Source organism: Takifugu flavidus, chromosome 12 (assembly GCF_003711565.1).
Source record: "Takifugu flavidus isolate HTHZ2018 chromosome 12, ASM371156v2, whole genome shotgun sequence".
Taxonomy (NCBI): domain Eukaryota; kingdom Metazoa; phylum Chordata; class Actinopteri; order Tetraodontiformes; family Tetraodontidae; genus Takifugu; species Takifugu flavidus.
Window position 1 is genome coordinate 12696803 of NC_079531.1, and position 141035 is coordinate 12837837.

The 141035-nt window shown below is 47.7% G+C and overlaps 7 protein-coding genes and 1 long non-coding RNA gene across 37 annotated transcripts in view; 4 read left to right on the forward strand and 4 right to left on the reverse strand.

Annotated features, from left to right (window-relative positions):
• Positions 1-12972: 12972 nt before the first annotated feature.
• Positions 12973-19090, forward strand: ccnl1a (cyclin L1a). 3 transcript variants are annotated; one of them, XM_057050181.1, is made up of 11 exons: positions 13127-13341; positions 13512-13586; positions 14023-14132; positions 14482-14521; positions 15529-15649; positions 15735-15799; positions 17344-17443; positions 17521-17625; positions 17715-17965; positions 18033-18125; positions 18198-19090. In XM_057050181.1, the coding sequence occupies exons 3-11, from the start codon at positions 14087-14089 to the stop codon at positions 18634-18636; spliced, it is 1260 nt and encodes a 419-aa protein (XP_056906161.1). In that variant the 5' UTR covers positions 13127-13341; positions 13512-13586; positions 14023-14086; the 3' UTR covers positions 18637-19090. The 3 variants fall into 3 exon arrangements, with proteins under 3 accessions (XP_056906159.1, XP_056906161.1, XP_056906160.1); XM_057050179.1 differs by lacking the exon at positions 14482-14521 and having other exon boundaries at positions 12973-13341; XM_057050180.1 differs by lacking the exon at positions 13127-13341 and having other exon boundaries at positions 13506-13586; positions 14482-14657.
• Positions 19091-20412: 1322 nt separating this feature from the next.
• On the reverse strand, positions 20413-81712 carry veph1 (ventricular zone expressed PH domain-containing 1). 11 transcript variants are annotated; one of them, XM_057050165.1, is made up of 18 exons: positions 80590-81712; positions 79891-80064; positions 77890-78040; positions 77616-77797; positions 77323-77541; positions 75960-76134; positions 48101-48264; positions 47449-47484; positions 47176-47370; positions 41508-41728; positions 40789-40986; positions 39921-40225; positions 39665-39810; positions 31346-31480; positions 24091-24208; positions 22572-22705; positions 21435-21488; positions 20413-21356 (listed from the first exon to the last, which is right to left on the reverse strand). In XM_057050165.1, the coding sequence occupies exons 4-18, from the start codon at positions 77751-77753 to the stop codon at positions 21174-21176; spliced, it is 2421 nt and encodes an 806-aa protein (XP_056906145.1). In that variant the 5' UTR covers positions 77754-77797; positions 77890-78040; positions 79891-80064; positions 80590-81712; the 3' UTR covers positions 20413-21173. The 11 variants fall into 11 exon arrangements, with proteins under 11 accessions (XP_056906145.1, XP_056906143.1, XP_056906142.1 ...); XM_057050163.1 differs by lacking the exon at positions 79891-80064; XM_057050162.1 differs by lacking the exon at positions 79891-80064 and having other exon boundaries at positions 77616-77794; positions 77890-78043.
• On the forward strand, positions 59092-66752 carry ptx3a (pentraxin 3, long a). Its single transcript, XM_057050182.1, has 4 exons — positions 59092-59325; positions 62948-63107; positions 63480-63916; positions 65338-66752. Exons 1-4 carry the CDS (start codon positions 59184-59186, stop codon positions 66000-66002), a joined length of 1404 nt encoding a protein of 467 aa, XP_056906162.1. The 5' UTR covers positions 59092-59183; the 3' UTR covers positions 66003-66752.
• Positions 62191-63554, reverse strand: LOC130535244 (uncharacterized). The gene is made up of 2 exons (XR_008953069.1): positions 63419-63554; positions 62191-63087 (listed from the first exon to the last, which is right to left on the reverse strand). It is a non-coding gene; the product is annotated as an uncharacterized LOC130535244 (long non-coding RNA).
• Positions 81713-81734: 22 nt separating the features above from the next.
• On the forward strand, positions 81735-90271 carry golim4a (golgi integral membrane protein 4a). 5 transcript variants are annotated; one of them, XM_057050177.1, is made up of 16 exons: positions 81735-82332; positions 84923-84997; positions 85070-85119; positions 85228-85281; positions 85352-85502; positions 85707-85789; positions 85884-85967; positions 86554-86763; positions 86858-87058; positions 87352-87542; positions 87614-87711; positions 87829-87908; positions 87977-88177; positions 88275-88343; positions 88434-88512; positions 89503-90271. In XM_057050177.1, the coding sequence occupies exons 1-16, from the start codon at positions 82146-82148 to the stop codon at positions 89550-89552; spliced, it is 1863 nt and encodes a 620-aa protein (XP_056906157.1). In that variant the 5' UTR covers positions 81735-82145; the 3' UTR covers positions 89553-90271. The 5 variants fall into 5 exon arrangements, with proteins under 5 accessions (XP_056906157.1, XP_056906153.1, XP_056906154.1 ...); XM_057050173.1 differs by having other exon boundaries at positions 88434-88508; XM_057050174.1 differs by having other exon boundaries at positions 81736-82332; positions 87638-87711; positions 88434-88508.
• Positions 84602-103175, reverse strand: LOC130535243 (uncharacterized). 6 transcript variants are annotated; one of them, XR_008953067.1, is made up of 11 exons: positions 103006-103175; positions 102507-102630; positions 101541-101634; positions 100184-100305; positions 99976-100118; positions 99290-99487; positions 98413-98908; positions 87956-88213; positions 87304-87468; positions 86854-87026; positions 84602-86706 (listed from the first exon to the last, which is right to left on the reverse strand). XR_008953067.1 is itself a non-coding variant. In XM_057050184.1 (7 exons), exons 1-7 carry the CDS (start codon positions 103014-103016, stop codon positions 98791-98793), a joined length of 810 nt encoding a protein of 269 aa, XP_056906164.1. In that variant the 5' UTR covers positions 103017-103175; the 3' UTR covers positions 98312-98790. The 6 variants fall into 6 exon arrangements, 1 of the variants encoding a protein (XP_056906164.1); XR_008953066.1 differs by having other exon boundaries at positions 87956-88765; XR_008953068.1 differs by lacking the exons at positions 84602-86706; positions 86854-87026; positions 87304-87468; positions 87956-88213 and adding an exon at positions 89007-89268.
• Positions 103176-103561: 386 nt separating this feature from the next.
• On the reverse strand, positions 103562-109023 carry serpini1 (serpin peptidase inhibitor, clade I (neuroserpin), member 1). Its single transcript, XM_057049969.1, has 5 exons — positions 108803-109023; positions 105092-105189; positions 104607-104693; positions 104437-104526; positions 103562-104366 (listed from the first exon to the last, which is right to left on the reverse strand). Exons 1-5 carry the CDS (start codon positions 108970-108972, stop codon positions 104290-104292), a joined length of 522 nt encoding a protein of 173 aa, XP_056905949.1. The 5' UTR covers positions 108973-109023; the 3' UTR covers positions 103562-104289.
• Positions 109024-133676: 24653 nt separating this feature from the next.
• The window catches only part of LOC130535471 (uncharacterized WD repeat-containing protein alr3466-like), a 16326-nt gene continuing 8967 nt past the window's right edge, over positions 133677-141035 (forward strand). For 2 of the 9 annotated variants that reach the window (XM_057050540.1, XM_057050541.1), the window contains exons 1-8: positions 133677-134043; positions 134983-135156; positions 135392-135502; positions 135901-136200; positions 137816-137989; positions 138321-138404; positions 138533-138625; positions 138701-138872. In XM_057050540.1, coding sequence (XP_056906520.1) covers positions 135422-135502; positions 135901-136200; positions 137816-137989; positions 138321-138404; positions 138533-138625; positions 138701-138872 — 904 coding nt within the window. In that variant the 5' untranslated portion in view covers positions 133677-134043; positions 134983-135156; positions 135392-135421. Of the gene's footprint in view, positions 134044-134982; positions 135157-135391; positions 135503-135900; positions 136201-137815; positions 137990-138320; positions 138405-138532; positions 138626-138700; positions 138873-139937; positions 140463-141035 lie in introns of those variants that run through there. The other 7 variants (XR_008953120.1, XM_057050542.1, XM_057050543.1 and 4 more) reach the window with 6 other exon arrangements.

Consider the following 141035-nt stretch of genomic DNA (forward strand, 5'->3'; position numbering starts at 1 on the left):
CCATAGCAATAGTCTCAATGCGCAACATTTAATTCAACCAGAAGATTCCGCAGAAATCTGTGCGGTCCCTGCCCCCCCCCCCCCCCCCCCCCCGGCCGCCCCCCTTGTAAATAATTACAAGAAAAGTCATAGACACCGATTTCCATAATTTAGGCAGGTTCTGTGAAAGTTTGGTGTCTCTGCACCAAAGCGCATAGGAGGTGATACATGCCAAACATTTTGACGACAGGAGGTCCTGTCAATGCCACTACCTGGGCCAGTGTGACAACTCCTGCAGTCACCATCTTTCTGACCAATGTCTCCCCCGTCCAGATGGGAAGGTCCAACTTGGTCCCCCATAGGACTGGCTCTTGCAGGAGCCGACCTTTAACACTCTCAAGGGTGTCTTCCCACTTCTTTCCCATAAAGTCCTCCTCCCTCAGGAAGACCCCAAGGTAGAAAAGTCTTCTTGTCTTCCACTGAAGACCCCCAGGTAGTGTGAGACCTTACCCTAGCCCCCCTCCAACCATCAAAGCCTCATTTTTTAACCTTGGCTGATGAAATAAAACCAAATTCATTAATAATGTTGGTTAAAACATCAATATTCTGTTGTGAATTGGTTAAAATGATCAGATCAGCAGAATAAACCGACAATTTAAAAGTTACAGGGCACTGAGGCAAACATATGCCAGCTAATTTCTGTCACAATTTGTGCAACAGAGGCTCGATGGCTATTGCATATAACATCCCAGTGAGAGTAGCCCCGCCTCACCCCTCTCTGGATCTCAATTGGAGCGCTCAGCCCACCATTAATTTTTAGAACACTCTACCACTATAGAGTGCTCAGACCATAGCTGTAAAGCCAGAGTTTAACCCAAAGGCAGCTAAGGTCTGCCACAGGTACTGGTGTTCAACCCAGTCAAAAGCCTTTTCCTGGTCTATGGAAATAAGACCAGTCTAGGTGGCCAATGAACTGGAGAGTTTCAAAATTTCCCTAATTAAAGTGACATTATCACAGATAAACTTGTTGGGCACACAGTAAGTTTGGTCAGAATGAAAGATGGACAACATAAGAGCCAGAGCTTTGGACAGGATTCTGTCATCCATGCACAGCAGAGACACCGGCCTCCAATTCTTTAAGTCCTGTGGGTCTCCCTTCTTTGGCAGCAGGGTGATGACTGCTCTTCTGCAGCTCATGGGCAGTCTGCCCCCTTTCAGGCTGTCAGAGACCACCTGCAGTAGGTCACTACCAATAATGCCCCAGAAAGACTTGTAGAATTCAACCGTACGCCGTCCATCCCTGGTGCTCTACCATTTTGCAGATTTAAGGTGGCAGCGTGGCGCTCTTGCAGGGCTATCTCTGCTGCCAGCCCTGCATGGGTGTCTTTGCTGACTTGAGGGAAACCCCTGAAGAAGGTGTTTTGCACATCTAGATTACTCGACCACTCACTCCTGTAGAGGTTCTTATAGAACCTAGCACCGTACTTCCTTTATCTTATTTTTCTCTGCGTGCTCTGCTGTTGTTGCACTGTGAATTTCCCCGTGTGGGACAATAAAGGACCTGAATCTGAATCATACGAGTTTGAGATTTTGGAGCAGCCACCCGTACGCAAGGAGTGAATGATCTTTCTTTGTCTGTTCTTTTTGTTTAGTCCAACAAAAAAAGGGGATGGAACATCCATCTGGGAGGTGATCATGAACCGGTCTAGAGTGCCCTGTTGTGAGATGCCCAACAGGTTGGCCAAAGCTAACTTTTTGGACTTGAGGGTATTTATTAGGTCCATGTTTTCTGTAGATGCAGCTGAAATGCTCAGTTCTCCTACCTGCATCTCAAGATCTTTGATTTTCACTCGCCTAAATGGAAAGTTCATGGAAAATTGTCGGCACATTCGTCCGCCTGAAGCGCCAGCTGTGGATAACCATTGGCTCCTCCACGCCCCCTGCAGGAAGAAACAAGCGACCAGGAACCTTGGAACCCATTATTACCCCACCCCCTCAATGGGCGCCTCTGAGCACCCTACCAGGCTTGTCTGGGTGGGAGTAGAAGTCGCGGAGGAGGCTGTCATCAAGGATGAATCGGCGAGGAACCCATGATCGCTCCTCCGGGCCATACCCTTCCCAGTCGACCAGGAACTGGAACCCTCGTCCTCGTACGTCCCGGATTCTCTTGACTGTAGAGGCGGGCCCCCCATCCACAACTTGGAGGGGGGGGGGACCAGATCCGACACAGAGACCGGCTAAACCCTGGAGACGTGGAATGTGGGGTGCATCTTAAATGCTGGTTCAGGTTCAGGCGGATGGCTGTGGGGTTCACCATCCGCTCTATCTCGAAAGGGCGAAGCATGGAGCCAGCTTCAGAGACTCCACCTGGAGCGGGAGGTCCTTTGAGGACAGCCAGACATTCTGACCTGGCTGATAGGACAGGGCTGGAATCCAGCGTCTGCCGTTGAGAGCACTGGGAGGCCTGCAGGAGTGCAGCACGGACCTGCCTCCCCACCCTCCTGCATCGGCGTATGTCAGCCTGAATCGAGGGCACCTCCACCTCATCCTTAAGGACCAACAGCCGGTTTGGTGGAACCCCACCTGGAACCAGAACTGATTGCTGAGCCTCTCGGACTCTCTCCGCCAGGATGCAGCTCCCAGGATGCAGGAAGGGAGTAAGATGGGGTCTGGTCCCGCGTCAACCGGATCAGATCGGGACCCCGAATCTGCAACAGCTCTCCTCTCGCCCCCACGCCTGGAGGCGAGAGTAGAGCGAAGGCAGTTGGTCTGACAGGGCATGCTCCAACTCACCAGTCTCCCTGTCAAACAATCTATCCGGGGGTTGTGGCGCGCCAGCCAAGGAGCTCCGAGAACCCCCGGGGAAGAGGATGCCGGGATGAGGAACAGGCGGATTTGCTCCCGATGGTTCCCGGAGACAATGAGGGTGAGGGGTTGAGTTTGGTGCGTCACCATTGCCAGGACTTCCCCATTGAGACCAAGGATAAGTCTTGGCACGGGCAGAGTCTCGACAGGGATGCGGACTTACACGGCCAAGTCCTGGCTGATGAAGCTGTCGTCTGTGCCGGAGTCCACCAAGAATGGCGCAGAGACAGATTCCTGGCCCCAAAGGAGCGTGCCCGGCAGTGTTAAGCAGGCCGACGAGGAGCAGGAAGAGGGATCGCTCACCGGCACTCCAACGTGTGTTGACGAGCTTAGTCCATTGGGCCGGGACGGGCAATTGAAGAGGAAGTGGCCAACCTGGCCGCAATACAGGCAGGCCTTTGTCCCCAGCTGGTGCTTCCATTCCACGTGGGAGAGTCGGGCTCATCCCAGCTGCATAGGTTTGCCGGTGAAGTCCTCCTGAGGTGGAACAGGGACCGGAGTTGATGATTCAACTGGAGCTCCACTCCTCCAGGACGGACTCCTTGAACTCCTCCCTGGGCACTCGCTATCCCTCTGCATCTCTCCCACAGTCGGTTGTCCAGCCGGATTGCCAGGCTGATGAGCATCTCCAGGTCCCCAGACTCCTCCCGAGTGGCTAACTCACCCTTGAGTTCCTCCGCGAGTCCTTGGGCTAACACCCCCCGGAGGGCCACGTCATTCCAGGCGCTCCTGGCTGCGAGAATGCAGAACTGGATGGAGTAGTCCATGATGTTGAGGGTCTGTAGTGAGGCCCAGATATCTGAAAGCAGCTGGTCATGCTGTCCCAGCAGCTTTCCCTGGGCCTCTAACGTGCGGCGCACTGCGTCTTGGTCCGCCGGGTCCATACTGGTTGGAGAGTTCTCTTACGTTTAAGTTTTTTCCAAGACCTGAAAGCAGGCAAAAACGCAGTGGTAAAAGAGTCCAAACAAGAGTCTTTATTATAAAAATATACAAGGCCCTTCTGGGTCGCGGGGAAAATCTCTTATTCGGTCCTCCGGGACGCACCGGGAGCTCGAGCGCGGAGCAAAAGACCAGTTCAGCGACCGGTACGCATCCCGCAGATAGGCCTGGAGACCTCGGCCGAGCGAGAAACAAAGTTAGCCAGGGAACCTTTTCGAAAAACCAAGCAACTGGAGTCAGGGTTACCGAGATGTATACGAAAACCCTCCGACGCTGGCAGACGGGCATTCTGCCCTTAAATGGAAGATTGATGGAAAATTGTTGCCAGGTGCGTCCGCCTGCAGCGCCAGCTGTGGATAATCATTGGCTCCTCCAAGCCCCATGCAGGAAGAAACAAGCAACAAGCGACCCGGAATCTTGGAACCCAACACTATGACTTTTAACACCACTTTTAATAACAATAATAAACAGAATAAAACATTAACAATTAACAAACAAACAATCACTCCGGACATGAACTGGGGACCCCGATCAGAGACTACATCCGACGGAAGGCCGTGGAGCCGAAATATGTGCTGCAGAAAAAGTTCAGCAGTCTCCTTGGCCGATGGAAGCTTGGGTAGGGGCACAAAGTGGGCCATCTTGCTGAACCGGTCTACCACAGTCAGGATAGTGGTGAATCCGCCCGACAGTGGCAGACCGGTAACAAAGTCCAGAGAAATATGGGACAGGGGTGCATTTTCTGGTCATCAGCAGAGCGTTGAGAGAGAACGGCGCCGACCCTCACATCAGAAGCATCCACCTCTACTATGAACTGCCTTTCAGGATCAGGAACCAGGAGAATGGGAGCTGAGGTGAACCGGGCCTTGAGGTTCTGGAATGCCTCCTCGGCAGCCTGGGACCAACGGAAGGGTACCTTGGAGGAGGTGAGAGAAGTGAGGAGGAGTGGCCACAGTGCTGTATCCCCGGATGAACCTTCGGTAGAAGTTGGCGAACCCTAGGAACCGTTGCAGCTGTTTCCGGGACGGGCCAGGAGGTGAAGGCAGAGACCTTGGAGGGGTCCATCTCCACGCTGCCTTGACTGATAATGTACCCCAGGAAAGAGATGGAGGTAGCATGGAATTCGCACTTCTCAGCCTTAACAAACAGAGTTTTCCATCAGGCATTGGAGGACAGCTTGGACATGATGCACATGTTCCTCCTTGGACCAGGAGAAGATCAAGATATCATCCAGATAGACAAACACAAACTTGTTGAGCATGTCTCTTAAAATGTCATTAATGAGTGCCTGGAATATGGCCGGGGCATTAGTAAGGCCGAAAGGCATGACCAGGTACTCATAGTGTCCAGTGGGTGGGTTGAAGGCGGTCTTCCACTCGTCCCCCTCCCAGATCCGGACTAGATGGTAGGCATTGCGGAGATCCAACTTGGTGAAGACCATGGCCCCCTGAAGCAGCTCAAAGGCTGAAGCGATGAGTGGGAGAGGGTATCGATTCTTGACCGTGATCTCGTTGAGGCCCCTGTAGTTGATGCAGGGGCTCAGGGACCCGTCCTTCTCCACAAAGAAGAACCCTGCCCCAGCAGGAAATGAGGAGGGACGGATGATCCCAGCAGCCAGAGCGTCATTAATGTAGACCTCCATGGCCTCTCTTTCTGGTGCAGACAGTGAGTAGAGACGACCCTTGGGAGGCATGGTGCCGGGAAGAAGGTCTATGGTGCAGTCGTAGGGCCGATGATGGGGCAGGGAGGTAGCCTTAGCCTTGCTGAACACCTCCCGGAAGTCATGGTATTCGGAGGGTACCCCGGACAGGTCGGGGGCCGGAATGTATTTGACTGATAGTAGAGGTGCAGTAGCTTGATCAAGGCAGACCTGGTGACAGGAGGAACTCCACCCCAGAATGGAACCCGTCCCCCAGTCAATGTGGGGGTTGTGATGACGGACCCTCGCAGGCGGGCAGACGAACGGTGCTCCGCCCCTCCCTGGTGTAGCTCTCTTCTCCTTGCCTGGATGCACCTGTCCAGCCTAGAAGTCAGCTCGATGAGTCCATCGAGGGAGGGCGAAAGATCAAAGGAAACCAACGCATCCTTTATGTATGGCGCTAGCCCTTTGAGGAAGGCATCGCACTAGGCTGCTGGGTTCCAGTCACTAAGCCGGGCCTGGGTACAGAAGTCGATAGCGTAGCAATGGGCCGACCTTTCTGCTTCAAGCTCAGGAGTCCCCCGGTGGCATCCGGGCCCAGAGAAACAGGCCCAAAAACCTTACGAAGTTCAGCAAAGAAGGCCTGGAAAAAGGGACAGGCCGGCGTGCCCCTCTCCCACTCTGCCGTTCTCCACAGGCGTGCTCTGCCAGTCAGGTGATTGATGGTAAAGGCGACCCTCACCGCCTCCGAGGCGAAGGTGTAGGGCTGCAGAGCAAACAGGATAGAATAGTTCGTGAGAAATGGATTGCAGCCCTCTGAGTCCCCAGAATAACGCTCTGGGGTTCCCACCCGGGGCTCTGGAGCCTGGTGGGGGAGCAGGAACCGGAGGAGGAGGAGCTGGAGCAGGAACAGGAGCGTCCGGTTGTGACACTGAGCCCACCAGCTGTTGGACCTGGGTGGCTACTGACGTTAATGCCCGCTCCGGAGCCAACGCCGTCTGCCAAGCCTCTGCAGTGTTGGAGGCTAGCTGGGCCTCGAATTGTTGGAGCCTTCCCTCCACTTGGTCCAAGCGAGACTGGGGTGGTGACGAGTGTGCTGGATCCATGTTTGGCCAGAATGTACTGTGACGGGTGCGATTAGGACCCCAAAGCAGCACTCTGGAAAGCTGGGACCGTTGGTAATGACCTTTATTAGTACACAGGCAAGCAGGAATTCAGGCAGACAAGGAAGCACAGGAAACAGTCCGTTCTTCAGGCTCAGGGCCCACTCAAAGTCTGTGGGTTTCAGGCTCGGGGATTGGGTTGAGCAGAGCCGGAATGCGGAACCGAGGGGGAGGATGTGAACCCTCGGAACCGTACAGTCTGTTTACAGCGGGCAGGAGTGACAGAAAGGGGCTTACAGTAGATGAGGCCGACGATGTAGCAGAGCAGACTGGGGATGAACAGCAGCGAAGTCGGGGCCACGCAGAGAAGTCAGGACCAGGTGAGCAGACAGGAACCAGAAACGCTAAGGCAGACGTCGGGGTCAGGGACGGAAGGCTGGAGAGTTTACCGGGAGACAGGCGGCGCAGGCAGGTCAGGGGCAAACAGGTTTCCGCAACAGGAGGTCAGGCAGATAAGTGCTGGAGAGTCTTGCATGGAAACGCAGAAGAACAATCTGGCAAAGACTGAGAGTGCAGGGGAGGCTTATAAGCAGGGCTGATTGGGAATAAGCTGCAGCTGTGCTTGCAGGGGAGTGGAGTTGAGCTGACAGGGTGGGAGTGGCTGGCAGGTAGAGTGCAGCAGAGGCAGGGAGAGTGGAAAATTACTGGGGCAGAGGGACAGGAGGGAACTGGGGAAATGGGGCTGTGACATCCTCGGAAGAAGTCAGTTCCATCCCTTCAGCCTCCCCTCAACTTTTTATAAACCCCCCTCCGAATTCTTGGACATAAAAGCTTGATCACCAAGGTGGATACCCAAGTACTTTAACCCCCCTGTCCCCCAGGAGAGCTCCCTGGTAATGTAAGCTACTTGCACCGTTCTCCACCCACTGCCAAGGCTTCACTTTTGTTCCAATTAACTTTTTTGACAGTTTGTTAAAACTAGTGACAGTTTTACAGAGGTTAGTGATGTCGATCTGACTATTGATAAAAAACAATGATGTCATCGAAGAAAGCAGACACAACATAACGCCGCAGACAGCCTGAAATGGTGAAACCATAGCTGTGCTCTCAGTTTCCGTAGGAGTGGCTCAATAAAGTGTGAGTGTAGAGCATCCCTGACATTGAGCAGCCCTGCCTGATCCCCCTCTGGACAATGAAAGGAGCATACAGGCCACTGATCTTCAGCACACTCTCAATGCCACAGTACAAGACCTGGATCCTGGCTATGAAACCTGGGCTAAAACCAAAGGTCTGCAGCATCCGCCACAGGTACTGGTGTTCAACCCAGTCAAAAGCTTTTTCTTGATGCAGAGAAATCAGACCAATCTCACAACCCAATGAACCAGAGAGGTCCAAAATGTCTCAAATTAATGCAATGTTGTCAGAGATTAACCTGCTGTGCACACAGTACGTCTGGTCCTCATGGATCACCCTCTCCATCACCTTTCTCAGCCAAGTTGCCAACGCTGTAGACAGCAGCTTATAATCGGTGCATAGCAAGGACACCGGGCGCCAGTTCTTTGTCACGGACCAGATGAGAACCCAAATGCGACACCAGAGTTTGGCTGAACACCGCTTTATTGTCAGAAACAGACAACAGACAGGATTCACCAGGGAGCGAGCAGAATAGAGTAGTTGGGGACAGGCAAGGTCGAGATCGGGCAGGCAGGCAAACAGGAATACGCTGGAAAGTCATCTGAACACGAATAACGATCTGGCAGGGAGCAGGTGTGCCTCTGGGGACTAAAAGGGGGGCAAATTTGTGTCCTGATGCACAACAGGTGCGCAGGGCGAAGAGACTCATGGGCACGATTGCCCGCAGCTGTGACAGTTCTTTATGTCCTGCAGGTCCCCTTTCTTTGGGAGGAGGGTAAGGACAGTTCTCCTGCAGCTCAGTGGCAGCCAACCTTGGCTCAGACTGTCCCTGAGGACACACAGTAGGTCCTCACTGAGAACAGGCCAGAAGGCCTGTAAAGCTCTGATGGAAGCCCATCAACGCCTTTCCCACCAGCCACGCCATGCAATGCTGCCGTCAGTTCCTCAGCAGACAGAGGAGCATCCAGCTCCCTGTTGTATTCTTCACCCACCTGGGGTAGACCTTTCAGGAAGGACTGCTCCACCTCAGGCTGCTCCTGGCATTCCATCCTGTACAGATCCCAGTAGTACATCACCACCCGCTGGCGAATCTCAATAGGGTCATCAAGCACTTGTCCATTGTTGGCCCTCAGGGAGTGCATCATCCTCCTCTGGCCATTCTTACACTCCGGGCCAAAGAAAAAGGGAGAGGGGGCATCGATTTGGGCGATGTGTTGGAACCTTGAGCAGACCAGAGCGCCCTGAGCAGCCACACCCAGCAGGTCAGCTAAAGCTGATGATTTGGTCTTGAGAAACTAAAAATGCTCTCTTCTTCCTGTGGAGGTGGAGCTCCACCACTTCTCTCTCCAGGTCCCTCATGGACCTGGCCATGTCCCTGCTGGCAATGAGGGTGTACTGCAGACAAAACTGTTTAATGTGGATCTTCCCAACATCCCACCACTGCTGAGTGGAGCTGTAACTATGTTTTGTCAATTGAAAATTACTCCACAGGGTTTTGAAAGCATCCTTAAACACACTATCGTGCAACAGTTGGGTGTTAAAGTGCCAATATGTACTTTTACATTTTTTATACAAACAATACAACTCACAATAGCATGATCAGAGAACCAACCGGACTGATAGACACCCTCTTAACTATATTTATATGGTGCCTAAAAAAATAGAGCCGATCCAACCTGGCCAGAGAGAGCTGGTTCCCCCTGGAGTGGGTCCAGGTGAATTGTCTCTGACCCAGATGGAAATACCGCCACATGTCACACAGCTCACGAGCCTGCACCACCTTTGTGAGGGTACTTTTGGATGGCATGTGAGGTTCAGGGTGATTCCTGTCCAGCAGGGGGTTCTCTGTGCAATTAAAATTTCCTCCCAGGAACAGGAACTCATCATTGTTGCAACTGGTGACAACCTTCTCTACCTCATTCAGCAAAACCAGCCTGTACAACCCAGCAGTAGGAGAATACATATTCACAAAAACAAGTTTAACATTTTCAAATACAGTGCTTATTTTTAACAATCGGCCTGGGACAGATTCCTCCACACTGTTGCTGCATCTATGGCTAAGGAACAGCTGCCCCGCCCAATACCTTCTCCAGTCAGGCTCGGAGTGCTGTGGGTCCTCTGAAGAAAAGTTACACTCAGTTTTTTGCTGTTGACAAGTTCAACTTACTGCCAGCAATGCGGACCAAACTCTGACACCGATCGTACAGGGAGCGGATGGCTCGTATCAGGGGGCCCGGCACCCCATACTCTCTGTGAGTATGGGGTGCCGGGCCCCCTGATACGGGCTGTCCGCTCCCTGTACAATCGTGTCAGATGCCGGATGGTGGTCCAGAACCTTTTCGAGGCTGTCCGAAAGTCGTTCGCCATGGCCTCACCGAACTCTTCCCATGCCCGGGTCTTTGCCTCGGCAACAGCCATGAGCTAAGTGTGTCCTGTGGGATAATTGTGTGAGGTAAGCTGTGTGTGTGTCCTGTGAACTATGTGTGTGAGGTTCTGCTTTGGACAGTTTCTTCACTTTATCATTTTTGACTTTTGTATCCGTATTGTTTCTCTTGATGGACACATTGAGGCTGTTCTCCTCCACTCCAACATCCCCCATGTCCAGGACGGTCTCAGTCATTCTTGTGGTCGTCTGCTCCACCAGCTCTCTGGTGAGAGACTCACTCTGCAGGTCCAGGTGGTCCCCCAGGTGGTCCCCCTGCAGCTCTGCCGGCTCCTCCAGCTCCACAGTTGTGCCCGCATCGCTCTGCGCGTTTTGCGCGGACTTGCTGTCCCCGTCGTGCGCGTGCGGTGTGGCGTCGAGGGCGGGCAGGTCGGCTGGCCGATGAGCCTCCGCGCCATTCGGGCACGACCGGATCACATGGCCCTCCTCCCCACACCCAAAACATTTCAGGGAATCAGTGGTGACAAACACGGTGTAATCAAAGTCGTCCACCCTGAAGCGAAGAGCCATGTTGAGCCCTACTTTATCGTTATTAAGGACCATTGACACCTGTCGTCTGAAGGACACAACATGGCTCAGCAGCAGGGACTTATACCCGACAACATGTCGTTCTTGAGGAACGGAGAGACGTTCAATACCACCACCTTTTTTGCCTGGTTTGACAGGGGAAACACCGGTGTCAGTGCACCGTTAATGACCACCCCAGCCACCACCAGCTGATTGGCCTTATCAGTGCTGTCCAAGAACACTACCACCATGCTATTCATCCTGGAAGCGGATTTCACGCTCTCCACAATCTCTCCCACAGCCAGGGCGCACTCCTCCACGGACACACCGGTCTGTGGGTGAGTTTCTCCAACTCGGAGACTCCCGCCGCCGCCGCCATGACCGTGGCCACCAAACAATTCCACCAAAGACAGTGAATAAACAATCAAAATTACAGTAAAGTGCTCCCCAATGTGTCTGTGTAAATTCTCAGTCATCCAGGTCATTGTATCCAAGGTAGTTTTCTCTGTCAACTGGACTGGGTTTCTTCTCTTGAAGACGTTTTGCCTTCTATCCAGAAGGCTTCTTCAGTTCTGAAATCGCTGGGGAGAGAGCTTGAAAATATATAGCCCCTGTGGACCATTTGCATGCTAATGATCCGGGTGGTCACCTGAGAGTCGTTAGCAGGGTCGTTGGTCGGGTCGTTTCTGTTGAGGTGTCTCCCCTTTGTCTGCTGGGTCACATGGTGATGAGTCACTGGGTCTCCTGGAATGGTGTGAATGTTTGTTTTGCTGTTGGAAGGAGTGGAGGACTGCATTGTATGTGGGTGATAGGAAGTGCCTCAGGCCACCACCTCTGTTCAAGGATGGTTTCTCCAATTTAACATGGATAGCTTCCTTGACCCCCCTTTCAAACCAGCGGTCTTCTCTGGCCAGTATCCGTATTTGGCTGTCCTCGAAGGAGTGCCCACTCTCCTTTAGGTGTAAGTGGACTGCTGAATCCTGACCCGAAGAGGTGGCACGTCTGTGTTGTGCCATTCTTCTGCGGAGAGGTTGTTTGGTTTCCCCAATGTACAGTTCCTTGCATTCCTCCTGGCACTGTACAGCATAAACAACATTACTTTGTTTGGGTCTTGGTGCCTTGTCCTTTGGGTGTACTAACCTCTGTCTGAGAGTGTTGCTGGGTTTGAAATGAACCGGTATGTCGTGTTTCTGGAGGATCCTCCTAAACTTCTCCGAGACTCCAGACAGGTAGGGGATGGAAACGCTGCGGCGTTTGTTTCTCTCCTCCTCTCCTTTGCTGAGGTCTCGCTTTCTTGAGGTCCTGGTGAAGGCCCAGTCTGGGTAGCCACATGTTTTGAGAGCTGTCTTAATGTGGTCCTGTTCCTTCTTTCTGCCTTGGGATGTGGTGGGTATTTCTCTGGCCCGGTGTTGGAGAGTTCTGATCACTCCCAACTTGTGTTCCAGTGGGTGGTGAGAGTCAAACTGGAGGTACTGGTCAGTATGTGTAGGTTTTCTGTAGACTTCGATGGTGAGATTTCTGTCCTCACTCACACTAAGAGAGAGAGAGATGCCTTCAGAATTTCCTTAATACTTGGTGTCATATTTTCAACACGGTGTTTCTCAGAGAATTTAAAGGATGATCAGCTGCTACTGAGTGGCCCAAAGTGGGCCATGAAACTCCAACGTATCGAACCCCCTCGCCCCTGCCGCCCGTTTGAGTTATTAGAGTGTCTCTCAACCCAGGACCGGACCGAAATGAACACAACGTTCTCCTCGTGGTTTCCACATGGGGCTAGGTTTTTTTTGACTCCAGCTGTCACAAAGAGATCATTTACGCTTCTGACTGTCAGAATAAACAGGGTTTATCTTCTTATTTACTGACAAGGCGCCTGACATACAAGGTGTTACAATCTAAAGTCTGCACATTATACAAGATGGTAAAATCTAAAGTTTCCGAATTGCAGGCTTGTTATACATTGTGTTTGACGTTCATATTCATATTGCTCATAATCATTGCTATTAAGCTAAACTTAAGTGGCTTTTTGTAATTATGCGGATTAATATCCTAAAAAGTCTGGACTTTCCCGTAAATTACGTCACAATTACGGTTGCTCCGGTGGCGTTTACTCCTGTGCCTTTTACGTAATCTTAATAACATTTCAAACGAATGCGTCTGTGAACAACCGCTGCGATAGAAAGATGAGTTGTCATTCTACTTCTGTGTACAGTAACAACAGTTATTTCTATTAATATTTATAACAATATAACATATGACTGTGTCACACCAGCAGGAGGCAGTAATGACCCATAAAGGACAGCGGCCACATTAACCACAAATGAAGAACAGGGTGGAGGGCGCGCGGTGCGGATGTGCTCACGAGTCACGTTGCCGGAGCACGAACGTTCCTTGTACCGCGGTGACGTCACTGCCAGGCACTCGGAAAGCTGAAAAACGTTGCGTCGAGGCCGGCTGCGTGTTAGCTTTTTAACGACTGCTTTTCCCTCCAGAATATGGCCGCGGGTCCTCTTTCTGTATCTTCGAATGCTTCCACCAACAACGATGGCATCCTCATTGGAGATAAAGTTTACGCAGAAGTATTCCTCACCATCGACAATTCGCTTATACCCGACGAAAGGCTTTCTCCGACGCCATCGATGCTCGATGGCCTCGACTTGAATACAGAAACCGACCTTCGTATTCTGGGATGTGAACTGATTCAATCAGCGGGTATTCTCCTCCGGTTACCCCAGGTATCATGTTGTCAACCATTCTCCTCGAAAAGCCGTATTACCTTGTTGATAGCATTTCGCTAACGTTAGCATTGGCGCTAATGTGAATGGGTTAAAATGGCGCCTATCCATTGTGCTGGCCTGCCTTAGTTAGCCGGAGCAGCAAAGTCATCCTGTATTCTCGTCGACAGGTTGCGATGGCAACGGGACAGGTGTTGTTTCATCGTTTTTTCTACTCAAAGTCCTTCGTCAAGCACAGTTTTGAGGTAAGTCTGGGCGGAATTCGAACGATTGTGAGCCCGAGATTACGTGTCAGTGCTAGCTTAGCTTTGCGTTGTGGTTACGTTTGTGGCAGCCATGTTACCGATACGTTGTAGCTCCAGTTTGTGAACAAAGACAATACGCCTAGAGTCATTAATAGGCAACTAAAACAATTCCACATGTATTTGTGCTTTAGATGAAGTGAAAAATAGTGCGTTTACCCATGTGACGTAGGGTTGTTTTATAGGTGTAGTTGTGTGTGTGTGTGTGTATATATATATACATATATATATCTCAGTGTCTATAGCGGCAGCTGCTCTAGAAGGTGACTCAGGATATGTTGTTATGGAAACACTACGTGAAGGATGTCAGGATGTGGGTGATTGTCCTAACTGTCATTTAAGGTGGCCTCTAAATCTACTTGGTGTCATTCTTTTCCAGATTGTTGCCATGGCGTGTATAAACCTGGCCTCCAAGATCGAAGAAGCACCACGTCGAATACGAGATGTCATCAATGTTTTCCACCACCTACGACAGCTCAGAGGCAAAAAGTAAGTATCTACATCTACTCTTGGATTGATCAACAATTCAATGTTTTCATTTGTTCAGTGTCCATTTCTGAAATATACAATGTTAACCTGTTTTTACTGTGATGTACCTTTCTGTTGATCATGTACTCAACCATTTTAAAGTTTTTCAGTTTCTGAAGTGTAGTTGTCCACATGCAAGCTTGATTTCACTGATTTGCTATCTCACTGAACAGTGGAGTGCTCTTTTGCACACTACAGAGGCATTACAGCATTCACATGTGTGCCTTTGTCATTAAAGTACTCTGTACATGTCTGTACTATAGGCCCTGGCATTAACTTGGCTTTTTTTTCCCTTGCAACCAACTAACAGCGACCAGCTACATTTACCAAAGCCTGGGTGATGTGGAATGGTACGTAAGATGAAGCAGTCGGCATGACAACCATGGTGCAATGGGGGCTCTCTCCTCCCCCAGGGCCACCCCACCCCTCCTGCGGGAGACGCCCATGGTCTGAGCCACCGTGGGCCACTGGGATCGGGGATGACAGGTTGGCCGAAGGTCCTTGGCCCCTGGGGCACCTTGAGGACTTCTGTGGTTCAGTCTTAAACTTTTGGGTAGCTGTCCATCAATCTGTGGACTGTTGGGTAATGTAGTCTTTGACTGCTCCTCACCATGCATTTCCTGTGTGCTTTAAGAGCATAAATCCGTTCACCAACTGTTGCTCATGGCTTTTCTAGAAATCTCACCTCAAAGTCATCATTGAGGTTGCTGCTTTGGCTCAGACAGGAAGTGCAGTATGTTAAAGTACTGCTGAGTAAAGGTACATGTAGGAACAGTGAGTTTCAATACCTGGAGCAGTTTTCCATGTAAGTGTACCTGTAAATCTGAAAACAGGTGAGAGTTTTGGCTGACTGCCTCTAAATATACAGTTCCACATATTTGTTTTATAAAATAGTTATAAAATATTTAAGTTCCCCCGTGTGCAATAAAAGGTTGTGACCTTGAAAGGAGTATGACTTGGATGTCGTGTTCTGTGAGTGGTAATGGGATACATCCATTTGTACAGTAGGATGTATATGTTGAATTTTGGTGTTGGGAAAGTTGAAGGCGAATGCCACTGTCTCACTGGGAGCTGTAGACAATACTGTCAGATTCTCATGTGGCCTTAAAGACTTGAAATGGTGATTTGATATTTCTGTTAAAGCTGTGACACTGGGTGATGTGGTTGAGGACTATCTGATCCCAAAGTTTTTACTGGAACCACAGGAGTCTCAAACCCCCACAAACTGTCAGGCATTCAGAGAGAAACTAGCTGCTCCGAGTTGGTTGGAAAGGAAAAAAAAGTTGATTAAGTCCAAAGGGCACATTTACTTTTAAGGAGAGAAACATGATTTTATTTTGATTCCTTTACAAACCAGGACTCCAAGTCCATTGATACTTGATCAGAACTACATTAATACCAAAAACCAAGTCATCAAAGCTGAGCGGCGGGTCCTGAAGGAGCTGGGCTTCTGTGTGCACGTCAAGCACCCACACAAGGTGAGTTGCTCACACCTGTAGTCTTAAGGTGTGTTATACGCCTATGGTTGACCGCTGCGCCTGAACATGCCTGTCTTTGTTCCAGATCATCGTCATGTACCTTCAGGTGCTGGAGTGCGAGAAGAATCAGATCCTGGTCCAGACGGCCTGGTGAGTTCCCAACATCTCTACAGCAGGAGCAGTCTGTCATGGAAGTGCAAACAGACCTGGGCCAAATCAGTTTTAAATGGTTGAAATGCTTGCAGATGCTTTGGTGTCTGACCGTGTCAAACTGTGCCTGGACACCTATTAAAGTATTTAGCCCAGGTCTGACCGAGACCTCACCTTTCCACCCGCTCTGTCATGTGATGGGGCAGGCCATGGTGTGTCCCCCTGTCTTCCCCTTATCGCGTCTTCTGAATGATAATTCTTTTGAATGATGATGCTGTGAACACGGTTTAACTTTGTCCTTTCTCTCTACTCTTTGATTAAAGGGTAGTCCGTGCTGGTAAGTCACATAAAGAACCTCTGAACTCTGCCTACTCCAACCACATGAACTCGGCAAGCTGCCCCCATTGGCTGGCTGCTCCCGCCCTGACAGCCAATCCCAATGTCAAGATTCACTGAAGGGGGCGGGCCTTTCCGTACAGCTGCCATCATCTTGTTTTCTCTTGGGGTCAAAGGATTTGTATTTTTTTGGTCTTGCTACAAGGATGTGACTAATACTTGTGTCAAGTAGCTACACATACATTTTTCCTAGTTTACTTGCATTTAGCTGTAAAGTAAACTAACCTTTTTTGAGCTGCCTACTTCAGATTTATAGTGTATATACACCATTGTACACTGTGTCCTTCCACACTGACATGGTGTCCAGACGTGTGTCTGTCTTACAGGCTGATCCAGTTCTCAGCTTTGGCCCCCCAGGATGGCTCTCGGCAGTCTAAATCAGTGGCCCATGATTGTTAGCGTTGAGTTAGCAGGCTCATTCATAGCAGTCGCTTCAGGTTACGTCTGTTAAAGCAGCTTGGACAGGAAGGAATTCATGTGCAGCACCTATAAAAAACCTCAGAGCCACAGACGGACGAGGGTCCGCTGACGAGCAAAACATGGAGGTTTCACTCTGTCATGGCTGAATTTACCTCAACAGTCATGGTCCCTGAAAATGTGCATGAAGTTTTGGGGGTGAACATTGCTTCTGTAGGTCTTGTCCCCTTCCTGTTTTCCATCACATTATGGACATTTATTCTTGTTTTCTTCATGGTTTCATGTTCAGTCTCAGTTGCCGGTTGCCAGCATAGTCGGAGCACATTTGGACACTCGTCCTCCATTGGGCTCAACATCATCTTCACATGTCTCAGGATGTCCCACTGATGCCTTGGCTGCATCAGCCTGTCATTGATTCCAGCCTGTAGCTGCCATGCATGCAACACATGCACCCCCACCACCCTGCACCAACCTGATCACGTGTTCATGCTCTACCTATGACATGTCGCCTCTAGATCCCTGAGAGTTGGACAAAGTTAAATACGGTTCATTCCAAATTTTGGGTTAGGGTACTTTGGCACCAAATGGTTTTACTAAAACAGCCTTTCTTGAATTGATGTGTGTAAATCAGTTGCTTAGCTTAAAGTAAATGGAGGATAATGCCAAATAGATGCTAATCAGAGTTGTTTCATGAGTCGAGGTGTGAAGCCAAAGTGTTTTGTCCATTTTAGGAACTACATGAATGATAGCCTGAGGACTAATGTGTTTGTGAGGTTCCAGCCTGAGACTATCGCCTGTGCCTGCATATTCCTTGCTGCCCGAGCTCTGCAGGTATGAGCAAACATTAGACTGCAGCCATTTCTAAATCAGACCAGAGCACCTTGTATACTAGTGGTTTTCCTGTGTAGATACCCCTTCCATGCAGACCTCATTGGTACCTGCTTTTTGGAGCCACTGAGGAAGAAATCAAGGAGATCTGTGTCACCACCCTACGACTCTACAGCAGGAAGAAGGTCTGTTCAGGCTTCCACTCCCCAAAGAAACGAAGACCTTCAGCCTTGCTCGTGAAAGTTTCTAATATTTAGATTCTTGTTTAATGCAGCCCAACTATGACCAACTTGAAAAGGAAGTAGAGCGGAGGAAGGTGTTCCTGGCAGAGGCCAAGCTGAAGGCCAAAGGTTTCAATCCTGATGGGACCCCTGCGCTTGCCGTTGGAGGCTTCTCCCCCGCCTCTAAACCCTGCTCTCCAAATGTGGTTAAAGTAGAAGAGAAGTCTCCCAACCCCCCCACTGCCAAAGCGGCGAAGAAGGAGCCTGACACCCGCACGCAGATCAGCAAGAGTCCGCACAACGGGTAAGCCTTGCTCAGTAGCACCCCAGCTGGTGTGCCGCTATGTTGCTGATGCTCGTTTGTCTTCCAGTTTGAGGAAGGATGTGAAGATCGGGAGGAACAGCAGGAGCAGAAGTCGCTCTAGATCACGCTCCAGATCTCGATCCCGCTCCCCTCGCAGACAGTAAGACACCCCCCTCCTCCTGCATTTACTGCTTTTAGCTGAGTTCTGTTCTCATGGTCACTGTCATTTCAGTTACAACAGCAGGCGTAGTCACTCGGGAACCTACAGTTCACACTCGCGCTCTCACAGTCGTAGTCCATCACCTCGTCGACATCTGCCCTCACCCCTCCTCCCCCATCTCAAATCCAAGGCCAGCCACCATGGCAACAGTGACTCCAAAGCCAGTGGACGCCATGGGAACAGCGGCGGGTCAAGTCACAAGAGAAAGCGCTCTCGGTCACGCTCACGCACTCCAGTTAAAGTCGAGCGAGATCGAGATAGAGAACGGGAGCGAGAGCGTGGCTCTTATGAACTCTCAAAGAAACACAAACATGAGCGAGCCGCTGGCCACCGCGGCGAGAGAAGGGAGAGGGAGCGCTCTCGGTCATATGACAGGGAGAGGGAACGCAGCCACAAGAGCAAACACCACGGCAGCAGCGGGCACTCGGGCCACGGCAGGCACCGACGTTGATCCACCAGGACCATCGCCTGGTTTAAACCAAATGGATGTCAGTCAAAACCTGTGGTAAACTCCAGATAAAGGCTTTTTTTAAGTGATTCCTCATTCCCGCTGACGGCGCTAGCATGATAAAGTTGTGGACTTTAAAACGGACCTTATTTACAGTGTAAAGATGGATCAGGATCCACTGAAAATATGAATGCTTTGATTTATAAAAGCAAAAGAGTGGCTGGAAGGACAGAATGAAATGTGTAATGGAGATATGTTTGAACACCGAGAAAGGCAGGTGACTTATTTTTGGATCATTGCTAAAGCTGTTTATATGGTTTCAAAAGGTTTTTTTTTTTCTTTGCAGGAGATGCAGACTTGATTTAAAACATTTTATTGTCTTTGATTTGTTACACTGGTTTGTAGTCTGCACTTGTTAATGTCCCGATTTTTATTGAGTAATAAATGAGTAATTACACTGGCTCGCACTTTCTTTGAAATAAGGGTTTCACGCAATATGTGTAGAGTCGACAGGGGGCGCTCTTATACCGAAACAACTCAGTCTTGGACAAGGTATGTTCAGGTGTCTAATACCCGGGCCGACTCCCCAAAGATTTGCAGGAGCTTTAACTGCACATGAAGGTTTCTCACCTTCAGATTCTCGCAGCAACTATAAGCATTCTGAGAGGAAATCCCTCCTTTCAGTCCTCAAACACGCAGAAGGGTGCAGATGTGAGTCCGACGGGAGTCCTGACATTCTGTCCTGCAGAGTGTGATTCCAGTAGAAATCTTCTGGTTTGAAATTGAAACATTAAATGATCTTTTAGACTAGGGTCTCCAGTCATTCGGAACCCTGTCGCTCATGTTTGCCCCTACCTCCCATGTGTGTCAGACCCATTCTGTTCACTTCAGACTACGAAGGGGAACAAGCTGCATGTGCCTCCTTGACCCTGAATGGGTGTGGTGGGGAAACGACCGTCTCCCCTCAGAGTTTAGGTTCTGCCGAAGGACAACGCCAGCAGCTCACAGTCTAAAGGTCAGTGTCAGCTGTTGATGCTGCTGCACTTTCCAAGCTCCCCAGTCCAGCAGGGACCTCTGAACATGCCCTTCTGCTCCTCTGGTGTTCATAGGTCTCCCAGGGTCTGTCCAGGGGGCTGTCCAGGGTGACAACATGCAAAATGTCCTCCACAGGAAATGCAGTTACCTCCAGCATTGCTCAATGTTGGTTTCACCCTGGCCGTGCACAGGGTGCAATTTACACTGGTGTAAATTCTGTCCTCAGATAAGAAAAACATTCAATTCTGAAAGAAGTCTACCATAAAAAAAAATCAAATCAAAACACAAGGATCAGAAAACTACAGAGTGAAGGCACCAGCACAACCCCAGACACTGTGGGACAGACGGACATGTTTCTCTATGATGGTTTCAATAAAAGCACAGCAGTGATCATAAAAACAGAAGACTGGCTGCAGATCAGTCAGTCAGGGGCAGAACCGAGTCAGATCTGAACTGGAGCAGCTCCGGCCTGTCAACAACGTTCATAGATCAATATGAGCGATCTCCAGAAAACTAAATCCTGCCCCCTCTGTAGTCAGATGACACGCCTCCCCAAACCTCTGCCAATGAAACAGGAAACAGACATAGATTCAGATTTGTGAAGAGTTTCTGGTTGTGTTGGTGAATATTTACACAGTCTCCATCTTCGCATATCACAGCAAGTAAAACAATCTCACCACACCAAAAATTTAGGGGAAACGTTTGTAACATAAATTGGCCTATACCCAAACACTCCAACCATCATTTTGTAAATAAAAGCAACCTTTATTTGCTTCAGGTGTGAGCACATCCCAAAATAACAAACAAAAGAAGTTAAGTTCCCTGACCGGGCCTCGCAAACAAATAAACAACATACAGATGGGTATCTTCCAATTTCCTCACATGAAAACAGGAGAAAAAGAAATCAGCCAAAGAAAGGGGCCTCTCACCCCAGACTGCTGCTTACAAACATGAATGCTTCTGTTCCATAATGGTAAAATGGAACGATGTAGAACTGCCGCATGGAGGAAAGATGGAGAGGCCATCTTGGAAGTCAAGTGGAGCTTTTAAATCCTTGAAGCGCTGGAAGACCAATCAGGGTACCAGTAACCAGAACTCCTTCCTCCACCCACTGCATACAGATGCACACTGACACACCCACACACATCCACACATTCATTATTGCAGGGAATCAGAACATTGCAGTGATCATAACATTTGGTAATAAAATAACTGAGATGTGACTAGCTTGTATGTGTTGGAGGTGGGGCTTGAACCTTCACATTCTGACCTGTCAATCTGAGGCTCTAGCTCTATACAAACATGTTGCCTCCCTACACTGAGCCAGGTTAGGGTTTTCTTTGTCTTGAGGTTTTACGCTAAACTAACAGTCTTTGCTCCTCCACCAGTTCCTGTCTGCTGTTCTCTTCTGTCAGCATCTGCACTGCTAGCTCAGTATTACTGCTAAAGGAGATAGCAGCTCCTCATCGTTCAGTTCACATTGAGCTCAGAGGTCAGCTGTTGCATCACAGGTAGGTGGTGGCCTCGTGGTTCTCCCTCTCTCTGGCCTGGGCCACGGCCACATTGATGCACTGCAGCCATTCCTCCGCGTGCTTCTCATCCTGAGCTTTCAGCACGTACGTCTTGCTGTCGGTGAAGATCTCAAAGGCTCGAGGCAGGCTGCGATCACGTCGCTTCCTGGCTACAATCTTCAGAAGGAAAGACAGGCAATAACCTTCAGACAGGGTTAATGTGCTGCTGAAGCTGAGGCAAGAGGTTGTGCTCACCTTCACACTTTGCACTTTGCTCAGCTCAATGGGGACGTCCTCCAGCTCATTTTTCTGTGGAAGACGGGTGAGGAAACATGAAGAGAACAAGAAAAACATCTTCTGGGACCCTGTCTAATGGCAGTAAATACTATTATTTAATAATACTGAATAGGGTCAGTTTAAGGAAACATTGACCTCTAATTTCTCCAGTTAGCTTGTGACTCAGCAAAGACCCAGACCCTGGAAGCCCATTTTTGAGGCAGAATCTTGAGTCTAGACTGGACTGTTCTGCAGCACCACCACCGTTCTGATGGATTTGAAGTTCTGTGTGTAAATCACTGCCTCGTCTGCTCCGACCTTTAATGCTGATGAACACACATGCTGGAGGTCAAAGGTCAGTGGCAGCAGGTGCACCCCAGCAGAGCATGCTGGACTTCAGAGACTGTTCAGAGGAACCTTTATTCCAGAGCGGAGAACTGTTGGTGTTTCCTCATCTGAGCTGTGTGGAGCAAATGTGAAACATCAGCCTCCCTCAGCAACAGCTCAACCAGCTCCACATAAACTCCTTCAGCTCCATGTAAACATGAACGATAACCATGGAAACAAGAAGGTTCCCGCGTCCACCTGGAGACACTCAAATATTGGCCTTTCTTTGATGACGCTGTCTCTGCAGAACATGAGGTCACATCACATTGTCTCATCTCTAAAAGCAACAACGTCAGTGTTTGTAACATCTGTGTGAGCAGGACCATCTGCACACATGATTATTTACACTCGTATAAATTCAACTTTTATTAACTTAATGTGCTGAATCAGCATTTTATAACATGTAGTGATGGTAATCTAAATATTTGTGATTAAAACAATAAGTCATGATTGAGTATGGGCTATAAATATTTACAACACATTGGGCTTATGAACCTTAATTAATCATTTATTAAGGTTCTTTGGGTCCCTTTTATTTCATAACAGGAGTCAGCAAAGGACTGATCACACTTCCTGATTCCTATAACAGAAATATTGCTCACAATCTTAATTGTTCAGTTCCAAGCGAGGTGACTCAGTTCTTCCCGTCTGTCCCACGCTTACACGTACAGTTGGGAAGCTCCACCCCCTGTGAATGTGTGTGAGTGTGTGTCCTCATTGGCTACGTACTGCTTTGGCTCTCCTGAAGAGAAGCTGGTTTCCTGCCAGGGTGAAGTAACGAGTCTTCCAGCGCTTGATGAACTTCCAGCGGACATGCTTCTCCTTCAGCTTCCCCTCCATCAGAGGCTGCCCCTCCTTCACACCTGCACAGTCACACAGGAGGTAAAGATCCAGCTGGTGGCATCAGTTCGCACCTCAGACACTCATTAACACTACAACAGTGTGAAAAAGAAACAGCAGCAGGGAGTCAGATCACATCCATCCGATAATTACTTGGATGTCATATTGTCACCAGATCTGATTTAATCCAAGAAGAAAATTCACCCCAGCAACAATTCCAGGAAAATGATTTCAAAGAAAGCAACCCTCTCGGTCCCAGTATAACCAGTCATTAATCCTAACTGTCCCAGCATAACCAGTCATTTATCCTCTCTGTTCCAGTATGACCAGTCCATTTACCCCTCTGTCACAGTATAACCAGTCATTTACCTTCTCTGTTCCAGTATGACCATTCATTAACCCTCTCTTCCCAGTACGTGTTGGCGCCAACTTCAAAGCAGGAGGCGAAAAACAGTGGGGGAAGGTTTGCGTGAGATCACGTGACCAGCGCCCCCTGCTGACAGGCAGCTGTGGTGCATCCAGCCCAAGTGTAGCGCTGCAGCTGCAGGTGTTGCTGCTGGATCTGAACTCTACACATCAGAGAAGCTGGACGATGGATTAAAGGTTGACATCTGAGACTCATAAAGGATCATAGTTCCAGCCAGAGACACAAATGTTTCCCTGCTCTTCAAAGCCTCCTGGATCTGCTGTATCTTTCTGTAATTCAGTCCAGTTGGAGATCCTCATTTTTGAATCAGGAGAGTAAACGTGGGAGTAAATCTAGGTGTGTATGCATGAGGGTGTGCGCATGCATGCATGCATGCTTGTTTTACATTGAGGCCTAAAGCTCAACTACTTCTGTAGGTACTCCATGCTGCTGCACGTGCATGGACGAATGCACAACATCAAAGGGATTTCTGTACCAGTGGAAACAGCAGAGAAGCTGGGAACATTGTAACTTACACTGGGAACACCTTAACCTTCACTGGAAACACCTTAATCTTTACTGGGAACACCTTAAGCTTTACTGGGAAGACCATAAACTTTACTGGGAATACCTTAAGCTTCTCTGGGAACACCTTAACCTTCAGTAGGAACACCATGTGCTTCTGTGGAGCCAGTCAGCAGGTTTACAGGCTGCTGATGCTGCTGACCTTAACCCGGATGCTTCTGTCTTCTGACAGCTGAATGACGATGTTCCGTCGGGTCAGGTGACTTTCAGGTGTCATTAAAGATCACCTCTGAAATACATCAGTGTGTTTCTCTACAGGATCACTCCACAGGTGTGTACTTCCACACATTCCACACAACAGGGGGGCATCATCACCACATCATCAGCACTGAAGCGGCAGCTTAGTATAGTATCAAGTGGTAAAAACACAGGTGGGAGCGCGGGGTTTTGGGAGGTATACAGAAGTGTGTGTGTCACCTGTGGCCTTCTCAGGGTTGCTGCACATGAAACACAGCCAGCCGCCCCCCTCCTCACTGTAGGCAAACAGGTCTAAGAAGCGCACCTCCTCCAGCTCAATCTGGAGGCTGTCCAGGTCCTGAAGACAGACATGGAAGATACAGGTGAAGATAGGGGAACACAGGCGATTACAGAGGAACTCAGGTGAACACAGGCGATTACAGAGGAACTCAGGTGAACACAGGGGAACAAGGAATCTTTATTTGTATAGCGTCTGTTACAATCAAAATTGATTCTAGGCGCTTTACAGAATCCCAGGGCCTGTCCCCCAACAAGCAACAGTGGCAAGGAAAAACTCTCCTTTAACAGGAAGAAACCTTGAGCAGGCCCAGGCTCATGTAGGAGGACCCTCCTGCTGATGGCCGGCTGGGTAGAGAGAGAGGAGAAGGGGAAAGGACAGGTAGAGGAGAGAATAGGTAGAACATACAGAAATACATTATATTAAGTAAAATAAGTATGATAATTTGTCTGTCTAGGATAGTAACTGGAACTACAGAATTAGTGACAATAAGCTTTTCAAAGAGGTAGGTTTTAAGTCTAATCTTAAAAGCAGATATGGAGTCAGCCTCCCGTACCTGGACAGGGAGCTGGTTCCACAGCAGGGGGGGCCTGGTAGCTAAATGTTCGGACCCCCATTCTACCCCTAGAGACTCTGGGGACCACAAGTAGACCAGCATTGTGAGTGCGGAGTGGTCTATTGGGCTGATAAAGTGTCACTAGCTCCCCCAAGTAGGATGGAGTTAGGCCTCTGATCACAGGGGAGCAGTCATTTCCAAGTTATCTAGATGGGAAGGTAAATCATCTGATGGAACACACACACGCACACACGCACACACACACACACGCACACACACACACTAACCTGAGAGGAACTTAACAGCTCCAAAATTTCATGGACACGTATCCATGAGTGTCAGTAATGAAAAAACCCTTTTCCCACACTGACGCAATTCTGACCTGATCCTTTAAACCATCTGTCAACCCTCAGACAGTTCTTTGAAGTTGTGAGGACCAGCCAAAATGTGCTCACTTCTCAGAATGGTCCTTAAATTGCAAGAAAAATGAATATTTTGGTACTGTGTCACTGATGATGAATAGTTTGTACAGATGTTAAACAGATTCATTTTAAATGTGATTTGTAGTTGATGATATCAGCAGCTCCTGTGAAATTGTTGTTTTCTTGTTAGTTTTGTCAAATTCTGATTTTCGTGTGTTGTTGAGCAAGACCTGATAACCACAATGGAAGTGGCCCATCTGGTGTAGACCAGGGGCCTTTATGTGAGTGCATTTTCCTCTATGGTCCACATGTTGATTGCCCTCCATTGTGGCCTCAGTCTTGTCAATTTTTCCAAAGAAATTACAATCAGGATTTCTCAACATGTTTGTCCTGAAGACCACAGAGTTCCGTGACGCACGTCCAGGCTGCACTTTTCAGGCTGCAAATAGCACACCTGGTTCTCGTTTATCCTGCTGCTCCACTCCATCCAGCCCCCCTCAGTCCAGAGATAGAGAGAGAAAGAGAGTGTATGTATGTATGTATGTGTGTGTGTGTGTGTGTGTGTGTGTGTGTGTATGTATGTATGTATGTATATATGTATCGTATTTTCACGACCATAAGGCGCACTATATTAAAAGGCGCAGTCTCAGTTATGGGTGCTATTTCTGTACATAAGGCGCACCGTATTATTAGGCGCATGCTGAAACATACTGTAAAAAATGACAACGGAAGTAAAACAGTGAGTTTCGACACATTTATTGAACAAAATATTCATTCTTCCGCCACAAAACCATCAAAGTTTTCATATTCTGTATCTCAATTAAACAGCTGCACTATTTCACTGTCCAACATCCCGAATTCCTCTTCTTAATCATCTGAATCGGACTCACCAACCGGTTCCAGTTCAGTGTTGATTTTGTGAAAGCTCTTACAATACATGAACACGGTATCATAGCCCCTGCGTCTACAATCCACCCGCATATGGTGGCATATCTTGCTCGCCGCTGCCTCATAGTCTTTGTGAAGGAGTGTTCATTTTCCGTCATCCAGCGCTCTGTCCGTTTCCGTGGCAGCCGAGAACCACGGTGAACGACGACTTCTCGTGCCCCGTTGTGCTTATCGCCACCGTGCTGGTCCCTTTTTCTCCACTTTGTGGGTCAAAGGGATGTCAAAAGTCAGAGGGATCTCATCCATGTTGGTGATGTGGCTGGGCGCGGTTATCTTGTTGCGGCAGTGGGTGCGGAAGATGGCCACCCTCTCCTGGTAATCCGCGGGCACCGCTGCGCAACAGTTGTCCTTGCGCGTATGGAGAGATGCCGCCGCCTCATAAAGCGAAAACACTAAGTTTGCTTGATTGCCATTTTCAGCCGCATATTCGATGGCCTGCAGTTTCAGTCAGCCTCATTCATACGCGTCTCGCTTGACCGGCGCCATTTTATGGGATCCTTACGCGTAGGTGTGCCGCTAATCGATTGGCGGAGCGTTTACCGTAGTGCACCCACCAAAGGCGCACAGCAGATTTCGGAACTCAGTCCACACACAAGGCGCACCATATTATAAGGCGCACCGTCAATTTTTAAGAAAATCTCAGTGTTTTAGGTGCGCCTTATAGTCGTGAAAATACGGTATGTAGTGTGTGTGTGTCTGTATGTATGTGTGTGTGTGCAGGTCCATCACTGGTTCATTGCTGTTGCTGCTCCCTGCTCTACAGTCCAGGGTGAAGGGAATATGACATTTGGAAATCTGCCTGGAGCAGCTCGTCCTCACAAACTCAGCGAGTGAGGAGACAAGTGTGGGAGGGCACCAAGACAGCTGTGAGAAAGCTGATGGCTTCAGAGGAGACGAAAGGGTGGCTCAGGTTCCTCATCACTCTAAACTTAATGGAAGAGACACGAAGGGAAACTAAATCTCCACCAGAAATAAAGGGAACACTCAAGGTCGCCCAGAAGGTCCATCTCCCCTGTGGATGGTGGTGATGATGGTGGTGGCAGCAGGTCCATACCATACCATACCATACCATACCATACCATACCATCCTCTACTGTTATCCGGGGTCGGGTCGCAGGGGCAGCAGCCTAAGCAGAGCGGCCCAGACTTCCCTCTCCCCAGCTACTTCTTCCAGCTCGTCCGGAGGGATCCATAGGCATTCCCAGACCAGTCGAGAGACATAGTCTCTCCAACGTGTCCTGGGTCTTCCTGGGGGCCTCGTACCGGAGAGAAATGCCCTGAACACCTCACCAGGGAGTCGTCCAGGGGGCATCCTAACTAGAAGCCCAAGCCACCTAATCTGGCTCCTCTCAACGCGGAGGAGCAGCGGCTCTACTCCAAGCTCCTCCCGGATGGCAGAGCTTCTCACCCTATCTCTAAGGGAGAGCCCAGCCACCCTACAGAGGAAGCTCATTTTGGCCGCTTGTACCTGTGATCTTGTTCTGTCGGTCATAAGCCAAAGCTCATGACCATAGGTGAGGGTAGGAACGAAGATGGACCGGTAAATCGAAAGCTTTGCCTTTTGGCTCAGCTCTCTTCACCACAACGGACCGGTGCAGAGTCCGCATTACTGCAAATCGGACCCCCTCAACACCATGACTGTGCCTAGAAATTCTGTCCATAAAAGTTAGGAACAGAATCGGATACAAAGGGCAGCCCTGGCGGAGACCAACCCTCACTGGAAACAAGTTCGACTTACTGCCAGCAATGCGGACCCAACTCTTACACCAATTGTACAGGGAGTGGACGGCCCGTATCAGGTGGCCAGGCACCCCATACTCTCGGAGGAACCCCCCCACAGGAACCCCCGAGGGACACGGTCGAATGCCTTCTCCAAGTCCACAAAACACATGTGGACTGGTTGGGCAAACTCCCATGCATGCTCGAAGACCCTGCTGAGGGTGTAGAGCTGTTCCACTGTTCCACGCCCAGGACGAAAACCACATTGCTCCTCCTGAATCCGAGGTTTGACTATCTGGCGGACCCTCCTCTCCAGTACCCCTGAATAGACCTTACCAGAGAGGCTGAGGAGTGTGATCCCCCTATAGTTGGAACACACCCTCCGGTCCCCCTTCTTAAAAAGAGGGACTATCACCCCAGTCTGCCAATCCAGCGGCACCGCCCCCAATGTCCACACGATGTTGCAGAGTCGAGTCAACCATGACAGGAACTCTGAGCAGATCTCATCCACCCCCAGGGCCTTGCCACCAAGGAGTTTTTTGACTACCTCGGCAGCTTCAGCCCCGGAGATACAAGAGCCTGTCCCCAGGTCCCCGGGCCCTGCTTCCTCACTGGAAGGCGCATCAGTGGGATTAAGGAGGTCCTCGAAGTATTCCATCCACTGATCCACAACATCCCGAGTTGAGGTTAGCAGCACACCATCGCCACTATACACAGCGTTGACAGTGCACTGCTTCCCCTTCCTCAGATGCCGGATGGTGGTCCAGAACCTTTTCGAGGCTGTCCGAAAGTTGTTCTCCATGGCCTCACCGAACTCTTCCCATGCCTGGGTCTTTGCCTCGGCAACCGCCGTAGCTGCACTCCACTCGGCCTACCAGTACCTATCTGCTGCCTCAGGAGTCCCACAGGCCAGTAAGCCCGATACGACTCCTTCTTCAGCTTGACGGTTCGGGCATTGCCGCCACGACAGGCACCAACCACCTTGCGGCCACAGCACTGGTCAGCTGCCTTAACAATGGAGACATGGAACATGGTCCACTCGGACTCAATGTCCCCCGCCTCCCCTGGGATATGGTCAAAGCTCTCCCGGAGGTGTGAGTTGAAGCTCCTTCTGACAGGAAACTCTGCCAGGTGTTCCAGCAGACCCTCAAAATACATTTGGGTCTGCCGGGTCTGTCCGGCATCTTTCCCCAACATCGGAGCCAACTCACCACCAGGTGGTGATCAGTTGACAGCTCTGCCCCTCTCTTCACCCGGGTGTCCAGAACATGCGGGCGCAAATCCGATGACACAACCACAAAGTCAATCATCGATCTGCAGCCTAAAGTGTCCTGGTGCCAAGTGCACATGTAGACGCCTCTATGCCTGAACAAGGTGTTTGTAATGGACAATCTGAGACGAGCACAGAAGTCCAACAACAAAACACCACTCGGGTTCAAATCAGGGGGACCGTTCTTCCCAATCACACCTCTCCAGGTCACACTGTCACTGCCAACGTGAGCATTGAAGTCACCCAGGAGGACGAGGGAACCCCCAGAAATAGCACTCTCCAGCACTCCCTCTAAAGACTCCAAAAAGGGTGGATACGCTGAACTGCTGTTTGGATCATAGGCCCAAACAACAGTCAGGATCCGTCCCCCCACCCGAAGGTGAAGAGAGGCTACCCTCTCATCCACCAGGGTAAATTCCAATATACAGGCACTGAGCTAGGGGCAACAAGAATTGCCACCCCTGCCCATCGCCTCTCACCATTGGCAACTCCAGAGTGGTAGAGTCCAACCCCTCTCGAGAAGACTGGTTCCAGAGCCTTTGCTATGCGTTGAGGTGAGGCCAACTATATCTAGTCGGAACTTCTGAGCACCAGCTCAGGCTCCTTTCCCATCAGAGAGGTGACATCCTGTCGCAGAATTTTAGCCGTTTGGAGAAGTAAATGATGAATCTAAGTTATTGCGTAGGAGATGGTTTATTCCAGTCAGTCGGTCAGGATACATACACGGATGCATGCAGAGAGATCTCTCCCTAAACGTAAACAGTTCTGATCTTATATAGCCGAAGGCCCGCCTCCGAGGCGTGGACACAGGATGTCTTCACAGCAGGTGTGCGCTGCATGCACCGCATGTGTTTGGTGCCTCCACAGCATGTGTTTCGGCCGGCGCAAGAAGTTGAATGGCTGAGAATGTCCGCCCCCTCAGTTGTTTGACGCAGGTCTCCTTTGAACCTCAGGGCCCCTTTGTTTCCTGTAAATGCATGAGGTGGCAAACGGACTCCTCTGCTCCCCCAGTCTTCACCACACCCTACCTAAATTTCCATTTCAACCCTTCCTTTTGCACTCAATTTACATTTCACACTCAAATTCCATTTCACATCCCATGTCCCTAGAGCTAGTTTCTGCAGCCGGGGATCAGACCACCAAGGTCTCTGCCTTCGGCCGCCACCCAACACACAATGTACCTGACCCCCTTGGCCCCTCCTGCAGGTGGTGAGCCCAAGGGGGTCCCGTGTTGCCTCTTCGGGCTGTGCCCGGCCAGACTCCATGGGCAGAGGTCCGGCCACCAGGCGCTCGCCAATGTGCCCCGCCCCCAGGCCTGGCTCCAGGAGGGGGCCCCGGTGACCCGCATCCAGGCAAGTGAAACTTGGAACCAATATTGTTACTCATCATTAGGGGGTCCTGGGCTACGCTTTGTCTGATCCCTCACCTAGGACCTCTCTGCATTGGGTGGACCTACCAGGGGCATAAAGCCCCAGACCACGGAGCTCCTAGGATCATTGGGACATGCAAACCCCTCCACCACGATAAGGTGGTAGCCCAGGAGGGGGGCAGCAGGTCCTTGAAGATTAAATGAATAAAGAAATCCACTGATCTGCTGACCTCAAACTGGGACTGATGCACTTTGAGACTCCAGTGAGGTGTGTATGCAGACTGATCAATCAATCTTTATTTGTATAGCGTCTGTTACAATCAAAATTGTTTCTAGGCACTTTACAGAGTTCATGTAGGGGGACCCTCCTGCTGATGGTCAGCTGGGTAGAGAGAGAGGAGAAGGGAGAGGACAGGCAGAGGAGAGAATAGGTAGAATAAAGAAATACACACAGAAATACATTATATTAAGTAAAATAAGCTGCCGGTAGAGTCGAGTTGAGTGGGTCAGTGGGGTTGGAGGTCAGTAGGGCAGCATGCAGCTCTGAAGGCAGTGATACCTGTAGATGAATACGGGGGGGCATAAAAACTACACAAGAAATAACAACAAAGGAGGAACAAAATGAGAAGTAAAGCTGTTGATGAGCAGAGTCTGAGGCAGCAATTTTAAAACAAGAAGAAACAGAGAATGTAAGCAGCAGCAGTAGCAACGGTGACCTTTGACAGTTAAATCAAATCAGTTCTTCAAAATGTTAAAAATCCCTCCTGGTTTCTGCAGTAACAAATGTCAGGTCAATGTTTTCTTCCACTGCTGTGACTGGATGACAGCAGCATAGCGTGCCTGTAACTAACTAAAAACAGTTTTTGTTCTACATTCACAGTGCACCGTTTGGCAGAACAGAGAACTCTGGTACCTTTTGCTGCAGTGTGGCGTGCTGCGTCATGGTCATTGGGAAGCTGTGCGCTCCTTTCAGCTGTATCTTCTCCCAGAGTGAAGACAGTTTCTCCACACCATCGTCCTTGGAGCACAGAGGAATGCTGGACTTACACTGAGCCAAATAAATGTGACCATGAGAAAAGACAAGGAGAGTAATTATAGGAGAGGAAAAGGAAATATCACATATTAGACATTGGATAAAAAAAATGGAAATCATTCAGCTCCTGCTGCACACCCGCTGAGAAACCGACCCTGGTAATTGTTTTGCGCTACGTGAAGCCGACTCCAGCGACCATAGTTAAGTGCATTCCGGGGGCCAGAGTGGGCGACATAGAAGCCAATCTAAAGCTGCTGGCGAGAAGTAAATGTAAATTCAGTAAAGTTATTATTCATGTCGGAGCAAACGACACCCGGCTTCGTCAGTCGGAGGTTACCAAAATTAACAGAGGTGGTGTGCAACTACACAAAAATGATGTCGAACTCCGTAGCATTCTCTGGTCCTCTCCCCAAACTGGCCAGCAATTAAATGTTTAGTCGCATGTCGTCGCTTCGTCGCTGGCCGTCACGGTGGTGCCCCAAAAATCAGGTGTCCTTTGTAGACAATTGGAACAGTTTTTGGGGAAAACCTGGTCTGATTAGGAGAGACAGTGTCCATCCCACCCAGGATGGTGCCTCCCTCATCTCTAGTAACTTGGGCAATTTTATTAGACCCAATGTGACCTGACAAACCAGGGTCCAGATCAGGATGCAGAGTTGTAGTCTAACACACCTCTCTGCCGCTTCCATAGAACCCTCATCCACCAACAATAACATATTTAACTCTATAGAGGTAGTCTCTGTTCCATGGTTAAGTTCATCAAGCACAGAGCAGGGGAGCGGTCAATCACCATAATCTTATTAAAATTAAAATTAATTCTAAATCTAAAATTAAAATTCTTCTGAGGACCCCGTCTCAGCTTCCTCATCGCTGGATGCCTCGGATGACAGGGTCTCTAAATTGGCACCCCCAACAGCATTGGGGATCTTGGAGGGCTGGTCAGGGTGACAGCGATGGAACTCGCGGATGAGCTGTGCATCCAGGATGTGACGGGCCGGGACCCATGACCTCTCCTCTGCGCCGTATCCCTCCCAGTCTACGAGATACTGAAGACCCCTTCCATGGCGGCGGGAGCGAATTAGGCGGCGAACTGTGAAGGCAGGACCCCCATCAATAATCCGTGGAGGTGGTGGCAGCTCAGAAGCAGGCATCAATGGACTTTCACGAACCGGCTTGACCCTCGAGACATGGAAGGTTGGGTGGATCCGCATGGTCCAGAGCAGCTTGAGTCTGACAGCCGCAGGGTTGACGACCTTCACAATAACAAACGGCCCGATGAACTTGGGCGCCAGCTTCTTAGACTCCACCCTCAAGGGAAGGTCTCGGGTCGAGAGCCATACTTTCTGGCCCACCTGGTACTTGGGAGCCTGGGAACTACAGCGGCTGGCGGCCGTCGAGTAACGGTCAGCAGCCCGTAGGAGAGCAGCCCTGGCCTGGGTCCAGGTCTGGCGGCAACGGTGGATGAAGGCCTTGACGGACGGACAGGAAGCTTCCTTCTCCAGGGCCGGAAACAGCGGTGGCTGGAAGCCGTAGGCGCACTGGAAGGGGGAAAGTCCCGTGGCAGAGCTGGTTAAGGTGTTGTGGGCGTATTCTACCCACAGTAGCTGCTTGGACCAAGTGGTGGGGTTTCTGGACGCCATGCAGCGAAGCACCGTCTCCATCTCTTGATTCATCCTCTCCGATTGGCCGTTGGATTGGGGGTGGAAACCAGAGGACAAGCTTACGGTGGCCCCGATGAGGCTGCAGAACTCCCGCCAGAATATGGATGTGAACTGGGGACCCCAATCAGAGACCACATCAGACGGAAGGCCGTGGAGCTGAAATATGTGCTGTAGAACTAGTTCGGCCGTCTCCTTGGCCGATGGAAGCTTGGGTAGGGGCACAAAGTGGGCCATCTTGCTGAAACGGTCTACCACTGTCAGGATGCTGGTGAATCCGCCCGACAGTGGCAGACCGGTAACAAAGTCCAGAGAAATATGGGACCAGGGCCGATATGGCACAGGCAGAGGTTGCAGGTAACCGGCAGGGGCCTGGTGGGAGCGCTTGTGCTGACTACAGATCAGGCAGGCATTGACAAACTCTTTCGTGTCCTCCTCTAAAGTGGGCCACCAGAATCGTCGCTGCAGGACCTCTTTGGTACGCCAAATGCCTGGGTGACAAGTGAGCCGGGAGCCGTGGGCCCATTATAGGATGTCAGACCTCAGGCCCTCCGGGACAAACAGGTGGTCAGGAGGACAGGAGCTGGGACCAGGCTGATTCTCCATAGCAGCTTTTACACGCTCCTCTACCTCCCAGGTGAGGGAAGCCACCAGGCAGGGAGCAGGGAGAATGGTGTCTGGGTTTAGGGCAGTGTCTTCCGTTCCCAAAAACTGGCGGGATAGGGCGTCAGGCTTGACATTGTGGGAGCCTGGCCGATAGGAGAGGGAAAAGTTGAACAGGGGAAAAAATAATGACCACCTGGCCTGACGGGAGTTCAGTCTCTTGGCTGAGCGGATGTACTCCAGGTTCTTATGGTCCGTCCACACCAGGATGGGCAATTTAGTCCCTTCCAACCAGTGACGCCACTCCTCCAATGCCAGTTTCACGGCCAATAGCTCCCGGTTCCAGATGTCATAATTCCTCTCTGCTGGAGACAGACGTCGGGGAAGAGGAAGGCACAGGGGTGCATTTTCTGGTCATCTGCAGAGCGTTGAGAGAGAATGGCTCCAACCCCCACGTCAGAGGCGTCCACCTCCACTATGAACTGCTTCTGAGGATCGGGAACCAGGAGAATTGGAGCTGAGGTGAACTGGGCCTTGAGGTCCTGGAAAGCCTCCCTGGCAGCCGGAGACCAACGGAAGGGTACCTTGGAGGAGGTAAGAGCAGTGAGTGGAGCGGCCACGGTGCTGTATCTCCGGATGAACCTTCGGTAAAAGTTGGCGAATCCCAGGAACCGTTGCAGCTGTTTCCGGGACTCGGGTACGGGCTAGGAGGTGACGGCAGAGACCTTGGAGGGGTCCATCTCCACACTGCCTTGACTGATAATGTATCCCAGGAAAGAGATGGAGGTAGCATGGAATTTACACTTTTCAGCTTTCACAAACAGCGAGTTCTCCAGCAGGTGTTGGAGGACGGCCTGGACATGATGCACATGTTCCTCCTTGGACTGGGAGAAGATCAAGATATCATCCAGATAGACAAACACAAACTTGTTGCGCATGTCTCTTAAAATGTCATTAATGAGTGCCTGGAATACGGCCAGGGCAGTAGTAAGGCCGAAAGGCATGACCAGGTACTCATAGTGTCCAGTGGGTGTGTTGAAGGCAGTCTTCCACTCATCCCCCTCCCGGATCCGGACTAGGTGGTAGGCATTGCGGAGATCCAACTTGGTGAAAACCTTGGCCCCCTGAAGCAGCTCAAAGGCTGAAGCGATGAGTGGGAGAGGGTACCGATTCTTGACGGTGATATCATTGAGGACCCTATAGTCAATGCAGGGCCTTAAGGACCCGTCTTTCTTCTCCACAAAGAAGAACCCCGCCCCAGCAGGCGATGAGGAGGGGTGGATGATCCCGGCGGCCAGAGCGTCATTAATGTAGGCCTCCATGGCCTCTCTCTCTGGCGCAGACAGGGAGTAGAGACGAGGCGCGGTGCCGGGCAGAAGGTCTATGGCGCAGTCATACAGCCGATGAGGGGGCAGGGAGGAAGCCTTAGCCTTGCTGAACACCTCCTGGAAGTCGTGATATTCGGAGGGCACCCCAGACAGGTTGGCGGTCGGACTGGATCTGACAGACAGTAGAGGTGCAACCGCTTGATGAAGACAACCCTGGTGACAGGAGGAACTCCACCCCAGAATGGACCCCGTAGCCTAATCAATGTGGGGGTTGTGACGACGGAGCCAGGGATAGCCAAGGATGAGTGGGAGGTGAGGTGACTTCAAGACGTGGAACTGTATGGTCTCGTGATGGTTGCCGGACAGAAGCATGCGGATGGGCGTGGTCTGGTGAGTGACGGTCCCCAGGAGATGGCCATCCAGGGCGCTGGCAGGAACAGAATGTGGTAAGGAAACCTGGTCGATACCCAGCTGGACGCCGAGCTCCTTGTCGATCAGGCTGACAGCCGCCCCAGAGTCTATGAAGGTGGCGAAGGTGTGAGAACCCCCGCCAACAGGAGCCGGATGTGAAACAATGGCCGTGGGCAGGGGGCAGAGTCTTGAGTCCAACTCAGCAGTACGCCCCCTTTTACTGCTGAGCCCTCGCTTTTACTGGGCAACGAGAGACGAAGTGTCCAGCCTGGCCTCAGTAGAGGCAGAGGTTCCCCTGGCGTCGTCGCTCTTGCTCCTCAGGAGTCAGGCTGGTGCGTCCCACCTGCATGGGATCGGCCCCCCCCAGATGCAGGCCCTGTGAGCAGGTTGGGAGCGACTGGAGACCCTCGCAGGCTGCTCCGCCCCTCCCTGGCGTAGCTCCCTCCTCCTTGCCTGGATGCGCCTGTCCAGCCTAGAAGTCAGCTCTATGAGTCCATCGAGGGAGGGTGGAAGATCATAGGAAACCAACGCATCCTTTATGTATGGTGCTAGTCCATGGAGGAAGGCGTCGCACTGGGCTGCTTGGTTCCAGTCACTAAGCCGGGCCCGGGTACGGAAGTCGATAGCGTAGTCAGCAAAGGGCCGACTTCCTCGCTTCACACTCATGAGTCCCCCGGTGGCCTCCAGGCCCTGAGAAACAGGCTCCCACCCGGGGCTCTGGAGCAGTGCCTGGTGGGGGCACAGGAACCAGAGGACGAGGAGCTGGAGCAGGAACAGGAGCGCCCGGTTGGGTCACTGAGACCGTCAGCTGTTGGACCTGGGTGGCTACTGACGTTAATACCCACTCCAGGGCCGACGCCGTCTGCCGAGCCTCTGCAGTGTTGGAGGCTAGCTGGGCCTCGAATTGTTGGAGCCTCCCCTCCAGTTGGTCCAAGCGAGACTGAGGTGGTGATGAGTGTGCTGGGTCAATGTTTGGCCAGATTGTACTGTGATGGGTGCGATTAGGACCCAAAAGCAGCACTCTGGAAAACTGGACCGTGGTAATGACTTTTATTAGCACACGGGCAAACAGGAACTCAGGCAGACAAGGAAACACAGGAAATAGTCCGTTCTTCAGGCTCAGGGCCCACACAAAGTCTATGGGTTGCAGGCTCGGGGAGTGGGTCGAGCAGAGCCGGAATGCGGAACCAGGGGGGAAGGACGTAAATCCTCGGAACCGTGCAGTTCCGCTGACAGCGGGCAGGAGTGACAGAGAGGGTCTTACAGGAGATGAGGCTGACGATGTAGCGGAGCAGACTGGGGACGAGCAGCAGCGAAGTCGGGGCCAGGCGGAGAAATCAAAACCAGGCGAGCAGAGAGGAACCAGAAATGCTGAGGCAGAAAGCAGGTAGGTTGTCCGGGGAACAGGCGAGGCAGGCAGAACGAAGACAGGCAGGGTCGATAACAGGGAATCCGGCAGGGAAATAACGCTGGAAAGTCTCGCATCAAAGCAGAAGAACAATCTGGCAAAGACTGAGAGTGCAGGGGAGGCTTATAAGCAGGGCTCATTGGGAATAAGCTGCAGCTGTGCTTGCAGGTGAGTGGAGTTGAGCTGACGGGGGGGGAGTGGCTGGCAGGTAGAGTGCAGCAGAGGCAGGGAGAGTGGAAAATTACTGGGGCAGAGGGACAGGAGGGAACTGGGGCTGTGACAGAAACTAATATCACAATTAAATGTGGACTATTAAATATTAGATCTCTTTTGTGCAAATCCCTGTTAGTGCATGACCTGATAACGGATCATCACATTGATTTATTTTGTCTAACTGAGACCTGGCTTCAGGAGGAGGAGAATGTTAGCCTAAACAAATCTACTCCTCCTACCCATCTTAATTATCATATTCCTCCTGTTACTGGTTGAGGAGGGGGAGTGGCATCAATCTGTCACTCCAAGTTATTAATTAATCCTAGACCAAAACATGGTTCCAGTTCATTTGAAAGCCTGACTCTTGACATCACCCATCTGAACCAGAGGACAGAAAAGCCACTTTTGTTTGTAGTTGTATATCGGCCCCCTGCTAGACATTTATGATTAAGGATTCTTCTATGCTCAGAACAAAGTCTTACTATAGCAGATGTCTTTCAGATAATGCTGTAGCTTTGTTTGAGGAAGTGATCCCTGTGCTCATCCCGGGACCACCGTGTGCTTCTCCAGGGCTCAATTATTATAATCTTAGCCCTGCAGAGGTTGACTCTATTGCTGAAGGTGAAGCAACCTCACTGAGAATCATGCTTGATTCTGTTGCTCCCCGAAAAAGAAAATAGTAAATCAGAGGAGGTGTGCTCCCTGGTATACAGGCTCCTGGCTGTACAGTGCCAGGAGGAATGCAAGGAACTGTACATTGGGGAAACCAAACAACCTCTCCACAGAACAATGACACAACACAGATGTACCACCTCTTCAGGTCAGGACTCAGCAGTCCACTTACACCTAAAGGAGAGCGGGCACTCCATCGAGGACAGCCAAATACGGATACTGGCCAGAGAAGACAGCTGGTTTGAGAGTGGTGTCAAGGAAGCTATCTATGTCAAATTGGAAAAACCATCCTTAAACTGAGGTGGTGGGCTGAGGCACTTCCTGTCACCCACGTACAATGCAGTCCTCCACTCCTTCCAACAACAAACCAAACATTCAAACCATTCCAGGAGACCTGGTGACTCACCAACACCTCAACCGAAAATAGGTGAACGACCCAACCAACAACCCTGCCAATGACTCTCAGGTGACCACTCAGATCATTAACATGCCAATGGTCCACAGGGGCTATATTTTCAAGCTCGGTCCCAAACGAGTTCAGAAGCCTGAAGTGAACTGAAGACGCCTTCTGGATAGAAGGCGAAATGTCTTCAAAGAGAAGAAACACAGTCCAGTTGACAGAGAGAACTACCTTGGATAACGATGAACTGGATGATTGAGAATCTACACAGACACCCACTGGTATAATTCACACATTAGGGCCCTCAAGCAGAAAGTGCGAAGACTAGAAAGGAAGTGGTATTCTTGTAAAATAGAGAGCTATCATGTAGCCTGGAAAGACTGTCGGGTAGTTTACAAAAAGGCCCTCTGTTAGGCGAGAACAGCTTATTTTTCTTCTTTAATTGAAGAAAACAAGAACAACCCCAGGTTTCTTTTCAGCACTGTGGGCAAATTAACCAAGAATCACAGCGTTTTAGATCCACGTATCTTCCATGTATCTACCTTCTTCCCTTAGTGGTGAAGACTTCATGAGCTTCTTCAATGATAAAGTTCTAGCTATCAGAGAAAAAGCCAACCAGGCCATCCCAACAACTGGACCATCACCAGAAGTGCTGACTGTGGGAACATACAAAGGGGTCTCCAACAAGCCCTTAAACTCCTTCACCCCTATATATTTTTCTGAGGCGTCTTCACTAATTCAGAAATCCAAGTCTACCACATGTCTTTTAGATCCCATCCCAAAACACCTGTTCAAGGATGTTTTACCAATGATAGGCAGCTCTATCCTGGACCAGATCAATTGTTCCATAGTGACAGGTTATGTAACCCGGTCCTACAAGGTGGCAGTGATTAAGCCGTTGCTAAAGAAAACATCACTGGATCCTGACGTATTAGCAAGTTATAGGCCGATATCCAACCTTCCCTTTATCTCTAAAATTCTTGAGAAGGTGGTGGTGACTCAGTTACTGGAGCACCTGCAGAGAAACTGAGTGTTTGAGATGTTTCAGTCAGGTTTTAGAGCTCACCATAGCACAGAAACAGTACTTATTACACTTAGTTTTTCTGCTTCCCCCCTTCTGTATTCATCTACAGGTATCGCCGTCTTCAGAGCTCCATGCTGACCTACTGACCTCTGACCCCGCTGACCCACTCAACTCAATTTTACCGGCAGCTTATTTTACCTAATATAATGTATTTCTCTATGTATTTCTATGCTTTACTTATTCTCTCCTCTACCTGTCCTCCGCCTTTCTCCTCTCTATCTACCCAGCCGGCCATCAACAGGAGGGTCCCCCTATATGAGCCTGGTCCTCAAGGTTTCTTCCTGTTAAAGGGGAGTTTTTCCTTGCCATTGTTACTTGTTTGGGGTCAGGCCCTGGGATTCTGGAAAGCGCCTAGAAACAACTTTGATTGTAACAGATGCTATATAAATAAAGATGGATTAAAGATTGATGTGTTGGTGCACCTGTAGCTGCAGCAGCATGATGTGGATCCACAGGTCAGGTTGCCGGCTGCTTAGGTAGAAGCAGGACTTGGCATACAGACAGTAGGGACTCTTTACAGGACAGGAGAATGACAGCCTGGCCACACGGCCTCCAGTTGAGTTTGAGTCTGTCACACGTAAAGATAGTTCAGTCCAAACACACACAAACGACAAACGACACACACACACACACACACACACACACACACACACACACACACACACACCAGAGAACTACCTTCGATGGTGCAGTGGTCCGGGGTAGGGATCTGATGCATCAGGCTTTTACAAAATTCTCTGATGGTCTCCATGTTGTCTCTCAAGTGGATGAAGAGTTTGTCGGGCTGTTCTTCTTCCTCTTTTCCATCTCTGTCCATCCTCTCAGGCTCTGTGAGCCCTGTATCAGGGGCAGGGGCGGTGGTGGTCTCAGAGTTGATCACTTTGTTCTCTGAGTTACTGGCGGCCTGATTTCCTTCATTATCCTCGCCGGTGTCAGAGCTGATGGACCACGAGCGCACAGCATGAAGAGCCAGACTCGTCGATCTGAGGAAGACAACAGGATGAGGAAAATCCTCTGCCCGTTTCTGAAAAGCTGTGGAAGAAGGCCTTAGTTTCTGTAGAATCATCTCCAGGAAACTTGGCACACTAACATCATCAGGATCATTCCCAAATGATTACTGGTGTTAACATGTGACTAAAGGTGATTACAGATGATCACATGGGACTACAGGTGATCACAGTGAAGACAAGTGATTGCAGGTGATTACAGGTGACAAGAGGTGATCACGGGTACTTACAGATTATTACAGGTGATCACTGGTGATTACAGGTGACTAGAGGTAATTACAGGTAATTGCAGGTGATCACAGGTGACTGTAGGTAATTACAGGTGATGATAGGTGATCACAGATGACTGGAGGTAATTACAGGTGATCACAGGTGACTAGAGGTAATTACAGGTGATCACAGGTGAGTGAAAGTAATTACTGGTGATCACAGGTGACTAGAGGTAATTACCGGTGATCACAGGTGATTGGAGGTAATTACATGTGATCACAGTTGCCAAGTATTTGGTCTCCAAACTGTTGCAAGAGCAGAAGTTTAACCTGTTGAACCTTATCTCTCGGCGCTCTTCTCTAACTGCCTGGGTCAGACCGTAGTGTCTCTCTGGTGTGGGTGGGGCTCCCTGCTGCCCTGCCTCCTCCATCATTTTGTCCTCAAAGGCCTTGTTGCTCACCTGCAGCTGCTGCTCAGTTCTATTGCCTCCTGCAGGAGACACAGAGGGAGAAGAGGCCTCGTGTATCCTGTAACACACGGGTTGGAGGTGGAGGGCACGTGAGTTGAAACTGTCCAGACATATTTGAATTGATTTCAGTCACGTCTCCCCCCTCCCTTCCCAGCATTTCTCAGCATGACCATCATCTGTCTTTGTCTTGTTGTCCTCCCTCTGAAAACTTTCTCCTCTGTTTTTTGCTTTCTAATCATGTTATTCATCTCTTCTCGGTCTGCCTATGTCATTTGCTTCATGAGCTCATTAAACACTCTGTTTGCTCCACAGGCTGCCAGAACCAGGCTGGTTCTCCTAATGTCTCAGGCTCTCTCTGTAGCTCAAAATACAATCCAGGAATCTCCGCTACTATGGAAACGTTGTCCCCAATAGATTATGCTCTTGTTTCTCATTCACATTCATACTAAACATACACATTGGCTGTGCTTCTGTTAGCATTAACTACTGTTGCTGTTATCCACACAGTCTGAATAGAACATTCTGTTGGTCAATGAGGTCAATGTGTTAATGTGTGATATGATATAAAGCATTGATGACCTGCAGTGTGAGGTTGTATTGTCCTCCAGTCTCCGTCCCAGCTGCCTGGCAATCGCTGTAAAGGAGTTGCTCATCCTGTAGATATCTTTAGTGCCACCTCCCAGCAATGATGGGTAACGGTCAGTTAGAGCTCTGATCTCCAGCAGCAACATATGGTGAATGCTGTGCTCCACACTGCCCATGAGGGACACCAGGTAGACCAGAGAACTGTGAGCGTGAGCCTAGAGACAGAATAAAGATTTCAGCAAAATGTTGTCAAATACATTGTACTGGTGTACAGCGGTGGAACTGGGTTTACTCGGTTTTTCTACAGTTTTTCTACAGCTGATGCAACCAGACCAATTTTACGGTTCCAACACTTGACCTGCTGGTGATTAGAATTTACAAGCTCACCCACATTTCAAATCTTGAAGTGACTTTGTTTGATTCAAACTCTGGTGACTTTGTCAAACGCTTGTGACTCTGGATCAAACCCTGGTGACTCTAGATCAGACTCTGGTGACTCTGGATCAAACCCTGGTGACTATGAGTCAAATCCTGGTGACTCTGGATGAATCCGGATCAAACCCTGGTGACTTTAGAACAAGATAACTCTGGATCAAACCCTGATGACGCTAGATCAAAATGTGGTGACTATAGATCAAACCCTGGTCACGCTAGATCAAAATGTGGTGACTATAGATCAAACCCTGGTCACTCTAGATCATACCCTGGTGACTCTGAATCAAACCCTCGTGAGTCTAGATCTGACACTGCCTGGTCTTCTGCTCTCATGCCGAGGTGGAAAATTCCACTCACTCTGCCATGCCCCTCCTCCACACCCATCTGATCAGCCTTCATCATTTTCACCTGTGGCTCCCTGTTAGGCCTATTTAAACCACTGCTACACTCACTGTACATTCATGCCTTGCCAGATTGTTATCGCTCCATGCCAGACTCTCCAGCACTTTGATCGGATATCCTGGTTTTGACCCTGCCTGCCTTGGACTTATCTTCTCTGTCAGTGCCCTGGTAAACCTGACAACCTTCTGGCCCCATTCAAGAGTTTTTGTCTTGTGTTTGTTTGGACTTTGCCCTCTTGTGTTCTTTTTTGCATGCCACAGAGGTTTGTGATACCTACCGTGCTGTTACCCACAAGTTTTTAATAAAGATATTTATTAAAACTGTCCGGAACTCCTGTGTTGCAAGTGGATCCCATCACACCGTGTCAGTACAATCTGGCCAAGTATGGATCCAGCACATGGCCCCTCACCACTGGCTCGCCTTGACAGGACTGAGGTGGTTCTGCAGCAGCATGAGACCATGATGGCCACATCCGATGCAGAGGCCAGACAAGCAGCTCCTCCTGGTTGGAGTAGATTCTTTGGGTTGAATTTGCCCACAACTCCCTCATATGCCACTGGTTTCTCACCATTTCAGTGTTGTTATGGGTACCAACCCTGGCTCTTTCCTGCCCTTGAAAAGGAGGTCCTTCTACTTTTGCCTTCATTCGCCGCTGTCATCGCACCTGGCACCAAATGCATGCATCCCTTCTTCGTGCTGCTGACTGTTATTCTGTCGCTGCCAATCAACATCGATCTCCAGCTACGGTCTACCAAGTTGGTCAAAAGGTCTGGCTCTCCACTAGGGATCTGCCCCTTTGAGTGGAATCTAGGAAACTGGCTTGAAGATTCATTGGCCCTTTCCCCATCGTGAAGATCATCAGTCCGGCAGTGGTAAGACTCTGGCTCCCTGGATCCATGTGCATTCACCCTACCTTTCATGTGTCCAGGGTCAAGCCTGTTCAGGTAAGTCCACTGGTTCCCCCCGCGCCACCCCCTCCCGCGCCTCAGTTGATCGATGGAGGGACCCGTATATGCTGTAAGGCGGCTTCTCTGCTCTAGCCGTCGTGGAAGAGGGATACAGTATTTGGTAGACTGGGAGGGATATGGTCCAGAGGAACGTTCTTGGATTCCTGCGCGGTTCATCGGATTCATTGACTGGTTCATTTGGATCAAACCCTGGTTAAACCATAACAAAACCCTAGTGACTCTAGATCAAACCCTTATTACTATAGATCAAACCTTGATGCTCCTAGATTAAATCCTGGTGACTCTGGATCAAATGCTGGTGAGTCTAGGTCTGAGAATAGCTAGGGTCTGTGGAATGTCTTAGAAACATAGATGTGGTTATGAGAGAGCTGACGTTCTGAATCTCAATCATTAGGTTTTGGCGAGCAGCATGTAACTGATGTGGATTTAAAATGATCGTAAATTTGCCATTTCGTCTAGCACATCAAACGGAAAATTGATTTTCCGTGTTGTGCATCCACCCATGTCAACTACAGTTCAGAAATAGTGGAAGAATGTGTGACAGATTTATGGAGGATTTTAAAACATTTGTAACATTTCTGGCATCACTGAGCCCAACTGATTCTGGTCCTACTGAAAATGCCCTCTAATATCAGCTCATCTTTCACACATTGACTTAGCTGCCAGGTTGGCTAGTGGTGGCTCCTGATGTTTGGATATGAGCAGCAGGATTGTGGGTAATGTAGTTATTTTCTTCTGAACCATTCTGTTTTAAAATTGGACATTAGAGGGAAATGAAAAGGAACCTAAACAGGTGTAATATTGTGATGTAATGCAGTAAATATGCAAGTTGCAACAAATATGCTTGTAAAGTTGCTGGAAGTTGATCGTTATGTGGACAGGACTAGCATCTTACTCACAGTGTTTGGGTTGAGGCAACAAATGGGTTTGTCGCTCTTTTTACTGCATGCTGGGACAGAAGAAGGTATCCATTTTCTTGTTGGGAGCAGGTGAAGCCAGTAAATTAGGAAATAAAAGGTGTGTGGAAAAACATGGGGGCCATAAACATGTTCAGCGAGGCCCCTCGTTACTCCAGCAGGTACTCACACGTATGCTAACAAGTTGTAAATCAGGAATTCAGTGTAATGCATCAACCTGAAGAACTTCTGCCTGAAGATCAGGGAAAAAACCAATAGAATGCAAATAAACTTTCATCAAGTTAAGATTGACAAGTATGCAGCAGAAGCATCAAATTCCCATAATCAAAATACCAATTTGGGATATTTCTGCTGTATTTGACATTATAGCTTTGACTGAACTGGGATTTTACAAACTCCCAGAGTTTGAATTGGTAGAAAAGACATGTCCACCTGTGAAAGACAGACACTGATGGACAAATACAAAAGTCTCTGTTACTCTCTGTGCCCTAAAAAAGCTGTCAGCCGTTGGACCATTGAGAAGACTTGAGCAGAGGACCAGAGGAGCAGATCAATGTGTGTTTCAGGGCTCACTCAGTCTTAATACAGGTAAAACAACCACCAGAACATTAAACAATACCAATAAAAAAAATCACTGGTCCAACAACAGTTAGAGTGGAAGATTCCATTGATCCCTGACAAGTGTTGAACCCACATTGCTCACTGGAACCTCATGACAAATGTGGAAATTTCTGTATCGGGCACATTTGGACCGTCCATCATCATTCCGGCGCTGGGATATGTGTTCTACTTGACAACTAAACATTAACAAAAACACTGTCTTTCTCCCTTTCCTGCTCAGTTTCCTGTGGAGGTCTGCAGAAGAGTGACCTCCGTTTTAGAAGCCTTTAAAACTGGACTGTTGGCTCCAGAACAGCCTCTTGTTGGGAAACACAGAGGATGTTCCAACATTTGCCAGTCCAGGATGGTGACAGTATGGACATGAAAGACATGAATTTCTGATCTAAGTTTAGCCTCAGAGATGACAGTTCCAGTATAAACTGGGAGGCAGCTGCTCCAGTTAAAGATCCTCCTGAGATGAGACTTCTCTGGAAACTTTGATGCTGTAATGTGACAACACAATTCAGGAGTTTCAACTTCTTTATCAAATGAGCCAAAAAGAAGAATCAGACCTTCAAACTGCAACAAGAACCCCCAACTTCAGCTGATGTGAGTTAAAGTAAGCCAGGATCCACCACAGTTATGGAGTCTCAGGGTTTGTTTCTCAAACACACACTGATGCAACCACAGCCTGTAATGACTCCCCCTTAGGATCAGAGGCTCCAGGAGCCAGAGAGAGTTGTGCAACAGAAGACAAATGCATCTCTGTTTGAAAGTGTGTGAGAGCATTTGTGTGGGGCACATAGCCACAGCAGAAACTATCTGCTGCCATCACCAGGAGGCCTCTGTGGAGGCATTTCCCAGAAACTGCCTGGCTTAGTTTACAAATGGTTCCAACATGAGGAGGGACAGAACAAATATGTGCATCAGCTCAACAAGCTCTTCCCAGATTTCCACTTTTCCCTTTTAATTTTCCATGAATTAGATGGAAATTGGCCCTAAATGGTCCCTGTGGGAGTGGGGTGCCCTAACCCCATCCAGCCATCACCTTCATCACTGTCAATACATGACAATGTACTGACAGCAGTGTGTGATATCATTGTATGATGCAGTGATTTCACTTTTGCAGACACATGCTGATGACTTCATAAAGATGGACGCTTTTGAAATATAAACCCTATCAGGATGTCCTAGTCCTTCTCTTTTTAGCTGCTTAAGATTCTGCAGTCTATGTTGCAGCTGATGGGTAGACCTGTTGTGTGTGTGGGTGGGTGTGTGTGTGTATGGTCACATGGTTGTGCTCAACACGATCCGCATACACACAATGATTTGACCCGTTCCTCATCATTCTCCTGTAGTGCCCTGATTCGTGTCCTTGTACGCTTCCTACCCTCTCTTATGAGTATTTAAGCACTTTCCTGTCACTTCTGCACAGCCTCAGACTACAACCACACTGGTTGCCTGTAGTCCTGACAGGACCTGGTGTTTAGTGCCCCAGGTCTGTGGAGAGACTCGTCCTCTGGGAACACAGACCTGGTCTTGGGACAGCCAAATCTGAGCTAAGTAGTGCTGGCTGACAGAAGGAGCGTGGGACAGCATGGAGGAGCGGGCTCACAGGTTCCACAGCTGAAAAGACTTGACTGCTGACCTTTCAACGTATGCGTGCACGTGTGTGTGTACATGCTGATGGTGTCAGCACATCCTTTCCTTGCTCTGCAGCCCTTCAGCGATACTGAAGCTAAATGAACTGTAATCACCAGCTCTGGTTCCTACAGCACTGAAGAATCCCAGTTCATGTGTTCACACATTGTTGTGTTGATCTTCACTGAGCTGTGCAGACACTGAACTCTGAGGAGGAGACATGTTTGTCTAGGCTACACACACCAGATAAAGACAACAGTCACAACCTCCGGATGTGTCCAGCAGTGAGGGTTTTATTCCTGGCAGCACAACAGAGGACAAGTCAGGCAGGCTCAGCCCGTCCATCTCCACTCATTAAAGTAATCACTCATGCTGTGTGTATATGTGTGTATGTGTGTCTGTGTGTCTGTGTGTTGGTGTGTTGGCTGGTATATGCTCCACAATGAGCACAAGAATTCACATTTATCAAGCAGAGTGAGGGCATTTTGTCTGGTCCTCGCAACTTCAAAGTTGTGTCTAAGGGTTCACACTTGGATTGGTTCAGGTCAGAACTTAGATTGAGTCAGAAACAGGGTCAGAAGCTGAGGACAGGGCTGGATTACGTCCATGTGAGCACTCACAAAGACAGAGATGTGTGTATACATTTATACACTGAATATGTTTATGTGTGTGTGTGTTCTTGTTGGCATGTGTCTGTACCTTGCTGATGACACCAACGGAACCATGGATTTTTGCCACGTGACCCAGAAGAGCAGGGAACTGCTGTCCCACAATCCTTAGTGCTGGCAGGAGCCCGAAGAGAGAGGAAGGACTGGCCTGGGACACGTCCACCAGTGCGCCCAGTAGGGCCTCGCTGAGACACTGGTATTCCAGGTAACTGACCAGCCGGGGCACCTGAGGGCTCAAAATCTTTGTGGGGACACACACAGATAAACCAGAAAGGATGTTAACTATCCTTATTTTGATACTCACATCACAAACACAGCCTGAGATGTCTTCAGTCTTCAGCTGGAAGTGAGCAGAGAGACCTGGCACCTCATGAACCGAGCCATGAACAAAGCTTGACTGTGTCCCTTCATTATCTGTACTGGTCACACTGTGTTGCACCAGACTGGACTGGATCACGCTAACAAAGCAGGGCACTGCCAGCCCCGCACACATGTGAGTCAGCACTTCACGGCCTTAACCGAGGCCTCATGGGAAGCTTTTTATCTGCTCACTAGAGTGAGAATAGTGTGTCTGCAGTCACAACAGGACAGCATCTCTGAGTCTGGAGGTGGACAGATCAGATCTCCATTGTGTGATGACTGATGCAGGGACTTCCTGCTCCGCTGACTCTGGGCCAAATGTACTAGCACGCATTTCACTGGCCACCTGGCCGGGTTAAACAGAAAAGAGCTCAGCTCAGGTTCAGTTAGACATGATTTGGAAATGTCTGCTCGAAACTGCAATAATACGTGTTTAATGACGTGTTTCAGGGCCGCTGCTTTTACAGTTTTGTGATCCAACACAGAGTGATCAACGGAGTTGTCAACAGTATCATGACAACTGTGGATAAACTCACTTTAATGGAGGCTTTTCTGAGCATGACACTATTATGCACAACAGCCACCCAAATACTCACCACTGGATGTTTCTCTGCCACAGCCTGAATGAGGTGGATTAGGTGCTGCTGCTCTGGGCTCTCCAGTTGCAGCATCATGGCAAGGAGGCTGTGGAGGTGACAGTGGATGGCCTCTGGCTGTCTGGGATAGACTGACGGTAACACTCGCAGCAGCATGTGGTTACCTGCAAACAGACACAGGTCTTTTCTATTACCGGTACTACCAAAGAAAACAGGAGGAGGAAAAGAGAGGAGGGCTGCTGTTTTCAGACTGTCTTCAAGCCGTTCGTGCAACAGACAAAACAAAAACCACAGAAGCACCAGAAGAGACAAGGTGCCACCAAGAGACCAAGGTGTGCTAATGCACATCCCTGATCCTGAAGCATGATCCAGAGTCCAGATCATGACTTCGCAGTCAGACCATTTGGGCCACCAGGATTCTGTTCCGTTCCGTTTTCTCCCGCTTATCCGGATCCGGGTCGCGGGGGCAGCAGCTTCAGGAGGGATGTCCAGACAGCCCTCTCACCGGCCACTTCCATCAGCTCCTCCGGGGGGACCCCCAGCCGCTACCAAGCCAAGCAAGAGATGTAATCTCTCCACCTAGTCCTGGGCCGGCCACGAGGCCGCCTCCCGGTGGGACATGTCCGGAACACCTCTAAAGGGAGGCTTCCGGAAGGCATCCTAGCCAGATGCCTGAGCCACCCCAACTGACTCCTCTCGATGTAGAGAAGCAGCGGTTCTATTCCAAGCTCCTCCCGGATGTCCGGGCTTCTCACCCTATCTCTAAGGCTGAGCCCGGCCACCCTATGGAGGAAACTCATTTCAGTCGCTTGTATCCGCGATCTCATTCTTTCAGTCATCACCCAACGTTGATGGCCATAGGTGAGGACTGGGACGTAGATTGACCGGTAGATCGAGAGCTTTGCCTTCCGGCTCAGCTTCTTCTTCACCACGATGGATCGGTTGAGCGCCCGCACCACTGCTGACGCTGCTCCGATCCGCCTGTTGATCTCACGTTCCATCCTACCCTCACTCATGAACAAGATCCCGAGATACTTAAACTCCTCCACCTGGGGCAGGACCTCCTCCCCAACCCGGAGAAGGCACTCTACCTTTTTCCGAGCGAGGACCATGGACTCTGACTTGGAGGTGCTGATCCGCATCCCTGCTGCTTCACACTCGGTCGCGAACCATCCCAGCATTTGTTGGAGGTCCCTGTTCGATGGCACCAGAAGAACTACGTCATCCGCAAAAAGCAGCGACGAGATCTTCCGCTCACCGAACTCAAAATCAAATCAAATCAATCTTTATTTATATAGCGTCTTTTACAATCCAAATTGTTTCAAGGCGCTTTCCAGAATCCCAGGGCCTAACCCCAGACAAGCAACGGTGGCAAGGAAAAACTCCCCTTTAACAGGAAGAAATCTTGAGCAGGACCAGGCTCATGTAGGGGGACCCTCCTGCTAATGGCCGGCTGGGTAGAAAGAGAGGAGAAGGGGGAGGACAGGTAGAGGATAGAATAGGTAGGAGAGGGAGAGGGAGAGGAGAGGAGAGGAGAGGAGAGGAGAGGAGAGGAGAGGAGAGGAGAGGCATAGAGCATAGACATACATACAAAAATACATTATATTGAATTAACTTGAATTGAATAAGCTGCTGGTTGAGTGGGTCAGCGGGGTCGGAGGTCAGTATAGAGCTCTGAAGGTGGCGATACCTGTAAATAAATACAAAAGGGGGGGACTACACAGGAAATAGCATTACTAGTCTACTTGATGGAGGAGGAGAGGAGAGGAGAGGAGAGGAGAGGAGAGGAGAGGAGAGGAGAGGAGAGGAGGAGAGGAGAGGAGAGGAGAGGGAATCATGACCCAGTGGGGTGACAGAGGCCTGTCAGGTGATCATGTTTCTGGAACCCGGCAGCCTTGGCCTATAACAGCATAGCTAAGATGTTAACCTAATGATTAGCCGACCTCCTAAGTATGATAATTTATCTGTTTATGATAATAACCGGAACTACAGAATTAGTAACAATAACCTTTTTCAAAGAGGTAGGTTTTAAGCCTAATCTTAAAAGTAGCAATGGAGTCAGCCTCCCGTACCTGGACCTGGTAGCTAAATGTTCGGCCCCCCATTCTACTCCTAGAGACTCTGGGAACCACAAGTAGACCAGCATTCTGAGAGCAGAGCGGTCTATTGGGCTGGTAAGGTATCACTAGCTCCTCCAGGTAGGATGGAGCTAGGCCTCTGAGGACCTTGTAGGTCAAAAGAAGGGTTTTAAAAATTATTCTAAATTTAACGGGCAGCCAATGAAGAGACGCCAGTACAGGAGTAATGTGATCTCTTTTGTCAATACCTGTCAGAACTCTGGCTGCAGCATTTTGGATCAGCTGGAGGCTTCTTAAAGAGTTGTTTGGACACCCTGATAATAAAGAATTACAATAGTCCAGCCTGGAAGTAACAAATGCATGGACTAACTTTTCAGCATCATGCCGCGTCAGTAGCTTCCTGATCTTTGTGATGTTTCTCAAGTGAAAAAAGGCACTTCTAGAGACTGTTTTCATGTGTGAGTTGAAGGAGAGATTTTGGTCAAAAGTTACTCCTAGATTCCTCACAGAGAGATTAGATGTTAATGAGATACCATCTAGAGTGATCATGTGATCTAATCTGTCCCTGAGAGGTTCAGGACCAAACACCATGACCTCAGTTTTTCCTGAGTTGAGGAGGAGGAAATTTGAAGACATCCAGGACTTTATGTCTTTAAGACAGGTCTGAAGCTTCACTAACTTCTCTGTCTCCTCTGGTTTCATGGATCAATAAAGCGTCATCAGCATAACAATGAAAATGTATTGCATGCTGCCAAATAATATTCCCTAAGGGAAGCATGTACAAGGTGAAAAGGATTGGTTCAAGTACAGAACTCGACACCCTCCACTCCCCGGCTCCGCCTAGAAATTCTGTCCATAAAAATTATGAACAGAACCAGTGACAAAGGGCAGCCCTGGCGGAGTCCAACCATCACTGGGAACGAGTCCGACTTACAACCGGCTATCCGGACCAAGCTCCTGCTCCTTTGGTACAGGGACTGGACGGCCCTTATCAAGGGATCTTCCACCCCATACTCCCGGAGCACCCCCCACAGAATGCTCCTGGGGACCCGGTCATAAGCCTTTTCCAAGTCCACAAAGCACATGTGGACTGGTTGGGCAAACTCCCAACTCCCCTCAAGCACCCCAGCAAGGGTAAAGAGCTGATCCGTGGTTCCACGACCAGGGCGAAACCCGCATTGTTCCTCCTCGATCAGAGGTTCGATTATCAGTCTAATCCTCTTTTCCAGCACCCTGTCATAGACTTTCCCAGGGAGGCTGAGGAGTGTGATCCCCCTATACCGTATTGGCCCGAATATAAGACGGTGTTTTTTGCATTGAAATAAGACTGAAAAAGTGGGGGTCGTCTTACATTCGGGGTCTAGACATTATACCCATTCACAACGCTAGATGGCGCCAGATATCTTTAAAGCGAATGCTGAAAGCAAACCCCTGTCACGAAAGAATAAAAATAAAAATAGCGGTAGCACGAAGAAGAAAAATAAAAAATAGCGGTAAGAATGAAAAGAGAAGAAAATAAGAGAAGAGATAACAGAAAATAGTCTTTTTTCAAACTTGAGTCTTGAAAAAGAGGGGGTCATCTTATAATCAGGTCGTCTTATATTCGGGCCAATACGGTAGTTGGAACACACCCTCTGGTCCCCACTCTTAAAAATCGGGACCACCACCCCGGTCTGCCAGTCCAAGGGCACTGCCCCCGATGTCCACGCAATGTTGCAGGGGCGTGTCAACCAGGACAGCCCTATAACATCCAGAGCCTTAAGATACCCTGGGCAGATCTCATCCTCTCACGGAGCTCCACCGCTAGGCAGCTGTTTCACTACCTCGGCAACTTCCGCTCTGGAAATTGGATGGTCCACCTCCTGGTCATCTGACTCTGTTCCACCTTGAGGATACGTGTTGGTAGGATTGAGGAGCTCCTGGAAGTATTCCTTCCACCACTGGATAATGGCCCCAGAAGACGTCAGCAGCTCCCCATGCACACCTAACACGGTGTGGGCGAGTTGCCCCCTGCCGCCCTAAAGGCGAGGGACAGTTTGCCAGAATCTTCTCGGAGCAGACCAAAAGTCGTCCTCCATAGCCTCACCGAACTCCTCCCATGCCCGAGTTTTTGCCTCCGCGACTGTCGCTGCCGCAACCCACTTAGCCAACCTGTACCGGTCAGCTGCTTCCGGAGACCCACAGACCAGCCATGACCTTTAGGCCTCTTTCTTCAGCCTGACGGCTCCCCTCACCTCTGGTGTCCACCATTGGCTACGGGGATTACCGCCACGACCAGCACCAGCGGCCTTGCAGCCACAACCGCCTCAACAATGGCGGAGTGGAACATGGCCCATTCCGACTCAATGTCCCCTACTGCCCTCGGAACACGATCAAAGCTCTGTCAGAGGTGGGAGTTGAAGACCAGCCTGACGGGTTCCTCCACCAAGCGTTCCCAACAGACCCTCACTAAGCGTTTGGGCCTGCCAGGTCCGCGCGGTGGCTCCCCCCCCGATCCAACTCACCACCAGGTAGTGATCAGTTGACAGCTCTGCTCCTCTCTTCACCCGAGTCTCCAAAACATATGGCCGCAGATCAGCTGACACGACTATAAAGTCAATCATTGACCTACGGCCCAGGCTGTCATGGTGCCAAGAGCACCGATGAACAACCTTAAGTTCGAACATAGTGTTAGTTATGGCCAAACTGCGACTAGCACAGAACTCCAATAACTGAACACCACTCTGTTTCTGATCGGGCAGACCGTTCCTCCCAATCACGCCTTTCCAGGTCACACTGTTGTTGCCCACGTGAGCGTTGAAGTCTCCCAGCAGCATGATGGAGTCCCCAGTTGGGACACTGTCCAGCGTCCGTCCTAGATCCTCCAAAAGGGCGGGTACTCTGAACTATTGTTTGGTGCATACGCACAAACAACCGTCAGAATCCGTTCCCCGACCCGAAGGCGCAGGGAAGCAACCCTTTCGCTCGACCGCGAGAACCCCAACGTCAAACTAGAGAGTCTGGGGGCAAGCAAAAAGCCCACCCTCGCTCTCCGTCTCTCACCCTGAGCAATTCAAGCGTAGAAGAGTGTCCAACCCCCCTCAAGGACTTAGGTTCCTGAGCCAACATTATGTGTGGAGGTGAGGCCGACCATATCTAGTCGGTAGCGCTCAACCTTCCCCACAAGCTCCAGGTCTTTCCCCGCCAGAGAGGTGACGTTCCATGTTCCAAAAGCCAATTTCCATAACCGAGGATCGGACCGCCAAAGCCCCCGCCTTGGTCTGCCGCCCAATCCACACTGCACCGGACCCTTCATGCTCTTCCTGCGGGTGGTGGGTCCACTGGAGACGGAAGTGTTCACATAGCTGGTTCGTGCTGGGTCCGGCTGGGCCCCATGGACGCAGGCCCGGCCACCAGGCGCCCGCCATCGAGCACCAGCCCCAGGCCTGGCTCCAGGGTGGGGCCCCGGTAACCCTCCGGGCTGGGTACGCGGCTTCCCTTTTCGATGTTCCATGATTGCTCTTGTGAACCATTCTTTGTCTGACCCTTCACCTAGGACCAATCTGCCTTGGGAGACCCTACCAGGGGCAAACTGCCCCGGACAGCATAGCTCCCAGGCTAATTAGGGTACGCAAACTCCTCCACCACGATAAGGTGCCATTTGTAATAAAACCTTACAGCAAGAAATACATAAAAAGATTCACACATGCTGGTAACACTCAGCAGTGAAGGTCTCTGACCAGTCTGGAGCTTCAAAATGGCCCACGTTTGTCCTCTTGATGTAAAGAAGTCTGCTCGTTACACAAATCATTGTAAAAACAGATAGACTACACGTACAGTCATCCAGAGCTGCCAATAACTGTAAAGCTGAGTTTACAGCATTTATGGGCCCGCACAGGAATGTTAAAAGGCAGGAGTTCACAGTCTCATAGCTTTACAAAGGCAACATCTGGTTGGACAAACATTCAAGAACAGGGTGACCGTGGGCACCAAAGTCAGCTCTTTGTGTAACTGTCTAGTTCCTGATGTGGTTAGGTTCAGGGTGAGGGATGTACGAGGTCAGTTCTTTTTTCCCTTTGTTATGTGTTTGCCTTATTTTGTAGGTGGCATGGCTAGATTAGCTAGATTGTTAAGTATAATGGACTCCTCAGCATTGGCCAACATTGTTACAACAGTTTCCTCACTAAAAGCAAAGCTAACAGTCCAGGTCTCACTCTTGAACGGTGCCATTGTATGCTAACCTGGTCGGTACGTTTGCGGATTCTCTAATGTCTGGCCCGCGATAATACACAGTCAAACAGCAGTGATGTCTGTCCAGCATCATGTTTGATGCTGGACCTCAGACCTTTCTTAATGGGTTTGAAAAGAACAGAAGAACAGTAAGATTCCTTTTTCTCTGACAATAAAAATGCCCTTAAAGATTCCAGTGTTTTTTCTGCTGCTTCTGCCTAACTGTAATATTTAAATTATTTACATTTTCAACAAGATTTACTAGTTATAGTAAAAAGTTCTAAGAATTTTTCACACATTAGTTTTTTGTTTATAAAAAAGAAACATGGAGATATTTACAACATTTTGAGGTTTAGAGTGTTTTCTGTAAAATCCAACAGTGACATTTATGTATAGTGACATACAGTATATGTGATGCAGCTTGAAACACTGGCACAACATTTTAAATTAAGGAGCAGAGTGATACCTCCTCCTTGGAGCAGCAATCTCTGGGATTCCACATGTTTTTGTTTCATGTCCCGCCCACTTGAGGGGCATGGCCTCATCAGAATCACTTGATCTCTTCTAGATCACATCAAACACCACTGAAACGGTCCAATGATAGAATCATCTCCAAAGACATATCTGAGTTCAGCACGGAGACGTGACCCACAAGATCTGACACAGAGAACATCTGCTCATAAAAGATGTTGGTACAGAATCGCACGGTGATGCGAGCAGACACGTCACAACCACAGGTTCACTAGGACAGTATCAGCTGGACACAGTGAGACAATCTGTCAATTTATCCATTTATCCATCAGATGTGACCTTGAGTGTCACTGATCTGGTGCACTCAAGATCACATCTGATGGATAAATTGAGTGCCGCTGATCTGGTGCTACAGCGAATGTGCACCACCCAATCCAGCACACGTATGTATGTGAGTGTATGTGAACGTATCAGTATGTTTGTCTATGCAAGTGTGTATTTGAGTGTCTGTCTATGTGAGTTTGTATAGTTGATTCTGAGGAATGGATGAACGGGCATGACGAACAGTATGGAGTTCAGTATGATACGGATTGTTGTCTTGTAGGAGACACAGATGTTACAATTGAATCATGTTTGACATCTTTAGGTTGGAGCATTAATCTCACACAAGAACATGTGTTGTTATTTTGGTCAATATAATGAAGAGAGAACACACACGTACATAGACGCACACACACTCACACACACACACACACATATAAACACACCAAAATGGACACACACGCGCACGCACACACACACACACAAACTTTCATGATGTGTTTCCATTTGGACCCCAGGTGATCGTCATGACGCAGACACATACGCTTGTTCATCATAATTATTGCTTTATCGTCCTCCTACAGAATCACTTAACATCAAATTAGGAGTCAGAAAATGAAATATGCAGTAATCTTGTACGTGTGTTTTTTTGGGGGGGAGGCTGTGAATGTGTGAGTGTTATTATGAATATGTGTGTAGGAAATAGACTGTGGGAGAGCCTGTTATTTGGAGCTTCAGTCCTGGCTGACATACGAGAACCACAAAAGTCCATTTTAAACTGAGACCTGTGAATAAAGGTGACCTGAACTGAACAAACAGAAAGATACACACACAACATGTGGGGAGAAACACACACACACACACACACACACACACAGCGCTGCATGGGGCAGGATCAGGAAAGTAATCTCCCCATCTCTGGCTTGTATCCAGTTATGACCTATAGTCAATATTCTAATCAGGTGATACTCTAGCTCTTACATCATTTCCTGTGCTGTCATGAGTTTGGTGGCTGATCTTCATATCTCGACTGCCCTGATCTTCCTCCTGCATTGAACACGTCTCACTCCTGGTCTCACTCATGGCACCGAGGTAAGATGAAGCAGGTGATCAATAGACACACGATATATAACTATTGATAAGGCTGATGTTGATCAAGAACAATAATCCACTGTAGGAAGAGAAGTCTTCACATCAGCTCTGTCCTGAGCTCTGACTATACCCTGTCCACCTAGCCCACACTTCCCCATCACTGACGTTGAGCCTCGGGCCAATCATTGCGAATTGGTACTAGTGGAAACGAGGCATAACCAGTCCAGTTTCTGCATCATAGGAGATCAGTACAGCCAGTAATTGTGTACACGTCTATATCAGACTCACTTATGCAACCAGACTTTCTGTCTAAAAATCAGTTCACAGTACTCAGATTATGGGTGGAGACAGCCCCAGCACTACCCCTGGTAGATAGTTTGTTGTTGTTGGGCCAGGTTGACAGGATTTTTCAAGCCTCCCTTTGGAGCCTTGATGTTGGGGAGGAGGAGGCGGAAAGGCCTTTCTGCTCAGAAGGCACCTGTCTGCTTTTTCGTGTCCAAAAAATGCAATATAGAGTACCAGACGATTTTTCTTTTCTTTGCTTTTAGCCACAGTATTTTTCCTGCTGGAAGTGGTTGTTCATGGTTAGATAGTGGAGGGGGAATATTGTCCCAGTCTTTGAGGCAGGAATATGTTGCTTCAATGTCAATTAGCATTTTAGTGGGGATGTTGTTGATGTGTAAAGGGTAAGCACAGCATCTTCTGCTGAATACTGGGACACTTTGTCAGGGTTAAAGGATTCTCCTAGGCACCGTCATTGTTGTTCGTCAGCGTAGCCATAGTCATCGCAGCCATAGTCAGCGCAGCCAGGGACTGGGAGGCCACACATCATGAGTGATGGGGGGGTCAGGTCTATAGGGTCCAGGGTAAAAGGAACTAGAGGAACTGGAAAAGGCTACCCTTTTCTTCCATTTCTGTCATAATGTTCCTCAACACCACTAGGGGGGGCCTGGGTTGCTGTGGCATTGGCTTTGTTCCCTCTTGAGGCTGATGTTACAGTTGTCCAGGGAAGGGGCAGTGGGTAGTGTCTCTGTGAGTGGGTGTTTCAGAAGGCAGGAAGTTGGGCAGGGTGCATAAAGAGGGGGCCGTTCCTCCTCCATCTGGTCAGTCTGTTTCTGGTTTTCTTTGGGTGTACTTAATTTCTCTTCTTTGGTTTCACCTCCTCATTCATTGACCCACCATTTTGGAATGTATTTCAAAGTCTTAAGTTCATTTTTCTGTGTACTCCATTTTCCTCTTCTTCTCCCTCTTGAGCAGTATTCCAGAATTATAATCCGTTTGGGAAAACAGCAGGTTTCCTTGATAATAGACCACAATCTTCATGTTCTGGCCAGAAGGTGGGATCACTCCCTCCTCCCACAGGCCTCTCTTTTGCTGTCTTGTCACCAGTTGAGCGAATGCGGGCATTCGTTCGTTCCTAAAGTCCTGGGGTCCGGCATTTATTCCTAAAGTCCTGGGGTCTGGAACCAAAACCAGGTGTCGAACTGGGCTGTATCCACAGAGAGTCTTTTCTTCTGGTTTTACCTCAATCATGTTGGGGTCACCAATTGTTAACAGCCTCCTCTTCGGAGCCTCGATGTCGGGGAGGAGGAGGAGGAGGAGGAAGCGGAAACGCCTTTCAGCTCTGAATGCACCTGTCTGTGTGTTTGTGTCCAAAAAATGCGACACAGAAGACTGTTCTTTCCAAAAGGTTGCCCAGCATTTTATTGAAGATCAAAAAGGAGTCAGGATCACAGCAGCCAATAAGTCAAAAATACTCGAAGATCCACACAGCAAAAACCTAGTTGTAATTCAAAACCAAAAAATCACTCGACTGGTAAATAAGTCGCCGCTGCACCGTTTGCGGTCTCTGAGGTACCTGAACGCTCACTGGGCCACTGTACCTCTCCGGACACCTTATGCTGCTCCCAAATGCTAACAGTCTGGTTTATATTCACTAAGGAATGCACTGTAAGACAAATTTACAACCAGGTCCATATCTTGTGTTTTTGGAACAATCTCTGCCTGTTCGAGTATCTTCCAAGGACATGAGGCACTGGAGGCCTACCAGACAACTTAGCTTTGCAAATGACCATGTGTCGTTCAAAACTCAGCATGAGTGGTCAAATGATGACTGAATAAGTTGAACATTAAGTGTCTAAACTAAGCAAAAACACACCAGTACATGCTTACATGGCTCATAGCTGTGATGATTAAAGTTGACTATTTTGGATGGAAATATGAGGAGTCATAGCTAAAACATTGTTAATACACACAGGGCCTTAACTGTTAGCAATCTCACAGTTTTAACTTTAGCATTGAATTTTCAACCCTTCAGCCACAACGATTGGCCTACTACATTACATCCATAAAGAAGTAAGCAAGTTAGCTAGCTAACTCAACGACAGCAATGGACGAGTTTATGCAACAGTAAACTGTCCGTGAGTCAGCATTGCGACAGTTCTCCTAACACTACATTGCCATGGTTTTACTCGGTTCTCACCAGTTGATACAAAACACAACTGTTGAAAACTTGACAGAATGCTTCTGCTTCCAGGTCAGTTAAATATAAGCTAAATGTAGCAAGTGCAGACGTATAGGCCTATCCACAGGCACCAACATCTAAACCATATTAGATTGTGTGTGTGCGTGAGTGAGTGTGAGACTGTGTGTGTGTGTTTAGGTGTGTAAGGGGAGCATACATGTGGTTGAGGACTCTACAATGTTGGGCTTCCTGCCGAAGGGTTACTCAACATTTAATGGGGGAGGGGGTAGAGAATGAGAGGGAGGGGCAGAGGGGTGGGGGTGGGGGAGGGAGCAGTATGAAAGAGTGCAGGGTGGGAGAAAGTGACACAGAACTCCTCTGAACACAAGCAGGAGCAAACTCACCAGATACACTCATTCATCTCTACACACACACAAACACACTCAGCATGCTACTGTGGAGTCTCCCCAGAACAGTGTGTGTCCTGTCGGTGTGTGTGTGCCTGGCTCTCACCTACGAGGACGACGATATTGAGATCAATTACGCTGACACCTACTACAATGAAATCACAGAGGAGGACTCGCCAGTCCGTGAGTGTTGCCCTGTGTGTGTGTGTAAGAGAGTGTATGTGTGCTTGTGTGTGATATCAGCAGGGACATTAGGGGAATTACTGGTGGCCATGCTGGCCACCTGGGTCCGTTTTGAGGGAGCATCTTCAGTGAGTTAGTCACCCTGAGATGAGGGGAACTCTGGTCTCCACCTCAGAATAACTCTGAATCAGTTACCATGACAACAAACTCCATCAAACTAACCTGCTCGGTTTGCTTCATCTAACTCACATAAGTCTGTTTCTGGAGGAAGCAGTTGATGTTAAAGAGCAGACACTCCGTCATGAGAAAATCAACTGATTATTGCTTCATTAGAGATTGTCATAAAAGAGTTAAGGCTTTGTTTGATTGGTACTAGTGGAAACGAGGCTACAATCCTGACAGAGGAAACTTCCAGCTAATACTGTATATTGAAGTTTACTCTGGATCTGGATGGATGACTCCCTTCATCTCAACCCATGACTGCTGAACCTTGTGAAGAAGCTGAGGCTGAAACTGGGTTTTTATTTTTGACACAAGTCTTGTTTCTCCTCTTTAATGTGAAAGCATCTTGTTGCTATGTTCATGAGCACCCTGCAGGACAGCCCTCAATTATTCTCTCTGTTCCAAAAGTCCAGACAGAAACTGGGAAACTGGATTTTGGGTTGCATCTGCATCCTGAAATTTGCTTCAAATCCTTTTAAATCTTGTGTCCTTACATGAATTTAGAAGACGACTTCTAAAGATGTCAAGGTTTTTAGGTCAAGCACACAACCCAACTCTTGTCTGTGTATAAGTGTTTGTCTTGTTGATGACCGTCTCTCGGTGGAGCAAATCTGCTTATATAAAGAATTAAATATAAGAAATATATACATGTGTATACAAAATGAACTTTTCTAGCAGCCTCCAGATAACCCCAGTTCATGAGTGGGGACTAAGGACCAAGGTTAGGGTTAGACCATCTATCAACCAGACTAGAGTTTAGTATAATCACTCTGAGGACCAACACTTACTAGATCAGCCACTGAAGATACCTGCTGGACAACAAGCTGTGAAGGTCCTTCCTGGTTCCTATGTGCTTGTGTCCTGTCCAAGTGGTGAACCTCACTGACCCCCCTGGCTGATGGAGATATTTGGTTGGTAGATGAGCAGCTTTGAATCAGTCACCTCTCACCTTTTCCACCCATTCCTGATCATTTTCCAGCACTCTTTTTTTTACAACACAAAAGCTTTTTCACATTCTGCTAGCAAAAGTTAGATGGCAACATAACAGTGCCTCATCGGTGCATGAGAAGGTGGAGTCAGCAGAGATAGTCAGGACTGACCGGCTTCATTAGAACAAACATAACCAACATAGAGAATTCCATCTGTTAGTGTCCAAATATGGGACCATTCCCTTGGTCTGCAATTAATCCTCACATGTGGACTCCATCAGCTACGTTCTGCAGCTCAAACTCTTTTGCTGCTGCAATTTTGGATTTTATTGAGTTAATATACCGACTTCCTGCATCTGCTGTCATTAATATTTCCAACTCTACTGAGAAGACGTAGGAGGCTTGTTGTCACCGGTTGCCAGGGTGACTTGTGTTGTCTGTCTTCCATTGAGGAGGCTTTTAACTAAATCTAATCTAATTTCTAAATACCTGCTTTGAAACCCACAACTCTGAGTATGACAGCTCAGAGCTGGACAACCTGGATTTCAGGTAAGGAACCCGCTTTCTGGGGTATTCAGGTTTCCAACACTTACCCCCAGGGGGAATTCAGGTTACAAATAAAGGGGAAAGAAGGCAACTGCATTCTGCGTAAATTATTCTACTTTTAAGTGTTTATAAGATATTTTAAACACATACAATTATAAGATGAAGCAAAGACGGAGGCAGACAAGCTTGTGTGAACGTGTGTGAACAACACCAAACATGTTGAGACTGAGGGGGCGGAGTTTCTCAGACTCCAGCACATGAACTCATCAACACGGTGGGGGGGGGGGGGGGTGGGGGGGGGGGGGGGGGGGGGGGGGGGGGGGGGGGAGTGTAAGAGGTGAGGTGGTAGAAGCCTGCAGGACGACAGGCCGGGGTCGAGGTCACGGCAGATCCATCACATCACTGATGCAGCCCTGACAGAGTGGGAGCACACCCACCTCCTGTGTTCTTCAGTTGAAACTGGAGGAACTGCTGCAATGGCCATCACCTTGGTTTTCTCAGCTGTAAACCCACCTGGAGAGATTTTAGTCTCAACAACAACAGCGTGTGATGCAGTTTCTATGACTTGGGATTCATTTTCACCATTCCTCTCAAGTTTCCAAACTTCCTTTATATCCTGACCCATACTCGCCACTCTCCCCGTCGCCCACTTCCTGTATGTCTCCCATTCAATTAGGAGGTCCCGTTCAACTGCTCCTGGTTGACCTCTCCTGTTGGTCTCAGCCCTGTTAACACTGCAGCCCCAAATCTGTTTTCTGTCCCATCTGGATTGCTGAAAATCTGATTTAATGTCATGCGAACAGCACAATTCTGGTCTTTTCAAGAAAAAAAATCCCATGTGTGACTCCAGATTCGACAAGCCTGTTGCCTCACTTTACTACGACCAATTTAATCAAGCTGGAGATGCTAATAATAGCATATCTTTCAGCAATAGGCACATTCATCTAATAGCACATAGCATGCAGCACATAGCTTGGCATAGCAGAGATCAGAACCACAATTCAAAGCATGAGTAGAAAATGGAGAGTGCTCTGTTGCACATCCTTTGTCTCGTTGACCATCCTTCCATGTTTCTACTTCTACTTGCATTGTGAACTGGACATCTTTCCCCACGACTGTTGTGGGAATTCTGGGGGTTGTGGAACTGGTACACTGGAGAATCAGAAGATTTGTGTTAAAGGAAAGTTTACTGGTCTCAGGAGTAGTACCATCATAGCAACAGTTCATGGATGCAAAGCCAACACCAATTCTGATAAGGCATTCATACCAAGAGGTATATAAGGCCATGTACACCACCAGCCAGTCTGTCTTTAGTTAACCCAGACAGAGCATGCTAACCTTGGATAAAACAGAAATATCTAACTTGTTTATCCCATCAATCCAGAATGAGTCAACATCCAGAATGAGTTTAAAGTTTGGATCAGATTTCTTACATCTACTCTGATTCTGTCCTGAGGGCACTGAAATGAAATCATTTGAGTGCAAAGGTGTTGGAGGGTGTGTGCTACAGCACCCCTGCTGGCAGGAGGTGGTGCTGATGGTTAAACTACCTGTACCAAATTACAATCTATGTAGAATTATACATCCTCTAAAAATCACAAAATCTTCCTCACCAGCAAAACAACAAGAATGTTAAATGTGTTCTTTTCATTAAATAAGTTCAACAATTGTGTGTTCAAACAGAAAAGGGCCCTAAAATAAGATTAAAATAACATCATAAAATAAAATAACATTTACAATTTTTGGGTAAGGGTAGCAATGTAACAGAAACATTTCTATGGATGAAAATGAGCAGTCTCCTATCAGTAATCATGGATTTCTACTGAAGAGCTCTGCAGGTGGGATAAAATGTGGTGGGGTCAGAATTTTCTTTAATATCGTTGAGTAAACAAGGGGAAATCCGCCCCTGCTTTGTCTGTCTGCAGCCACATCAAGCCCACCCCCCTGCGGCTCTCCAGACCTCAACAAATGGGACAAGATGTTCTCTATGCTAGAGAATAGTCAGATGAGGGAGAACATGCTGCTCCAGTATGCAGATGACATCATCAAGGTGGAGATTGGATCACTGCGGGGAGAAATGCTCAGGTAAGTGAACATCTGCTCATCCATCCAGCACATCAAGATACCCAAACAGGAAGTTGATTTTTATTGAATCCAGCCACAATGGACCAAATTGTGAGAAAGGCAAAGTTCTGGTAAGTTCCAAGGTTCAGCCCAGAGTCCCCTCACACCAGCTAAATCTGTCCAACATGTGCGAATATGTTTGATGCTGCCTATGTGAACAGACAGGTGACCTGTTTTCTGGAGAGCACACCTGAAAGAGACTCAAGGGATGTAGCTTGATCTCCAGGTCATGAGATGACCTGCTGTTACAATCGTGAACCTTCAGAACTCACGTTTTGGTTGTTGATGCTGAAGACGGATGTTTAAGATGACTAATGTGGCCCCTTTGTCCAGGTTCATAGCCCAGTATGGTGGCTCCTGTGGGGCTGCAGTAGAGACAGCAGGAAGAAGGATGGTTCTGCAGCTGGAAAATCGCCTCAGAGAATCCCTGGAGCGCATCCGACTGAAAGAGCAGAACTCGGCCGCTGCTCGAAATTCCATTGGGAATTCGAACCACCTCGAGGCCACGTTGCAGCAGCTCATTTCCACGGTACAAACACAAGCCAACCGACTCGCCAAGCTGGAAACCAGTTGTTTCAGCAGCCCAGGAACTGGGATGGGGATGAACTCAAAACGATCTCTGCTCCCAGAGGGGGGAGCGGCCGAGATCCTGGAGCAAGAGGTCGCATCTCATCAGGCGGCCTTGAACGGGCTCCAGGCTGCACTGCTCCAGGTGAGGGTGGGTCTGGCTGAGGTGCTGAGTTCATCGCAGCAGAGATACCTCCCTGCAGGTGAGATATCCATTTTACCAGCAGCCGTCTGTCCTCACCTGCTGTCTCTGTCTTCACATTCTTCCACACAACCACCCACATACGCTTCCACCTTCACAGTTTCTTCTCTGTTGGCATATTCAGGTCAGGCTTCAGCTTAAAGAATCAGACCCCCCCACTGGGTTTTAGGGTCCAGCAGCTAATTCTTCCTGAATTCCACTTCCTCAGTCTCATGTAGTTCCCTGTCCTCAGTGTCCATCTCAGGCTTTTTAAACTCATGTCTCTCCTGTTTAACTGACATTTGCCATTAAGGTATTGGCTGGTTTCTGTCCTGAGCTGGATAACCAGCAGACACAGGAACACTTTTTATTTTACCCTGCAGTTTTTTATTTAAGGAACAGCTCAAACACCTCCAAGGTCATAACATGTAACATGTTGCAACATGTCCACTCTAACATTTCCTGAAATCCTTTAATTCCATGATTTGGGTCAAGATCAACTCCTGGTTGATTTGTTAGTCCTTCCTTTGGTATTCTGCGTTTTTAGGCTGTTTAAACTTTTAGCCTTAATTAAGTTAATAAATTTAGGATAATGGACTTGTGCTAGCAAAGATTAGGCAGTAAATCTGGGAAACAAAGCTGTTACTCAACATGTGGTTCCTCTTAGCTGAGCTGCTGCTCTGGTTTCATCTCCTTCCTCTTTGAGAATACCGATTAATAACAGTATAACATGTTATTGATTATGGTACGAAATAATTTTTTTTTTTTTGACACAAACACACGCGCATGCACACACACACTCACACTCACACACACACACACACACACACACCTTTTTTGTCAAAACATAAAAAACTCACAGCAAACCACAAAAACACCAAAGAGCCCTGGGAAATCAGAACCAAATGGAGACCATCTATGAGTCACATAGTCTCAGTGTTCAAAGGGTCTTTTTAAGCAGAGGTTTGAAACCTGAGAGTAGCCTAACATGAACTTGAGGGGGTCTGTGGTTTAAGTGGAGACAGAGTGGGTCTGCTAACAGGACCAGTCCTGAAGCTGCTCCACTGCTCCACTTCCTCCAAAAATGAGGAAAATAATTCAGATGATCAGACTTTCTGTTTCAGGATTCCTTTAAGGTTCATGGTGATGAGAAAATTTTCCAGTTCCATCCATCTTTCCTCCTCCAGAAGAAAAGTCCCTGTTAAACCAGCGTCTGTGAGGCAACATATGCTAAACTCAGCCAGCTAACATTAGCATGGCTTCTTTAAGCTGTGACCCAACTAACTGTGAGCTCACTAACATTTCCTGTTCTTGTCATGTAATGACCACTATTTCTGCCAATGATCTGGTTCTTTGGTGCTAAGTATTCAGGTTTAATCCTGCTCCCAGAACAAACCCATGTGTCTAACATAGGCCTAAAAGGTCATTGTTGTTTCTGTTTAGGATGTGAGATGGCACTCCTCTTCCCCATGCGTTCTCGACGGATCTACACGGCCGTGGCACCAGAAGTCCCGCTTGCCCTCTCTGCCTTTACTGTCTGTATGTGGGTGAAGCCAACCGCTGCCTCCAGCAAAACGGTGCTTTTGTCCTATGGAGACCGCCACAACTCTTTTGAGATCCAGCTGCTTCTCGCTCACACATCGGCACTCATCACCATTGGAGGAGAAGCCCACCTGGTAGAAGCGCGTGGCGTGGTCAAATCAGGGGGAACAGAAGACTGGATCCATCTGTGTGGGACCTGGTCGTCAGAACAAGGTCTGGCGTCCCTGTGGGCTGATGGGAAAAAGGTGGTCACCACAACTGGAGTGGCAGAGGGACATGTCTTACCGGATGGGGGCTCATTCCAGCTGGGGCAAGAACGGAGTGGCTGCTGCCTCCCAAATCAAGGCAATGAGTACAGGGTACCGGGGTTTGAGGCGGGATTTGAGCCAAAGTTGGCATTCACAGGGAAGATGACAGGGGTCAACATGTGGAGCAGGGTTCTGTCAGGGGAGGAGATATCCCAGCTAGCTCTGAGAGAGGGGCGGGGCTGCGGGCAGCGGGGAAACATCGTGGCGTGGGGAGTGACGGAGATGGTTCCACACGGAGGCGCACAGTTTGTCAACTGACACATTGGAGGGTTTGGATTGTGATTGGCATCGTCATCATCATCATCATTAAATGTAATTAGCTTCTTGGCTAACAGGAAAAGAGCATCTGTAAACATTACAGGTCATCTATAGAATGTTTTTGGTGTAGCTCCACCTTCATATTGTTGTAGCCTTACCTCCACTGTGATGTAGCCCCACCCCCATTTTTGGCCACAAACATGCAGCTGAACTTGATACTGTGAGAGAGTGGGAGTCTATTCGTGTGATGTCAACAGATTTAGCATATAACCCGTAAATGGTGCACTTACCAAAGACTACAAAGATGCTAAACTGAGCCAGTGAAACCAAGGAAACCAGTGAACAAACCACAGCCATCCAATAAAAACTGTGCTAGTTTCAAATGACACAGGTTAATATCATAGGTCCCCACTGCAACCGAGGGTGGAGGAGAATGGACGAATGAATAAATAAATGAACAAATGAGCGACTGAATGAATTATATGGGACTGGAAACTGCTGTAGGGTTATTTCATTTGCTAACCCTTTCTAGATTTTGTTAGAGGGAGTTACCCGTGTATCTTTATCAGCTGGAGTGTGTGAACACGTTTTATTTTTCCGATCATAAAACTGTTATGTTACTGCTTATTTTCAGATTTGATCTTTTCTGAACCTTCGTGCTGTAACCTTTGTTCCTTTTGTGAAATGGTGAAATGTAAATTGTACATAAGCATGTTTTGCAAATGATGAATAAAAGTGACAATGTTTCCAGTTTTCTGTCCCAACGATGCCTCCATCATCAAAATGCTCACAATAAAGAGAAATCAAACATTTGAAACACAATTGCAGGTAAAATATATACACGTTCATATCATTACATGTTCTCCAACGAGCCCTTAAACTCCTTCACCCCTATATATTTTTCTGAGGCGTCATCGCGAATTCAGAAATCCAAGACCACCACGTGTCGTTTAGATCCCATGCCAACACACCTGTTGAAGGATGTTTTACCAGTGATAGGCAATTCTACGTGGACCTGCAGAGAAACAGCCTGTTTGAGATATTTCAGTCAGGCTTTAGAGCTCACCACAGCACAGAAACGGCACTTCTTAAAGTTACTAATGATCTTCTCATAGCGTCAGATCATGGACTGGTCTCTATGCTGGTTCTGCTGGACCTCAGTGCTGCCTTTGATACAGTTGATCACAGAATCCTGTTACAGAGACTGGAACATGTGATTGGGATTAAAGGGACAGCACTAGACTGGTTTAGATCATATCTATCTGATAGATACCAGTTTGCTCATGTCCATGGTGTTCCCTCCTCATAAAGTAGGGTTAGCCATGGAGTTCCACAAGGTTCTGTACTTGGACCAATCCTTTTCACCTTGTACATGCTTCCCTTAGGGAACATTATTCGGCAGCATGGGATAAATTTTCATTGTTATGCTGATGACACTCATCTTTATTTATCCATGAAACCAGAGGAGACAGAGAAGTTAGTGAAGCTTCAGACCTGTCTTAAAGACATAAAGTCCTGGATGTCTTCAAATTTCCTCCTCCTTAACCCAGGAAAAACTGAGGTCATGGTGTTTGGTCCTGAACCTCTCAGGGATAGATTAGATCACATGATCACTCTAGATGGTATCTCATTAACATCTAATCTCTCTGTGAGGAATCTAGGAGTAACTTTTGATCACAATTTCTCCTTCAACTCACACATTAAATTAGTCTCTAGAAGTGCCTTTTTTCACCTGAGAAACATCGCAAAGATCAGAAAGCTACTGACGTGGCATAATGCTGAAAAGTTAGTCCATGCATTTGTTACTTCCAGGCTGCACTATTGTAATTCTATTATCAGGGTGTCCAAACAACTCTTTAAGAAGCTTCCAGTTGATCCAAAATGCTGCAGCCAGAGTTCTGACAGGTATTGACAAAAGAGATCACATAACTCCTGTACTGGCGTTTCTTCATTGGCTGCCCGTTAAATTTGGATTTTTTTAAAAAACCTTTCATTTGACCTACAAGGTCCTCAGAGGCCTAGCTCCATCCTACCTGGAGGAGCTAGTGACACCTTACCAGCCCAATAGACCGCTCCACTCTCAGAATGCTGGTCTACTTGTGGTTCCCAGAGTCTCTAGGAGTAGAATGGGGGGCCGAGCATTTAGCTACCAGGTCCCCCTGCTATGGAACCAGCTCCCTGTCCAGGTACGGGAGGCTGACTCCATCGCTACTTTTAAGATCAGACTTAACCTACCTCTTTGAAAAAGCTTATTGTTACTAATTCTGCAGTTCCAGTTATTATCATAGACAGACAAACTATCATACTTAGGGGATCGTCTAATAATTAGGTTAACATCTTAGCTATGCTGTTATAGGCCAAGGCTGCCAGGGTCCAAAAACATGATCACCTGACAGGCCTCTGTCACCCCACTGGGTCATGGTTTCCTCTCCTCCTCCTCATCAAATAGACTAGTTATGCTGATTCTTGTGTAGTTTTTCTGCTCCCCCCTCCCACCCTTTCTGTATTCATTTACAGGTATCGCCGCTTTCGGAGCTGCGTGATGACCTCCGGCCCCGCTGACCCACTCGGCCGGCGGCTTGCATAAATAGTGTATTTCTCTCTCTCTCTCTCTCCCCCCTCTCTGTGAGTGAGCGCGTGGAGCTGAGAGCGTTCTCGTTCTGAGAATTTTTCAAACTTTGCAAGGTTTCGGCCTATGTTGTACGGTTAATTGTTGATTTATTGGGTTGGTTAGTTGTTGGTGGTGTTTTTTGTGTGTTTTGTTAGGGGTTTGAGGTTTGTGTCGGGTGGAATCAGCCAGGTTTGTCTGGCTGGTTGGCGTCTGACGCACATGGTGTTTGGTGGTGGGAGCTGGGACCTCTCCCGGTTAACGCGGAGGCATGGCGTTAAGGTGGGGACCGGGTCTCTGTACACCGTGGAGGAGGTGGCCCTCGCTGTGGGGGAGAAAATCGGACATGGGTCCGTGAAGTCGGCCGCCCGAATGAACGGGGCGGTGGTGTTGTTTGTGGACAAGGTGGAGCAGGCGAACCGGCTGGTGGAGACGGGGATCAGCGTTGGCGGGAGATTCAGGCGGTGCTGCCGCTGACGCAGCCCTCCACCCGGATCACCCTGTCCAACGTACCCCCTTTCATCAGCGACGAGTTCCTGGCCAGGGAACTCGCCAGGTTCGGAAAGATCGTCTCGCCCATTAAAAAGGGTTCTGTCGGGGTGCAAGTCCCCGTTGCTAAAGCACGTCGTGTCTCATAGGAGACAACTTTATATGATATTAAATAACCGGGCGGAGGAGCTGAACGTGCGCTTCCACGTTAAGGTGGAAGAATTTGACTATATGTTGTATGCGTCCTCCTCCGGCATGAAGTGCTTCGGCTGTGGTGAGGAGGGTCATTTAATTAGAGCCTGTCCGAGCCGGGCTGGCTTGGTGCCGGTCGGTTCCGAAGGGCGGGAGACCGCCCCGGACCGGCCCGGTGCCGGGAGTCCGGGCGGGCCCCGGGGGGGCCACTGCGGCAGGACTAGAGGAGAGTATCGGGAGAGGTGGACAGGAGGAGGCAGGTGAGAAGGTGGTGAGTGAGGGTCAGGTGAGTGAGCCTGATGGTGCACTGGTGGGTGTGGTGTCTCAGGTAAGTGAAGATGGTGAGGGACAGGTGGGTGAAGGTGGTGAGGGACAGGTGGGTGAAGGTGGAGGGACAGGTGGGTGAAGGTGGTGAGAGACAGGTTGGTGAAGGTGGCGAGGGACAGGTAGGTGAAGGTGGTGAGGGGCAGGTGGATGAAGATGGTGAGGGACAAGTGTATGAAGGTGGTGAGGGACAGGTAGGTGAAGGTGGTGAGGGGCAAGTAGGTGAAGGTGGTGAGGGGCAGGTAGGTGAAGGTGGTGAGACAGGTAGGTGAAGGTGGTGAGGGACAGTCGGTTGCCTGGGAAAAGAGCATTCTGGAAACCTGAGCTCGCTGAGAGCAGTGATGGAGGAGAATGTGTGTCTGATGAGAGCGAGCTCTCACACACAGAGAAATCCAGAACCTTCGATCACGGCCCATACACTGCAAAATGATTAAGAGTTTCCTCGCGAACACAAAACTCAAAAGGGGTTAAATTTGAACATCACTTCCCGAGAAACAGTTATTTTAACACCTGTCAAACATCATCTTAGAAATAAACTGGAGTCAGATTTTACTGACCAGGAGGTTTTAGATTACCAAATTGATTTTAAAAGTTAAAAGAGAGTTGTGCAATTGAGGTTTTGTTCAGTGTGGCGCTTTTTTAGTGTTTTTAATAGCCATCCTTGACCATAGTTTTAGACCCCTCACTTTTTTAATGAATAATTTTAAGGTGGGAAGTTTAAATATTAACGGGGCTAGAGAAACAAGAAAGAGGGCCAAAGCATATGAAACGGCTAAGAGCAAAAGAATAGATGTTTTATTTTTACAAGAGACCCACAGCAGTGACAGCAATGAGACCGACTGGAGGAGAGAGTGGGAGGGGGGGTTGTTTTTAAGCCTCAGCACTACGGTCAGTGCAGGGGTGGGCATCCTCTTCTCCAGGTCTTTTAACCCAGTCGCTGTCACAGTGGAGCACGTCGTTCAGGGACGCTGCCTTTTAGTTAAAGCTGCTTTTAGTCACCACACGGTTGTTTTTATTAATATTTATGCTCCCAACAACGGTGCAGAGAGGAAGCTCTTTTTAGAGAAAATCAACGACGTTTTAAACAATCTTAGCTCGTCTGATTTGTTGATTTTAGGGGGGGATTTTAATTGTACAGAAGATCATGTTTTAGATCGAAATCACATAGAGCCGCATCCAGTTTCCCAGCAGGTTCTGAGGCAGCTGGTCCGCTCCCATGGTCTGGTGGACGTGTGGAGAAGGATGCATGCAAGCCACAGACAGTTCACATGGTCCCACATCAGAGACGACACCATCTCTTTGGCTCGACCGCTTTTACTGTTGTAAACACCATTTTAGTACTTTTAAAAAGTGTGATATTTTACCAGTGGGTTTTACAGATCATTCTTTGCTTTTAGGCTGCGTGCTAGTTAGGGACATTCGCCCTAAAAGCGCCTACTGGCATTTTAATTCAACTCTGACTGCCGACAGAGGTTTTAAGGAGGCTTTTAGCTACTTTTGGGCTGGTTTTAGGCAGAGGAAGAAGGATTTTACCTGTCTAAGACAGTGGTGGGACCATGGCAAAGTTCAGATCAGGTTGTTGTGTCAGCAGCACACTCTCAATGTCACCCGCTACATCACCAGATCAATCGAAGCTCTGGAGACTGAGATTGTGGAACTGGAACAGTTTTGTGAGTCCAGAGGAGATCTAGGGTGTTTGGAGGCCCTCAAGACCAAAAAGATGGCCTTGGCCAACCTGCTGGACACTAAGGTACAGGGTGCGCTGGTGCGGTCCCGGATCCAGGACATCGCAGAGATGGATACCACCTCGACCTTCTTCTTTGGCCTGGAGAGGAAGCGTGGGCAGAGCAGGGTCATCCACTCCCTACTATCGGAGGAAGGACGGGAGCTGACTGAGCCGGAGCAGATCCGGAGGAGGGCAATGGACTTTTACTCCTCATTGTTCAGGAGTGAGTATAAAGAAAACAATGAACTGTTTGAGGAGTACTGCTCTGGACTGCCCCAGGTGCCAGAAGAGGCCAATGGTCAGCTGGAACGCCCCCTGTCTGTCCCAGAGCTGTATGCTGCTCTTCAGAGCATGCAGAGCCTGAAGGCTCCGGGCATCGACGGACTGGGGGTGGACTTCTACAAGGCTTTCTGGAGCATTGTGGGGCAAGACCTCCTGGACGTTCTCAACGAAAGTCTTCACTCTGGCTCCTTGCCGCTGTCCTGCAGGAGGGCAGTAATTGCCCTCCTACCAAAGAAGGGGAACCTGCAGGACATCAAGAACTGGCGCCCCGTTTCCCTGCTCTGCTCGGACTACAAAATCCTCTCCAAGGCCTTGGCCACCCGCTGAGGGAGGCCATGGAACACGTCATCCACCGGGACCAGACGTACTGTGTGCCCGGCAGGTCAATGGTGGATAACATCCACCTCATTCGGGACGTTTTGGAAGTCTCCAGTTCATTGGGAACACAGGTTGGTCTCCTTTCTTTAGACCAAGAAAAGGCTTTCGACCGTGTTGAACACAGCTTTCTGTGGAGAACCATGGAGAGGTTTGGGTTCAACGCTGGTCTGATAGCCATGATCAAGGTCTTGTATCGTGACATTGAGAGTGTCCTGAAGTTCAATGGTGGCTTGTGTGCTCCTTTTAGGGTGCATAGAGGTGTCCGTCAGGGCTGCGCCCTGTCGGGGATGCTCTATGCGCTCTCCCTGGAACCCCTCCTGATCAAAATACTGTACGTGTAAATGTTCAGGGTTTGGTTTTATCGGGTTTTACTGGAAAGTTGGTTTTATCTGCTTATGCTGACGATGTTATTGTTTTTACTAGAGATCAGCAGGACATCAACATTTTAAACCGCATAACGGACAAGTTTTCCATGGTGTCGGCGGCGAGGGTAAACTGGGGAAAGAGTGAAGCCCTTGCTGTCGGCAACTGGGGTGGGGGTCTCCCGGTTCTCCCAGGAGGCTTGACCTGGAAGAGGAATGGACTTCAGCATCTGGGGGTGTACCTCGGATGCCAGGAGATGGAAGCCAAGAACTGGAATGACATCGTGGAAAAGGTGGACAGCAAATTGCATAAATGGAGCTGGATCAAGCCCCACATGTCTTTTAGAGGGAGGGTTTTGGTTTTAAATAACCTTGTTGCTTCGCTGCTGTGGCACCGGCTGGCCTGCCTGGATCCACCGTCGGGCCTGCTGGCCCAGGTCCAGTCAAAGATGGTGGATTTCTTCTGGGACCGTCTACATTGGGTGCCACAGTCAGTATTGTTTTTACCTCGAGAGGAGGGGGGCCAGGGCCTCATCCACCTGGCCAGTAGAGTGGCCACGTTAGATTACAGTTCGTTCAGCGGTTCCTCGGCGGGCCTCCTGATTTAGTGTGGAGGAGTGTGGCCAGCTGTGTACTCAGACGTGTGAACAACCTGGGGCTGGATGCTGCTCTGTTTTTAACTAAGTTAAACTTTTTATCATTACGGGGGCTACCTCTATTTTATCAGGGTGTTTTTAAATCCTGTGCTCTCTTTAGATGGAGCTTTGTTCAGACCGACTCTCTGCACTGGCTTTTAAAGGAGCGGTTAGTCTGTGGTGGCATGCTAGACATCTGCAGCAGCGCCACCCCTGGGCTGAAGGAGGCCCTGATCAGAAGGAGGATGGTGACACTGGAGCAGCTGGTGGCAGCAGCGGGACCAGAGCTCACCGATGCCCAGGCTGTGAGCTCGGCGCTGGGGGTCCGGTCTGTCCGACTGATCCAGAGGAGCTTGGACCTCTGGAAACAGAGACTATCGATAAAGGAGAAGGGTCTCCTCCTCCTTCACGGGAGAGGAGAGGCTGAGACTGACCCCACGGACGGTTTCCCTGAACTCCACCCGGACCTCCTGGACCTCGGGGGTCCTCTCCTGGATGGCTGTGGCTCAGGATCCCTTCACGGCATGGACAGGAGGATTTTATACGCCAACATTGTGAAGACACTCAACAAAGACAAACTAAAAAACAGAGAGGTGACTGTATGGAAGGACAGGCTGGGGGGACAGAGTCCTCAGTGGAGGACTCTCTACAAGCCCCCTATCAAGAAGAGGACTGGTGACCTCCAATGGAGGATTTTACATGGAGCCATCGCCACCAGTGCCTTCCTGTCAATTTTAAATCCGAACACTTTAAGCAACTGTCCTTTCTGTGATTTTAACGAGAGTGTCTTCCATGTTTTTACCGGGTGCAGTAGGCTGGTGGGTCTTTTTAGGGTTTTAACTGATGTTTTTAGGCTTTTTAATGTCATGTTCACCACTGCTGTTTTTATTTGTGGTATAAGACACAAGAGGGCAGAAAAGGGGAAATGCCAGATTTTAAATTTCTTAATAAGTGAGGCTAAACTTGCCATCTATTTGACCAGGAGGGACAAGATTAAAAATGGAGCGGCATGTGACGCGGTGGCTTTGTGGAAGCAGAACGTGGGGTTGCGCCTGAATCTGGAGTTCTGCTTCTACAAAGCCACTGAGAACCTGGAAGCCTTTAAACAGCAGTGGGGACATGACCAGGTTTTAGTGAAGGTAACAGAGCAGGGGGAGATGGAGGCTGCAGCATGGCTGCTCTGAGGGACAGGTTAGGGTTTTAACTGTTTTTATGTGAACAGAGCACTGTAAATAAAGTACACTTTAAAAGTCAAAAGTCTCTCTCTCTCTCTCTCTTCCCCCCACCCAGCTGGCCATCAGCAGGTGGGTCCCCCTACATAAGCCTGGTCCTGCTCAAGGTTTCTTCCTGTTAAAGAGGACTTTTTCCTTGCCACTGTTGCTTGTCTGGGGTCAGGCCCTGGGATACTGGAAAGCGCCATGAAACAATTTTGATTGTAAAAGACGCTATATAAATAAAGATTGATTGAGATTGATTGATCATTTCTACACATCAAATATGATTATCCTGAACTTGGCTTCAGTCATCCTGATGTCATGGCAACGCTCCTCACACATGTTTACATTTTAGTGGTGGAGCCAGGATCGTGAGTCAAACACTCTCCTACATCTACAGATTGGACTCTCCACTGAAACAAGCAAAACCTTCAGATTCAGGGGACACTGCTGAAACCAGCCAACCCCCATAAACACACAAACACACAAAGACTGAACAGACTGTTTCTGCTGTAGAGGGTTTGTGTGGAGGGCAGAGAGACCACCACATATTTAAGAGACAATAGTTGGAGGTAAAAACAACAGCCACAGCCTCTGTTGCAATAAAGACCTCCAGCAGAGTCATGCTATGTGTGTGTGTGTTTTCCTGCTGTAATGAGGCCCACACTGGTGGATCAACCCCCCCATGAAACTGGATCACAGTCACTGGGAGCTCCACATAATGTTCTCTTCCTCTGTGTCTTCCCCGAGAAGATCACTAAAGCACCAATGTAACAATGTTGGATTTTCTTCTTTGAAGCTCAAAGTTGCTCCAAGAAAAACACAACTGACATCATTATCAAGAACGTCACACTAGAGGGGGTCTTAATGAGATCCTGAAGAGCCAAGTCAAAAGACAAAGGAACCTTTCACAGGAGGGAGGGCATGGGAGGAGGGAAGAGGAGGGGAGGAGAGAGGATGAGAGGGGGAGGAGGGAGGAGTAGTGGAGAAGAGGAGGGGAGAGTAGAGGAGGTGGAGGAGAGGAGGGAAGAGGAGAGGAAGTAGGGGAGGGGGAAGGGAGGGGGAGAGGAGAGGAAGAGGAGGAGGAGGAGGAGAGGGGGTAGGGGGGGAGAGGAGAGGCAAAGAGAGAAGAGAGAGGAGGAGAGGAGAGGTGGCGCTCAAGCCATTTCTCGTTGAGAATTTTGAGATCCTTTGAAATATCAAATATTTTGCCAAAACTTGAATATGTGCAGCTCCCAAACATGAAAAATGCTCGAGAAAAGAAAAAATAATTGAATAAAAATGAAAAAACAGAGTCGAAACCTAATAATGCTGCACCTTCCCCTGCTGGTCAATACGGGAACAGTTACGTGATAAAAATGCAGCCTCATGAAACAGTCTACACCAGAAAGTGTTTGTGAACCACAGCAGCTTCAGAGCATCTGCGAAGGTGTGTGTGTGTGAGTGTGTGCGTGTTTGTGTGTCTGTGAGTATCTGTCTGTGTGGAAGGGAAAGTCATCATCATCATCATCATCAGGACAGCAGAGGAATGTTGACAGTTCTACTTTTGCTGTAGAACTCAAAGAAGGAGAAACAGTTCAGGCTGGACAGGAAGTCAGCGCTGTATCAACACAACTCTGTCATGATCTAAAGTGTACAAATACAAGGAACACTGGAGATCCTCCTGCAGCCACAGCTGATGTACCACAAGAGGCTGCTATGACTCAATAGGTGTGTGATGATGAAGAGTAAAGATGAAGGCGCCTACCTCCCAACACGCTGAGCATTATGGCCTCTGTGTGCTCAGCCAGCAGATCCACCTCGACGATGGCGGCCAGCGAGAGATAGCTGGACATGTTCCTGCTCAGCTCCCTGTTTCCTCTCTGCAGGAAGCGCACAGCCACAGGGATGGCCAATGCCATGACGGACGGACGGCTGTAGTTCTGATGGAGATCACACCAAGATGTCAGATTCAAGCTGCAAAACAGCCCAGTCAAACACAAAAACACAAAAAAAACCATTGAACTCGGCTTTACATGGCAAGGTTAATAAAGATTTTACAATGAAATGCATCCTTCCAACAATTTATTTCATTCAAACTGCTGTCCCAATCATCTACATTTTTGTTTGTTTAAAGCAGGGGTGGGCATTGAGGGCCATACCCAAGCCAGACTTTCTGTCCTACAGGTAAACACTTTCACCTGGGGTTTCATTTACCTTGGTGAAAGCATTTCCTGCCTGGTAGGATGTAATTATACCCTCAAGGAATGGATTTGACCTCCGCTGATGGGCAAGTCCAATCCATGAAGGCTGGAATCCAGCCAGGTTTTTTATCCTACCAGGGAGAAACCGCTTTCACCAAGGTAAACGGAACCCCAGGTGAAAGTATTTACCTGTAGGACAGAAAGTCTAGCTTGGATACGGCCCTCGTGGACTGGATTTGCCCACCCCTGGTTTAAAGTATGTTTGAAGGTTTCTGTTGTCAAGAGGCAGAATGAGGATTTAAAGTGCTCTGGCTCCCCCAACAGATCACATAGTGGTACAGTACCGTGTGTGCGAGTGTGTGTTCACCTTCCTGGATAAAATGTACCTTTTTTTTGTCTGTCATACCTCAGTTCCACCGCATGATGGTAGTGTTCACAAAACAAAATATTCCAGCTGAGCCACCATTTTTCAAGGATTTCCTCGCATTAATGTCAGAAAGGGTTTCTCTGCTTTTCATATGCCTCCCTCAGTGGGAGTTTAATAGTCAGTAAGATAATCTGTGTTCTTTTGGCTGTGCCTACCTGCCACATCAAACAAAAACTCCTTTATCCTCTTATTCAAAGTACCATTTATGATACTTCCAAAAATCAGATGATGAAAAGTGAAGGTTGTTTTAGGAGTCGGCATGTGTGTGTGATGTGTTTGTGTGAGCCACCGGTCCCTGCAAGCTAACAAGGAGCCGCTCTGCTGCTTCATCCGTGACCGGGTGGGTCAGCCACCAAACAAGAGCGGAGGTGAGGCCTTGTGTCTGGTCTTCAGCCGCTGGATGTTTTGAGAAGACCAGACCTGCAGCAGCTTTGTTCTGAGACATCCTGAGCTGCTTCACCAACATATGGAACTCTTTAAATGCGTTCACATGCCCGTACCTGCAGGATACAGCTGGTGATGTCGGAGGCTATCTTGGCGTGTGGTGTGTCCTCTGTGCCCCCCTCCTGCGGGGTTAGATTATGTTCCAGACATGACTCCCACAGCCCCACCAACGATGTGCCGTGCCTCTCAATGGAGCTCGTCTCCCTGATGGCCGTCGTGATGCGCGTTATGCAAATCTCCACCACGGCCTGGTCATTGCCATTAGACACATAGTCCTGTAAGGTGGAGGTGAGGCGTTACTGAGGCGTCCAGAAGTATGACTAATGGGGAGGAGCGTCTGCTGACTGACCGGTGAACAGGCGATGACCTTGATGTTGTCCAGAGCCTCCGACAGACTGCCTTCAATTTCTGCATCCTCCAGTGAAAATAGATCCCCCGCTCGGGACAGGTCCCGCTTCCCCAAAACCTGTCTAAACAACTGGTGCATCCTGGCCACTTCCCCAGTCCTGTCAGACCAGTCTGGGACGGCTGCTGCCCAGTTTAATGGAGGACAAATTTATCCTCGACATCATGTTTCACACAGTTGTGTGTGTGTGTGTGTGTGTGTGTGTGTGCATACTGACCTGATCATTAATGATATATTAATGATCAATTCTGTCCCTCCTGCTTTACGTCTTCTCCCCGATTCTGGTAGGAAGTGACACATTTATTCCAGCGCATCTGTGGGTCTTTCCCAGGTCAGTTACCATGGAGACGAAACATATTCCTGAAATCCTGCTGAAAGCAAGTAAAAGGAAAGGAAACTACACCTGATCATTTCCTGTGACCATCTCACCTCAAAAGTATCTACACGAATCAATAGTCTGGCCTCACAGACGTGCACAGTGTGGACGACTGAACACCAACCTGCTATTGCGTCACAGCCTGAGGTGTTATGCTCACATGTGGGACAGAAGGCAAAACTTCACTCTGGACCATCATCAGCTATTTAACACACCATCACTCACACCTGTCACCACACACACTCTACCATAATGCATACATATGAAAGACTACAGAAGAATAATAGTGTGTGAGTATCATGGTGTATGCAAGATTGTGTGTGTAAGACAAAGTATGAATTATGTCCCTGGCAGCCTCAGTATTTAGTGTATCATTGAGTGTGTATGTGCGTGTTTGTGTGCCAATAAAATGAGCCAGAGGAATTCTAGTTCTTAAACAATCAGCTAGTTACTATTAATCACTGAGTTACGGCTGAGCGAGCTTAGGAATGCAGCCTTTAAATACACACAGAGACACACAGACACACACACATTTGTTCAGTGTGAATGTGAATGGAATGTGTCAGACCTACACACATAACTGCTATTGGGCCACACAGTGAGACCCCTAACCCTGACTGTAGGGGGGTAATTTGACTGAAGCCACCCCCCTCTCTCCCTGTCTCCTCTCCCCCTCTCTCTCGTCCTTCTGCCCTCCTGTCTTCTGGGCTGAGAGAAAACACTGGATCTTTTGTACAATCTATAAGACAGACCCTCACCCACACACGCACACTAACATGCACCTGCTCAGTCTGCACACACACAGGAGAACATTCCATGGTTCTTTTTCCTCTTTCTTTCTTTCTTTCTTTCTTTCTTTCTTTCTTTCTTTCTTCTTTCTTTCTTTCTTTCTTTCTTTCTTTCTTTCTTCACATAATCATTTTGATCCTCAAATATCTGACTGTGATTTGTTCCTGTCGGCTCTTGTTTAACTGCATTAATGAGGACATTCTAGTGTTTGTTTTAGAAGAATGAGACCAAAGTCTTTAACAAACATATTAACATATTTGACTATATCCAAGAGGCACACTAAAACAGGCATACATCAATGGTCAGGTGTGATTATTGTTGTGAGGATGAACAAAAATAAAAAATCTTTTAGGTTCTTAAATCTGAAATCTGAGCCAATGACAGACTTCCATCAGCTCCTGGAGCACAAATCTGGTGTTTGCCTTAAAGTTCTGAACAAAAGCCAATTTAAATTTATTTATAAATGTTTATTTATTTATTTATTTTAATAAAAACTGGGTCGTGGATTATGTAACTGATATCATGAATTTTATGAGTAAATATGAGTAATAGACACAAAAAAATGAGTTCCCTTAAGTCATCTTTCAAAATCTGTAGCCATAAAATGCTGCAGGAGAGTGCTGTGTGTGTATGTGTGTGTGAGAGAATGATCTTCATTATTTATGGTCTGCAGTTATGCAGCTGTGGAGCACCGACAACAGGCAAGAGCACTAGGACAGTGAGGTTGGGGCCATTTGTCCCAACACGTCGGCCTGAGTGGAGCTGATACTACAGGAACGTTACTGTGGTCATAATTTCAGGTGCTACAACAGGACCAGAACCAGGAAAAACTCCTTTTCACTTAGCTGAAGTTTGCTAGCATGTTGCTAACAGACACAGTGGTACACACGGCACAGATCAGCTACAGAGGTTAAGGACAGGTGTGTGTTCAAGTGTGTGTCTGCTGCTGTAACTGGGTCCAGTCTCTGGGACTCTGATGAGTTTCACCATGAATGTTCTTTAGAACACCTCTACAGTCAGAAAAACATTCATTATTTCCATCTCCACACTTACCTGAGCTGGACTTGTTCTGGTTCCAGCACCGTATCTGTCAAATGTGTCCAAATGTCCCTTAATGTTTAATGTTGTTTTGAAATGTGCTGAAGATCACCAGCATCAACAATGCTGGTCATGCCTCCTTTGATGTGCTGGTAAACCATCACTGATGGAGGGACTGGGGAGACAACCCTGCATGTGGGGGTCGGGATCAGGGTCACAGGTCCACACTGTAAAGAATATGTGACCCATCTAACAGTACATGATCAACTTCATGACAACAAGCTGGGACATCTGTTTATGTCCGTCTGTGACCTTGAGGTGTCCCCCACCCTCGTGGTTCCTTCCAGTACAGTTGGAACAGCATTAATTTGGATGTAGACAGGTAAAGAGGGGAAATGAAATGTGAGCATTCTAACTGAACTCGCCTTTCAAGCTTCCGGGCACATTCCAGTGTGCGCATATCTGTGTGTGTGTGTGTGTAGGGGGGTTACAAGTATTCACTGTGATACATCACAAATTTACAAGTATTTAACGGGTATTTAACCACGCGTTAAATGCGCGTGATCACACACGCGTATATGCTTGATCTTTGTGTTTTTAAGTGAATTCATGTGTAGCGGGTTTCTTCTCATACACAACTTTCCCAACATTCAGACATTCAGCCCCGGCAACGCGTCTCAGGAATAAAAAAGGGGTGCAGAGTGAAGAGCTTACCAGGTCCGATGCAGCACGGCGGCGCGCGGGCACGGAGCCGCGACGGGGCCTCGGTGCAGTCCTCCAGGTAGACCTCGGCGGTTCACGGAGTGACACTGCAACGCTGCAAAATCAAGTTCCAGCGCGATGGAAAACCTTCAGCTCGTTACACTGAAGACTGCCCTCAGAGAACCAAGTGCACCACCGTGTGGCTATACAGAGCGCGGAACTCCCAACAGGTGAATGGAGGGCAGTGTCACGGTGATGCCTTCAGGTACCGTCGGAAAACCAGAATTAGGACCAAACAGTTAAAAAGAAACTGAAAGTGTGTGATTTACAACTGTGGGTGTGGTAGTAACAGTATTAACTACTGCATTAGACGTATATTTTATTTCTATATTAGTTCGCTGCATTTCATTCCCGTTTTATTTTTGATTGGTTTCACGTTCCTCACTTTACCAATAGATGGCACTATTTCCCGACGCATAACAACCGGAAATGCAGCTCGCAAAATAAAAGCCTGTTATTCTACCTTTTCAGCACATGCCAGCACCAATGTGAAATATTTGTACAGACTTACCAAAGTGACAGCAACTGGAAACAACCAATAAAGTGTCATTTAATAAATTCACATTTTAAAATGTTCATTATTTGTGCCAAACCCTTTCTGCCTTACTGTAAAAAAGCAACACCCTGACTGCCAATAATTCGCATCTATCTTTAACTCATACATACCGTGCTTTTAATAATTCACCCATTTTCTGCTCTGCACCCCTATTTTATCTAGTTTTTCTATTCTTTAAGTGTTCATGTGCAACTGTAACAATGCACATTTCCCCACTTAAATTGAAAACATTAATATTGCTGTGGGACATTAGATAAATGTTTTGGGTCAAATTAAAATTTATCTATTACAATGAAATTAAACTCACATTTACAACGTTTTTACTAACAGGACGCGTTCGAAGATTTCACGAGAACCGTTTTAAGGTCTGTTGTAAATGTCTGTGAAAATGTCTGTTGTAAACCTTATAGGAACTACAAATCCCAGCTGATGCCATTCGATTGATGTCACCGTCAGCCAACCAGAGCTCTATTCCACAGAGCAGAGCGGGGTCTGAGCACGATAGGGGAGGGACGTCCTGTGAGGCAGTTGTTTGATGGCAGGCAGCTGCGGGGCTGACACGTAAACTCAGTTAAAGGTGCTGCGGAGGCCATGTCGGAGACCTAAGGCTCTTTTTTCTCCCCGGACGTGTCTGAAGCGCGGCAGCAGAGTCCAGAGGAGGGAGCCGGAATCGTTAGACTGACTTTAAACTGTATTTTAGAGGAGAGACGCCAATTTGATCGCGAGCGGAACCTGAGCGGTTACTTTGAAGTCCCGGGAAAAGTAGCGACTAAAATAATGCGCACGTCAGCAACGATTCCAACTTAAGCAGGGTTTCTACTGGAGATGCTCGGAGAGTGACGGAAAGAGCAATTTCAGGCTTCACTGGGACGCTGAGAAGTTGGGACGGAAGTTCCCAGCAGCAGAGACGGGGCTTACTGGCGCAGACAGCGGGGAGGGCTGCTGGTCCAACATGGGAAACGGGGTTTGTTCCCGGAGGCAGCGGAGGATCTTCCAGTGTCTCCTGTTGGTCACCGTGGTCTGTGGAATGTTCTACGGGGGGATGATGTCCTACGAGATGCACAAACAGCTGAGGAGGACCGAGGCGATGGCGCTGAAGTACCAGCAGCACCAGGAGTCCCTGTCGGCGCAGCTCCAAGGTAAAAAGAGCGACGCAGGCGTGATTTACAAAAGCACGGAGTCCGGTCAGCCAACTGCTGCTCCAGGCTCGGCTCGGCTCCACCGGACCCACTTTCGGAAATAAGCAGGAGGCCATAGAACCATTTACAAAACAACAAGGCTTCCCATTAATTAAAGCAAAAGTTAGCTTAAAGTTGCAAAATTACACAAAAGCCCATCAATAACATTATGCATGCACGGAAATGCGTCTTGCACGATGTCTAAGAACAAATTAATCAAGTCCGTCACAAACAAAGGCAAATGCGTGCATGTTTCCATGCTCTGTACAATTCTATCGAGTTATTGATTATTAAAGCATCATATAAGAGTTGAATGAAGTTGTAATACAGAACATAAACTTTACCCAACAAACGTATGATGTTGTGCTAATTTGTGAGGTCAGACATTCTCTTTTGTATGCAACTACAATAAGACTGAAGTTAGAGCCTGTAGCAGCGCGCGCGGGTGGTAATCGGTGTGTCCCAGGTTCACCTTGATGTCACGGCTCTGCCACAAACCCCTGTCTGCTAGCCTCAGGAACAGTCTTGATCAGTTGATTCCTCAGTAACAGCTGTTAAACATGTTTGATGCTTACCGGTAATCGGTTCCTCATGTCTGAGGTGGATCACAGCGCCCCACCTCAGACGTGTGGGTTGGATCTGAGATGGATCACAGCGCCCCACCTCAGACGTGTGGGTTGGATCTGATAGCAGCTTCCTTCAAATAGGGTCACTGGCTGCACTGACTGAAAATTTGTAGAGTTCACAGAACTTTACAGCTCTAGACAGGACAAACTCTTGTTTGTGGTCACAAGAAGTGAGAAGTGGTTTAGTTCTTGGAACTGAATGTAATGTACAGTGACTTAAGTGCACACTCATCACAGCCTATTTTAAAGGTTGTTGGCTGTGAAGGCATCTTAAGGTGTTTAAACACGGGTAGTTAGTTTATTTAATATGCAAGTGAAAGATTAATATTTTAAAATAGAATTCTTCCTGTGAAGGTGTCAGCTTTTATTTGACCTCATTCTTCCTCCCACCCAAGCAACAGCCTTCACTTTCTGTTACCTGTCATCCATGTTGGTATCTGAACTCTGAACAATGCTGGGGTCAGTGCGGTACTCGAGTTGAAAAGCAGTCAGTTGCTCATTGAGCCAAACAGAATTCACTCGATATCCACTGTTGATTGCTATGTTTTTGTGTCCTATATTTAGAGGGGGAACACAGCACGTCATTTAAAAGGTCACATGATTCCCTCCCACAGATGCCAACTACCGTAGATGTAAAAACTCAGATTTATAAGTGGCCTCTGAACCAGAGAAGCAACATTATTGCTCTTATTTCTAAACCTGTGTATGAGAGTGTGCTGACCACCTGGACAGGCTGCTGTTACCTTAACTCTTGGGTTTTTAGTTCTGAAGCCAGTTTAGCTGCTTTAGAAGCAGGTTTCTCAGTTTTCAGCCCTCTGAGGTTTCGCAGATTTACTCTGTTACAAATGGGATGAAAAGAAAGATGAGCTGAGAAGCTGCGACTGCTCCACCATCACAGGTTCCACCAGTTTCTGAACATCTGGAGTTCATTTGATGAAGTTTAAACATGTTTAATTCAGCTTTATTTATATAGCATCTGTTACCGTTGGGGTTATTGCAGACTGAGCAGGACTGGGCTCAGCTGGACTGCCCCCCGTCCCCACACACCCACACATACACACGAACACACACACAACCGCATCTTTACTTTGCTGATCTATATCACTGAACCTGAAGGTGCTGGTGTTCCGGCCCAGTGCAGGGATCAGAAGGTAAGTGTGTTCCTACAGCTCAACCACCAGCTCCATGGTCCCAGTTCTCTCACACCTTAAATCAGGCAATGTTCCCTCTAAGCTGCACACTTGCGCAATCGCGCACTGCTTGCACATACTCAGCGCACAAGAAAATCTATGCAGCGCACAAAATAAAATTCAACAGAAACAACAGTGATGGCTCAACAGAAATGTGGGTTTTAATAAGGAAAATTAGAGGGTCCTAATACTTAACCAGGCAGCAAACTTCTCAGTCAGAATAATACATTAAATTTATTTTCCTGAATACTTTCTCGGTGTGACTAGAATCTGAAGTTTTAGTAAGTGGTACCATTGACTGTAATGAGCAGCAGGATTGAAATGCCATTTTCATCTGGCATTTTAGCTAAAAGGTAGAATTCTGATCCTCACCTCAGACACAATGACTGATGTATTGTCCTTTGGTCCTCTATGTTACATTTGTCCATCATATTTTGTGATTTATTTATTTATTCATTTTATTTTTTTACATTAGAAACTGTAGCTGAAAAACCCATAATGTAAATGTAAATACTGTGGTAGTATAACAGTGCAAATCAGCTAAACCTGCCAGAGCTGAGGATAAGTGTCTCTATGATGGAAGCAACCTCTGCTCTTTCCAGATGTTCCCTCTAACAGCAGGATCGCACCTCTCCTACACTCTCAAGGCCACTTGCTCTTTCTTTTCATTCTTCTCTTGTATATGCTTTCCACCAGACTGAAGAAGAATAACTCTTCACCTTTTTCTTTCTTCAGTGGTGTATGAACATCGGTCCAGGTTAGAGAAGTCTCTTCAGAAAGAGCGTTTAGAGCACAAAAAAGCCAAAGAAGGTGAGGTCATGCCCACTGCAGCTTCAAGAGCACCTACTGAAATAGAATCTGAACAGGTTTCTTTCTTTTTAGATTACCTGTCCTACAAATTGGAAGCACAGCAGTCAATTAACAAGGAGAAGGTATTTATCCACCTTCATGATGGTTCTGAATGACTTCAGGTGTTCATCCTCTAAAGTTCCACCTGCTGAACTGGGATCAGGAAGGTCTTTGTTTCTGTGTTTGAACAGCAAGACTCCATCAGCAGACTGAACTCTCTACAAGTGCAGCACCAGATCCTGAAGGTACACATCTGGCTGAGCTCTCCCACCATCATTGCTGCTGTTAGTTAAGACTTGTGGTGTCTTCTGTCAGAATCAGCACGAGGATCTGAAGAAGCAGTATTATGACCTGCAGGACCAGCACCAGGCCCAGGGTGACGACCACAACCGGCAGCTGGACGAACACCGAGAGCGCTATGACAAACTGCAGCAGATCAAAGAGCTGGAAGTCTCCCAACTCAAAGGTGGTAAAACAAATGGGCTGGAGGATGCTAGCTCTTCATTTGTTTCCATCTTTTGACCTAACTAAATAAGGTCTTGGTGTTTCACAACCTAAAGAACACAAACCTTAAATATTTATTTCTCTCCATTTTGTCTGCTGCAGCCTCAGATGCTCAGCAGGACAATGTTGTGTCCGGTCTTTGACGTGTCTGGCTTTGGGCTTGCAGACAGTATGTTTAACCTGAGGGAGGAAAATAAACAGCTGAGGAAAGCTCATCATGACATTCACACCCAGCTCCAGGATGCCCAGGTGAGAGCAGCCATCAGTCTTTGATCAGAGATGTCAGATTCCACCTCTCTCCATTAGCTATCCTTCCTTCATGCCGGTGGCTGCATGTGTTCAGGTTCGTCATCAGGACCTGAAGGCGGCCCACGACCAGCTGGCTCTGAACCTACAAGACCACAAAAGTGCTCTGGCTGCAGCTCAGGTGGGACATCTGTGTTTACTCTGCTCAGCTCTGGTTCTATTTGCAGCGGTGGTCTCTCACTCATTCTCTTCTGCGTTAGACAAATCTTTAAAAAGCAGAACTAATTCTCTACCTCTTTACATGCTGGTCTGAGTTCTAACAGCAGTTCTACAAGAACATTCAAACCAGTCACCCTGAAGGACAGGATCAAAGGTCAGAGAGAGGACTCTAGCATCCACGAGCCAATCTGCTGCCCTCTCATCAACTTTAGGAGTTCAATGAATCTTCAAGTTCTCCAAGGGAACCTCCCAGTGGGATTAATGATGTCGTCCATCCGTCTGTCTGTCATCTATATCTATCTGTCCATTTATGTCTGTCTTTCTATCATCTAAAACTGTCTGTCTGTCTATATCTATCGCTGTGTCTGTTTATCCATCCACATAAAGGATGGGTAGTATATCTATAATGAATCGGGTTGTTTCATTTTTCTAGACTTCCTTTTATTGTTCTAGAAAAGGGGGTCATCATGGTCCAAAGATTAGTAGAGAAAAGCTCTCTTTGGTTTCTGTGGTTCTATCATAGTTCGGTGATTGTCTGTCCTCTTTAGGTGCAGGTGGATGAATACAAGCAGCTGAAGGAGTCCCTGAATGCAGCCTCTAATCTGGGCCAGCATCACCCCAACACTCCTCAGCACCAGCCAGTAGCTGTTGACACACCAGAGTCCCGCATTCATGAAGCCGAGAAGACCAGAGTCCTGGACCTGCCAAATAAAGATAAGCCAGGACACTTCCTGGACCAAGAGGAATCTGAATCCAGGGTAATGCAAGTGCCCTCTTACTAATAACCCAAAGATGCTAAAACAGCTACTTTTTAAATATAAATAAATGTAAATATAAATCTTTGTCACCCAGTTGGGGGAGCTCGGCCAGTCAGACAAGGAGGGAGAGGCAGAGAGGAGGAGGGAGCTGGAGGAAGAGGAGATGGCTCAAGCAGGCAAGCCTGAGAAGCTGGAGGAGGATCTAGACCAACCACAGCAGGAGGAAGATGAGCAGCCAGAACCACAACAGCCTGATGAGAACACTGCGGACCAAAAGAGGGGTCATTCTCAGCAGGTCAGTTATCCCTGAACTCTCTGGACTGAGACTAGCACCGCCAAGAAAAGGGCACACCTTGTCTACAGCCAATGGAACAGAAGGGGGTGTGCTTAAATCATCCCCTATTGGTTAGATATAATAATATTCCATGGGTGAAACACTAGTGGACACTGTAGAATCTTTCTGAGGTCCGCAGTAGCTAACAGAGTGACCATGTTTCTGTTTTCTCTTTGAGCCTGTTAAAACCAAAACTAAATCTTTACCTGGATTCACTCTGACTTTTCCTCCCTGCAACCGTCTCCTCTGTGAAGAGCCTCCATCAGCAGGACACCCCATTGGAACACATGAAGTCACCCTTTGACCAACACCTTGAAGCTCAACGGGCCGAGGAGCGTAGGCGGATCCAACTGAGGCAGGCGGACCTGCAGCTACAGAGAGAGAGGGAGCAGAGGCTGAAGGAGGAGCAGCAGCACACAGACACCAACAGAGAGGAGCAGCAAAGGTCCGCGTCCAGATCATGGGTTCAAATGGTCTGAAATGTTGTAAGGTCATGATTTTCAAATCCATTCAAAGCCTGTCTTATGGTGCTGGTAACAGGAGGAGGACGGCGTATGAGAATATGGACACTGACATTGTTCAAGGAGAAGAGGATCATCACACCGATGATGAAGGTGAGACGTCAGCAGTCCATTCGGTTTAACTTTATTTACAGGGCAGCTGTTACAGTAAAGACCGTCTGCAGACATGTGACAGAAACCCTGATGGTTGGATGTGTCACATGTGATCAGACAGAGACACACACCTGCTGAATGAAGAAGAGGAGGAGGAAGAGATGAAGGTGGAGCAGAAAGTCCCACCACATCAACAGGTGATGCTCTCACACGCACACACCCATCACCACTCTTGAGCTGTTACCTTGGGACTTTCCCTCTGCAGGCCGTCATAGATGGTGAGCTGGACCCTGAGGATGACCCCAACAACCAAGGAGAAGATGAGTTTGATGAGGCAGAGGATGAGCAGCCGCAGCACAGGGTCACTGAGGAGGAGGATGAAGAGGAGCCAGCAGCTCTGGGCCAGCACAGAGACACACACTCCCACCAAGAGCCACCAGCGCCAGCTGTGGAGGAGGAACTGGTGGTGAGTGAATAACACAGATGTCACCAGCAGGTCCACCTGTGAAGAATAAAGATCAGAATTGGAAGAAAGATGTGAACTTCCTTTTTGAAATTTCTAGATGGCTGGAAACCCGGACCAACAGGAAGATACGGTGGACGACCAGTACCAGGAGGACTTGGAGGATGAGGTGTGTAACCTGAGTCATTTTCAGATATCAAAGAGATGTCTGTCCTCCAGAACATCAAATTTACTGTCTACTGTCTCCATGTTGGTGAAGGCTCAAGAGGATGTGGCTGGTGGGCAGAAAAGAGATGTGATGGAGGAGGATCCATACAATGAGGACATTGAACAGGTGAGTTTTCAGCAGAATCAGAACCAGGATCAGTTCTTCTGCTGACGTTCAGATTTCTTTGGGTTTCACTGACAACCGAGCAGCCTCTGTTGAAGCCCTCTCAGCCTGTGCTGGTTTCAAACCAGGAACCAGTCAGACAGGTTCTCACAAACGCTCATGTTGGTACCCAAGGTGACACTTTCATACCTGCTCTAGCTTCTGATGTGATTCAGATCCTGCTGAAACTTGTCAGAACTTCAACTCTCAAGCAGCTATGACTTCAGACAGAGAATCAGACAGAGATGATCAGCTCCACATGGAAACTGAACTCATTGAGTATCAGTCATATTTACTGCATGGCTACATGCACGTGAGGGTAACATGAACCAGTGTGGAGATCAGGTGAGGAATCTGTTGCGGTGTCACATTAGCACCCAGTTAATTAAATTCCTCCAACACTCGTTTTCATGAAAGTGGTCCAGGTTGATGAATTGTGATGTATTACTGTCATCACATGGTGGTTTTGTTGTCATTAATACCCCCTAGCAACCTGCCCTCCATGAATCTGACTCCCGCCCTGCACGCCCCAACATTCAAGTATTCATTCCTTTGGTCTGAAGGGTGGATTTGCATTGAAGGAGGGTGGGATGATATGATGCTGTCTCTGAGAGGACTTCTGTTTCTTCTGCTCCCAGCGGTGAAGTGAAGCTCTTTAGTCAGAGCAAATAAAGCTGCCCTTCAACCATGATGGCCGGGAAAATGGCTTCACGCACACATACTGCTGAGAGCAGAAAAAGAGTAATTAAACATGTTCATTCAGGAACACGTGCTCTGCACAACTACATATTATGCGCAGGCTGCTGCCACGTGGAGTGACGGGTATCTTAAAGCGTCTTGTATTTTTATAAAACACAAGTTGTGAAGCAGCTTTAGTCAGAAAAGAACCTTCTACTTCCTGTCTGTGACAGTCAGACTGTGGAAAATAACATTCCTGAATTTTTTTGTTCTTCTGTAGAAGCGACCAAAAAAAGTGGAAGACCAAGAGAACGAGGAAGACAACTATGAAGAGGAAGAGGAAGAAGTGGAGAATCATGTTGTCCGAGTGAATAAGGGAACAAACAGGAGGGCAGAGATGTAAAAGCGGCAGAGACTGTGATTGCACTGGCTGCCTTCCGAAATAATGGGGAATAATTCATCCGTTCAAGTGTCGGAATCAGGAAAATGAGGGCTATTGTTCAAGGAAGTTGAGCGCACCCTGCAGTGTGGGAGTGGAACTGTGGAAATGGGCCACATCTTTCAGGTGATAAATGGATGTAGAAGCTTTTTAATCCTGTTTCTCTTCTGATCTAACTGTTGTCAGACACCCGGAGAATGTATTTATCATGTTTTATCTTTGTGCAAAAGAATTTTTAATGTCCTGTAGTTCAGAATTTTTATTCAAATTATGCAATCTATTTTCTTTGTAGAGTCCACATCTGAAATTTCATGTCATTCTTCTCTTATTTATTGCTGTGCTGACTGACAATCTTTCAAAAGGTGCAACATTTCCTTTGCTCTGAAGCAATATCTGACACAGGAGTACTGTCACTGGATATTTCTGCCATGAAAGACGTGAATGTGCCTTCTCTAGTGTGGATTTCAGGTTTCCTGACCAACTTCTCATGTCTTTTAGCTGGAACTTGTCACGTGGACTGCTGGTTTAAATTTGCCTCATTCAAAACAATTATCTGTAAATTCCACTGTTTACTGTACAATGTCTAGTAAAATCAAGATTTTGTGTATGATTCTATGTTTCATCTGTTGTATTTGATACCTAAAGAACTTTTGATTTAATCTGAATGACATGCTGTACTGCCCTCACGACGCGTTCTCTCTCTCTCGGGCGAGGCTAGGCAGTCAGCTAACAGTATGGAGTTTGAAAGAACCACAACAAGGCTCAACTGTGTTGTTTCTTCCTTTTATCCATTGAGTAATATTTTTTGTAAAACTGAAACAATACAGAAAATAGAACAGCATAAAAAACTCACGTACACCAAACACACTAAGACGATCTATATATAACTCACGACACAGCTCCACATGCTAATATGTTAGCTAGCATCACTCGCTAATTACCACGGACTAACAACGCAAAGAATAACTAAACTAACGCTACAGAATCTACACTACAGCTACAACTTCTGTATAGAACAGACTTACAGACAAATGGTCTCCAAGGCTGGAACGCTTTCTAGCTCAGCAGCTGGAACTACGATGCTTCGCTACCGTTGTGCGTCATCAAACCGCGGTGTTTTGGGTGAGTGCCGTCAAAGCGCCTGAAGGTGCAATGCCAACTCCGCCCAGTAGATGGCAAAACCACGCTCCCATTTACACAGGTGCGCTGCTCCGCTACCGTGCCCCAAACTCAACATTTATTTATTTATTTTTTACTATATTGGACATCTTTATGTTTTTAACAGACTTGACCATCAAATTTTAACCTATACAATGTTGTGGTCAGTACACTCCCCGCTTGATATAATAACATTATATCACTACAAACACAAAATATGAATTTCTACCAAATATAACACCACACTTAAATCTCTGAAAGAAGAACTACAATCTCTGTGATTGGTCTCAAGAACACTTTGGCCTTCCCTTCTTTCACAACCCGTACCTCCACCTTCCTGACCTTACTGTCGCTGCTTGGTAACGCTTTCACAACCAGTCCAACAGGCCATTCATTCCTGTGCGCCTGGCTGTCTTTCAGTAGGACCACATCTCCTTCCTTCACATTTGGCTTCACATTAGTCCATTTTCTGCTGCACTGCAGCGTTGAAAGATACTCTCCTTTCCACCGCTTCCAGAAGGTGTCAGCCAGACACTGGACTTGTTTCCATTGTTTCCTGTACAGTGAAGCTGAACAAAAGTCTCCAGAGGGAGCGGAGACAGTACTCATTTTCTGGGTCAGAAGCATTGCCGGAGTAAGAACTGCAGGCATCTCTGGGTCAGTTGATATGGGCACAAGGGGTCTTGCATTGATTATTGCCATCACCTCTGCCATGAATGTAGACAGGATTTCATGCGTCAAGCGAATTGGACCTTTTTGGAGCAAGATGGCATCTAGAATGCGCCTGGCAACTCCAATCAACCTTTCCCAGGCACCACCCATGTGAGAAGCATGCGCAGGGTTGAAGGCCCAGGAGCATCCTTTTTCTTGGAGAAACCTATTGACTGCCGAATCGTTTGTTGCCATGTCCAATTCTCGCCAAGCGCCCACAAAATTGGTTCCTCTGTCAGATCGCAGAAGTTTTGCTGGGCCTCGAATTGAGAAAAACCTTCTCAATGCATTAATAAAACTGTCTGTTGACATGGCTTCAATAAGTTCAATGTGGACTGCTCTGGTTGCCATGCATGTAAAAAGCACTGCCCAGCGCTTGCTATCTGCACTTCCTCCTCTTGTGCGTCGCGTTGACACAGCCCAAGGGCCGAAGATGTCAAGACCGACAGTAGTGAATGGAGGTTCAGGACTGAGTCTATCAGGCGGCAGGTCTGCCATTTTCTGTTCTTCTAACCTGCCTCGTAGCTTGCGACACGTGACACACTTGTAAATGATTGAAGACACCAAGCGCTTGCTGCCCATCATCCAGTAGCCGGCAGCTCGTAGTGCTCCTTCGGTGATGTGTCGCCCTTGGTGAGCTACTTGTTCGTGAAAGTGCCTTACCAACAATGTTGAAACGTGGTGGTTGTGAGGCATAATCAAAGGGTGCTTCTCGTCTTTTGACAAATCAGCTGAAGATAGCCGACCTCCAATGCGAAGCAGACCTCTTCATCTATGATTGGATTGAGCCTTTCCAGTGTACTGCGTCCGGGCATTTTGTGTCCTTTTCCCAGACATTTCAATTCCTCCTTAAAGGCTTCCTGTTGGACAGACCGAATAATCACAGTCTTGGATTGTGAGAGTTCGTGCAAGCTCACCTTCTCTTTGAAGCATCTCCAACCTTTCTTCCCTGCATTTACTGATCTTCTGTAAGACGTTCCAATGTGAATGAGTCTGGCTATCGTTTTGTTGAGGCCTGTCCAACTTGAACATCTCTCAAAACGATGTGAGCCCAACTGACCATTGGAAGTTTTGGTAACAAAGGTCTTGACCTCAGGACGAATTTCTTCATCAGCTTCAGGCTCAACCAGTGAGAAGGAGCTTGATTCCATTGTTTCTCTTGTTTTGTCGTGATACAGGAAGGCTGGGCCGGAGAACCAAATACTTCTTTGGAGTTGGGTTGAAGGTATGGTTCTGGTTGCCACATCAGCTGGATTGAGCTCTGTGGGTACATAGTGCCACTGATCGGGGTGAGTGGACCTTCTGATTCGGATGACCCTGTTTGAAACATACATGTAAAATCTTCTTGTGGAGTTACAGATGTAACCAAGCACGATTTTGCTATCGGTGAAAAACTTCACAACATCCACTTCTACATCAATCTCGTCTCTGATCAACTCATATAGCTCCACAGCCAAAACTGCAGCACAAAGCTCTAGACGGGGAATTGTGTGGGCAGGGCGTGGGGCCAACTTTGACTTTCCCATAACAAAACCCACGTTATGTTGTCCTTCAGTGTCAGTTATTCTCAGATAGGCTACGGCGCCAATCGCCTTGGTGGAGGCGTCTGAGAAGATGCAAAGTTCTTTTCTTTGGTTGGAAGACAAAGAGGTTGAGATGTAGCACCTCGGTATCTGTAAGTCTTCGAGTGCCTTCAAAGAGTCTTTCCATAAGTTCCATTCTGATTCCTTCTTTGGGGAGAGAGGAGCATCCCACTCGGTCTGTTCAGATGACAACTCACGGACTAGTGCTTTTCCCTGCATTGTTATGGGAGCTACGAAGCCCAAGGGGTCGTACAAACTGTTGACCGTTGATAACACTCCCCTGCGGGTAAATGGTTTCTCTTCTTGAGACACAAGGTAAGTGAAGCAGTCTGCTTCCAAATTCCAAGAGAGCCCTAGACTCCTTTGCAGTGGGAGAGGATCCACTCCAAGTTCCAGATCCTTCAGATCCTTGGCGAGATCTTCTGGAGAAAAGGCTTCCATTACCTCTTTCTTATTTGACGCCACTTTGTGCAGTCGCAGATTGGATTCTGCCAACATTTCTTTGGTTCGGGTCAAAAGATTTACAGCTTCTTTGCAAGTAGGAACTGAGGTGAGACCGTCGTCGACATAAAACTGCCTCTCAACAAACTGTCTTGCGTCCGAACCATGTTCCTCTTCACCTGTTTCGGCGGCTCTTCTCATGCAGTAGATGGCGACAGCAGGTGAAGGGCTGTTCCCGAACACATGGACTTTCATTCGGAACTCAACTACCTTTTTATTGACGTCGTTATCTTCATACCAGAGGTACCTTAAATAGTCTCTGTGCTCTTCTTGGACGATAAAACAATAAAACATTTGCTGGACGTCGGCTGTCAGGGCTACCGGGTTTTTCCGGAACCGCATTAGAACTCCGAGCAAAGAGTTGTTCAAGTCCGGTCCCTTCAACAGCACGTCATTAAGGGATATTCCTTCGTATTCAGCGCTTGAATCGAAAACCACCCTTTTCTGGTCTGGTTTTTGGGGATGGTAAACACCAAATGTTGGCAGGTACTAGCATTCTGTACCTTTGCCGATAGGTGGGGCTGGTTCCGCTTGATCGTTTTCAATCATCTGCTGCATGAACTTGATATAATGCTCTTTCATTTTCGGTTTTTTCTCAAGCATTTTTCTGAGAGATTGGAGACGTTTCAAGGCTTGTTCCCTGTTGTTAGGCAACTGTCTTCTGGGCAAACGAAAGGGTAAAGGTGCCACCCAGCTGTTTCCTTCATCCTGTTTGACTTCTGCATCCATAATTGCAAGAAAGGTTTTGTCGTCAATTGATAACGCTGGTTTGTCATCCTCCTTGGACCTTTCAAAGATTGAGTATCCTAGGTTGTCTTTGAGCTGGCTTGGTTTAGCGCTTTCTTCTCTTACTGTAAGACTATTACACTGTGACATGCAAGCATAGCTGTCCTTTACAAACATGGTGTTTGGACAAGGTGGGAGAAACGATGAGCGACCGCTGTGTAACATGTTTGTTTTGTACACATTGATTTCTGACGACTTATGTGCCTGCCCTAAACAAACTTCCCCCACAATCACCCACCCCAAGTCAAGCCGCTGTGCGTAAGGTGCATCATGAGGCCCGTTGATTTGCTCACGAATCTTATGGACTCTCACCATATCCCTTCCAATGAGCAGAAGAATTGGAGAGTCGTCATCAACGGGTTGGATCTTGTCAGCAACTGGCTTTAAGTGGGGGTGATGTAGTGGAATCTCTGGGGAGGGAATCTCCGCTCTATCATCAGGCACCATGTCACATTCAATTAATGGTGGAAGGGGAAGGTGCAACTTCCCGTTTACAGACTCTAGAATAAAATTGGTACCTCTCCTCCCAGAAGTGTCTATTTTTCCTGAACACGTTCTCAACGTGTATGGAGTGGAGTTGGTTTGGATGTTAAAGAGGTCGAAGAAGTCACTTTTGGCGAGATACTTATTGCTCTGTTCGTCCAGCACTGCATACATCTTCACTGCTTTCTCTTTTTCTCCTGCAGGATACACTTTCACTAAAAGTATTTTGGCACATGAGCGGGAACCTTCAACATTTCCACATACTTCTGTGCACTTGGAGGTGACAGAAGGAGATGAGCCTCCAGTTTGCTCTTCGGCATCGTTGCCAGCTGCATGGTTCTGTAGTCTTGATGGAGGAGGACCTGGATGTAACGCTGAAATGTGTTTATCACTGCCACATTCAAAGCATTTGACATCTATTTTGCAGTCTCTTGCCATGTGTTGTACAGACCCACAACATCTGAAACAAATGCGATTTTCCCTGAGATACACTTTGCGTTCTTCTAATGGTTTTTCCCTGAAGAGTTTACATTTTCTCAATGGATGGGGCTTTTTGTGTATGGGGCACTGGCGATCTGGCTCTTCTGGTTTATTTATGAAGAGATTGCCTCGTGTGTCTGGTGGTTCCGCAGGAACGTCGGTTTTGTGCAATTTCACAAAAGGTTTGCTGTAGTGTCTTTCAAGTTTGTCTGTCTTCAGAGGCGGTGAACTGTTGGTAGTAGATATGGTGAAACTTGGGTCATTTTTCATCTTTGCTTGTTGCCTGACGAAGTTGGAGAAAACAAAAAAGGGAGGAAAAGCCACTCTGTGATCCTCCTTGTATTTGCTTCCAAAACCTGTCCATTTTTCTTGCAGGTTGTATGGCAGTTTCTCCACAATTCGCTTTATTCCACGTGCTGTATCTAAATACAGAAGACCCGGAAGTGCACCATCTTCTTTTGCACACTCAAGTTCGAGGAGAATGTCACCTAGCTCTCTTAACCTGACAGTGTCTCTGTTGTGCAGCTTTGGAAACTGTTCAATCTTTCTTAGAAGAGCATCCTCTATGACTTCTGGCGTCCCATAACATTCCTCAAGACGTTGCCAGACCATGTTGACTCCTGCTCCGGGATTGAAGACGTGGACTGCACGAATTCGTTTAGCTTGTTCTGACGATCCAGGTCCAAGCCATTTTGTCATCAGGTCAAGCTCTTCTCTGGCTATAAGATCTAAGTCTTTTGTTGCACTTATAAATGAGGCTTTCCATGACCAATAATTTTCAGGTTTGTCATCGAATTTCAGGAGGCCAGAACTCACCATTTCTTTGCGGATGAGATATCTTGCAAGGTCTTGTGCGCCTTGGGGCTCGGGGACATATCCTCTTTCTGGGAAGCTTGTGCGTGATGGATATGGATGAGGCGTTGTCTCATGAGCCTCTGCTTGTGCTATTGGTTCTCCTTTAACCTCTTTGTAAGCTGGCTGTGTGGTATTCTTTGCGTCTGGAGAGGCTGGTCTGGTGTCTGATATTACCATTCTGCTGGTTTTCTTCTCCAGTAGCTCCCCGGTCTCCCGTTCTGCTGGCTGCTCAGAAAAGAGAAGCTGGGACTGTTGGTGAACATAGTCGCTGGTGCGCTTAGCTGTGTCCATGGGCTCATCCCCGATCTGGCTCAGCTCCCCGCTTTCGACTTCCTCATAGGCGATGGCTTCTGCTTCAGCTGCAGCAGCAGCCTTTTGGCACTGGAGAAGATGGAGGCTGGCATCATAGTCAGCCTTTTGCTTTAACATACTTGCTTCCATATCTGCCTTCTGTTTCATCACACTTGCTTCCTTTTCAGCATAGACAAGTTGGGCTTTGGCTGCCTTTGCCTTCGCATAGCCTTTGCTGCTGCTGATGAAGCTGATGATCGTTGCGAGCTTCTGGTGGATTTAGATATTTGGGATCTGGCATCCATTGTTTTTGAAGGGTCTTCCTTCGTAGCCTCTTGTTCCACAACCTCCCACATAGGAGGCTCCTGGCTTGTGTTTTCTGTAGCACGTGCTGGTGGTTCTTCATTTGTTTTATCTTGAAGTAGAGGAAACTCTTTCAAGTAATACTTTCCTGACCGTAGACTCATGTTTGCTGAGCTGACCCTTTTCTTCAGCCCGCTGTGCTCTTGTCTTTTTACTGTACTGCCCTCACGACGCGTTCTCTCTCTCTCGGGCGAGGCTAGGCAGTCAGCTAACAGTATGGAGTTTGAAAGAACCACAACAAGGCTCAACTGTGTTGTTTCTTCCTTTTATCCATTGAGTAATATTTTTTGTAAAACTGAAACAATACAGAAAATAGAACAGCATAAAAAACTCACGTACACCAAACACACTAAGACGATCTATATATAACTCACGACACAGCTCCACATGCTAATATGTTAGCTAGCATCACTCGCTAATTACCACGGACTAACAACGCAAAGAATAACTAAACTAACGCTACAGAATCTACACTACAGCTACAACTTCTGTATAGAACAGACTTACAGACAAATGGTCTCCAAGGCTGGAACGCTTTCTAGCTCAGCAGCTGGAACTACGATGCTTCGCTACCGTTGTGCGTCATCAAACCGCGGTGTTTTGGGTGAGTGCCGTCAAAGCGCCTGAAGGTGCAATGCCAACACCGCCCAGTAGATGGCAAAACCACGCTCCCATTTACACAGGTGCGCTGCTCCGCTACCGTGCCCCAAACTCAACATTTATTTATTTATTTTTTACTATATTGGACATCTTTATGTTTTTAACAGACTTGACCATCAAATTTTAACCTATACAATGTTGTGGTCAGTACACATGCAGAATAAAGAGTTCAACAGATTTCATCTCTGTCCGATCTTAAAATCTCTAAACTTCTGTCATGATTTATGTCAAAACGTTGGTTACAATTGGTGGTTATTAATTGTTCCTCTAAGGAGGTCATGTGACTGCTGGCATTTGTTCGCAAAATACCTCAAAAACTTAGGGAGATTTCAATAAAATGTTAACGAAAAGCTGATTACATTTTGGTGAAGTTTGGTGATGGTATGATTAACTTATGATCTTCCAAAGATCATAAGTTAATCTTTATCCTCTCCCAATGTGGAGGACATGCCCCCAGGCCCACACTGCTCTCACATTTGCAGTTCCATCACAGGAGTTCGGTTTTTAAGAGACAGAGCTCTTTTTTTTTTTTAAACTAATTGATTTCACTGGGAGCCCCGACCCTGATCCCAACCCTGACCTAGAGCTTGACCCTTACCCTAAACCCAACCCTACCATGACCCACAGCATCAATGATCTGTGAAATGATTCTGGTGTCTTCTTGTCATGTCAATGTCAGAGACAGAAAAGTCCCATTTGAGGGTGTCACAGATTGAAATGAGCAATAATGCTGCTTCTGACATAAACAACCTTCTTTCGACACAAAAAAATAGTGTTGATTCATGTAAAAATAGTATTAATTTATTGTTGACATCCAGCTATAAACCTGTATTTAATGACTGTTAGAAAACGGGAATGTGTGAGTGTGTGTGAGAGACACCTGCTGCTGGGGGTTCGCAGTTCATTATCCAGTCAGTCAGAGGACACGAAGCCATTATCCTGCTGAGTCTGTCTGCTGAATGATTGATAAACCTGCAAAGGTTGTCCTGTTTGGATTCTTGGGTTTTCTACCTGTGTAAACCTGGAAAATCTACAGAAGTCAAAGAAAGTTAGTAGATCCGCACAGATTAGGACAGATTTTCCAGCCAATAAAGGCAAGTCAGCCATAACCAATTTACATACACCTGAGACCTAAAATCTAGAAGACATTTACTCTTTGTATGTATGAAAATGCTTTAAGAGTCTGCTTCATTGCTCCTTATCACATTTTATTTGAAGGCATCCCCTGTGATTGATTCTCTGTCAGACCTGTCCACCTTCATAAAATGTTGCAGATCCTGGTACTTTCTGGGAAAAGCAGTCTTGAGGGTGCAAAGTCTTCTAAGAGCTTTGGAATTCCATCTAGGACCTCCAACATTGGCAAACAGGTAAAAACCCTGAAAGGTGATGGAATGAGATGAGGAAAACCAGAAGAGAAGAGGGAAACAAAGTTCAATAAACTTCTAAACTGTAGTGCTGGTGATTATCTTCTCTCTAGCATCCCAGTGGAAACTCTCTAATCTACACTGGCTGAAGGCAGGGGTGGAACCTGACCTAAAGCTACACATACACAACCCTAAAGATGGAATTCTTTGACACACAAAGACATCAGATCAGAGATTCCTTCTGGCTGGAGAAAAGTCCTACAAATCCTCAGTGTGGCTGACCAAGGAACCAAAGGATTAACGGTGGATTGATGATACACTAGTTCAGTATGCATTTTAGTTACGGAGGTTTCATTTTTGAGTGCACCATCCACGTTGATCTTGTCTGCTCACCGTGCACGATAGTTCGGTGTGAAGGAAACTGGGTTGTGGAGCAGACTGAGCGAACGGAGTGAAGCCTTTCCCAGAGCTCCAAGTCCACCCAAGGACCTAATGGCATTCTCAGACAGACAGAGATGCTCCACCACGGGGAGCTTTGGCAGCTGGCGCAGACCCACCAGATGGTTCTGCTGCAGGTTTAGCATTTTGCACCTGCCAAGAGAACAAGAACCAGAACTCTATTGGTCACATCAATATCATGCTTGCCAAATAATAGCAGGCTTGCCTTTGTTGGCTGGAAAATCTGTCCTAATCTGTGCGGATCTACTTCCTTTCTTTGACAAACACATCACCATCAGTGTAATCATCCATCACAGCTGGAACTCCACCTATCCGGGTGGGAACGACACCTGCTGCTATTCAAATGACCAGGCAACAGAGGAGACAGCTACCGAGACAACCCTAATCAGGAGTGGGGAACAGACTCTTTCTGGCTCATCTGTGGAGAGTTTTGCATTTGATCAAGAGATAGAAGCAGGAGGTCAGCATTTTAGAGCCAATTAGACCAGAACCAGAGGGTGTTCTGTGTCTCCCAGCACAGAGTGTGGGGGCCAAGAAGACAGGCCAGTTCACAAGGAAAATAGAGTTTCAACAGGAGTTGAGACACAAGCGTGGTGCATTCTGGGTAGTGTGATTCCAACCTTGGCAGGCATACAGAACTCAGGTCAGTGAGCGAGTTTGAGACCAGCTGCAGCTTCTCCGCACGGATGAGTCGGTGGAGGATCCGGAGGAAATTTTCAGACTGAAAAGGATCACCCAAGTCCTGGTAGGACAGGTTCAACTCCTGAGGAAAGACAGGAAGTTGAACCATTACAATCTTCTGGAAACTGAACCAGTCTGTTGGCTCACCAGACAGTTTTCCCAGTTCTCCTGCAGTCGCTCCTCCCAGCTCTGCCCTTCGTCCTTCCTCCTCTTTCTATCTAAACAGGCCTCAGCCACCTCTCCTTCAAACAGTTGATCCTCTGAAGGTCCTTTTAAATGATATGATCAAAAATCATTTCATTATTGCCACCTTGTCATTTATCACTTCAGCCTCGCGGTGCCCCAACCTCTTTTATGTCAGACAATATTTTTAAGATGTGTCGGGCAAATAATAAAACAGAATAAAACGATATGACCAACACAAAAACTGGTATTCCAAAATATAATAATAAAGGTGAATCCACTGTGTCATTGTATGTAACTTTGTTAGCAGTGTCCTGCTGGCTAGTGCCAACAACATAACAAGAGTAACATGCTGTCAAATCAAGATACACCAAAAAATAAATATAAAGTACATGAAAAATACAACTCATCATGATGCTAAATCAGCGACAGCACTAAGCTTCTTTTTGTCTAACCAAATGGTCCCATCTAGGGGTAATGGGAGACAACCACAACCGAAGTGTGTTGCTTGTTTCCAGCTGACTCCTTCAGTTTGTTTTGGTTGTTGTTACTGCAGAAACCCCCCTCACACACATATGATGTCTTAAATGCTAACAGCTGTGTCTCAATGTCCTTTGCTATTTCTGTGATGCGCCAAGTGACAGTGCTAGCCCACAGAGGCACCCGTGCTATCTTTTTAACCACAGCCTCTCTAAAAAGTTCGGAGTGGAGGCCCTCAGTAATTGCTCCTGTCCTGCTTTTTTCTTTCAAAATACCCCAAACGCTTGTTTTGCTTGGTCTCCAGGTGGCGAAGCAGTTTTGAAGGCTTCATTGCCTCACTGGAGAGCCAGTCACCACATATTATGCAGAGCGGGCTTGGTGCGTGGAAATAACCTATCGCAAAGACTCCAAATTTTAAGTCATTCTCCTGATATTGTCTGTTAAATGCTGCTTTCTTTTTCTTAGGGGTCAAAGGCTCTTCTGTCTCCTCACTGGGCCTTTTTTCCCTTTGCAAAGAAACTTTCCAAAGATGTCCATTTTTTACTCATTCTGCTACATGACCGAGACAAGCATCTTGATGTGAGTTCAGATTGATTCATAGACAGATGAAGGAGAGGATTTGGTCACTTTTAAAATAAAACATTGTTCAGACTCATATAATAAATAAAATAATTTGTAAATTATTCTTTATGTGCGGCCCAGTACCAAACGACCCATGGACCAATACCGGTCTGTGGCCCGAGGGTTGGGGATTGCTGCTTTAGATCTTTCTCTTATGTAAACAAATGTCTTCACGCACATCCTGCAACTGCATTTATGTCTGAATATCACAGAAGATCACCTTCTCTGACCCTGGGGCATGTCAGCTGATCCCCTGTGACATCACAGTGGTTGAGATGTTGCCACGACACAAAGCAGAAGCGACTTGAGGGAAGCTGAGGAGAAAAGCAGAGTGAACGTTGTAGTTTTAGCTGAGTACAATGTAACACAAGTCAAACATGTGACAACATTCACATATGGATTTGTGTGTAACAGACATACAAATGTCAATGAAGGGTAAGCATGAGAATATGTCTCACTGAAGTCTCCCTTTGTGACACAAACACACGTCACTGTCCTGTAGACAGGTTTAGTCCTTCACATCTCTGCAGGTGGCATCAGAGCCAAGAGCAGGTCCCTCAGCTTTGTGAGATAAAGCTCGTTCCTTTCGTGATCATCTCAATCATTCTCCTGTGATGCAGCCTCAGCAGGAGGAAGATCCAGGAGATTCTAAATTCTCAAGTAAAACTGTTGTTTTCTGCTTCCTCCAGACTGATGCACTCAGTCTTTTCCTAATTTGACCTTTTAACCCCCCCAGCACTCATCCCACATGGCGGTTATTAGTCTGTAACTCAACGCGTTCCTGTTATTCTAGACCTGGCTCCTGCTGACCCTCCAACAGAGGTCAGTGCCTCACATCCTGTCAGAAGAACAGGAGATAAAGCAGGATAAATGATGGCGGAAAACCAATCTAAAGATCATCAAGGCTTCCACTAAGACTAAACACTATATGGTTTAAACAACTTCGTCAGACATTACAATAGTCAGCACTGCTAAAAATGAAATATAATTAACAAATCCTGACAAAACACAATAATGATGGAAGGACAGGTTGAGCTGCAGGTTCACATTCAAAGAGAAACTCAAGGTGGAACATTGGGTGATATTCAGTGATGAGACTCAATAATAATCAATATGGCGGGAATGGACCAAATAGAAGACAGTTGACAGATAAAAGGGAGCAGGCGTGAGCGTGTGTGAGACTCACAGGAGTAGACCCGAGTCCAGAATCAGGCCTCGGGTCGACGCAGCGGGGCGCATACACGAGGTCAGAGGACCACGAAGAGCTGGATTTGGGGACACCGTCTGTGAGGGTGTTCACACCTGAAGAGCTGAGAGAATGAGGACAGACGCTAAGACAGAGGACAAGACACAGTCCCACCTCCGCACCCTGGTCCTGGATGGAAGCCTTTCTCTTCCGTAATGTAAGCCGAGCTGTGTGCTAAAACCCTGAATACCGGCCGGTACTGGCTGGGTCGAGTTACCCACAACCCGGTTTGACATTGCAGATTAGCGCACGATGCTGCCACCTGAGCAGAACGAGGGTGTTCCCTATCCTATCCGCCACTGGGACACAGATGATTCATTTTATGCCTCACTTCTTTTAAAAAGTGACATTCTGTGAAGATGAAGTAGCTCATTAGAATCGCTGATTCTCATTAGAATCAACCTGTCATTGAACCAAAATTGACAGGACACGATCGTACCTTTCGGACATGTCCTTATCTGCTCCTGATCGGCTCCTTCCCGCCCTGTAACCCAGTACCAGTCACCCATGAGCCCGCTGGGTTTGCCTGGATGAGGGTTTGCCTGGGTTTGCCCACAGACGAGGTTCTGGGTTCTGTTCGCTGGTTCTAAACCATAACACTGAGCAGCAAACTTCAGAGGGCGGTGTCACAATTCATGGTCACACCCACATTCCACCGAGACCCTCCCAACTCGGACTCTGATTGGTAAAACTAGTGAGGCGCTCGTTGATTGGCCCACCTTCAACACTAAACATGTTCTCTGTAGGAAAACAGAAAATATTTAAAGCTAGCTTATTGTTATGTTTGTTAATCTACTTTTATAATAGATTAATGGAAAATTGAGCAACAATCTCAATCTGATAGCTTGTTAAATCAGCTCTTTAATTAGTGCACAAGGTGGTTAAATGTCACTTAAAGACAAAATATGAAAGAGGCAGCCAATGCTGTCAAAGGCCCAAAGTACTGAAAACATTAAATTACATAACATAAAGAAAAACATTAATGACCTGAGACATTTTTGTAACTTTTCACATTCATGATTTTATTGAGTAAAAGAATGAATACAGCTGGTGTTCCACTTTTTGCCTGTATATACTGTACATCTATGGTGGTGCTTCACATCCATATGTCATAAAGGCTTCCCACTGTAGTTACGTGATTCCTATGCTTGCACGTATTTAAATCAGCCACACAAATGTGATAAGGCAGAATAGTTCTGCAGCAGGTTAGCCTTGCATGAACAGATCTTTTACTAAGATTCATTATATAAAGGACAAAATACTTGCACAAGTTGTATTCTCCAATAAATACTGAGAATATACTGTATGTCTGTGTGTGTACAGAACACGGTATCAAAAGTACAACAACATGAGTAAAATGTGACAATCTCAATATTCAGTAACCTGTGTGTTAGCTATGAAAGATGAAGTGCTTGTTCAGAGAAAAAGATTCTGTGCATCAGGTTTGTGTATGCCTGGGGTCAAAGGGGAGTATGCGTCAGAGAATGACCTCATCAGTTGTTCCTGTCATGCATTTAACCACCGTTAAAGCTTGCAATATTCAAACACACGTATTAAATGTCCTTTTCAGCATATTATATACTGCATAATATACAGACTTATGTTTGTTGCCCTTCAGGGACAAATAAAGTATTTGAAATAAAATGACGCGATGTGGAGAGTATGAACCCAGCTGATGATGGCGCCAGAGGACAGGTTTCTCAGGTGTGACCTCAGTTCAAAGTTACAGGGAGTCAAAGTCCGGGCCAGTGGCATCGATAACATCAGGGGTCATGACCCTGCCCATGAAGAGGATGGACCCTGCAAACCCCCCCGCAAAAACAGGTTAAAAAGTCCTGATATACACATGCGTACGTCACATGACACACACCTGTCCTCCGGTCTCTAATGACAAAGAAGAAGGGGTGATCAGCCATAACTTGCGGGTACAGCACCAGGGTCCGGGTCAGGGCGACTAGACCTGACAGGAACAATAGGAGGTGTTTTCAGTCAGCAGGAAACAGGACATGCAAACCCCTTTTTGTCTACGCTTTCGTTTACCTGAGCCGACGGCTCCCTCCAAACCCTCCTCGGTCACCTCCAGGTAAGCCTTCTGAACTGCCTTCCCGATGTACAGATCTTTACCAGCTGACGGACACAATAAGCAGCCTGTAGATTGTTTGTCACTCCACCACAACCAACGATAAACAGCTGGTCTCATTCTGGTAGTTCTTCAGGTACCACGTAATGATATGGGAGTTTGTCATTTAAAGTATTTAATCAGAGCTTTCAGCTAACTTCAGACAAATAATAACAGGAGACATCAGCAAATACCAATTCCTGTCTCAGCTCTCTCTTCTTTATCTGGGTGTATTATTACTTCATGAAGTTCCACTTCTGACCTGTTCACTTGGTAGCAGTTACTGTGGTTACCTCCAGAACTTTGTGGAGGCGACTGTTGCATCACATCAGCTGGAATGTGGACTCAGGCTAGGTTTTTGATCAGGGATCAAGGAATCAGGTTATATGTTTATGTGTGTTTCTACCTATCATGGAAGAAAGATCAGCTTCTGTGGAGAAGACGCTCTTTATCCCAAGCTCCTGCAGAGTCTTCCTCAGGTCAATTTTCTGCTCCATTTTGAAGCTGTTTGGATTTCAGTTTTAGATTAATGCTCAAAAACATTCAACATCCATCCATCCATCCATTCTCTACCGCTTATCCGGGGTCGGGTCGCGGGGGCAGCAGCCTAAGGAGAGAAGCCCAGACTTCCCTCTCCCCAGCTACCTCCTCCAGCTCATCCGGAGGGATCCCCAGGCGTTCCCAGGCCAGCCGAGAGACATAGTCTCTCCAACGTGTCCTGGGTCTCCCCGGGGGTCTCCTACCGGAGGGACATGCCCTGAACACCTCACCAGGGAGGCGTCCAGGGGGCATCCTGACTAGATGCCCAAGCCACCCCATCTGGCTCCTCTCAACGCGGAGGAGCAGCGACTCTACTCCGAGCTCCTCCCGGATGGCAGAGCTTCTCACCCTATCTCTAAGGGAGAGCCCAGCCACCCTACGGAGGAAGCTCATTTCAGCCGCTTGTACCCGTGATCTTGTTCTTTCGGTCATTACCCAAAGCTCATGACCATAGGTGAGGGTAGGAACGAAGATCGACCGGTAAATCGAGACCTTTCCCCTCAGCTCTCTCTTCACCACAACGGACCGGTGCAGAGTCCGCATTACTGTGGACGCCGCACCGATCCGCCTGTCGATCTCCCGCTCCATTCTTCCCTCACTCGTGAACAAGACCCCGAGGTACTTAAACTCCTCCACTTGGGGCAGGATCTCCTCCTTTACCCGGAGAAGGCACTCCACCTTTTTCCGGTCGAGAACCATGGCCTCGGATTTGGAGGTGCTGATTCTCATCCCAGCCGCTTCACATGCGGCGGCGAACCGATCCAGTGATAGTTGGAGGTCACGGGCCGATGAAGCCAACAGGACCACATCATCCGCAAAAAGCAGAGACGCGATCCTGAGGTCACCAAACCGGATCCCCTCAACACCATGACTGCACCTAGAAATTCTGTCCATAAAAATTATGAACAGAATCGGTGACAAAGGGCAGCCCTGGCGGAGGCCAACCCTCACCGGAAACGAGTTCGACTTACTGCCAGCAATTCGGACCAAACTCTGGCACCGATCGTACAGGGAGCGGACAGCCCGTATCAGCGGGCCCGACACCCCATACTCTCGGAGGACCCCCACAGGACCCCCCGAGGGACACGGTCGAATGCCTTCTCCAAGTCCACAAAACACATGTGGACTGGTTGGGCAAACTCCCATGCACCCTCGAAGACCCTGCGGAGGGTGTAGAGCTGGTCCACTGTTCCACGCCCAGGACGAAAACCACATTGCTCCTCCTGAATCCGAGGTTCGACTATCCGGCGGACCCTCCTCTCCAGTACCCCTGAATAGACCTTACCAGGGAGGCTGAGGAGTGTGATCCCCCTATAGTTGGAACACACCCTCCGGTCCCCCTTCTTAAAAAGAGGGACTACCACCCCGGTCTGCCAATCCAGCGGCACTGCCCCCGATGTCCACGCGATGTTGCAGAGTCGAGTCAACCACGACAGCCCTACAACATCCAGAGCCTTAAGGGACTCTGGGCGGATCTCATCCACCCCCGGGGCCTTGCCACCGAGGAGTTTTTTAACTACCTCGGCAACCTCAGCCCCGGAGATACGAGAGCCCATCTCCAGGTCCCCAGGCCCTACTTCCTCACTGGAAGGCGTGTTGGTGGGATTGAGGAGGTCCTCGAAGTATTCCTTCCACCGATCCACAACATCCCGAGTTGAGGTCAGCAGCACACCATCACCACTATACACAGTGTTGACAGTGCACTGCTTCCCCCTCCTCAGATGCCGGATGGTGGTCCAGAACCTTTTCGAGGCCGTCCGAAAGTCGTTCTCCATGGCCTCACCGAACTCTTCCCATGCCCGAGTCTTTGCCTCGGCAACCGCCGTAGCTGCACTCCGCTTGGCACGCCGGTACCCATCTGCTGCCTCAGGAGTCCCACAGGCCAGTAAGGCCCGATACGACTCCTTCTTCAGCTTGACGGCATCCCTCACCGCTGGTGTCCACCAGCGGGTTCGGGCATTGCCGCCACGACAGGCACCAACCACCTTGCGGCCACAGCACCGGTCAGCTGCCTCAACAATGGAGGCACGGAACACGGTCCACTCGGACTCAATGTCCCCCGCCTCCCCCGGGACATGGTCAAAGCTCTCCCGGAGGCGTGAGTTGAAGCTCCTTCTGACAGGGGACTCTGCCAGGCGTTCCCAGCAGACCCTCACAACACGTTTGGGCCTGCCAGGTCTGTCCGGCATCCTTCCCCACCATCGGAGCCAACTCACCACCAGGTGGTGATCAGTTGACAGCTCCGCCCCTCTCTTCACCCGAGTGTCCAGAACATGCGGCCGCAAATCCGATGACACAACCACAAAGTCGATCATCGATCTGCGGCCTAAGGCGTCCTGGTGCCAAGTGCACATGTGGACGCCTTTATGTCTGAACAAGGTGTTCGTTATGGACAATCTGAGACGAGCACAGAAGTCCAATAACAAAACACCACTCGGGTTCAGATCAGGGGGGCCGTTCTTCCCAATCACACCTCTCCAGGTCACACTGTCATTGCCAACGTGAGCATTGAAGTCACCCAGGAGGACAAGGGAGCCCCCAGAAGGGGCACTCTCCAGCACTCCCTCTAAGGACTCCAAAAAGGGTGGATACGCTGAACTGCTGTTTGGACCATAGGCACAAACAACAGTCAGGATCCGTCCCCCCACCCGAAGGCGAAGGGAGGCTACCCTCTCATCCACCGGGGTAAACTCCAATACACAGGCACTGAGCTGGGGAGCAACCAGAATTGCCACCCCTGCTCGTCGCCTCTCACCATCGGCAACTCCAGAGTGGTAGAGAGTCCAACCCCTCTCAAGAAGACTGGTTCCAGAGCCCTTGCCGTGCGTCGAGGTGAGGCCAACTATATCTAGTCGGAACTTCTCAACCTCACGCACCAACTCAGGCTCCTTTCCCACCAGAGAGGTGACATTCCATGTCCCTAGAGCCAGTTTGTGCAGCCGGGAATCAGACCGCCAAGGTCCCTGCCTCCGGCTGCTACCCAAAACACAATGCACCCGACCCCCTTGGCCCCTCCTGCAGGTGGTGAGCCCACGGGAAGGGGGTCCCATGTTGCCTCTTCGGGCTGCGCCCATGGGCAGAGGTCCGGCCACCAGGCGCTCGCCAACGTGCCCCACCCCCAGGCCTGGCTCCAGGAGGGGGCCCCGGTGACCCGCATCCGGGCAAGGGAAACTTGGCACCAATGTTGTTCAGCATCATTAGGGGGTCCTGGGCTACGCTTTGTCTGGTCCCTCACCTAGGACCTGTTTGCCATGGGTGGCCCTACCAGGGGCATATAGCCCCAGACAACGGAGCTCCTAGGATCATTGGGACACGCAAACCCCTCCACCACGATAAGGTGGCAGCCCAGGGAGGGGCTTCAACATGTGTACAATATATGAAGCTACCTCCTAACTTTAGTTCCTGTGATCGATATTTATACCAATGAAACAAGGTGGTGCAACAGGATGGAAGACTTCTCATTAACATTCATAACAAATGATGCAGGAGAGTTCCAGGATGGACTGAGCTGGGTAAATAGAGCGAAGTTGCTAAGCTGGCAATACAGTGAGGCCGGGCAGTCAGGAAGGTGTCTCACCGTGGCAGGTAGACTTCCACCTTCTGCAGCTTTACGTTGTTGGCCCATTCCTCCAGCAGGGGCACCTTGATGATTGGCTCCAGGGAAGACAGAGGCACCTCCTGACGTGGAAGCACGATCATCATGGACAAGTCTTCCCCCTCGTACGGCATCTCCAACACCTGGTACATCCCCCCCGCTTCCTGTGAGCCGTCACTGAACTCGCCTGGAGGACCAACATAGAAGGTTTTTCATTTTAAGCTGCACGATTCTTGACCATCTCATCTCATCTGAGCATGTCTACATGTGTGAGTAAGTCTAGGTTGACACCTTGGACTTGTGAAAAAAACCAGACAATCATCCTAATTTTACCCAATTCCCTTGAATGCAGCATCCTCGGGACGAAGCACTCAAAAGTTGAGGATTCTACAGTGAGGAAGTTGACAACTCCTGTACATCAATGGCATTATGTTACCAACATGCATGCAAACACGTGCACGACACTGACTGGTAGGCGAGCTGTCAACCATCACCGTGTGATGTGTTTTTATTGCTGCACACAAATGCAAGTTTATCCAAAACACCCTAGGTTATGCAGCAGAGTGAAGGACTCATCACCATCTTACAAGCTAAGGCTGATGTACCAGTGCAGCATAGAGGGAGGAGATGCTCCTGCAAATATTTCACTTACTCTGCTGTTCAAAAACCAGAAAGCAAACAGAAGCCTCCTCCCTGAGAACCTAGGACAAAAATGGATAGATGAGGTGGTGAAAGAGAAGGAAAAGAGCAGGTGGAGAGATGGACAGATGGATGGACAGTAAAAGAGGCATGGAAAGAAGGATTACAGAAGGAATGAGAGTAGAAACAGATGCAGGACAAAAAAAGAAGTAAACATAGAGAGATAATGAATGAGTGCAGAGAGAACAAGATTGTGAAGGGCTGGATGTGAGCATCCACAATGTCTCTCAACATCAGCAGGGACAATAGGGAGCAGCTAGAAGCTGAGCGAGCCTGAGCTGCTGTGTGCTCCAGATTCCTGCTTTGACAGGACAGACCATCAGTCAGGTTCATCAATACATTACAGCTGAGGATAAAGCATTTCCAGTCTGTGCTGTTGTTCATCTTTCATCTGCATCACAGCAGGTCAATGTGTGTGATTGCAACACTGTGTTGACCTTGTGACTTTTGAAATACTGTCCATAAGAGGTTCTCATCTGTCCTCTGGTGATGTGGACCTGGATGTCCAGTCTGCTCAGGTGCCCCTCCCACGTCAGCAGGGGAAACCATCCTGGTTTAAGTTGCACCGGTTCAATTCTGACAACTTGATTAATTCCATGGAGTTAAGTCAGCGACCTTTAGCAGCACCTAATCTCTCCCTTTAATTCTCAGATCTGCAGGTGACATTTGGAGAATGTGACATCACTCACTTTAATCCTTACTGCCATTTAAACCCAATACCTTTGAATAGTGTGCTTTATCATCCGGCCTTCACAGCCATATTTCCACATCCAAGTCTCTGTTGCCAAGGCAACTGCAAGTGACAGATATCTGTGGTTCAGCTAAGCTGACAAAGAATCAAAAATATCTTCTTCCGTCCACAGACCAACAAATAATTCCTCCTTTTGCTTAATGTTCTCTTAATGAGAGCTCTTTGCACGCATGTACACGCATGCACACACACACATACATGGTGATGCTCCGCTGCTCTGATAACTTCAGGGTAATCTGCTGAAATTTCAACAAGTGTATGTGAACCTAGCTAGAATCCTAAAATGTCAGTCAGATCCAAGGTTTCTGAAAGTTCAGAATTGGACTGGACCTGGATGAGCTCTCAGGGGTCAGGAGCTTCAGGTCCTCAGACATCAACAGATGTTCTTCCATCATCAGTCTGAATGAAGGAGAGGAGCCTCAACGTCAGGTCAGCTAAAATACTCTGGTTGCTGTAATAGTGTGTGTGTGTGTGTGTGTGTGTGTGTGTGTGTGTGTGTGTGGCCTCCAGGGGAAGAGACAGAGATGAGAGAACTGAAGACTGAGGTGATAATAAGGGTGGAGTAGCTGATTATGGCAGTGATGACTGTGTTGCTTCAGGGAGAAGAAGGTTGACTTGACAACGGAGATGAAACAGACCAAGAGGCCATCATGGTGACTACAGAGGCAACTAGACAGACAAGTTCAAGAGGGAGATGTGAAGGGCTGTTTCAGGGCCACTTCACTCCTCCACCACACCAACCCAGAACTGAGGAGCTCGTCCTCTACAACCACAAAAACCAGCCAATCATAGACAGGTGGTGAAGGAGGACGCTTAATTAATAATTTATACTGCTTATTTAAAATGCTTCTATGGATGTTTGATTGTTAAAACAGTTTTGCAACATTAATCAGCAGATTTCCTCCCCCCTAACCCTGACACACACACACCCTCACGCACGCACGCACGCACGCACACACACACACACACACACACACACACACACACACACACACACACACACACACACACACACAATCAAAGATTATAGTTGAGACTCAGCTGCTTTAAAGCTGCTGCTGTCTGGATGGACTGAACCAGAAGAGGAGAGTTCTGCAAACAACCGCAGATGCAGATAAATGTGGGATTTATGGTCCAGATTATGATTAAACCAGGAGGGATTATTGTTGCTGAGCTGCTGGGCCGACCGGAATTAGGAGATTATTATTTTAAAGAGATCAGAGGTGAGAGAAGGGAAATATCACTGATATATCTAATATTTACATTTCAATGTATGGACGGGATGTATTGACTTTTTTCTGTGTGTGTGTGTGAGAGAGAGAGAGCAGGGGTGTGTGGATATGGCTGGATCTGGCTCTGTTACTACATTCTGCCTCGTTAATTCACACATGCGCCTTTGCATGGAATTTAAGGACAACGATGCTGCTGCAAAATCAGTGGAAAACAACAACACAACAACAACAACACAGCAAAAACAGAAGCTGTGTAGTGACACACGTTCCAGCTTCAATCGCCTCAAATAATCCGCTTTGGCCCTCACTAAAACGCCTCACATGTTTTTTCGTCGGTGTTTGCTTAAACGTCCAGTCACACCAGCACATTTATATTAAAAAAAAAAAACAGTTATATGGTATAAAGATGCTGCTGTTTCCCTCTTGTAATCCTGAATAGGTCAAACTTGCGGTTATGTTCATTAAGGGTGCAGTGGAAGAGAAGGAGAAAAGGGTTCTTACCGATAAACGCAATCAGATGCGGTGGAAGGAAGGAAGGATGGATGGATGGATGACGGGCGGATGAGTGCACTCTCTCTTTCCTCCAGCGCTGCGGTTTCCTGCCTGTTTCCGCTGCTCTAGGCCACGCCCTCTGTCCTCCCATTGGTTCGCTCGATCAAAGAGTATCCAGTTCACTAAATATGCATCAGTTCTAAACATTCTCCACGTTCTCATTAGCTCTTATTTAAGTGAGATTTAATGTCATAGCCGACTTTGGTTACAACATTGCTAATAAGTATCTCACCTGTTATATCGGTAAAGGTGGTTATTCTACTCATCATCGGTACGTTAGGGGAGTTTTTCCTTGCCAATGTTGCTTGTCTGGGGTCAGGCCCTGGGATTCTGGAAAGCGCCTTGAAACAATTTTGATTGTATAAGACGCTATATAAATAAAGACTGATTTGATTTGATTTGATTCACTAAAAGGTTTGCCTTGTTTAAATTCGTCAGCTCCATTTCAGACCGATGAAGTGCATCTGCTTAAGCAACTATTATATGTCTTAAATGAGTTATTAATCATTATTAAACCGTCAATGTCTGTATTTTATTTATTTATCTCACAACAAAACACGAATAAAACGATGCTATTATGACAAGAACCAAATACTTTCTGGGGGAATATTTTATAGATACGAAATGTTGTACTTACACTTGTGCTTATGTTATACTTTAAAATAATTTACTTCTTCTTATTTAGCTGAATTTAATTAATTTTTTTCTCCTGTTGGGGCTTTCACCAGGCACCAGGTTGGTCGGAACGTTCTTGTCTTTGCTCCCATCTAGCGGCCATCGGAAATGACACTAGCCAGATTTGACTTTCACTTCCCCATCTGCAGCGATTTCTCTAAAAGCAGCAGCATCACTGTTGTTTATGATGATGCACCATCACATGTAATTACAGCAGTAAAACAGGAGGGCCTACTTAGCCGGAGAAAAATGCTGTTCTAACAGCAGCGTGATGATTATGTGACACTCCTTTTTCTTGTATTTTCCTCCTCCTGCCTGTGAAGGTCAACTAGCTCTCTCTGCAGGGCTCAAAATTGTGCATCAATATTACATTTGTAATAAATGAAAGCAGTCCTGCAGACTGTTAGAAGAAAAATTAAATGTCGAGCAAAGCAAAGATGTTTAGTTTGAATAATGGACATTTCGTATTTATAAAATATTCCCGCAGAAAGTATTTGGTTCTTGTCATAATAGCATCGTTTTATTCGTGTTTTGTTGTGAGATAAATAAATAAAATACAGACATTGACGGTTTAATAATGATTAATAACTCATTTAAGACATATAATAGTTGCTTAAGCAGATGCACTTCATCGGTCTGAAATGGAGCTGACGAATTTAAACAAGGCAAACCTTTTAGTGAATCAAATCAAATCAAATCAGTCTTTATTTATATAGCGTCTTATACAATCAAAATTGTTTCAAGGCGCTTTCCAGAATCCCAGGGCCTGACCCCAGACAAGCAACATTGGCAAGGAAAAACTCCCCTAACGTACCGATGATGAGTAGAATAACCACCTTTACCGATATAACAGGTGAGATACTTATTAGCAATGTTGTAACCAAAGTCGGCTATGACATTAAATCTCACTTAAATAAGAGCTAATGAGAACGTGGAGAATGTTTAGAACTGATGCATATTTAGTGAACTGGATACTCTTTGATTGAGCGAACCAATGGGAGGACAGAGGGCGTGGCCTAGAGCAGCGGAAACAGGCAGGAAACCGCAGTGCTGGAGGAAAGAGAGAGTGCACTCATCCGCCTGTCATCCATCCATCCATCCTTCCTTCCTTCCACCGCATCTGATTGCGTTTATCGGTAAGAACCCTTTTCTGCTTCTCTTCCACTGCACCATTAATGAACATGGAGGAAATGCTGCTTATTAGGGATGCCAAAACCCTGAAACACCAGTAAAGGTCACCTTATCCCGTTCCCATGAGGGGAGCCCTTTATTCCCTTGTGATGGAAGCCATGGAGAGGGTCATTAAGCACCACAACCTGTCACAGACTGCTTCACAGCTCCACCCCTGCAATTTGCATACCAGGCAGGCTGAGGTGTGAATGACACCAAAGCCTTCATCATGGACATCAGCCGTAAAACACCTGGAGCTTCCCAGCACCTCTGCAAGGCTTTTTCACACCTTGCAGCCACTCTGGATGACCAGCTAATCCTCTGGATTCTGGACTTTCTCACCCAAAGAACACAGAGAGGCCTGGTCTACAACAACCAGGCATCCCAGAGTGCTGTGTGCGCTGACTACTGCTCTTCTTTCTCTACCACAATGAGAGCAGGACTCCAGAACACAACTGTCCTCTATTGAAGATGGCTAATGAGGCAGATCTCCTGTCCCTCCTGGAGATGGTGGTGACCAGAGGGAGTTGGCTCCAGCTGTCTCCCACACCCCTGTGTTTTACTGGTGGAGACTTCGATGAAAACAAATATCTGGAGAATCTCTTCAATGACCACTCTCCTTTAAAACTGAGGTGATCCTGAAGAAGGTTCTGAGATTATTGGACTATTGGACCTGACCGCTGTGTGTGAGCCCAGAATTGAAGGACCACTCTCATCCTCTCTTCCAGGCTTCAGTGTCCGGCCCTTAGGACCTGGAAGAGGAGCTCCACCGTTGTCCCCCAGTATGTTCTCCTCCTGACCTCGCAGACCTCTGACCACTAGTAACCCCACAGGAGCTACTTGGCAGTAGTGCATGTGTGTGTCTTGTCCTGGCCGTGCAGTAGTGTTATTGGGCTCTGTGTGTGCTACATGCAGGTGAGAAGGATGTCCCATGTGTAAACCTTACCTTTCCTTTCCTTTTCTTTTCTTTTCTTTTCTTTTCTTTTCTTTTCTTTTCTTTTCTTTTCTTTTCTTTTCTTTCATTTCCTTTCCTAATATGTACTGCGCGGTTTGGCTAAATGTGTGCTGCTGCCTGCTCCTTTAATTGACCCCCCAGGGATAAATAAAGTTTTTGTCCGGAGCTGAACTGAATGCTGAGAGCTCAGCATCCACTGATACGTGCTGCATGTTGATGATGAAACCTGAGCTTCAGCCTTTTACTGCCAACATCTGTCTGGGATCTGGACTCTTGTCCAGTTACATTAAAATCCCCAATTTAAATCTTTTCGTTGCCTGTTGACACGCTTTGTCTATAATCAGGTAAATAAATGCAGACTAAATTCTTGGTCTTCCAGACATGTCGCTAAAATCTTTTTATCCCCACATTCTTCAGCACAATCGCTTTGTTACTTTGCACCTAGCAACCAAAATGTGCTTAAATGAAATGTAATAAAGTACATGTATTGTAAATAATCCATAACTTTACTGGAGACAACAAGGACAACTGAAACTGAAACCCTGAAACATCTCCAGTGCGGCTGTGGTTTGAGTTAGTTAAGAGAGGGAACTTTAGCTGAAGCTGTTTTCAGGATTCACAGGATTTATTACTTTATTTATCCCTGTAGGCTCATTCAGTCTGTCAGTAACAACAATAAAGAAACCAAGAACAGCATTCAGTCATCATCCTGTCAGGAAAAAGATGAGCAGCAAACACACAGGTGTGTCTGATGAAGGACTCAGGAAGGTTTGAGTGCTGTTGGGAAGGCCCTGCATGTTGCATGTGCCATAAAACAGAGTTGATAAATGAAAAATACTAGCAAAAAAGCTGATAAAAAAGATGTCAGAACTATGGAATGACAGTCTCACCGTGTCTCTGTAAGAGAAATCACATTTAAATATATCTGATATTTTCTATGACTCACTGTGTTTATGACTTTATGGTACAAAGAATCAGAAAACGAAAATATTCACTGTATTGCCTAATTTATGTACCATGACTGATAATATTAATGATAATCAGTTAGTTCACGGCTTTTGTCTTTTCTCCGGTGTGTTGACCAGCAGGTGGCGCCATTTCTCCACAGCTCAACCTCCCTACTCTGTCGCGAAATTGAATTTCTTGTGTCGAGTACAGTTATGGATGGTAGTAATGCACACACACTCACACACACACACACACACACACACACACACACACACACGCGCGCGCGCACACAGAGCTAACATTCCTTCACTTAACAGACCAAACAGTGTCACAGACACTTTACTTTATCTCTCATTCTTATTACACACTTACAGTATTTTTCACGCTGATTCGAGCAAATGAGATCAGAGACTCAGCTTCCCACAGACCAATGAAGAAGATGTTCCCACTGTGTGTGTGTGTGTATGTGTGTATGTGAAAGAGAGAGAGAGACATCAGATTTAATCTTACTGAAATGTCATTTATATTCATTATAGATCCAGTTTCAACCACTCTGAACTACCACTCGTTTCTTTCTGTTACAGTGAAAAGTTGATGCATGAGAACCAGTGTGCCACACAGGCTCTTCATGTGGCACACAGGCTCTTTGTGTATCTGGATAACATGGTCCAGGTAAATGAGCCCCCAGCCCCTTACTGCATTCAGGATAAACATCTTGGGATGAAGCTGTGTCATCTGAAAGCATGATGATAAACAGCTTCCTCCTCAGACATTCATTATACTAGCCAATAAGACAATAGAGGACGGATGAGGCTTGTGACCTTTGACCTAATGACTGTAAGAAGCATTTTCAACACAGTAAAGGATCCAATTATTAAACACACGGGTACACACACACACACACACCACACACACACACACACACACACACACACATACACATACAGGCTAAAGAAAAAGGTGAATTCAATTCAAAAGGGAAAAGTGAAAAATTAAAAATTATGCAAGTGCAAGGGGAAATAAGTTGAAGGTAAAAGTGTTTGTGAAGGAGGCAAAAATGGAATCAGTGAGCTGAGGATTTCATTGCCAAATTAAAAGTTACAAAAAGTAAAACAGCTACGTTCCAAACACGTTCTAACCAAATATGAGTGATGGAGGTCTGACTGGAGGAACCTGCAGACCAGTTTGCTCCTCTCCTATAGACCAGAGGGAAACCTTCAGAGAAGGCTTAAAACCCCTGGAACAAGAATAGTAGTATTAAATAAGAGAGTAGATGTTATGATCCTGTGTCTGGTCTGTGTGTTTTTTTTGTTTGTTTTTTTTGTTCTTGGTTTGTTAACCAAAAGGTATGAGTGACCCAGCTGTTGTGCTGGCTGCCTCCAGACCTGCAGCTAATCTGGTCGATTGGTAGGCCTTTTCAACAGCCAGCACCAGCTGCTTGGCGTCACATTGTTTTGTCAGTGCTAGTGGTAAACCGAGTGGTCCAGACACACTACTGTTGCTTATTGTGTTTTTTGACTGAGTTATTCCTTTTTGTCTTTAGGTCACCACCGTTCCAATGAGCACTTCCCTGGGTTTTGGCTTGGCACTTCGATCACTTTGGTCTTCATGTATAGCATGTGCACTCATCCTCACTGTCAATATTTTTGTAAATAAGCTGTACCTTCTTGTCTGTCTTCTTGGGTCCCGCCTTGAGTTTTCGTCAGAGCCGTAACACAACGATCTGACCAAAATGGACCCAGCTGACACTGAGGCGCTTCATCAGGCCTCCCAGGGTACTTTACTCGGTCAGCATGATGAAGTACCCAGTCGGGTTTTGAGCTCACTTTGGGAGCTCTCTGCGAATGTTGCACTTCTCCTTGGTCAATCTGTGTCATCTCCAGCTGCCCAAGCAACTGCCGCTCTGGCTTCCTCAGCAGTCGACAACTCTTCGGTGTTTGTCTTTCACGGCACTGCGTGAGCCGTATGTCCCCGTCCCCAACTGCTACTTGGGCGAGGTAGGTTGTTGCGATAGTTTCTTGCTATGGTGATCCTTGGTTTCTGACCTTCAGTCGTCCATGTATTCCTCCGACAAGGCAAAGATTGCTTTTGTGGTCAATCTTTTGTCGGGTCACGCTGCACAGTGGGTCACTGTTATTGAGAATTGTGCTCCCCCGTCAGTTAATTATGAGGCATTTTGGGGGGGGGCACAGTAAGCCTCTCTTCTGGATATCATCTCCAATCCAATAGCCAGACCAAGAGAGCAAATCGGTCCTTGGAGAGCGCCCTGCGTTGTGTCTCAGCCCGGAATCCCTCGTCCTGGACCTCTTTCCTACCGTGGTGGAGTGTGCCCACAATTCCCTGGTGTCAGGCTCCACCGGGATGTCTCCACCGGGATGGCCTCCCTCGGCTATCAACCCCCTTTGTTGGAGGAGGAGGTTGCCGTGCATTCAGTTGAGGCCATCCTTCGATGCTGCCGAGCCGTCTGGTGCCAGGTCCTCAATGTGTGCCCCACATTTTATGTCTCTGCTGAAAAATGTTTGTCAGACCTAGTCCTGCCTTCTCCCCCACCCCACGTGTCATTGACAGCAGTCTGGCTTACACTGTCTAGATTTTGGACGTCTGACATGGACGTTGTCTTCAGTTCCTGGTTGACTGGGAGGGGTATGGCCCCAAGGAGCAGTTGTAGGTCCACAGGAGGTGCAGGGGAGGGGGGAGGTACTGTTTTGATCCTGTGTCTGGTCTGTTTTGTGTTCCTGCTCTGTTTGTCCGCTAGGGGGGGTGGGTGACCTATCTGTTGTACTGGCTGCCTCCACACCTGCAGAGAATCCGGTTGATTGGCAGGCCTTTTCAGCAGTCAGCACCAGCTACCTGGTGTCAGATTGTTTTGTCAGTGCTAGTGGTAAACAGTGTTCCAGACAGACTACTGTTGCTTATTGTGTTTTTTGACTGTGTTATCCCTTGTTTTTAGGTCACCACCTGACAAGCACTTCCCTGGGATATGGCTTGGCACTTCATTCACTGTGGTCTCAACGTATAGCACGTGACCTTCTCACTGTTGTAAATTAGCTGTAGTTCACTGTACTGGCCTTCTTGTCTGTCTTCTTGCCCCCCCCCCTCCCTTGCGTTTCCAGAGCCTTAACAGTTGAACACAAACTGGTGACAGTTTTTCCAAAAAGACTGTTAATGAGGATAAGCGTTACCATAGCAATGTTATGGCGGCATTGTAAAAGCTTCTGCTGTGATTTGGTTATTTTGTTTGTGTTGGCCCCTCCTGGGCTACCACCTTATCGTGGTGGAGGGGTTTGCGTGTCCCAATGATCCTAGGAGCTCCATTGTCTGGGGCTATATGCCCCTGGTAGGGCCACCCATGGCAAACAGGTCCTAGGTGAGGGATCAGACAAAGCGTAGCCCAGACCTCCTAATTACGAAAAACAACACTGGTACCAGGTTTCCCTTGCCTGGATGCGGGTCAATGGGGCCCCCTCCTGGAGCCAGGCCTGGGGGGTGGGCACGTTGGCGAGAGCTTTGACCATGTCCCAGGGGAGGCGGGGGACATTGAGTCCGAGTGGACCATGTTCCGTGCCTCCATTGTTGAGGCGGCTGACCGATGCTGTGGCCAAAAGGTGGTTGGTGCCTGTCGTGGCGGCAATGCCCGAACCCGCTGGTGGACACCAGCAGTGAGGGATGCCGTCAAGCTGAAGAAGGAGTCGTATCGGGCCTTACTGGCCTGCGGGACTCCTGAGGCAGCAGATAGGTACCGGCGTGCCAAGCGGAGTGCAGCTACGGCTGTTGCCGAGGCAAAGACCCGGGCATGGGAAGAGTTCCGTGAGGCCATGGAGAATGACTTTCGGACGGCCTCGAAAAGGTTCTGGACCACCATCCGGCGTCTGAGGAGGGGGAAGCAGTGCACTGTCAACACTGTGTATAGTGGTGATGGTGTGCTGCTGACCTCAACTCGGGATGTTGTGGATCGGTGGAAGGAATACTTCGAGGACCTCCTCAATCCCACCAACACGCCTTCCAGTAAGGAAGTAGGGCCTGGGGACCTGGAGATGGGCTCTCATATCTCCGGGGCTGAAGTTGCCGAGGTAGTCACAAAACTCCTCGGTGGCAAGGCCCCGGGGGTGGATGAGATCCGCCCAGAGTTCCTTAAGGCTCTGGATGTTGTAAGGCTGTCGTGGTTGACTTGACTCTGCAACATCGCGTGGACATCGGGGGCAGTGCCGCTGGATTGGCAGACCGGGGTGGTCATCCCTCTTTTTAAGAAGGGGGACCGGAGGGTGTGTTCCAACTATAGGGGGATCACACTCCTCAGCCTCCCTGGTAAGGTCTATTCAGGGGTACTGGAGAGGAGGGTCCGCCGGATAGTCGAACCTCGGATTCAGGAGGAGCAATGTAGTTTTTGTCCTGGGCGTGGAACAGTGGACCAGCTCTACACCCTCAGCAGGGTCTTCGAGGGTGCATGGGAGTTTGCCCAACCAATCCACATGTGTTTTGTGGACTTGGAGAAGGCATTCGACCGTGTCCCTCGGGGGGTCCTGTGGGGGGTTCTCCGAGAATATGGGGTGTCGGGCCCGCTGATACGGCCGTCCGCTCCCTGTACGATTGGTGCCAGAGTTTGGTCCACATTGCTGGCAGTAAGTCGAACTCGTTTTCGGTGAGGGTTTTTTCTGCCAGGGCTGCCCTTTGTCACCGATTCTGTTCATAATTTTTATGGACAGAATTTCTAGGTGCAGTCATGGTGTTAAGGGGGTCCGGTTTGGTGATCTCAGGATCGGGTCTCTGCTTTTTGCGGATGATGTGGTCCTGTTGGCGTCATCGGCCTGTGACCTCCAACTATCACTGGATCGGTTCGCCGCCGCATATGAAGCGGCTGGGATGAAAATCAGCACCTCCAAATCCGAGGCCATGGTTCTCAATCGGAAAAAGGTGGAGTGCCTTCTCCGAGTGAAGGAGGAGATCCTGCCCCAAGTGGAGGAGTTCAAGTACCTCGGGGTCTTGTTCACGAGTGAGGGAAGAATGGAGCGGGAGATCGACAGGCGGATCGGTGCGGCATCCGCAGTAATGCGGACTCTACACCAGTCCGTAGTGGTGAAGAGAGAGCTGAGCCGAAAGGCGAAGCTCTTGATTTACCGGCCGATCTTCGTTCCTACCCTCACCTATGGTCATGAGCTTTGGGTAATGACCGAAAGAACAAGATCACGGGTACAAGCGGCCAAAAGCTCTCCCTTAGAGATAGGGTGAGAAGCTCTGCCATCCGGGAGGAGCTCGGAGTAGAGTCGCTGCTCCTTCGCGTTGAGAGGAGCCAGATGAGGTGGCTTGGGCATCTAGTTAGGATGCCCCCTGGACGCCTCCCTGGTGAGGTGTTCAGGGCATGTCCCTCCGGTAGGAGACCCCCGGAAGACCCAGGACACATTGGAGAGACTATGTCTCTCGACTGGTCTGGAAACGCCTGGGGATCCCTCCGGATGAGCTGGAAGAAGTAGCTGGGGAGAGGGAAGTCTGGGCTTCTCTCCTTAGGCTGCTGCCCCCGTGACCCGACCCTGGATAAGCGGTAGAGGATGACAACAAACCATGGGTGACAAGTGACCTGAAGGCCCTTTTGAACAAGAGGAAGAGGGCCTTCACTGCTGGGGACCCGGCTGAGCTCAGGAGTGTACAGAAGGAACTGAAACGCAGTCTGAAGGAGAGCAAGGACGCCTACAGGAAGAAGCTGGAGGAGAGACTGGAGAGGAACCAGACCAGGGATGTTTGGAGTGGGATGAGAACAATCACTGGCTTCCAGAAGAAAGGAATACGCTCAGCTGATGGGAACGTGGACCAAGCTAATGAGTTGAACCAGTTTTTCAACAGGTTTGATTCTAGCTCCCCCTCCCCCAGCTGTCCCAATATTCCTCTGGATAACAATGGGTCCCCTTCACACCTCCAGAGCACCTAACACCTCTGCCAACTTCTTCCCCCTCCCCCCTGCTGACACCCTACATGGATTCCAACATGTCACCCATCCCCCCGACAGGACTATCCTTCACGTCTGGCCAGGTGAGGAGAGAGCTGGAGAGGCTCAACCAGAGAAAGGCTGCCGGACCGGACGGCATCAGCCCACGAGTGCTGAAGAGCTACTCCAGGCAGCTGTGTGGAATACTGCAGCACCTGTTCAACCAGAGCCTTCATCTTCAGAGGATCCCAGTGCTTTGGAAGACATCCTGCCTGGTCCCGGTGCCGAAGAAGACCCATCCTGTGGCACCGAGTGACTACAGGCCAATAGCACTGACCTCCCGCATTATGAAGGTCATGGAGCGGCTGGTGCTGTCACACCTCAGACCTCTGGTGAGCCCCTTTCAGGATCCTCTGCAGTTTGCCTATCAGCCCAAGGTGGGGGTTGATGACGCAGTGATATACCTGCTACAGAGGGCTTACTCCTCCTTGGACAGACTAAACACCACAGTGCGGGTCATGTTCTTCGACTTCTCTTCTGCCTTCAACACCATCCAGCCAAGACTGCTGAGGGCTAAGTTGGAGAAGATGCAGATGGATGCTCCCCTTGTTTCTTGGATCGAGGACTACCTGACAGGTCGGCCACAGTTTGTGAGACTGCGGAGCTGTGTGTCCGACCCCCTGATGAGCAACACAGGAGCTCCTCAAGGAACTGTGCTCTCCCCCTTTCTGTTCACCACCTACACAGCTGACTTCCAGTACCACTCTGAGACATGTCATCTCCAGAAGTACTCAGATGACACAGTCATAGTGTGTGGAGAATGGACAGGAGGATGAATACAGGGACCTTGTGGAGAGTTTTGTCAGGTGGAGCAGGGAGAACCTTCTGCAGCTCAACGTGACCAAGATGAAGGAGATGGTGGTGGATTTCAGAAAAAGCAAGTCCCCTCCCTCCCCAGTCTGCATTAGTGGGAAAGATGTGGAAATAGTATCATCTTACAGGTTCCTGGGTGTTCAGTTGGACAATAAACTGGAGTGGTCCACAAACACCGATGCTGTTTACAAGAAGGCCATGAGTAGACTCTATTTCCTCAGGAGACTCAGGTCCTTCAGTGTTTGCAGCAGGATGCTCCACATGTTCTACCAGTCTGTCATGGCTAGCACCATCTTCTTTGCTGCAGTGTGCTGGGGTGCAGGCATTAAAGCAAAGGATGCCAACAGACTTAATAAACTCATTAAAAAGGCAGGGTCTGTTGTTGGCTGTAGACTTCATAACTTGGACGAGGTGATGAGGGACAAGATGGTGTTGAAACTGCGGACAATCATGGACAGTCCCTCCCACCCCCTCCATAACACAGTGGACAAACTGAGAAGCAGCTTCAGCAGCAGACTCCTGCAGCCTCGCTGCTCTAAGGAACGGTACAGGAAGTCATTCCTGCCGTCCGCCATCAGACTGTATAACTCATCCAAACCCAGCCAATAACAATAACTGTGTAATGTTCATGTTGTAATTTTATTTCTATTTTATTATATTATGTATATATGCTTATAATGCTTATAATGTCTGTGTAAATTCTCAGTCATCCAGGTCATTGTATCCAAGGTGGTTTTCTCTGTCAACTGGACTGGGTTTCTTCTCTTGAAGACGTATGCTTATAATATGTATATATTATATTATGTATATATATTATATATATATATATATATATGCTTATAATATATGCTGTATATATGCATTGCTTAGGTGCTACTATAATTCAATCTCCCCACGGGGATGAATAAAGTACATTTTAACCTTAATCTTAATCTTAATGTTTGTGTTGGCCTCAAAATCCGCAACACTGACATGAAGCTATTTTAGAACAGGTTTAAGCATCTTTAATTGGTGTGAAAATTAGCTCCCAAAGTGAATTGACAACAGCTGAGGAGATACCCACCGCCTGTCCAGTGCTCAAGGGCTGCAGATGAACTGGGTTTTCTGTCCTACCAGAAGTAGATGTTGCCTTCATCTGGGATCCCACATGAAGGCACGCTCATGATTCACCACTGCTACATACCCTACACACTAATGGCAGCTACTCACAACATTACAATTTGCCAATGATGCCACATTTTTCATGGAGATGAGTCAACCTACAGGAATAAGATCCTATAGTCATCAAACTAAGTTCTAGGTTTTAGGTAGGACTAACTACCTGGAGAGCCTGGCTGTCTGTTTTTGGGCAAAATACAACATCCAGCCACACTCCCTGCTGGTAGCTTAACAGGAAATTTCCACTCTGTCTGCACTGCTGCTCTGGGAGTTGTGCATCCCTACTAACTGCCCAGCTGCTCCTCTCCTGGTGATGGGCTTGACTAAGGTAAGTTGGTTTCTGTATGAAAAGGCCTACACCATGCTCTGACCTAGGAGAACCAGTTTTTACCAGGTTTCAGTGGCGGAGATGAGTGGCCAATCCTGTTCATCTTCTACACACTCCTCCTTTCCAACATCATCCATCATTTATGGTCTCCAGGGTTAGGATTGAGGTTAAACCCTTTACCTACTTCCATTACTTGACTTGATCCTGCCACACCTCAAGTCCATCACCACCCCCCTCCTGGATCCACTGCAGTTCGCCTACAGAGCTAACAGATCTGTGGACGACGCGTCAACCTGGCCCTTCACTCCATCTTGCAGCACCTGTTACAGGACAAGCTGTCCCAGCTTAGTGTGCCTGACTCCCTCTGCAGGTGGATCACTCACTTCCTGACGGATCGGAGGCAGTATGTGCGGCTGGGGAAGACTGTTTCGGACTCTATCACCATCAGCACTGGATCACCCCAGGGCTGTGTACTTTCCCCCTGCTCTTCTCCTGTACACAAACTGCTGCACCTAAAGCCACCGGTCTGTCAAGCTGATCAAGTTTGCGGATGACACCACCCTCATCGGGCTCATCTCTGATGGCGACGAGACTGCCTACAGGAGGGAGGTGGCTCGACTGGTGTCCTGGTGCGGACACAACAACCTGCAGCTGAACGCTCAGAAAACAGTGGAGATGATTGTGGACTTCAGGAAAGTCACAGCCCCTTTGCCCCCCTTGCCCTCATGGACTCCCCCATCACCATTGTGGACTCCTTCCGCTTCCTGGGCACCACCATCACCCGGGACCTTAAGTGGGAGCCAACCATCAGCTCCCTCATCAAGAAGGCCCAGCAAAGGATGTTCTTCCTACGGCAGCTGAGGAAGCTCAAACTGCCTCCCAGGATGTTGGCGCAGTTTTATACGGCCATCATCGAGTCCATCCTCACCTCCTCCATCACCGTGTGGTATGCTGGCGCCACTGTCAGGGACAGACTGAGGCTGCAGCGCATTGTGCACGCTGCCGAGAAAGTGATCGGCTGCAGGCTTCCATCCATCCAGGACCTGTATATCTCCAGGACCCGGAGGTGTGCAGGTCGGATCACGGCCGACCCTTCCCACCCTGGTCATGGACTGTTTTCCCCCCTCCCCTCAGGCAGGAGACTACGGTCCATTCGGACCAAAACCTCCCGCTACATGAACAGCTTCTTCCCCTCTGCCATCAGGCTGCTGAACACCAAGTGACTTATCACTTAAGCACCATGTACTGCAGCCAGTCAGACTCATGAACAATACACTACTTTTGCATTGACCTGCACTGTGGACTTCTAACTTTAACTTAACTGCTGCTCTTGCACATTATAGGAATACACATTACCTATTCCTTACTATTTATATACAGTATATATATATGTCTTATTTTATTTATCTTATTCTAGTGTTTATTGTCTTCTCTATGTTGAATGTTGCAGCGTCACACCGAGACAAATTCCTAGCTTGTGTAATACTGTGTACTAAATGAACAATGGCAATAAATAAATCTGAATCTGAATCTGAATCTGAATTATGTTGATGACTTCCACCGAATCATCACAACTGCATCTCATGCTGCACTGACGGTCACACAGCAATTAAATAATTGATGCAATCAAACTTTCTCAAATTAAATTGTGACAAATCCCTCACAACAAAACCACTCACAATTTCAGCCTCACCAATTATAACTCTCCTTCAAACATCACATCAATAAAATCACTAGACCTGCTGGTTTCCATCTAAAAATCAGAGCTTGCTTCCGCTCATTACTCCCCTTTTCTGCTGCCAAAACTTTGATCCACAACTTTAGCACATCCAGAATTGATTACTGCAACAGTTTTCTTTACGGAGCCACATCCAATATCCTAAATAAACTCGGCTGCTCTTCTTCACATCCACTGACTTTCTAACCCTAACCTTCTCTACTGGCTCCATGCGCTCCAGACCTCCGAGATCAGAGTTCAAATCTAAGTGGAACCTTCATTATTCTTCACCTAAATCCATCAGTAGAAATAATTCATAGTGAAAAGTTCCTTGTTCACTGATAACATGGGTCAGACAGAATTTTCTCCTTCTACTGGGTTTCTGTTCTCACATTCCTTCACACCTCCAGAGCACCTAACACCTCTGCCAACTTCTTCCCCCTCCCCCCTGCTGACACCCTACATGGATTCCAACATGTCACCCATCCCCCCGACAGGACTATCCTTCACGTCTGGCCAGGTGAGGAGAGAGCTAGAGAGGCTCAACCAGAGAAAGGCTGCCGGACCGGACGGCATCAGCCCACGAGTGCTGAAGAGCTACTCCAGGCAGCTGTGTGGAATACTGCAGCACCTGTTCAACCAGAGCCTTCATCTTCAGAGGATCCCAGTGCTTTGGAAGACATCCTGCCTGGTCCCGGTGCCGAAGAAGACCCATCCTGTGGCACCGAGTGACTACAGGCCAATAGCACTGACCTCCCGCATTATGAAGGTCATGGAGCGGCTGGTGCTGTCACACCTCAGACCTCTGGTGAGCCCCTTTCAGGACCCTCTGCAGTTTGCCTATCAGCCCAAGGTGGGGGTTGATGACGCAGTGATATACCTGCTACAGAGGGCTTACTCCTCCTTGGACAGACTAAACACCACAGTGCGGGTCATGTTCTTCGACTTCTCTTCTGCCTTCAACACCATCCAGCCAAGACTGCTGAGGGCTAAGTTGGAGAAGATGCAGATGGATGCTCCCCTTGTTTCTTGGATCGAGGACTACCTGACAGGTCGGCCACAGTTTGTGAGACTGCGGAGCTGTGTGTCCGACCCCCTGATGAGCAACACAGGAGCTCCTCAAGGAACTGTGCTCTCCCCCTTTCTGTTCACCACCTACACAGCTGACTTCCAGTACCACTCTGAGACATGTCATCTCCAGAAGTACTCAGATGACACAGTCATAGTGTGTGGAGAATGGACAGGAGGATGAATACAGGGACCTTGTGGAGAGTTTTGTCAGGTGGAGCAGGGAGAACCTTCTGCAGCTCAACGTGACCAAGATGAAGGAGATGGTGGTGGATTTCAGAAAAAGCAAGTCCCCTCCCTCCCCAGTCTGCATTAGTGGGAAAGATGTGGAAATAGTATCATCTTACAGGTTCCTGGGTGTTCAGTTGGACAATAAACTGGAGTGGTCCACAAACACCGATGCTGTTTACAAGAAGGCCATGAGTAGACTCTATTTCCTCAGGAGACTCAGGTCCTTCAGTGTTTGCAGCAGGATGCTCCACATGTTCTACCAGTCTGTCATGGCTAGCACCATCTTCTTTGCTGCAGTGTGCTGGGGTGCAGGCATTAAAGCAAAGGATGCCAACAGACTTAATAAACTCATTAAAAAGGCAGGGTCTGTTGTTGGCTGTAGACTTCATAACTTGGACGAGGTGATGAGGGACAAGATGGTGTTGAAACTGCGGACAATCATGGACAGTCCCTCCCACCCCCTCCATAACACAGTGGACAAACTGAGAAGCAGCTTCAGCAGCAGACTCCTGCAGCCTCGCTGCTCTAAGGAACGGTACAGGAAGTCATTCCTGCCGTCCGCCATCAGACTGTATAACTCATCCAAACCCAGCCAATAACAATAACTGTGTAATGTTCATGTTGTAATTTTATTTCTATTTTATTCTATATTTATGTATATATGCTTATAATGCTTATAATGTCTGTGTAAATTCTCAGTCATCCAGGTCATTGTATCCAAGGTGGTTTTCTCTGTCAACTGGACTGGGTTTCTTCTCTTGAAGACTTATGCTTATAATATGTATATATATATTATGTATATATATTATATATATATATATGCTTATAATATATGCTGTATATATGCATTTGCTTAGGTTGCTACTATAATTCAATCTCCCCACGGGGATGAATAAAGTACATTTTAACCTTAATCTTAATCTTAATGTTTGTGTTGGCCTCAAAATCCGCAACACTGACATGAAGCTATTTTAGAACAGGTTTAAGCATCTTTAATTTGGTGTGAAAATTAGCTCCCAAAGTGAATTGACAACAGCTGAGGAGATACCCACCGCCTGTCCAGTGCTCAAGGGCTGCAGATGAACTGGGTTTTCTGTCCTACCAGAAGTAGATGTTGCCTTCATCTGGGATCCCACATGAAGGCACGCTCATGATTCACCACTGCTACATACCCTACACACTAATGGCAGCTACTCACAACATTACAATTTGCCAATGATGCCACATTTTTCATGGAGATGAGTCAACCTACAGGAATAAGATCCTATAGTCATCAAACTAAGTTCTAGGTTTTAGGTAGGACTAACTACCTGGAGAGCCTGGCTGTCTGTTTTTGGGCAAAATACAACATCCAGCCACACTCCCTGCTGGTAGCTTAACAGGAAATTTCCACTCTGTCTGCACTGCTGCTCTGGGAGTTGTGCATCCCTACTAACTGCCCAGCTGCTCCTCTCCTGGTGATGGGCTTGACTAAGGTAAGTTGGTTTCTGTATGAAAAGGCCTACACCATGCTCTGACCTAGGAGAACCAGTTTTTACCAGGTTTCAGTGGCGGAGATGAGTGGCCAATCCTGTTCATCTTCTACACACTCCTCCTTTCCAACATCATCCATCATTTATGGTCTCCAGGGTTAGGATTGAGGTTAAACCCTTTACCTACTTCCATTACTTGACTTGATCCTGCCACACCTCAAGTCCATCACCACCCCCCTCCTGGATCCACTGCAGTTCGCCTACAGAGCTAACAGATCTGTGGACGACGCGGTCAACCTGGCCCTTCACTCCATCTTGCAGCACCTGTTACAGGACAAGCTGTCCCAGCTTAGTGTGCCTGACTCCCTCTGCAGGTGGATCACTCACTTCCTGACGGATCGGAGGCAGTATGTGCGGCTGGGGAAGACTGTCTCGGACTCTATCACCATCAGCACTGGATCACCCCAGGGCTGTGTACTTTCCCCCCTGCTCTTCTCCCTGTACACAAACTGCTGCACCTAAAGCCACCGGTCTGTCAAGCTGATCAAGTTTGCGGATGACACCACCCTCATCGGGCTCATCTCTGATGGCGACGAGACTGCCTACAGGAGGGAGGTGGCTCGACTGGTGTCCTGGTGCGGACACAACAACCTGCAGCTGAACGCTCAGAAAACAGTGGAGATGATTGTGGACTTCAGGAAAGTCACAGCCCCTTTGCCCCCCTTGCCCTCATGGACTCCCCCATCACCATTGTGGACTCCTTCCGCTTCCTGGGCACCACCATCACCCGGGACCTTAAGTGGGAGCCAACCATCAGCTCCCTCATCAAGAAGGCCCAGCAAAGGATGTTCTTCCTACGGCAGCTGAGGAAGCTCAAACTGCCTCCCAGGATGTTGGCGCAGTTTTATACGGCCATCATCGAGTCCATCCTCACCTCCTCCATCACCGTGTGGTATGCTGGCGCCACTGTCAGGGACAGACTGAGGCTGCAGCGCATTGTGCACGCTGCCGAGAAAGTGATCGGCTGCAGGCTTCCATCCATCCAGAACCTGTATATCTCCAGGACCCGGAGGTGTGCAGGTCGGATCACGGCCGACCCTTCCCACCCTGGTCATGGACTGTTTTCCCCCCTCCCCTCAGGCAGGAGACTACGGTCCATTCGGACCAAAACCTCCCGCTACATGAACAGCTTCTTCCCCTCTGCCATCAGGCTGCTGAACACCAAGTGACTTATCACTTAAGCACCATGTACTGCAGCCAGTCAGACTCATGAACAATACACTACTTTTGCATTGACCTGCACTGTGGACTTCTAACTTTAACTTAACTGCTGCTCTTGCACATTATAGGAATACACATTACCTATTCCTTACTATTTATATACAGTATATATATATGTCTTATTTTATTTATCTTATTTTAGTGTTTATTGTCTTCTCTATGTTGAATGTTGCAGCGTCACACCGAGACAAATTCCTAGCTTGTGTAATACTGTGTACTAAATGAACAATGGCAATAAATAAATCTGAATCTGAATCTGAATCTGAATTATGTTGATGACTTCCACCGAATCATCACAACTGCATCTCATGCTGCACTGACGGTCACACAGCAATTAAATAATTGATGCAATCAAACTTTCTCAAATTAAATTGTGACAAATCCCTCACAACAAAACCACTCACAATTTCAGCCTCACCAATTATAACTCTCCTTCAAACATCACATCAATAAAATCACTAGACCTGCTGGTTTCCATCTAAAAATCAGAGCTTGCTTCCGCTCATTACTCCCCTTTTCTGCTGCCAAAACTTTGATCCACAACTTTAGCACATCCAGAATTGATTACTGCAACAGTTTTCTTTACGGAGCCACATCCAATATCCTAAATCAGGGGTGGGGAACCCTTTTCATATCGAGGGCCATTTCAATTTTTATAAAGTCCTCCGAGGGCCATACTATTATGAACACATACCTAGGGATGCAAAAAAAAAAAAAAGTCTATAACCACTGTGTTACTAAGTCTCATGATTGCTGCATTTGAGTTTGAATTATTTATTTAGCACACATGCATATAAAATCACCAAAAAAATAGAATAAAATGACAAGTAAAATATGTTTTCATGATCATACAAAACAATAAAAAGAGGTGCAGAGTTGAGGCAAGAGACCCGTAAGGGCCTGTTCGAGGCCTCTACTCACAAAAACTGCAATACAACAAGATAATCAAGAAAATAAATGAAGAAAGATAGACAATAAAAATAACAACAACTAGAAAGCACTCGGAGAGCATAGACCTCCGCCAAGCGCAACAATTCCTGGCATATTGTGATTTCCACCATAAATATTAGTCCCACATATACTTTGACTACATATTTAGATTCCTTGACCATAAAAACATACCGTTAGCCACTGGAATCATAACAATATATGTCTTAGTTCAGTAGTTATTCACGAAAACAAATTCACGCTTTGAAACAATTTTACTTTGTCCGGCGCGAGCGCCTCAGCGGCGGCTACGAGGCACGTTCACGAACTCTCCTTCGGCGTGAGGTTTCAGCTTCGTGGCTATTAATTCACTCACCACAAAACTTGCACGCGTAATATTCGGTACATGGTCGTGTGAAAGCTGCTTGTTGAGCCTCCAAACTCCGGCGAAGAGCGTTAATTTTATCCAAACTCATCTGTCCTTTCAACTCATAGAGTTTAGCGTGTTTCGCTAGGCATTATTCGTCCGTGTCAATCAGTCCAGCCCACTACGTACATCACATGCTGTGTTCACTGACCCTGACCTTGACTCGGACATAACATAACCGTTTGTTTTATCTCAGAAAACGGGAAAATATTTCATCTTGTTACGAAAGAAATTTCACGATACGAAAGGCAAAAATACGCTACCGCTGCTACTCGCAGCTCGCAGAGTTTAGCGAACGGTCCCACTGTATAAGTGCACATATAAAATCTAAAATCTTATTGCGTTGCGGGCCGGTAGAAATGGTCTCGTAGGCCGTATACGGCCCGGAGGCCGGAGGTTCCCCACCCCTGTCCTAAATAAACTCGGCTGCTCTTCTTCACATCCACTGACTTTCTAACCCTAACCTTCTCTACTGGCTCCATGCGCTCCAGACCTCCGAGATCAGAGTTCAAATCTAAGTGGAACCTTCATTATTCTTCACCTAAATCCATCAGTAGAAATAATTCATAGTGAAAAGTTCCTTGTTCACTGATAACATGGGTCAGACAGAATTTTCTCCTTCTACTGGGTTTCTGTTCTCACATTCCTTCACACAACACCACATACAGTTTATTAGGCACACATGCACACAAACTGTCACTGCTGTAAGCCTCAAAGGTTCACATGTGATCGGAGGCCCAACATCCAGCAGATCCACCTTTCCTGAATCATTTCTTTGACCTGTTTCCTTTGACTACACGTGTGTTTCTATCCTTTGAAGCCTGACAGATCAAAGTCTTTCCTGGATCAGACCTTGCTTCCATGGTTTTCTGCTTTACATCTCACATGCGTGCCCTTGTCCCTGTCACTGTTGTTGCCAAGTGATAAAGATGTTTGTGAACACAATCATGCTCACCCACCACAGCAGTGCACACACACACACGTGGGACTTGTAATTTCATTAATTTGCTGTAATCTATAATCCTGTAGCGTCTGAGCCGGTCAGGTAGTCGGAGCTTCAAAGCAAAGCGGGTTGACAGTAATTGTGAGAGATTTGAGACTCTCTTTTATGTTGTTCTTTTATCAGATTCTCTCGTCGATATTTCTTCATTCTTTTATATTTTCTCCTCTTTGTTCAGGAATCTGTAGTTCAGAATAAGTTTAGGAACAATGTGATTATTTCCCAGATCCTTAAAAGTTTGGTAATTGGCAGAAAGGTCTGAGAAAAGTTGATGAATATGTAACCACATTAGTGAAGGTTTTGTAAACGCTGCTCTGGATCTGTGACCACCGTGATCGGCTGCTGTCAACAGACGCTGCCTGATCAGATGGGGTCAGAGGTCTGTGGAGGGCAGCGCTGATTGAAGCGCTGATTTCATCAGACATTCCATCAGAGATCCATCTACCCTCCCTGAGACACTGCATCCTGGCAGGTCAGGAAGAGCTGTGAATCGATCAGGAGCCTTTTATTTCTGATCTGTGCATCAGTTTTCTCTCTTTGTCTCTTCTCCACTGGCACAACTGAAGAACAAACACAAGGAATGTTTCAACAGAGCTGAAACTCCCCCAGAACTCCAGAAGTATTTGTATTTCTAAGGGAAAAAAAACTCATTTTTTCAAGGGGAGATTTTCAAAAGTAGGTCTCCTCAGATCTGCATTGTTGGAGAAAAGTTTGCTGGCTGAGTTGCCTTCTCTGGCCTTCTCTTTCTCTCGCCTGCACCTCTTTCGTCTCCAGTATTAAGATCCATACCAATTTCCCTCCTCACATTTCAGCACTTCATTCTTCTCCCTGTATAATAGCAGATTCTCCACGCTGGATTTGTGGTGGGCTATTTTGGTCTCTGTCCTGGCTCTGCTTCACTGTAATCCAATTTTTGATAGTCCTAATTTTTAAAGCTTTCTTATTGAAATTGCTGAGACCTAATTTACTGATCCTGTCACCGTTGACCACCACAGATATCAGCTAATTCACAGTTCTAGCCCATTAAAATCACACACAGTGATTGGTTGTGGTCAGGTAGGAGGGAGAGGGAGGTGTGTGTGTGTGTGGTTGTGTGTGTGGAAATCTATTCACATTAGAGCCAGACGTGGTTCTTGTCCTGATTTGTTCTGTGTGTTTTGTAGTGTAGTGATTTTCTAATGTAGTGACTGTCACCGTAAACCACTGCAGGTGTGTTTTTTCGGCAGTGTTTTGTTCGTGTGTGTCTGCGTGTGTGTGTGCGTGCATGCATGCACGTGTAAGTGTGTGTGTGTGTGGGCGATGCAGTTTCCCTGCAGTAGGATTCCAAAGTTGTGTTGATGTAACTATGGTGTGATTGTGTTTGTGCACTGGAATTGCACCTCACATGGATTATTTTCTCTTTGTGAAGAGAGGGAGTACACACACACACACACACACGCACACACACACAAAATAAGGCCCAGACTCAAAACCACAACGACGATTTCGTTGCTGGGAAACTTCTCTGAAAGGGAGAGATCCTGAAAGAAAAGTATTGTGTGGTCTCTACTCTGGCTGGGCTTCTGGGGGCAGTTAGTTAATTCTCTCTGGGGGTTGCATGTTCCTTCAGTTGTTGATTGCCTTTCAGCCATCGCTGCCTTGGACAATCTCTGGACACAAATTGTGGGGGCTCCTGCAATCAGCTGAATCTCCTGCTGAGCATGAGCCAAGAGCATGTCAGCCACCAGAGACAGAGGATTTATTTTAAATGTCATACATTTAATGGTGTTTCAACACCTCAGAGCACCAGGAAGTCCAGGGCAGTTTACTCTGACCCCCACTGAGGACCAAAAGGAAAAATTGGTAAGTTTGACCCTGCCTTTGTGTGTGTGTGTGTGTGTGTGTGTATGTGTGTGTGTGCGCGCACCCAGAGGTGTTGGACACTTTCGGGACAGTAGCTGTGTATCAGAGCTGGGACCTGAGGAACACGGGTTTATTTTGTCAAGACCAGCCGTGGTCTTGACGATGGTGCATCAAAAACAGTGCAGTGATGCTGGTGAAGGTAGACCAGGATGTGCGTGGCCTCGTCTTGTCTCTTCTTGTCTTCTTCCGCTTTATTCGGAAATGGGTCACAGGGGCAGCAGCCTAAGCAGTGATGCCCAGATTTCCCTCTCAGCAGACACTTCCTCCAGCTCTTCCGGGAGTATTCTGAGGCAATACCACGCCTGAGACATAGTCTGTCCAGTGTCTTCTGGATCTACCTTGGGGCCTCCTCCCAGTGGGACATGCCTAGAAAACCTCCATAGGGAGGCATCCAGGGGCATCCAAACAGAGCCACCGCAGCTCAGTCATCTCGACATGAATGAGCAGCGGCTCTACTCCGAGGTCCTCCTGAGTGATTGAGCTTCTCACCATATAATAAGACTAAATCATAAATCTAAAGGTTTCTTTCTCAACAAATCCTCTTGATGAAGAGTTGAAGACAGAAACATGGCTGATGGGTCTGATGCCATGAAGCTCCAGGCCAGCTGACCACCACAGCACCAATTAGGATGCAACTGATGATTAGGGACTGCTCCCATAAACAGAACATCAGCTTTCTTATTTACTATTGCTTTTTTGTTCTTGGTGTAGTGTGAAAGGATGTGTTGCTGGAGATGTAGTCATAAATAGAGAGGTGGATAAACCGTGGTGGTGGGGGAGGGGCGCTCCAGTTAATCACTGTTAGAAACGAGAACTTTCCACTCATTACCGAACCTGTCATTGAAATCTCTGCTCACTTTGATGCTACTTCCCCTTAAGTGTCAAGTGGTTGGTTGCACCTTTCTGCCACCCTCACACCTCCTCCCTCAAGGCTGTCATCTACCTGAAATTTGGATTTCTGACAGAACGCAGGCGGCAGCACCGGCTTTGACACCTCTGTCTTCTGGAGCTGTTGTTCTGGGATCATTTGGGCTGAATTCACCACTGTGGAAGGTAAAAGCAGAAAGTGCTGCTAACCACCGACTTGTTAATATAATAGCCAAGAGAGTTGCTTCTGTAACTCTTGTGTGGTTACGCTGAAATGACAACCAGGTCTGAAAAACATTACTGAGGGATTAGTCCAACTGGGGACATTCTGTTTCCTCATGTAACGCCTGAAAAAACGTGTTATTATGCTGACCTTGAATACAGACTTCCTCACATGTCCTTTACCTTCCTTTTCTTGAAGGTGCCTGATTGATGTGTCTCAAGTGTAACCATGGGAACAAGGATGGAGGTGATGCAGCTGGAGAGCAGGATGGACACTGAAGACTACAGAAAACTGCAAGGCCTCTTCAAGGTTGATTCACATGGCAACATTTTCCAAATACAGAAGAACTTTAAATGGCTTCATGCATGTCACCTCAGTTGGACCTTTCTCACAGCTCTCACAGTTCCTTCATGGTTGTCATGGTGCACACACCAATCAATAAATGTAACTGCCCACACTCTCAGAGAAGCTTTAGTCAGTGGGGGCCAGTTCCAGTCACAGAGAGCCACCGTTTCAAGCTACATCACCATTAGTGGGGCTGAGGTTAGGGCCCCGACCTGTAAGAACCTGGAGGACATGTAAGAGTGGAGCCAAAAGTTCTCCGTTGTGATACTTCTGATCAGAAATGAGCGCACATGTGCTGCTATTTGTGATGTAATCTGCAATCATGACACATGTGTGATTGTGATGTGATGATCTGGACACAGGACCCCTCCGGTGCGGCATGCTCCTTGTCCAGAGCTGAGTTCATTGGGCTGGCTTGGCCGTCAGTCGGCCGTGGCTCCAGGCAGCAGTACAGCCTCCTCTTTGACAGTGTGGTTGCCTGTCAAGAAGGTCATCGCTGCACTCACCCCCTGAAGGAGGATGTGTGTATCACCTGGGGAGGCCTGTGCTCCTTCCTGCTGCTCCAGTTGTCAGATAAAATAAAGAACAGCAGGATCAGAAGCATTCCTTCTTGGAAGCCACCACAAGAGGTGCCCTGTCCACATCGAGACCCTGTTCAAAAGGTAATGGAGAATTGTGCTCCTGCAGGAAGTTATCAGAAACAGGTTTGGAGCTCTGCTGACGGGCTTATTTTTAAACTTAGAGAGATAGTCTTGCTAGGTTTCACCCATCAAACCTTCACACCTCTGCAGATAAATGACTCTGGACTATTTTAAGTCTAACATCCATTAATTAATATGTAAATGAGGAGTCCAGGAATATTGCCATCTGCTGTAGCTAAAGTGATGGCTCAACACTTTAATTTCTCCACCCCAACAATGATACAATGTGACTGTCAAAGTTTAAGGTATTGCTGCCTGACCTCAGTCCAGACGCAAGAGAGAGTTCTCATTACTGCTGATCTAACATCTTAATGATTAGATCTAAACTTATTAATAACAAAATGTCAATTCTGGATTAGATGCAGATAAAAATCATGGACTTTTTTGCTCTATCTTTTTTTTAATCACTCAATCAACTTGATCACAAGAAAAATACAGGTTCAGCTTTAAAGAAAATACACTTCAAGAATAAACTAGATAACTTTTAGCCATTTATGTTATTAAATTTTAACAACTAAAATATTTTTCTTTTACATTCTCTCACCCCAGTGGATCCACATCCAATACACAAATACACACAGCCGAAAAAACAAAAGAAATAACTCAGTTGCAGGCCTGATTGCAGAAAAATCCGGGTTACTCCAAACGATCTTCAAAATGTAGAAAACTGCTACATCAGATGTAGTTCAGTTGCAAAGAGCGGCGGTTTACTGGTCCAGGTCATTGATGAAAGGTGGCACCCGTGTTCGACGTTCAGAAGCAGACGGACGATGGAGGCTCACAGGCACTCAACGACTACCTCCAGATGGTTAGGAATTACACCATGGCGGTGGTACAGGCAAATCCTCACGGTCCCGTGTTGAAACGGCAAGGCCCAGCCGATAGAGATAGCTGTTTAAGCCACTCCGCGGCTAAAAGTTCACCCCCTGTACTATGGAATGCTAATTACAGCTAGCACAAAACAAATATGTTTTAACACGGACGCTTCAACCCAAAACATGTGCAGTAATAAACATCCCAATAATCACTTACAGAATGTTGAGGATACAATATTTTTTGTAAAACAAAGATATACTGATGTTACAGATAGTTCCTCTTATGCTAATTGATCTTTTCACCTGCGCCATGCATCTCCCCAACCCCGCTCTCATTTTTCTTCACTTCCCCCCCAAAAAAACATCCCAAAATCCACCTCAACCAATCACGCATTAGTTCAACACTTCAATAACACTGATCTGTTCGACATAAAATAAAAAATACAACAAAACATCTGAGTGTCTTTTAAACATTCTCTTATGAAATTGTACATTTTGTGTTTTTTGTTACCTTTTCTTGTTTACACATTGATGTTTTTACCTTGAAGTGTGGGCAAAGCCCTCTGTGCTGCTATCGTTAATGTGAATCCATCGGTTCTATCCTTAAGTGTTGTGCGGCCTCTCTTCTGTTATCTGTCACTCACTCGGTACATTTAGCCTCATGCTGGTATCGTTGCTCTATGGCAGGAAGATCAGAGGCGCCGTCCACTCTGAAGGACAGTTGCTCTCCTCAGTTGTGACCTGTCCTCCGCTCTGTCCAGGTGCTGCACCTGCAGACCTCAGGTCAATATTTGACTGTGAGTAAAGGAGGAACTGTGGTTCTGTGGGATGGTGAGAACATGTCCCCTCTGCACACGCAGCAGCTGCAGAACAGCAGAGTGGCCCCCAAAGACCTGTGGGTCACTGATGTGGTGGTGCTATCCAACATAAACAAGGTGACTTCCACATTTGCTGAATGAGACTTATGTAAGTGTTTAGTGAACATTGTTTTAGCATTTACTTGGTATAAACGTCTGACCAAATGATTATTGATGTAATATGTTGGCTGTTGGTGGGCAGGTGTTGGAGCCTTGGCACTACAGCTTGTGCTAGGCTTATGTGCTGCTATAGCATAGCACAGTTAGCTCATAACCAGAAGGTCATATATGTGAGGTCAAACTTTCTTTGTGGGGTTTGGATGTTCTCTTTGCAGATGTCTGGTTCTTCTCTAATCCCTCAAACCTTTAACATCAGCTTTATTCTGATGTGTTTATTATACTGTCGCAGGTGGCTGTGTCCTTCACCAGTAAGGAGGTGTACTTCTACGACATGCTGGCTCAACGAGACTTCAGCTGCCAGTACAAACTGCAGGTAACATCTCTGATAGTGTGTTTTTAGAAGCTCAACTCTGATCCATTTTAACATTTCATCCTAAAGTGTGACATCAGATTATCTTCTGCAGTTGCTCTTCATTAAGAGATGATCATACCTCTCTGCAGGGTTTGAAGTTTACTCTCTGGTGTCTTGACTACTGGGCTGAACCTTCACAAACAGACCGGGCTGTTCTCACTATAGGTGACATTGGAGGACAGGTATTTACTGTATACAGGAAAGGCAGGTGAAGGTCAGCAGAAGTTTATATTCTAACAGTCTGTGTATTTTCTCAGGTCAGTGCATTGTATTTTACCTCTGCTAACATCTCTCTGTTTGAGAGGCTCAGCCTGAGGAAAGACTCAGATTCAGCTTTTGTCATCCTCTGGGATGAGCTGAGGAGAGGACGACATCGCTCGTGTTACACCGTGACACACCAGGGACACATGTCTGCCTGGGTGAGGAAAGGTAGGAATTTGCAGCTTTATTATCGTCCCTGATGTTGGATTGCAATACCTCTCGTGTGTCACTGCCAATCCGCGTGTTCTTTAAATGAAGACTTCAAGTAAACAAATGCCAATTTCAAAATGTATTTAGCAAACAGAATCAATTCAAGATACAAATATTACAGAGCTCCGGGCCAGTTCATAACCCTACCAACAACAAAGTCAATTGTCAGGGCATGAAGTCTGACATCCTAACTATCCCTTGGCCCAGTTTATATAGAAAGACATATGTAATTATTGATGCTAATTCAGTCCAATCTAGTCCTTCTTCTTGGGTGACTTCATCTTCTTCTTACTGCCTCATTTGGTGTTGGTGCAGTCCTTCTCCATTGTCTTCTCAGATGGCCAGGTCAGAGGTCTTATTCCTGTCCAGGAACTTTACGATGAATTTTACGATGAGGGTCTACCATTTCCTGTCTGCCTGGCTCCAACTGTCTAAGCAGTATTCATGTCAAAGAAGGGTCAACTGACTTGCTTATGTGTATTCCTACTAAAGATTATATACTATCCCTAACTTCTAAACTAACTGTAACATAAAACAAAAACATATAGTATAACACATGCTAATAAGATAAAAGATGCTAACAAGATAAACTAATTCTCTTCAATCCCCCTTTTGGCCTAAGCTAGGCCAATAAAACAATTCATTGACTGCTCCCTTTGCTGTAATCAAGAATAATAGAAGTTTAATCATGGTGCCATCTTCTTTAGATGTTCCCGGATCTGTCCAAGCGTTCTCTGTGAATTACCTGCTGGGGTACATTGATTCCAGTGATACCAGAGTTAGGGTTAATGTGTTAGTATGTTAGTATGTTAGGGTTAACATGTGATGTTCACTCTGCAACTTCAAAGGGACCAGTCCACCTGGGCTCTGACCACTTTCTCTTGATGACTCTCAGAAGAACCCACTCAGCTGTGTGTGGAATTCCTGGATCCTCACTGACTGTTGTTACAGAGGTTGCCTGTTGGGAGAAAACTGAGAGAGTCGTTTTTAGTTGAACAAAATAAGATTTATATTTCATTTTAGTGCTGGGCTGGCCTATGGATGTTCTGCTCCTGGTCCCGGAAAGGGAACACCCCTCTCGCGCTCAAAGGGGGTGAATCCTGTTCGGGAGCTAACAGAGCTTCTTACTGACATCCAGGCTATTGGAAGTGCCTGTGTCCATTTCATTCCACTGTGAGCACCTATGTTGCCAATTTTGCTCTTCAGTGTTTGATTCATTCTTTCTACCTTCGCCTAACGCCTTCTCTACTTCTTGTAAATCTTTATTCTTAAAATGAGTTCCATTGTCAGACCTAATTTGTTTAGGGAAACCATGTGTCGGATTAATCAAAAATTTAATAACACTTTTTGCATCTTCTGCTTTTACGGGAACCGCCTCTGGCCAGCCAGTGTATGCATCCACTGCCACCAAGAGGTATCGGAACCCATTGACTCTATCAATCATGTCAGTGAAATCTATAATTTTCTTGCCCTGCCATGGGGGCAACTGGAAACTTGCCCTCGTGTGGTCGAATTGTTGATTTTACATTAAATCGTGTGCATATTGAACATTCTCTGCATCATTCGTGGTTTCCCGCAGTGTGTCAGGCCTAAGTTGACAAAGTTCTAAGTGAATTGCTCCCACTACATATGCTGAATCTGTATAGATGGTCACTCTCTTTCCTTTGATATTTCTAATGCTCTAATAACTGCCTTCAATTCTGCAAGTTGTGCTGACTCTTTACCTGTTATCTTTCCTGTTTCCACTTCCATTTTCTAACTATTGCCTAGGCAGCTTTCAGCCTCTCTTGTGGGTGTCTGAAACAACAGCCGTCTGTGAATAGTATTTCATCTGGATCCTTTAACGGCTCTGTCTTAAGATCTACTCTAATTTTTTCATCTTTCTTCACTTTCTCCTCACATCTATGTGGTTCACCCTCTCCCATACCATCTGCCATATTGATCCCTTCATGTGTGTATGTTATGTGTGGTGCCGTTAAAATCTTGTCCATCCTTTTCTGCCTAAGTGAGGTCATGGTGAATGCTGCTGAGCTGACCAGTGATACCACACTATGTGTTGTAAGAACTGTCAGAGCGTAACCCATCACTAAATGTGCTGTTTTTTGTAAAAGTTTTGCTACC

Coding starts and splice junctions, on each gene's coding strand:
- ccnl1a (XM_057050179.1), top strand. CDS start 13,102: ATGGCCGCGGGTCCTCTTTCTGTATCTTCGAATGCTTCCACCAACAAC. Junction 13,342..13,511: donor TTCTCCTCCGGTTACCCCAG/GTATCATGTTGT, acceptor TCTCGTCGACAG/GTTGCGATGGCAACGGGACA. Junction 17,966..18,032: donor AGCAAGAGTCCGCACAACGG/GTAAGCCTTGCT, acceptor TTTGTCTTCCAG/TTTGAGGAAGGATGTGAAGA.
- ptx3a (XM_057050182.1), top strand. CDS start 59,184: ATGCTACTGTGGAGTCTCCCCAGAACAGTGTGTGTCCTGTCGGTGTGT. Junction 59,326..62,947: donor AGAGGAGGACTCGCCAGTCC/GTGAGTGTTGCC, acceptor GTCTGTCTGCAG/CCACATCAAGCCCACCCCCC. Junction 63,108..63,479: donor CTGCGGGGAGAAATGCTCAG/GTAAGTGAACAT, acceptor CCCTTTGTCCAG/GTTCATAGCCCAGTATGGTG.
- veph1 (XM_057050163.1), bottom strand. CDS start 77,753: ATGCACCAGTTGTTTAGACAGGTTTTGGGGAAGCGGGACCTGTCCCGA. Junction 40,987..41,507: donor AATACAACCTCACACTGCAG/GTCATCAATGCT, acceptor CGTGTGTTACAG/GATACACGAGGCCTCTTCTC. Junction 21,489..22,571: donor TCTTCAGGAGAGCCAAAGCA/GTACGTAGCCAA, acceptor CGTCTTCCACAG/AAAAATGAGCTGGAGGACGT.
- golim4a (XM_057050173.1), top strand. CDS start 82,146: ATGGGAAACGGGGTTTGTTCCCGGAGGCAGCGGAGGATCTTCCAGTGT. Junction 88,178..88,274: donor CTGTGGAGGAGGAACTGGTG/GTGAGTGAATAA, acceptor TGAAATTTCTAG/ATGGCTGGAAACCCGGACCA. Junction 88,344..88,433: donor AGGAGGACTTGGAGGATGAG/GTGTGTAACCTG, acceptor ATGTTGGTGAAG/GCTCAAGAGGATGTGGCTGG.
- LOC130535243 (XM_057050184.1), bottom strand. Junction 100,119..100,183: donor AGAACTGGGAAAACTGTCTG/GTGAGCCAACAG, acceptor GTCTTTCCTCAG/GAGTTGAACCTGTCCTACCA. Junction 99,488..99,975: donor AGTTCTGTATGCCTGCCAAG/GTTGGAATCACA, acceptor TTCTCTTGGCAG/GTGCAAAATGCTAAACCTGC.
- serpini1 (XM_057049969.1), bottom strand. CDS start 108,972: ATGTACCAGGTGTTGGAGATGCCGTACGAGGGGGAAGACTTGTCCATG. Junction 104,694..105,091: donor TGATCTTTCTTCCATGATAG/GTAGAAACACAC, acceptor TGTGTCCGTCAG/CTGGTAAAGATCTGTACATC. Junction 104,367..104,436: donor CATTAGAGACCGGAGGACAG/GTGTGTGTCATG, acceptor GGGGGTTTGCAG/GGTCCATCCTCTTCATGGGC.